The 122,097-nt window shown below is 45.1% G+C and overlaps 2 protein-coding genes across 3 annotated transcripts; one reads left to right on the top strand and one right to left on the bottom strand.

Moving 5' to 3' along the window:
• The first annotated feature begins 521 nt into the window (after positions 1 to 521).
• mrps18b (mitochondrial ribosomal protein S18B) lies at positions 522 to 40,536 on the top strand. Its single transcript, XM_070861346.1, has 7 exons — positions 522 to 626; positions 31,519 to 31,645; positions 33,731 to 33,828; positions 36,596 to 36,664; positions 38,251 to 38,317; positions 39,205 to 39,264; positions 40,199 to 40,536. The coding sequence occupies exons 1-7, from the start codon at positions 558 to 560 to the stop codon at positions 40,420 to 40,422; spliced, it is 714 nt and encodes a 237-aa protein (XP_070717447.1). The 5' UTR covers positions 522 to 557; the 3' UTR covers positions 40,423 to 40,536.
• A 2,199-nt stretch (positions 40,537 to 42,735) lies between these two features.
• On the bottom strand, positions 42,736 to 111,074 carry abcf1 (ATP-binding cassette, sub-family F (GCN20), member 1). Of its 2 annotated transcripts, XM_070861344.1 has the most exons (29): positions 110,851 to 111,074; positions 108,952 to 108,992; positions 107,680 to 107,748; positions 106,429 to 106,582; positions 105,433 to 105,464; positions 98,826 to 98,945; positions 93,994 to 94,068; positions 91,303 to 91,392; positions 89,674 to 89,751; positions 85,796 to 85,873; positions 84,736 to 84,825; positions 82,809 to 82,922; positions 81,384 to 81,476; positions 76,854 to 76,976; positions 75,275 to 75,375; positions 73,984 to 74,069; positions 73,014 to 73,153; positions 67,986 to 68,134; positions 67,299 to 67,382; positions 65,859 to 65,983; positions 60,726 to 60,838; positions 59,578 to 59,749; positions 59,093 to 59,167; positions 57,642 to 57,712; positions 55,705 to 55,737; positions 54,204 to 54,372; positions 52,467 to 52,531; positions 49,068 to 49,140; positions 42,736 to 44,879 (listed from the first exon to the last, which is right to left on the bottom strand). In XM_070861344.1, the coding sequence occupies exons 1-29, from the start codon at positions 110,936 to 110,938 to the stop codon at positions 44,713 to 44,715; spliced, it is 2,868 nt and encodes a 955-aa protein (XP_070717445.1). In that variant the 5' UTR covers positions 110,939 to 111,074; the 3' UTR covers positions 42,736 to 44,712. The 2 variants fall into 2 exon arrangements, with proteins under 2 accessions (XP_070717445.1, XP_070717446.1); XM_070861345.1 differs by lacking the exon at positions 93,994 to 94,068 and having other exon boundaries at positions 110,851 to 111,073.
• Positions 111,075 to 122,097: the final 11,023 nt, after the last annotated feature.

Raw genomic sequence — 122,097 nt, 5'->3', positions numbered from 1 at the left:
TGAGTTGCAGATTTTCAGTTGGCGCAAGCGCAGTGAGGCCGACGGCTAAAGCCGGCCAACTTCTATTTTAATATTTTGTATTTTGATGCCTATTTCCTCGAGTTCTTTCTCGGATCCATGAAACGGCGCACATTTTGATTTGAGAACCAAAAGGGGGGGAAATCAATTAAAATTTCTCCTCAGAAAACAGTTGTTAAATGCACGTCACGTGATGTGAGGTGTGGCCATTGTGGCCAAAAAAAAAATCTAAAACGATTATGACCAGTCAAACATGAACTACAAAATCAATATCTTGGACACTGAAAGATTCTTTCACAAGTTTGTTGCTTTTTAAAGTCTTTTTATTCTGGGACGGTTTGGGCAACGTGGTGACGTCGTTGCAAAGCTCGTGCGGGTTTCATCCAGATACATTTCTCCTTCACAAATAAAACATGTACATTTTCTTTGATGATCAAAACAAATAGATATATTATATATATGTGTCTTTCGTTAATTTGATATATTTTAAAAACAAATTGGAATCACAGTGACCTTTCACCCCTCCCGCGCACGACAAAATGGCGGCGCTAGTGAGCAACTTGAGAACTCAGCTCAGGGCAATACTTGGGATTGGCAGAGTGCTGCTGGTAAGAGATTGGTGGGTGTGTGTGTGTTTTGATCAAGTAAATTACTTTACTCTTCACTTAAGCTTCTACAGTCGGTGACTGTACATAGATAACCTTTTACCTATCCAATAATTTGTGTCAGTGTTAAAAGGGGAATGTAAACAGCAAATGTTGAGGCAGTCAGCAGGTCAGGTAGCATCTGTGGTTGGGTGGGGGAAGAAAGAGAGAGGGAAAACAGAAGTAACAGGTTTTAAGCAAGTATAGAGGCAGGGAAAAGGGAATGAGTTCTCTCTCTTTTTATAAAAAGGCATTCTTCTCATGGCAGTGATTTGCATCAGCATATTCTAATCCCGCTTTCACCTTATCCTCTAACTTACAGCAGCAGAGCTGGCCAGATAATCCTGTTTTTAGTGATGTTGGTTGAAGGATAAACATTTGCTAGGACACCAGGGAGAACTCCCCTGCTCTTTTGACTAGTGTTGTGGAAACTTCAGTGCTTACCTGAGAGGGTATATGGAGATGTATTTTTTTTTAAATACTGTGGTTAAGCAGATGAAGTGAAGCTGTAATTCAATTATTCCCTGAAAGGAACGAACTTGCATCTATATAGTGCCTTTTATGACTGCAAGCAGTTCCAAAGTACTTTACAGCCAATGAAATACTTTTTGATAGGTTATAACTTAGTCCAATTAGTGTATGGCAAGTATATGATACATGACCAGAAAATCTGCTTTTAGTGATGTTGGTTGAAGGATAAACATTTGCTCGGACACTAGGAAGAACTCCCCTGCTCTTTGAATAGTGTTGTGGAATCTTCAGTGCTCACCTGAGCGAGAATATGATGCTGTATCTGAAAAATGGCATCTCCAACAATGCACTACTACCTCCCTGAAGTGCCAGCCTAGACTGCACAAGATAAAAGTTCATGGGGTTGGGGGTAATATATTAGCATGGATAGAGGATTGGCTAACTAACAGAGAAAAGAGAGTCTGGATAAATGGTTCATTCTCTGGTTGGCAACCAGTAACTAGTGGGGTGCTGCAGGGATTAGTGCTGGGACCCCAACTATTTACAATCTATATTAATGACTTGGAAGAAGGGACTGAGTTAATGTAGTCAAGTTTGCTGATGATCCAAAGATGGATCCAAAGCAATGTGTGACCAATCTGCAAAAGGACATATACAAGCTATGTGAGTGGGCAACAATTTGGCAGATGGAGTATAATGTTGGAAAGTGTGAGTTCATGCACTTTGGTAGAGAAAACTCAAAGAGCAAGTTGTTATTTAAATGGAGGAAGATTGTAGAGTGCTGCAGTACAGTGGGACCTGGAGGTACTTGTGCATGAAACACCAAAAGGATAATATGCAGGTACAGCAAGTGATCAGGAAGGCCAATGGAATTAAAAGCAGGGAAGTCTTGCAACAGCTATACAGGGTATTGGTGAGGCCACACCTGGAATACTGTGTGCAGTTTTGGTTTCTATATTTACGAAAGAATATACTTGCTTTTGGAGGCAGTTCAGAGAAGGTTCACTCGGTTGATTCTGGAGATGAGGGGATTGACTTATGAGGAAAGGTTGAGTAGGTTGGGCCTCTCCTCATTGGAATTCAGAAGAATGAGAGGTGATCTTATTGAAACGTATAAGATTATGAGGGGGCTTGACCAGGTGCAGAGAGGATGTTTCCACTGATGGTGGAGACTAGAACTAGAGGGCATAATCTCATTTAAAACGGAGATGAGGAGAAATTTCCTCCTCGGGGTTGTAAATCTGTGGAATTCGCTGCTTCAGAGAGCTGTGGAAGCTGAGACATTAAGAAACTGTCTATTTTTTTCTTAAATTTATTCAAACAATAAGGGGTCATGGGGAGCGGGCAGGGAGGTGGAGCTGAGTCCATGATCAGATCAGCCATGATCTTATTGAATCGTGTAAGGGTTAACTTTAAACCACCATTTGGAGTCCGTTAGCCTTAAAGTAAATGCAGTTTTATTAATTAATTGATCCAAGCTAGCAGGGGAGCTATTCCATGAGAAACGCTCAAAGAAGTGACCTGGCGACGTTCTCCTTTTATACAATTTTAGATGAAGTCATTACGTAATTACGCAGGTTACAATTAATACATGATGATTGATTAGTACAGCGCTTCCTCCAGCCTGGCTTCCATATGCCTTAGATGGTCATTCTGGACACTGTTACTATAGATCAAATTATATTTCATTTCTATTCTATCCTTATCTTGTTGTTCATTTCAGTTTCTATGTTATCTGTCTGTACTTTGCCTCCCAAGGTCTTTGATCTGTGAACTAGAACGTTTTGCTTCTTGTAGAATGTTCTCTCAATCTAGGTTCCATTTTAAAATCTGTTAGCTCCATTTTAAAATGGCACAATGTTATAAAGAATTGTAATTTACCTCTTCAGGCCGCATGGCCTACTCCTGTTCCTATTATCTGCTCATGTCTTTAGAATGGGACTTGAACCCACGATCTTCCGACTCTGAGCTGCGAATGCTACCACTGAAACAACGCTGATGCCTCATGTGATAACCAGCTAATACCTTCTGGTCTTTTACAAACTTCACCCAGACAAATTGATTGCATGAACATTTCAGTACTTGGCTTTGTTTTAATCTTGGGAGCTTACCTTGTATTATCAGGAGAGCACCTGAATTTCACTCATTTAAGTCAGTAGATGGGAATAGGAGGAGGCCATTCAGCCTCTCGAGCCTGTTCTGCTATTCAATAAGATCATACTGATTGTATCCTATCTCCATATCCCTAAATACCCTTGTCTAGCAAAAATCTGTCGAACTCTGATTTAAAATTATTAATTAAGCTAGCAACCTTTTGTGGATGAGAGTTCCACATTCTTACCACCCTTTTGTGTGAATAAGTGTTTCCTAACTTTCCTGCATAACCTGGCTCTGATTTTAAGATTATGTCCACTTGTCTTAGACTCCCTCCCCCCCCCCTTCCTAAACCACCACAGCCAACAGGAAATGTTTCTTTTGCTCTTGCTCTACCCTATCAATTCCTTTTTTAAATCCTAAAAACCTCAAATCAAAAATCACCCCGTAGTCCAGGGAATTCAAGTCTAGTGTATGTAATCTCTCAATAAATTTAACCCTCGGAGCCCTTGTAACATTCTGGTGAATCTGTGCTACACACTTTCCAAGGACAGTATGTACACTGTACTCAATGTGGTCTAACCAGGGCTTTGTACAGCTACAGCAAAACTGCCTCCCTTTTTATATTCTAGCCCTCGAGTTGAAAATGCTAACATTCCATTAGCCTTTTTGATTTATGTGTATATATATATTTTTTGTACCTGCCCACTACATTTATGTGATCTGTATACATGAACCCCTAAGTCTCTTTAAACCTCCACTGTTTCTAGCTTTTCACCATTTTTAAAAAGTATTCCGATCTATCCTTTTTTGGTCCAAAATGGATGCCCCCACACTTGCCTGCAATGAAATCCATCTGCCACAGTTTTGCCCATTCACTTAATCTATCAATGTCTCTTGTAATTTTATGCTCCCATCTGCACCACTTACTACACCCCCAATCTTTGTTGTTGGCAAATTTCTGTTGTCCAAGTTATTAATAAATATAGTGACTAGCTGAAGCCCCAGCCTAGATCCTCGTGGGATACCATGAGTCGTTTCCCTCCGATTTGAGTACATGGCAATTATTCCTTCTATGTCTTCTATCCCCTAACCAATCTCCAGATCAATAATTTGCCTTCAGACGAGCCCTGATCTAAATTTTTGCCCTGCCTTTGTCAGCTGAACACTTGACTGTCCATGCTTTCCTTGATGGACTCCCAGCCTCTAACATTTAGTTAATTCAAAACCCGACTGCCCATATCCTACCCTACACCAAGTCTTGACCACCTGTCTCCCTTTCCTCACTCACCTATATTGGATCCCAGTCCTCCAATGCCTGCAATTTAAAATTTGCACCCTTGCATGTAAACTCTCATGGCTTTGCTTTCCTCTTGCTCTCTAACCTCCCCCAGTCCTACATACACCCCTCCTCCTGAGAACTCTGGTCTTTTGTCCATACCTGCTCCCTGGCCCCTCCTCCCTTTTTTGTCTCACCATTGCCTTCAGCTGCCTCGGCTCCATGCTCTGGCATTCTCTCCCTAAGCCTCAATGCCCACCTAGGTCATCCCAACTAATATCTCCTTTGGCTTGGTGTCTGTTTATTTCTGATTTACGCCGGTGATGTTTTGATGTCCTTCTATGTTAAAGGCGCTATTTAAATGCAAGCTGTTTTACCCTGCTGTGATAATGGAATTGAAGTGTGTCAGTTTTTGTTGGTGCGGAGGGAGAACACCAGTTACATTAGATGCATAAAGTAAAATACTTTGCTCTCGAGGTTTTTAAGCCTTTTTTAAAGAGCAGAGACAAATTATTACAGGGTATTTACAACACAAACAAGCCATTTTGCCCAACTGGCCCATGACATTGTTTACGCTCCACATAATCCTCCTCCCATCCTTCTTTGTCCAACCCCCATCAACCTATCCCTCTTCCTTTCTCCCTCATGTTTATCTAGCTTCCTCTTAAATGTATCTGTTAGTCGTCTCAACTCTTTCCCCCCCCCCCCCCACAAGTGGAAACATCTTCTCTACATCTACACTATCAAACCCTTTCATAATCTTAAAGACTTCCATAGGTCACGCTTTAGTCTTCTTGCTTCTAGAGAAAAAGAGACCCAGCCTGTTCCATCTTTCCTGATAATGAAGGGTTTACCCTCTTGGTTCTGGTATCATCTTTCCAGTAATATATAAATATAATATATATAGGACCAGAACTGTTCAGTGCTCCCAAGTGTGATCTAACCAAAGTGCCATACAAGTTTAACATAACTTCACTGCTTTTCAGTTATATTTCTCAAGGAATGAACCCTGTGCTTTTTTTTGCTTTTTCTTTAATGGCCTTATTAATCTACGTTGCCACTTTTCAATGACTCTGTGGCCCCAGATCCTCTACCCAATTTAGATACTTATTTTCCAAGGAGTATGTGGCCTCCTTTTATTCTACACACCCTGCACTTCTCTATATCACTATTGAATTGAAGTAGAGAATGTTGGTTTGGCTTAGTAGGTACCTCCGTAACATCGCCTGTCTCTGCCCTTGCCTCAGCTCATCCACTGCTGAAGCCCTCATCCATGCCTTCGTTACCTCTAGACTTGACTATTCCAATGAACTCCTGGCTGGTCTCCCATATTCTACCCTACCCAAACTAGAGGTGATCCAAAACTCGGCTGGACTTGTCCTAACTTGCACCAAGTCCCGATCACTGTCAAAATCTCGACCTCCGAAAAGAATGACTCCGACACTTATAGCTCCGGCAAAGTTTCTTTAATTCGCTTGCTAGCAAGGGGTAGGTCACACTCAGTCAAGGGCTAAGTGAACACCTCCGAAATGGTTCAGTTTAACAAGATATTTATACAGTAAAACCCAAGTTATGGCCTCTCCCTGTGTATTGCTCTGTCTCAGTCAGTGAATACAGATAGAGTTAATTACTATATTCTGGTCCTGACATGGTATCCAGATATTTCCTTTTGTCAGGGTTATCAGTTGGCCAGCTGGCCATTACTCCATGAGTCATAGGTAATGGGCTATCACCTGTCTTGTATTGTGTCAGGATCGTTCAATTTCCTGGTCAGTTTATCTGTTTGCATCAAATGGATGAGGTCTCTGCAAGAGATAATGGCTAGAAGATAAGGGTGGGGTGACATGGAACTCCTGTAGTGTAGACAATAGGAAAGCACCATGGGGGGGTACTTGTCTCAGCATGACTTGTCTCCTAGCTGTCTGATGGCCATCAGCCATCTCAAACCAGGTTTAGCTGTTTATGCAAGCTGACTGCTAAAATGCAGAAAGTTCTGGAAGGGCCAGGACTCCATTTTGATATATATATATTGCAAAGGGCACACAAATACCGTATGGTATCAGCTTAGATAAAAATACATTTCCACATCACCCATCACCCTGTGTGCTCGCTGACCTACATTAACTTCTGGTTAAGCAACGCCTCGATTTCAAAATTCTCATCCTTGTTTTCAAATCCCTCCATGGCCGCCACCCCCCCCCCCCCCCCCCCAACCGAAATGTCTGCGCTCTAATTCTCCCCTCTTAAGCATCCATGATTATAATCACTCAACCATTGGTGGCCGTTTTTTCTGTTGCCTTTACCTAAACTGCCCTGCCTCTCTACCTCTCTTCTCCTTCAAGACACTCCTTAAAACCTACCTCTGTCACCTGCCCTAATTTCTCCTTGTGCAGCTCTGTGTCAAATTCTGTATCTCTACTCCTGTGAAGCACCTTGGGATGTTTCACTGTTAAAGGTGCTATATAAATACAAGTTGTTGTTGTTGTTGTATGTGCATTGTGTTTGCCACTGGGCTAGAAGGCTCTGGGATTAAACCCCACTGCAGGTCTTGAACACAACAGAGGCAGCCACACCAGTGCAGCACTGAGGGAGTGCTGCATTATCCAAGAAGGGGTCCTTCAGGAAAGAGCTTCAACTAAAGTCTTGATGATTCCATGGTACAATTGAAAGAAGGGCAGAGAGCTTGCTTAGTTTCTTGGCCAATCTGCCTCAACAAAGTTGTTCGTCGTTTTTTTATGTAGGCAAAATGGCTGCAGTTGCAAGCCGCTAACTGTGTACAGACAGGAAAAGACCAGACTGGTCCATCAAGCCTAACCCAAACCGTCATGTTGTAACTGAGCATCAGGATCCCTAGAGATCCCTCCCACCAGCAGACCTGTAATCTCTTGGGAGAGTTTTGAGCCATTTTAGGGGTGGAAAAATCTGGGAAATTCTTAAAGCGATCAAAACAAGTTCAGGAGATCACTGTGACGATGAGGTAGATTCCTGACTTCCCGTTTTATACGCAGTGATAACCAGAAGCAAGGAACCCTTCCAGTTCCTGTTTTGCAATGCTGCTGCTATACAAAGCCCTGCTTTGACCACACCTGGAGCACTGTGTTCAGTTCTGGGCACCACTCCTCAGGAATGGTATATTGGCCTCGGGAGGGAGCGGAGCGCAGATGTACCAGAATGATACCTGGACTCTAGGAGTTAAATTACGAGAAGAGATTATACAAACTAGGGTTGTATACCATGGCATTTACGGGGTGATTTTGATCAAAGTTTTCAAGATATTAAAGGGAACAGATAGGATAGATAGAGAGAATCTATTTCTGCTGGCTGGGGAGTCCAGGACTCGGGGACATAGCCTAAAAATTAGAGCCAGGCCTTTCAGGAGTGAAGTTAGGAAACATTTGGAACATTCTTCCGCAAACAGCAATTGATGCTAGATCAGTTGTTGATTTAAAATCTGATAGCTTTCTGTTAACCAAAGGTATTAAGGGCTATGGGGCAACGGTGGGTTTATGGAGTGAGGTCGCAGATCAGCCATGATCACATTGAATGGTGGAACAGGCTGGAGGGGCTGAATGGCCCCCTCCTCTTCTTATGAATCGACACTTGCCACATGAGCAGGCAACTCATTCTCAGCATTGCCCAACCTCTACGTCAAAGGAAAAACCTCCTGCTGTCTCTTGTAACATTACCCCTATTCCTCGCGTCCCCTAACCCATGTAGTTCAAATATCTGTCCACAGTCTAGCCCCTTCATCCTTTTCAATTCTCAATGAAATCACCCTGAAGTGTACACTCTTTTTTTTCTTTCTAGAGCTATCATAATAACTAGGGGCTGTTAAAGTAGGGATCGTTCTAGTGGCCCTCCTCTGTACCTTTTCCAGGGCTTCTAATTCACCCACCATGCCAGGGGACATAAATTGGACACTGTATCCCAGATGAGGCCTAACTAGGGACTTGAACAAAGACCCCATAGCGTAATTTTGTTTTATTCTGGATTGTAGTCCTCATTATACGTCCTAGTACTCCAGTTACTTTCGCAATCGTCTCTTGGCATTGCCCCTTTACCTTCAGGGACTGTTGTGCTGTAACTCCTAGATCCCTCTCCCGCTCAACTGACTTAAATTCTGTACCAAGCGTGGTGTATACACGCTGAGAGTTGGCCCTACCCAAGTGCGTGACACTACACTTATGTGTTTACGTTTTGCATCCCTCCATGGCCTCGCCGCTCCTTATCTCTGTAATCCACTCCAGTCCTGCAACCCTCCCAGATCTCTGCTCTTCCAATTCTGGCCTCTTGCGCATGCCTGATTTTAATCACTCCACCGTTGGCGGCTGTTCCTTAAGCTAGCAAGGCCTACCTCTCTCTCCTTTTTAAGACGCTCCTTAAAACCTCCCTCCTTTGAGCAAGCGATTGGTCATCTGGCCTAATCTCCTTTTATGTGGCTCGGTACAAATTTTGTTAAGGCTCCTGTCAAACGCCTTGGGATGTTTTATTATGTTAAAGGTGCTGTATAAAACAAGTTTTTTTTTTTTTGTTGGTACATTCCATCTAGTTGTATCGGAATGAGGGTCCTAAACACCGGCACAAATGTGTTGCCTCCGAACTTGCGAACAGTTCCCACAGCACGCACATCTAGCTCATTTTAATGTAGATCATGAAGAGCAGGGTGTCAGGACTCCACGCAGAACCACCGCCTTCAATAACAACCCTCTGCCTACTGCAAGATTAGGGTTTAAAGTAAGGATTTAAGAGAATGCACCTTCTATTAGAGCTAGGGGAAGTTTAGGCAGTGGGAGGGGGAGTAGGTTCAGGGTGGAAAGTTGTCGGATGGAAGTTGATTTGCAGGGGAGCTCCCTAGGGAACTGCCTCCCCGACTGTCTCCACCGACACCTGGGAGTCCCTGGCCAAAGACCGCCCTAAGTGGAGGAAGTGCATCTGGGAGGGTGCTGAGCACCTCGAGTCTCATCGCCGAGAGCATGCAGAAATCAAGTGCAAGCAGCGGAAAGAGTGTGCGACAAACCCACCCCTTCCCTCAACGACTATCTGTCCCACCTTTGGCAGGGACTGTGGTTCTCGTATTGGACTGTTCAGCCACCTAAGAACTCCTTTTTAGAGTGGAAGCAAGTCTTCCTCAATTCCCGGCCAATATTAATCAACATCACTGAAATGGATCATCTGATCTTGTGGGAGCTTTCTGTGCACAAATAGGCTGTCTTGTTTCCTACATTATAAACAGTGACTACTACACTTCAAAAAGTACTTAATTGGCTGTAAAGTGCTTTGGGACGTCCTGAGGTTGTGAAAGGTGCTGTATAAATGCAAGTCTTTCTTTCTCCTATCCCACAGCACTCTTCTCTTTAAAAAGTGGCACCTTGTCAAAAGCTTTGTGAAAATCCAAAACATTCCATGTTCACAGGGCTACCTTCATCCACCAACCTAGTTATCTCCTCCAGCATTCAACCAGCTTGGAATGACATGATTTCAGAAGCCATGTTGCAAGTAAAATGCTTTGAGCCATTTCTAAGTGATGTGATAGTGCTAATGCGCATCTTTCTTTCTATGGCTCTAATGTGGAAATAGTACTGGCTCAAGCAGAGGCTGAATGGCTCTATCTAGAAAAGGGAAGACCTGATGGTGGTCTTTGAATCCCTTTCAAATTGGGAAGACGTAGAGACGAGTTGTGGGCGAGTCCACAACTCTGGGCTGTAAGTACAAGATAGTCACTAATAAATCCAAAAGGGAATTCAGGAGAAGCGTTGTTACCCAGAATGTGGAGCTCACTTTCATGGAGTGGTTGAGGCGAATAGAATAGATGCATTTCATCATCATCATAGGCAGTCCCTCGGAATCAAGGAAGACTTGCTTCCACTCTGAAGTGAGTTCTTTGGTGGCTCAACAGTCCAATACGAGAGCCACAGACTCTGTCGCAGGTGGGACAGATAGTCGTTGAGGGAGGGAGGGGGTGGGTGGGACTGGTTTGCATCACGCTCTTTCCGTGGATGCATTTAAGGGGAAGCTGGATAAACACATGAGGGAGAAAGGAATAGAAGGATATGCTGATAGGGAGAGATGAAGAGAGGTGGGAGGAGGAGGCTCGTGTGACATGTAAACACTGGCATGGACCAGTTGGGCTGAATGGCCTGTTTCTGTGCCGTATATTCTATGATTGTATTTATATGGACTGCATTGTAGTTTTATTAATCCATATTTACTGTAAAGTCCTGTCCCCTCAGTACAGATTCTCACGCGGCACGTAGTAAAGTTAAGGTCACTCTGGACCTGCACCTTTATTTCACAGCTCTGGAATGCTGCACTTGCCTGAGACCTGCCCTTATATACCTGTCTCTTGCAAGTGCACCCCTGGTGGTAAGGTATGCTCGTGGTTACAGGTCATATCTTGTTACAGCATGTTGGGATACAGTTATATATAATAATGTGGGATACAGTTATATATAATAATGTAAGATACATGACATTTACTACATTATTGCTGCCTCCATTTGTCATGCTGATTGATGACTGATTTGTGCAACTTGTTCATTGTGGACTAGATTATTTTGGAACGTTATATCCAATATTGGGGAGGGGGAAAATACCAGAGATTTTTGTAATTGTGACTGGTATAAAACAAGCAATGGGGGAACCTCTCGTAGTTTGTTTAAAATATGTTTTGGAGTGAAACTGAACTGTATCGTATCTGATAAACAGTGGTGTCCTGTGCTGTTACTGGTCTCGGTCATGTTGCCTTGTACCCCACATCACAATGACTGTTCGCTTCACCACTGTGAACTCACTAGCCCCCCCCCCCCCCAACCTTTATCCATGGCTATGTCACCCTCACACTTGCTTTCTTCAGTGTCCTCCTTGATAGCCTCCAGCTTCTCTAACTTGTGCAAAGCTTCGTCCCTAGAACTTTGCTGACTTGCACTGGCTCCTTATCGCCCAACAATGTGAACTTTAAACCCTTGTCTTCAAAACCCTCCTCGGCCTCGCCCGCACCCTATCTCTGCAGCCTAATGACCATTCCCTTCGATCCGAAGACTCTGGCTTTCTGCATGTCTGCCCTTGCTCTACCTTTTTCGATGACCGAACTATCATTCCTGTTCTTTCAAAATCTTCTCTCAATCCATCCTTTTGTTTAGGCCCTCCCCCCACCACCTCATTGTTTGTTCTCTTACAAGTCCCCCTACTTCCCCACCTTGTGACCGGCTTATGGGACCTCTTCTAAATCAAAGGTGCTATAAATGCAGAATTATTAGGCTTCATACTAAGGAATGCAGAGCTTAACTGTACTGCTCAGTGGGGGTGTGGAACCTCTCTAATCATTGTCATTGTGGAGAAAATAGCAGAGAATTTTGACTTGTGGAGGGGGTTTTGGTCCAGGAGCAGAAGTAGGCCATTCGGCCCCTCAAGCCTCTCCACCATTCAATAAGATCATGGCTGATCTTCTACCTCAACTGCACTTTCCTGCATTAACCCCATAATCCCTTGATTACCCTGGAATTCAAAAATATATTGATCTCTGACTTGACTCTAACTTGGATTGAGCATCCACAGCTCTTGGGTAGATAATTCCAAAGATTCACCATCCTCTGAGTGAAGGATGCTCTCCTTCTCTCAGTCCTAAATGGCCGAACACTTATCTACCCTGTCAAGCCCTGAAAGAATTTTGTATGTTTCAATGAGATCATCTCTCATTCTTCTAAACTGTAGAGAATATAGGCCTGGTCTCCTCAATCTCTCCTAATAGGACAATCCCAGGGTCCTATATAATTGCAGGAAGACATCTTTACTCTTGCAGTCAAATCCTCTTGTAATACAAGCCAACATAATTATTTTGTTAATTGCCAGCATGTTATCCTTCAGTGATGTGTGTATAAGGACACCTAGGTCCCTCTGAACACCAACATTTTCCAATTTCTCACCGTTTAAAAAAAAAAAAAAATCCGCTTTTATATTTTTCCTACCAAAATGGATAACTTCTCATTTTTCCACATTATATTCCATTTGCCATATCCTTGCCCACTCACTTAGCCTGTCTATAATCCCCTTGAAGTCGCTTTACATCCTCCTCACAACTTGCATTCCACCTAGCTTTGTCTCGCTGAGCAGTATGGGTAGGAACAGGAGTCTGCCATTTTGCCCGTCTTGTTAGTCAGTGGCTGATCTGTGACCTAACTCCATACACCCATCTTTGCCCCATAATCCCTTTAATAGCTTTGGTTAAAACAAACCTGTGCCTCCATTCGTAACTCTAGTCAGTAGACGAGGTGGGAGTCAACAGATGACATTGGAAGAAGTAAAAGGGAAACAAAGTAAATACTTTGCACAGTAAGGAATATCACCCACAATGGAAATCTTTAATGATGGCTCTGTGTAATCTGTGAAGTGACCAGTACATCAAAAAATGTTGATGGTAGTTGACAGATCTCCAGCTTGAGAGTATGAGAGAAGCAACAAACTTGCATTGATATAAACTTGCATTTATGAAGCGTCTTTTGTCCCAAGGCGGAGTCACGTGCTGTAATGTAGGAAACATAGCAGCCATTTTGCAAACAGCAATGTGATGATAACCAGGTAATCTGTTTTAGTGCTGTTGCTTGAGGGGCAAATATTAGCCAGGACATCAGGGAGAACTCCCCTGCTCCTCTTCAAATAGTGCTTAGCCCCCCCCACCCCTGTAAACTTGTGGTCATCCAAACCTCTGCTGCCCATGTCCTAACTCGCACCAAGTCCCACTCACCCATCACCCCTGTGCTCGCTCCCGGTTATGCAACGCCATGCTTTTAAAATTCTCGTCCTTGTTTTCAACTCCTTCCATGGCTTCGCCATCTCCCTATCTCTCATATTCCCCCACCCCCCAACCCCCAGCCACCTAAATATCTGTGCTCCTCTAATTCTGCCCCCTTGCACATCCCTGATTTTAATCGCTCCACCATCGGTGGCCGTGCCTTCAGCTGCCTAGGCCCCAAGCTCTTCAGCTTTCTTCTTCTTTTTTTTTTCTTCTTTAACCTACTTTTGATCACCTTGTGTGGCTTGGTGTCAAAGTTTCTTTGATTATGCTTCCGTGAAGTGCCTTGGAATGTTTTGCTAAGGCGATATGTGTTGGGTGTGTTGTTAAAGATGCTACAATTGAAAAGAAAGACTTGGATTTATATCGCGCCTTTCACGACCACTGGACGTCTCAAAGTGCTTTACAGCCAATGAAGTGCTTTTGAGTGTAGTCGCTGTTGTAATGTAGGCAACACAGCACCAATTTGCGCACAGTAAGCTCCCACAAACAGAAATCTTAGAACATAAGAAATAGGGGTAGGCCATACAGCCTACTCTGCCATTCAATAAGATCATGGCTGATCATTGACCTCAGCTCCACTTTCCCGTCCGATCTCCATATCTCTTGATTCCCCTAGACTCCAAAAATCTATCTCTCAACCTTGAATATCTTCAGAGACTCGGCATCCACAGCCCTCTGGGGCAGAGAATTACAAAGATTCACAACCCTCTTGAGTGAAGAAATTCCTCCTCATCGCAGTCTTAAATGGCCGACCTCTTCTACTGAAACTATGCCCCCTAGTTCTAGATTCCCCAGCCAGGAGAAACAACTGCTCAGCATCTACCCTGTCAATCCCCTTCAGAATTCTGTATGTTGCAATGAGATCACCCCTCATTCTTCTAAACTCCAGAGAGTACAGGCCCATTCTACACAATCTCTCCTCATAGGACAGGCCTCTCACCCCAGGATCAGTCCAGTGAACCTTTGTTGCACTGCCTCCAAGGCAAGTATATCCTACCTTGGATAAGGAGACCAAAACTGTGCACAGTACTCTAGGTGTGGTCTCACCAAGGCCCTGTACAATTGTAGCAGGACTTCTTTACTCTTCTACAGGTACAATGTCTGAAGTCTGGAATCCTCTGCCAGATTTCCGACCTTTCCATTCGCCGGTACCTTCTGCTCCTCACCGATGCCCGTCGCTGGTTCCCGCTGCCTGTAGCCCCCCCCCCTTACTAGTTTCCTTGTCCCTCGCTGCCCGACTTTGCCATCTTGGCCGCCTCAAAAATGTCCGGATTCTGTGATGACTCCACCTGCGATGCGCAAAATGTCCAGTTTTCGGACAATTCCAATTTTTGGAATTCTGGATTCAGGACATTGTACTTGTATTCCAACCCCCTTGCAATGAAGGACAACATGCCATTTGCCTTCCTTATTGCTTGCTGTATCTGCAAGTTAGCTTTCTCTGCCAAATTTCTCTGAACACCAACATTTAAAAGTTTCTTGCCATTTAAACAATATTCTGTTTTATATATAATGCATTTTTGGCTGCAATCAAATAACACATTATAATGACCAGTTAATCTGATTTTTGTTATGTTGATTGAAGGATAATTGTTAGCCAGGATACTGGGGATAACTCCCCTGCTCTTCGAAATAGTGCCACAGGATCTTTTGCATCCACCGGAGAGCAGACAGGGCCTCTGTTTAACGTCTCATCTGAAAGACGGCACCTCTGCTGATGCAGCACTTCCTCAGCACTGCACTGGAGTGTCAGCCTAGATTCTTTTTGTACTCCAGTCCCTGAAGTGGGACTTGAACCCATAACCTTCTGACTCCCAGGCGAGTGTGCTACCCGCTGAGCCACAGCTGACACATTAGGGAGGTAGGGAGGGGGGGGGGAAATTGAGTTGAGGATCTGCTTTTCGTCTGTGATGCTCGTGGAAACTGCATGTGAACCTTGAGCAGGTCAGATCTGGCAGTGAAGCATTTATCCTTCCCGCCCCTTTAGCTGCCGTCTAATTAACTGGGCCTTTATACACTGGAGTTTAGAAGGATGAGAGGGGATGTCATAGAAATGTATAAGATTTTGACGGGACTGGACAGGTTAGATGCGGGAAGAATGTTCCCGATGTTGGGGAAGTCCAGAACCAGGGGACACAGTCTTAGGATAAGGGGTAGGCCATTTAGGACTGAGATGAGGAGAAACTTCTTCACTCAGAGAATTGTTAACCTGTGGAATTCCCTGCCGCAGACAGTTGTCGATGCCAGTTCATTGGATATATTCAAGAGGGAGTTAGATATGGCCCTTATGGCTAAAGGGGATCAAGGGGTATGGACAGAAAGCAGGAAAGGGGTACTGAGGGAATGATCAGCCATGATCTTCATGAATGGTGGTGCAGGCTCGAATGGCCTACTCCTGCACCTATTTTCTATGTTTCAGTGCAGGCTCACGCATGCAGGTATTGGAGCTCATGGATATGTACACCACCTGGCAAGCAGTCTTCTCCTTCCAGAGTCAGCCTAGCTCTGTCGGCTGCATTTTCACCAATTTGAGTCAGAAGGTGATAGGTTTCAGTGCCACACCAGGACGAGCGTGCCAACAACTGGAGAACTAGAATCATTGAGTGGTACGGCCCAGAAATGGGCCATTTGCCCATCATGTCTATGTTGTGCTATTGGCTTTCGCTATAGAAGCCACCGAGTCTAATCCTGCTCTCTTTCCCCATACCCTTCAGTATTTCCCCCTCCCCCCCCCCCCCCCCAAGTAGCTATATAATTCCTTTTTATTTGTGGTTTATGCTGCTTCAAAACCGTTTGTGGCTCAAAATTCCATATTCCTGCTGTGGCTCAATGGGTTACACTCTTCTTGGAGTCCAGTGCTGGTGGGTTCAAGTCCCGCTCCAGAGATTCGAACGCCAAATCTGGGCTGACCCTCCCAGTGCAGTGCTGCACCGTCGGAGGTGCTGCCTTTCAGATGTGACGATAAACCGAGTCACTGTCTGCCCCCTCGGGTGGATGTAAAAGATCCCATGGAACTATTCCGAAGAAGAGCAGGAGAGCTCTCCCCAGTATCCTGGCCAATATTTGTATCTCGACGCCGTAAAAACGATCTGTGTCATTATCACACTGCTGTTTGTGGGACCTTGCAGTGCACAAATTGGCTGCCGTGTGGCCGACATTAGACCGGTGACCCCGACCTGTGTGAGAACACCTCGGCAGGTCGGGGCTACAAGAAGAGCTGGAGCATGCCACTGCAGCGTCCAGCGCGAGCTGCTCCCAAGTGTGCGACGGCTTTGAGGTAACTTCATCAGGACCCAGGTCGCTGTTTGGAGCATCGGCGGGGTCCTGGTAAAGCGGAGGAGCAGGAAGGTCGTGGTGGCAGTGTGGCGAGTGATCCAGGCGGAGGAGCGATGAGGGATCGTGGCTGAGATTCGGTGGGTGGTTGTGGCAGAGGTCTAGCCGAGTTGCGGCGGGAGATCATGGCAAAGGTGCGGCGAGTGTTTTGTGGTGTAGGAACGCGGAGAGACCGTGATGCCGGTGCGGCAAATGAGGGTGCAGGGCCCAGGGGCAGCACGGGCCAGCCCACACTGCGATATGTGTGCGCACTAGGTCCGTGCAGCAGAGCAGGTCTCCAGTCGTCTTGGTTAATCCTTGCCACTGGATAAAGGCTGAGCCCAGTCAAGCCGGTGTGGTGGCAGATCCAATTGGAATTCAGGACTGGAACATCGGGTCCTTCATTGAAACATCTGTGAACTCATTTGGAAGCAAGACATCCTGGTTCCAGGGACTGCCGGCGGCAGTCGGGAGCAGCGTCGAGGAGGTGCGTGGAGCGGCCTATAAAAGGCACAGCAGGGAGTCCGGGGGCCAGCGTCGGCGGCAGTCGGGAGCAGCGTCGAGGAGGTGCGTGGAGCGGCCTATAAAAGGCCTACTTGTGCAGCTACAGGGAGAAGGCAAAAAAGAAGTAGAAAGAAATCAAAAGGTGACGTCACAGCCAAGAGGGTAAGTGATTGGCTGGTGATTGGTGAGTAGTTTTTCTTTTTTCTCTTCTATATCAGTGAGTAACTTTTAACATTGTTGTTGCCAATTTAAGTGTATATAAGGGTTAAGTCATGGCAGGAGAGCTCGGTCGGGTGTTATGCTCCTCCTGTACCATGTGGGAACTCGGGGACACTTCCGGTGTCCCTGACGATTACGTGTGCGGGAAGTGTATCCGCCTCCAGCTCCTGACAGACCGCGTTGCGGAGTTGGAGCTGAGGGTGGATTCACTCTGGAGCATCCACGATGCTGAGAATGACGTGAGTATCACGTGTAGCGAGTTGGTCGTACCACAGGGAAAGGATCCACAGCCAGATAGGGAATGGAAGACCAACAGGAAGAGCAGTGCAAGGAAGGTAGTGCAGGAGTCCCCTGTGGTCATCCCCCCCCCTGCAAAACAGATACACAGCTTTGGGTACTGTTGAGGGGGATGACTCATCAGGGGAGGGCAGCAGCAGCCAAGTTCATGGCACCGTGGCTGGCTCTGCTGCACAGGAGGGCAGGAAAAAGAGTGGGAGAGCAATAGTGATTGGGGATTCAATGGTGAGGGGAATAGATAGGCGTTTCTGCGGCCGCAACCGAGACTCCAGGATGGTATGTTGCCTCCCTGGTGCAAGGGTCAAGGATGTCTCGGAGCGGGTGCAGGACATTCTAAAAAGGGAGGGAGAACAGCCAGTTGTCGTGGTGCACATTGGTACCAACGACATAGGTAAAAAGAGGGATGAGGTCCTACGAAACGAATTTAAGGAGCTAGGAGCTAAATTAAAAAGTAGGACCTCAAAAGTAGTAATCTCGGGATTGCTACCAGTGCCACGTGATAGTCAGAGTAGGAATCGCAGGATAGCGCAGATGAATACGTGGCTTGAGCAGTGGTGCAACAGGGAGGGATTCAAATTCCTGGGGCATTGGAACCGGTTCTGGGGGAGGTGGGACCAGTACAAACCGGACGGTCTGCACCTGGGCAGGACCGGAACCAATGTCCTAGGGGGAGTGTTTGCTAGTGCTGTTGGGGAGGATTTAAACTGATATGGCAGGGGGATGGGAACCAATGCAGGGAGACAGAGGGAAACAAAAAGGAGGCAAAAGCAAAAGACAGAAAGGAGATGAGGAAAAGTGGAGGGCAGAGAAACCCAAGGCAAAGGACAAAAAGGGCCACTGTACAGTAAAATTCTAAAAGGACAAAGGGTGTTAAAAGAACAAGCCTGAAGGCTTTGTGTCTTAATGCAAGGAGTATCCGCAATAAAGTGGATGAATTAACTGTGCAAATAGATGTTAACAAATATGATGTGATTGGGATTACGGAGACGTGGCTCCAGGATGATCAGGGCTGGGAACTCAACATCCAGGGGTATTCAACATTCAGGAAAGATAGAATAAAAGGAAAAGGAGGTGGGGTAGCATTGCTGGTTAAGGAGCAAATTAAGGCAATAGTTCGGAAGGACATTAGCTTGGATGATGTGGAATCTATATGGGTAGAGCTGCAGAATACCAAAGGACAAAAAACGTTAGTGGGAGTTGTGTACAGACCTCCAAACAGTAGTAGTGATGTTGGGGAGGGCATCAAACATGAAATTAGGGGTGCGTGCAATAAAGGTGCAGCAGTTATAATGGGTGACTTTAATATGCACATAGATTGGGTTAACCAAACTGGAAGCAATACGGTAGAGGAGGATTTCCTGGAGTGCATAAGGGATGTTTTTTTAGACCAATATGTCGAGGAACCAACTGGGGGGAGGCCATCTTAGACTGGGTGTTGTGTAATGAGAGAGGATTAATTAGCAATCTCGTTGTGCGAGGCCCCTTGGGGAGAGTGACCATAATATGGTGGAATTCTGCATTAGGATGGAGAATGAAACAGTTAATTCAGAGACCATGGTCCAGAACTTAAAGAAGGGTAACTTTGAAGGTATGAGGCGTGAATTGGCTAGGATAGATTGGCGAATGATACTGAAGGGGTTGACTGTGGATGGGCAATGGCAGACATTTAGAGACCGCATGGATGAACTACAACAATTGTACATTCCTGTCTGTCGTAAAAATAAAAAAGGGAAGGTGGCTCAACCGTGGCTATCAAGGGAAATCAGGGATAGCATTAAAGCCAAGGAAGTGGCATACAAATTGGCCAGAAATAGCAGAGAACCCGGGGACTGGGAGAAATTTAGAACTCAGCAGAGGAGGACAAAATGTTTGATTAGGGCAGGGAAAATGGAGTACGAGAAGAAGCTTGCAAGGAACATTAAGACGGATTGCAAAAGTTTCTATAGATATGTAAAGAGAAAAAGGTTAGTAAAGACAAACGTAGGTCCCCTGCAGTCAGAATCAGGGGAAGTCATAACTGGGAACAAAGAAATGGCGGACCAATTGAACAAGTACTTTGGTTCGGTATTCACTGAGGAGGACACAAACAACCTTCCGGATATAAAAGGGGTCGGAGGGTCTAGTAAGGAGGAGGAACTGAGGGAAATCCTTATTAGTCGGGAAATTGTGTTGGGGAAATTGATGGGATTGAAGGCCGATAAATCCCCAGGGCCTGATGGACTGCATCCCAGAGTACTTAAGGAGGTGGCCTTGGAAATAGTGGATGCATTGACAGTCATTTTCCAACATTCCATTGACTCTGGATCAGTTCCTATGGAGTGGAGGGTAGCCAATGTAACCCCACTTTTTAAAAAAGGAGGGAGAGAGAAAACAGGGAATTACAGACCGGTCAGCCTGACATCGGTAGTGGGTAAAATGATGGAATCAATTATTAAGGATGTCATCGCAGTGCATTTGGAAAGAGGTAATATGATCGGTCCAAGTCAGCATGGATTTGTGAAAGGGAAATCATGCTTGACAAATCTTCTGGAATTTTTTGAGGATGTTTCCAGTAGAGTGGACAAGGGAGAACCAGTTGATGTGGTATATTTGGACTTTCAGAAGGCTTTCGACAAGGTCCCACACAAGAGATTAATGTGCAAAGTTAAAGCTCATGGGATTGGGGGTAGTGTGCTGACATGGATTGAGAACTGGTTGTCAGACAGGAAGCAAAGAGTAGGAGTAAATGGGGACTTTTCAGAATGGCAGGCAGTGACTAGTGGGGTACCGCAAGGTTCTGTGCTGGGGCCCCAGCTGTTTACACTGTACATTAATGATTTAGACGAGGGGATTAAATGTAGTATCTCCAAATTTGCGGATGACACTAAGTTGGGTGGCAGTGTGAGCTGCAAGGAGGATTCTATGAGGCTGCAGAGCGACTTGGATAGGTTAGGTGAGTGGGCAAATGTATGGCAGATGAAGTATAATGTGGATAAATGTGAGGTTATCCACTTTGGTGGTAAAAACAGAGAGACAGACTATTATCTGAATGGTGACAGATTAGGAAAAGGGCAGGTGCAAAGAGACCTGGGTGTCATGGTACATCAGTCATTGAAGGTTGGCATGCAGGTACAGCAGGCGGTTAAGAAAGCAAATGGCATGTTGGCCTTCATAGCGAGGGGATTTGAGTACAAGGGCAGGGAGGTGTTGCTACAATTGTACAGGGCCTTGGTGAGGCCACACCTGGAGTATTGTGTACAGTTTTGGTCTCCTAACCTGAGGAAGGACATTCTTGCTATTGAGGGAGTGCAGCGAAGGTTCACCAGACTGATTCCCGGGATGGCGGGACTGACCTATCAAGAAAGACTGGATCAACTGGGCTTGTATTCACTGGAGTTCAGAAGAATGAGAGGGGACCTCATAGAAACGTTTAAAATTCTGACGGGGTTAGACAGGTTAGATGCAGGAAGAATGTTCCCAATGTTGGGGAAGTCCAGAACCAGGGGACACAGTCTAAGGATAAGGGAGAAGCCATTTAGGACCGAGATGAGGAGGAATTTCTTCACCCAGAGAGTGGTGAACCTGTGGAATTCTCTACCACAGAAAGTTGTTGAGGCCAATTCACTAAATATATTCAAAAAGGAGTTAGATGAAGTCCTTACTACTAGGGGAATCAAGGGGTATGGCGAGAAAGCAGGAATGGGGTACTGAAGTTGCATGTTCAGCCATGAACTCATTGAATGGTGGTGCAGGCTAGAAGGGCCGAATGGCCTACTCCTGCACTTATTTTCTATGTTTCTATGTTTCTATGACACTTTAAGTACTTAATTAGCTGTGAATCGCTTTGGGACACCCTACGGTCTTGAAAGCCGCAGAAGTAGAAATTCAAGTCTTTCAATTATTTTTGTGCCCTCTTGCGGACCAATGGGAGCGATCTGCATGTATTTACTTGGGGAGCGGGTGCTGCATTTGAGGAGATGCCGTCTTTCAAGTGAGCTATTAAACTTGAGTGATTAAAGTACTATTTGACACTCGTAACCCTGCCAAAAAAAAAAGCCCAAATGATCACTCATTTCAAAGCTGTTTGGGCAGTTTTTGTGCAGAATGGCTGGCCCAAATAAACCACTTCACTCCACAAAAGCTGTTCGAACTTTCGGATGTTCTGACAGCACCAGGTACTAGATAAATGCTAGTGGGCTTTTTCCTTTTTTTTTTCTGGAAGAAAATTGAGGGCAAATTAGTTATGCAACGAATTGTATTTGCATAGTGTGTAACATGGTTAGAAATGTCCCAAGGCGCTTCACAGGAGCAATTATCAAACAAAATTTGACTGAGCCACATGAGGAGATTCTCAGACAGCTGACTAAAAGCTTGGTCAAAGAGGTAGGTTTTAAGGAGTGTCTTGGTGGAGTGGTTTAGGCAGGGAATTCCAGAGCTTGGAGCCTGGGCGGCTGAAGGCATGGCCACCACTGGTGGGGCAATTAAAATTGGGGATGCTCAAGGGCAGAATTGGAGGAGCGCAGAGATTCCAGAGGGTTGTAAGGGTAATGAAAGCCCGCATAAGATGCACTGCCTTTCACAGTAGGCTGTTGAGGCAACCTTTTTGCTGATTGTTGGCCTACCAGATGTTGTCACAATGTGATTGAAACACACATTGCCACGGTGATTGAAACACACACACACACACACACACACACACACACACCACCACCTCCTCCATGTTCTCCTCCAAGTCGTACACCATCCTGACTGGGAAATATATCGGCTGTTCCTTCATCGTCGCTGGGTCACAATCCTGGAACTCCCTCCCTAACAGCACTGTGGGAGCACCTTCACCACACGGACTGCAGCGGTTCAAGAAGGCGGCTCACCACCACCTTCAAGGGCAGTTAGGGATGGACGATAAATCCCGGCTTTGCTAGAGACACCCTTATTCCCAGAATTTTTTTAAAAAACTCTTAATTTGTGACTCGAGGCACTAAGGGGGACAATTTTAACTTAACCCGCCTGTGGAGAAATGGATGGGATCTGGTGCAACATCCATTTGAAGAGGGGGGCGGGGGGGGGAGGGGTGTAAAACCGCTGTTCAACTCGACTTTGGCTTAAAATGACCGCGTGTCACTGGCGTTTCAGCTGTGTATGGTCCTGTATTTGCTGACATCGTACACATCAGCACGTCTGCTGGATGGTGATCAGCAGCAAGGACTCTCGCTTCGGAAGCAGCTAGCTCTGTGCTGGGTGGGAATTGAACCTGGGCCTCTTCACCGTTCTGTCACACTTTTTGCTTTCACCTAGCCTTTGCTTTCACTAGCCTGAGCCACGGGAAGGCTTTTCGAGTGAGCTTTGTAGCTTGATTTTTGCAACTGCAGCAGCCCCGTACAACCATGGCAATCTTTGATGCGAATCTTGTCTCCAAACTAGGGAATGCCTGCTGCTGATTAGTGAGCTGGCAATCACTGCAATGCACCAACAGTAAGCTCGTTGGTGCATTTTTAATTAAAAAAAAAAAGCAGTGAAATTAAGGACGTTTGGTACTGTTAGTGAGCGTTTAGAGAACTTGAAGCACAGAAACAGTCTGCCGGTGCTCCACACGAGCCTCCTCCCACCCCTCTTCATCACACACTATCAGCATAGGAGTTGGCCATTCAGTCCCTTGAGCTTGATCTGCCATTCAGGTGAGATCATGGCTAATCTGTATCCTAACTCCAGCCACCCGCCTTGGCTTCACATCCCTTAACGCCCTTGGCTAGAAAAAAGATCTAGCGATCTCCGTTTCAAAATTATTAATTGAGCTAACATCTACTGCTTTTTGTGGGTGTGGGTGAGAGTTTCACCTTGTGTTGCTTGACTCTGATTTTAAGGTTATGTCTGCTCGCCCTCTACTCCACCACCAGTGGAAAAGGTTTCTCTATGTATCCTATCGAGGTTTTCAAGATCCTAACGACCTCAATCCAATCACCTCGACCCTCTATATTCTAGGGAATACAAGCCTAGTTCATGTAATCTATATTCTCTCTCCCTTCATTTACTTGCCTACAATGATACAGCACAGATGGAGGCCATTTGGCTCATCATGCCTGTGCTGGCTATTCGAAAATGGAGCAGGTCAAAACCCCCATGATGTTCAGTAGTCCCACTCTCCCTCTCTCTTTCTCTGCAAATTTTTGTCCTTAAAAATATTTATCCAATTCTCTTTTTTTTTGATATTGAATCTTGCTTCCAAAACCCCTTCTGGCAGTGCATTCCAGATCATAACCACTTGCTGTGTATATATTTTGAAGAAAAATGTGGCTCTGAATCTTTTGCCAATTATCTTAAATCCGTGACCTCTAGTTAGCGATCCTTCTGCCACTGGAAACCGTTTCTCCTTTGATCCAAACCCTTCATGATTTTGAACACCTCTATCACCTTCTCTGCTTTAAATGTTATCTGGTGAGAATGCAATGTAGTTAATGGTCACTTTTTACTGCCTTGTGGGTTTTTTGCACTATTTAAATGCATGCGGTTCCCTGGTATGGAAAGGGGTGTTTTTATGCCACTCTGGTGCTGCTGATTCCATGTGATCCAGCACATGACTCACTTTTTTGTTTGGGAGACTCACCGGTCAGGTGACATGATCTGCCTTTGGCACGCAAAACCTTTCCCTTTTGGCCTTGTAAATGAGTTGGCTCAGCGTCACTGTGCCATGGTACAAGTGCACTAAGGGAGCCAGGCATGCGTTTACAGATTCCAAATCTGAAGAGTTTAAATCTGCAGGACTGCGTTCAGTTTAGATCACTTATGTCCTTGTTCTCTGTGTAGGTGCCAAGTACAAACAGCGGAAGGAGCCTATGACGAATCAAGCACCCCACCCCATCAACCATCTGCCCCACCTGTCCCATCTGTAACAGTCTGTAGGTCCTGCATCGGTCTCACCAGTCACTTTAGAACTCATTTTAGTGTGGAAGCAAGTCATCCTCGACTCCGGGGGACTGCCTAAGATGATGTCGTCCACAGGGCTGAATTTATTGCCCGTCCCCAGCTGCTGTCTTGAAGGCAGAGAGAGTAACCCAGGAGCCAGTGCAGGTCAGCGAGCACAGGGGTGATGGCTGAGCAGCACTTGGTGCGAGTTAGGAAACAGACAGCCGAGTTTTGGATGACCTCCAGTTTACTGTGGGCAGAATGTGGGAGGCCAGCCAGGAGTACGTTGGAATAGTCCAGTCTGGAGGTAGCAAAGGCATGGATGAGGGTTTCCGCAACGGATGATCTTCTCGAGCTTGGCGTCGACCCAGGATCGAGTGATGGAGCTTCCACATCTTATGGTCTGCACCCTGCTGGGTGACTCTGTTCACCTAAGCCACTTTGGGTGGGTGGTGGGATGATTGGCCATCAAGGGGCCATTGAAATGGACTCCACATGTTGGTCTTGTTGACTGTCACACACGCCTGAGGTCAATTTATTTCTAGCAATAAACAAAGAATCCAGAATCTCTTTGCTCTTGTGAAGAGGTGAGGGGGGAGAGAAAGTCAGCACTGCTTCCAATGGCCTTCTGGGACCACTCTTGTATAAAAGGGACGTGTGCATTGTAATGCTATCTATCTCTGTGACCACTGTCCCGACTGAACAACTTGCTGATCTTTGTCCATGGAGCAGTTGAGGTGGTGTTACATCATGTTCCCATGATGCATCCTGCTGAATTTTGACATACAAGTCATGTATTAGCACAATCTCGGGGCAGGGATACTGGTTTGTGGTAACTGAATAAATCAAATTTCGTTTTCATCGTGTGGGAGTCTGAAATTGTGTTTTTTGGGGGCCACGTTGGGAAACAAGAATAATTTTTCTGTTTTGGAAGTAAGCCTAGACCATGGGAGTGAGTTTCTGTGCCAGTCAGGCACAAGATGAGGAGAGATTGAGTAGAATGGGCCTATGGAGTTTAGAAAAATGAGATGATCTACATGAAACGTATACAATTCTTAAAGGGCTTGACCGGGTAGATGGTGAGAGGCTGTTTTTCCCCCTGGCTGGAGAGTCTAGGAACTAGGGGGCATAGTCTCTGGATAAGGGGTCGGCCATTTAGGACGGAGATGAGGAATTTCTTCACCTGGAGAGTTGTGAATCGTTGGCATTCTCTACCCCAGAGGGCTGTGGATGCTCAGTCGTTGAGTATATTCAAGGCTGAGAGTGCTAGATTTCTGGATGTTAAGGGAATCAAGGAATATGGAGATAGCAGAGTTGAGGTAGAAGATCAGCCATGATCTCAGTGAATGGCGGAGCAGGCTTGTTGGGCCAAATGGCCTACTCCTGTTCCTGTTTCTTGTGCTCACACAGGAAGGAAAGCTGGTTGTCTGGCCAGGATAGAATTGTCCTCCGTGTGATGCCCTTCAGTCACACGGCCTGCTTATACTGTCCAGGAGCTTGCATAAAGTGTAACTTGGGTGAGATACTGGAGGCTGGTTGTGCCTCAGTATCTTCAGGTGGGGAGCGGAGAGATGGGGTAGTCTCACCAGAGCTCTGTACAATTGTAGCAAGACAATTACTCTTGTATTCCAACCCTCTATCAACAAAGGCCGACATGCCATTTGTCTTCCTAATTATCAAATAGCTTTTTAATCAAAGTTTTTTTTTAAACCTGGCATCAGCATTTTTTAATTCAACACAAAAACTGTATCCCTCTTCCAGCTATCTGCTTGTGCCAGAGACATTAAAGTTTATGCTTACAGTCTGAAAGGAGCTATTGTTAAGTTAATGAACAACACGACGCTAGAGCTTTCCAGTCACTTAGGCTGTTGGTTGGAATTCACTGTAAATGAGTCTTACTGGAGCAACTTAAAGAATCTTGGACCAGTACCAGATCAGACTGGTAGAGGTTCTGGGGATTGCCTGTAATGTCCCATCAAACACTCCCAGGGCAGGTACAGCATGGGGTTAGATACAGAGTAAAGCTCCCTCTACACTGTCCCATCAAACACTCCCAGGGCAGGTACAGCACAGGTTAGATACAGAGTAAAGCTCCTTCTACACTGTTCCATCAAACACTCCCAGGGCAGGTACAGCATGGGTTAGATACAGAGTAAAGCTCCCTCCACTGTCCCATCAAACACTCCCAGGGCAGGTACAGCATGGGTTTGATACAGAGTAAAGCTCCCTCTACACTGTCCCATCAAACACTCCCAGGGCAGGTACAGCATGGGTTAGATACAGAGTAAAGCTCCCTCTACACTGTCCCATCAAACACTCCCAGGGCAGGTACAGCATGGGTTAGATACAGAGTAATGCTCGCTCTACACTGTCCCATCAAACACTTCCAGGGCAGGTACAGCATGGGGTTAGATACAGAGTAAAGCTCCCTCTACACTGTCCCATCAAACACTCCTAGGGCAGATGCAGAGTAAAGCTCCCTCTACACTGTCCTATCAAACACTCCTAGGGCAGGTACAAAAGCAGAGAGGTACTGGAAGCACTCAGGAGATCTGGCAGTATCTGTGATGGTTTTGGATATATAATCCTTCACCAGTACTGGAAGATGTTGATGAGCAACTTTGTAAGAAGGAACCAGGTAAGGGAAGGAGGAAGACCACATATATCAAAGGGAAAAAGAATGAGCTGTAAAGGGATCAGGAGATGACCATGACCAGTGTCTAAGACAAAAGGCAGTGTGCAAGAATAGCTTGGATGTGACAAATATGAGAAATAGGAGCAGGAGTCAGCCATTAGGCCCCTCGAGCCTGCTCTGCCATTCAATAAGATCATGGCTGATCTGATCTTGGCCTCACCTCGGCTTACTTGCCTGCTCCCCATAACTCTTGACTCCTTTTTATCATTCAAAAATCTGTCTGTCTCTCCACCTTAAATATATTCAATGACCCACCCTCCATAGCTCTCTGGGGCAGAGAATTCCAAAGTTTCACAACCCTCCTGAGAAGAACTTCCCTCATTTCTGTTTTAAATGGGTGACCCCTTATAAAACCATGCCCCCTAGTTCTAGATTCCACTACATGGGGAATCCTCCTCTCTGCATCTACCATGTCGAGCCTCCTCAGAATCATGAGTACAGGCTCAACCTTTCGTCTTAAGACAACCCCTTCATGGGATTGGGCGTAGTGTGCTGACATGGATTGAGAACTGGTTGTCAGACAGGAAGCAAAGAGTAGGAGTAAATGGGTACTTTTCAGAATGGCAGGCAGTGACTAGTGGGGTACCGCAAGGTTCTGTGCTGGGGCCCCAGCTGTTTACATTGAACATTAATGATTTAGACGAGGGGATTAAATGTAGTATCTCCAAATTTGCGGATGACACTAAGTTGGGTGGCAGTGTGAGCTGCGAGGAGGATGCTATGAGGCTGCAGAGTGACTTGGATAGGTTAGGTGAGTGGGCAAATGCATGGCAGATGAAGTATAATGTGGATAAATGTGAGGTTATCCACTTTGGTGGTAAAAACAGAGAGACAGACTATTATCTGAATGGTGACAGATTAGGAAAAGGGGAGGTGCAACGAGACCTGGGTGTCATGGTACATCAGTCATTGAAGGTTGGCATGCAGGTACAGCAGGCGGTTAAGAAAGCAAATGGCTGGTTGGCCTTCATAGCGAGGGAATTTGAGTACAGGGGCAGGGAGGTGTTGCTACAGTTGTACAGGGCCTTGGTGAGGCCACACCTGGAGTATTGTGTACAGTTTTAGTCTCCTAACTTGACTAAGGACATTCTTGCTATTGAGGGAGTGCAGCGAAGGTTCACCAGACTGATTCCCGGGATGGCGGGACTGACCTATCAAGAAAGATTGGATCAACTGGGCTTGTATACACTGGAGTTCAGAAGAATGAGAGGGGATCTCATAGAAACGTTTAAAATTCTGATGGGTTTAGACAGGTTAGATGCAGGAAGAATGTTTCCAATGTTGGGGAAGTCCAGAACCAGGGGTCACAGTCTAAGGATAAGGGGTAAGCCATTTAGGACCAAGATGAGGAGAACCTTCTTTATTTAGAGAGTGGTGAACCTGTGGAATTCTCTACCACAGAAAGTTGTTGAGGCCAATTCACTAAATATATTCAAAAAGGAGTTAGATGAATCCTTACTACTAGGGGGATCAAGGAGTATGGCGCGCGAGAGAGCAGGAATGGGGTACTGAAGTTGCATGTTCAGCCATGAACTCATTGAATGGCGGTTCAGGCTCGATGGGCCAAATGGCCTACTCCTGCACCTATTTTCTATGTTTCTATCTCTGGAATCAACCTCATAAACGCTCTCTCACACTCTCGCATTGATGTTTCAGGTTGTTTGTTTGCCAGTTCTGACGAAAGGTTCAGATACAGGAGGTTTTCAGCAAGGTCATATTAATAGGTGGTCCCTTGAAATGAGGATGACTTGCTTCCACGCCAAAAAAATTAGGGTCCAGTGGCCAGGATTACCCAAGGCAACTGGAGACCTGCACAGACCTTGTGTGCACACCTATCGCAGTGTGGGCTGGCCCCGAACTCTCACCTCCTCTAGACCCCGATCACATCCCTCCAGTCTCTCTCCGCCCCTCCTGCTGCATCTGCCTATGCTCCAATCACCGACCTGGACCTTGCTGACGTCACTCTTCGCTGCCGTTGCCCTCCTGCACCCGCTCGTGCTGTACCTTGTAGTGGCCTGCCTCCACGCTGCTCCCAGGCCGCTGCTTGCCGCTCCTTTTATGGCCCCGACCTGCCAGTTGATGATCAGAGGCAGGGAAAGCTTGGGGGAGGGGGAGGGGGAGGAGGAGAAGAACAAAAGGGAAAGTCTGTGATGAGGTGGCAGGCAGGAGAGATTAAATGACAAAAGGGATGATGGTGCGTGGCAAACGGGGGTGATAATGGGACAAGGAAAGATACACTATCTGGGTTTTAGTGGAGGTGTAAATGGGAACAGCAGGACCATTACCAGATCCTGTTGGCTGAAAAAATGGGAGCGGTGGTTATGATTTGAAATTGTTGAACTTGATTGTTGAGTCCGAAAGTGTCTAATTAAAAGATAAAGGGCCCAAGTTTCCACATGATTTGCGCCTGATTTTTAGGAGCAACTGGTGGAGAACGGACTATCTTAGAAATCGCAATTCTCCACACTTTTTTTCTGCAGTTCTAGTCAGGTAGAACAGTTCTACTTTGGAACAGAATTTTTTCTTCAGTGGGCGTGTCCGGCCACTGACGCCTGATTTCAAAGTTTCCACAGTGAAAACTTACTCCAAACTAAGTTAGAATGGAGCAAGTGAAGATTTTTGTAGAACTGAAAAAACCTGTTCTACACATTAAAAAATCAGGCGCAGGTTACAAATTAGGCGTCCAGAACGAGGGGGGGGGGGGAAGGGAACTCATTAAATTCTACAATAAATCCTTATTTATACTTCTACAAATATTGTACAAATAAATCCAACCTGAATAAACATTTATAAGCAAAGAAAAGATTAAATAAACCATCTTCCTACCTGTGTGAAAGTGCTTCAGGCACAGAGAATGCTGCAGTCAGTAGGAGGTGCCCGTTCTTCCCGCGGAGGGGGTAGGAGGTGCCCGTTCTTCCCGCGGGGGGGGTAGGAGGTGCCCGTTCTTCCCGCGGGGGGGGGGGAGGAGGCGCCCGTTCTTTCCCGCGGGGAGGGGGGATGGGGAGAAGGAGACCGTGAGAAGGCTGCAAGTGCTAATGTGCTTTTATTAAAAAATTTCAAAAATTAAACAGCTACAAAGAACTACAAAAATGGCCGAGTGCCAATGTTTCCTTCACACTGCGCGAGCGCTCTAACACGCACGCGCAGCGTTGCCGGCAGGAAAAAAACTAATTTAAATAGTACCCGCCCCCTCCCACTTACAAAATCGGCGCGAGTGTAGGCTCCGCCCCCCCTGGGCGCCGCGCCAGGCAGACAAGGAGCTGCAAAGCGTTCCAGAATCATTTTTTTTTTAGGCGCGAAAAACGGGCGCCCAGCTCGGAGCGGCGCCCGTTTTTTATCGTGTGGAAACTTGGGCCCAAAGTGTTGGTCCTCATGCTTCCGTTGAGCTTCATTTTAGAACGGTGTAGGAGGCTGAGGGCAGAGTGGGATGTACAATTGCTGCAGACTGCAGGAAGATATCAATGTACTGGTCAGGTGGGCAGCACAGTGGCAAATGGAATTCAATCCTCAAGTGTGAGTTCATGCATTTGGGAAGGGCTAACGAGACAAGGGGAACACACAATAAATGGTAGGACACTGAAGTGCACAGGGACCTTGGAGTGCATGGTCACAGATCCCTGAAGGTAACAGGCCAGGTGGATAAGATGGTTAAGAAGGCAGATGGGATGCTTGCCTTTATTAGCCAAGGCACAGAATACAAGAGCAGGGAGGTTATGCTTGAACTGTATAAAACACTAGTTAGGCCACAGCTAGAGTACTGTGTGTAGTTCTGGTCACCACATTACAGGAATGATGTGATTGCACGAGAGAGGATACAGGAGAAGCTTCTGTAGGTTGCCTGGACTGGAGAATTTTAGCTATGATGAAAGATTGGAGAGGCTGGGGTTGTTTTCTCTGGAACAGAGGAGGCTGAGGGGATATTTAATTGAGGTGTATAAAAATATGAGGGGTTTAGATAGGAGGACCTATTTCCCTTAGCAGAAGGGTCAATAACTGGGCATAGATATAAAGTAATTGGGGAAATCTCTTCACCCAGAGGGTGGTGAGGGTCTGGAACTCACTGCCTGAAAGGGTGGTAGAGGCAGAAACCCTCACCACATTTAAAAGATACTTGGACGTGCACTTAAAATGGCATAACCTACAAGGCTACGGACCAAGAGCTGGAAAGTGGGATTAGGCTGGATATCTCTTGGTCGGCCGGTGTGGACACGATGGGCCAAAATGGTCTCCTTCCTTGCTGCAAATTTCTATGATTGTATGAATTGGACAGCGTGTTGCAATGGTTTAATTTCCCCGCTTTGTTCCCTGCCTGCAGAGTGCGACTCCACAATGGAGGATGCTGCAACCAGTTCACCAGCCTTTCAGCACCGGATCCGACCAAGCCACGTTCGACATGATCTCTCGCTACAAGGAACACCCGTGGGAATACCTGGAGAGCGAAGGTACTTGGTGCATATTCAAAGTGTCAGCCGTGCCATGCCAAGCCCCCGCCCCCCAAATCCCCCGTGTAACGCGCAGGGATTAGTACAAACCACGAGAAGTGATCCAGGTTTGATCAGTGGATTTCTCCTGGAGGCCGATCGTCTGACCCAGTGTTGGTTTCATCCCTCGGACGAGAATGTCCATTGAGACTCAAAGATTGACACCTCTTGTAGATCTATGGATGTGGGTTAGGGACAGCTATTAGTTATTAAAGTGGATGGTACTTGGCACAGATGAAACTGATCTCTAAATAAGGGCCTTCATTCGCTCAAGTAGTGAGGATGATAGCTGCATGATGAACCAGATGCTGTCTCGAATAGAGGAGTGTCACACTAAAGGAGTATGGGTAAGTGTGGTCACCATTTTGACTTGCACACTGCATTCCTTTACAAATGCCTACAGCCTTGCCTATCCTGGAGACTGCACTATGTGTAAGTCAATGGTTTTGTTTCATTTCAACGGTCCTGGTTAATTACCAGGCTGATGTACAGAATGTTGCCGTTTTACTTGCACTAACCTGCCATTGGCTCAGCAAGTGAATTTTGTCAGGCTCAGTGTTATGACTACCAATGTAAACTTTAGTAACTTTTCCTCCCCATCAGTTTTGTAGTTTGGTGGGTCTCTGACTTACTGGTGTTAAAAGAATATGACTGATGGGGAGGGACTGGGTGGTGCAGTGGGTCACACACTGTCCTTTCCCCCTCTGGGACTGGTTGGTGCATTGGATCAGACACTGTCCTTTCCCCCTCTGGGACTGGGTGGTGCAGTGGGTCACACACTGTCCTTTCCCCCTCTGGGACTGGGTGATGCAGTGGGTCACACACTGTCCTTTCCCCCTCTGGGACTGGGTGGTGCAGTGGGTCACACACTGTCCTTTCCCCCTCTGGGACTGGGTGGTACAGTGGGTCACACACTGCCCTTTCCCCCTCTGGGACTGGATGGTGCAGTGGGTCACACACTGTCCTTTCCCCCTCTGGGACTGGGTGGTGCAGTGGGTCACACACTGTCCTTTCCCCCTCTGGGACTGGGTGGTGCAGTGGGTCACACACTGTCCTTTCCCCCTCTGGGACTGGGTGGTGCAGTGGGTCACACACTGTCCTTTCCCCCTCTGGGACTGGGTGGTGCAGTGGGTCACACACTGTCCTTTCCCCCTCTGGGACTGGGTGGTGCAGTGGGTCACACACTGTCCTTTCCCCCTCCTGGGACTGGGTGGTGCAGGAGATCATGTGATGAAAGCTCCAGGAAATGCATCCAACCCAGAATTGGCAACCTTTTGACTCCCACTGAAGTTTCCCCCCTGTCTGCCACCACTAGTTCAGAGGTGCTAGTCCAAGTCTATCTTGGTCTGAGCCCTGCGATGGAAATTGTGACTCATAACACAGTCTGGCTCAGGCCCACGACAGCTGGTAGACTTGCCGGCTGAGTCTCTGCAAGTTGAGGCTGCCGAGCACATTTCAAAATTTGTATATCTTGTCTTTTTATGAAGGAAGACTTGCATTTATATAGTGCCTTCCATGGATGTCCCAAAGCACTTTGCAACCAATGAAATATTTTTTGAAGTGCAGTCACTGTTGTGATGCAGGAAACGCATCAGCCAAATTGGGGACAGCAAGCTCCCACAAACAGCAATGTGGGAATGACCAGATAATCTCTTTTTTAGCAATACTGACCTGAGGGGAAAAAAATATTGGCTGGGACAGCGGGTATAACTCCCCTGCCCCTCTTTGAAATAGTGCCTTGGGATCGTGCAGTCCTGTAGATTTTTGTGCTCCAGTCCGTGGAGTGGGAGTGAACCCACAGCCTTTGCACTCTGAGGCGAGGATGATACCAACTGAACCACTGGTCCGAATGATGCAGCATGAGGCCATTCAGTCCATCGTGCCCATGCTGCCTCTTTGGTAAAAGACCTATCTAATTGGTCCCCTCCCCCCCCCACCCCTCTTCCCCACAGCCCAGCAAATGTAAATTACATTCCGGTTATTGAAAGATTGCAATTCAAAGCTCAGGAGTAAACTGATCCGAACTTTTTTTTTGTATTGTGTCAGAGTACATGGAGCGATACGGCAAACGACCGGTGTGGGCTGACTATCGGAGGAACCACAAAGGTGGAGTCCCGCCTCAGAAGACCAGAAAGACCTGCATAGTAAGATCGGCGCCCCACCCCACCCCCGAAATGGCTGGTCATGTCCAGGTTCTGTAACTGCACTGGTTCTTGCTGTCTGACCCGATCAGGAGAACGGTGTTCAGTTCTGGGCACTGGAGCTCGGGAGGGATGTATTGGCTTTGGAGCGGGCGCAGTGTGGGTCCAGCAGAACAGTACTGGTGGTTAGAGTTAAATTCAGGACAGGGTTGCATTAACTTGACTTGTATTCCCTCCAGTTTAGAAAGTGGAAGGGGTGATTTGATCGAGGTGTTTTAAAATTATTCAGGGATTAGATGGAGAGAAGTTGTCTCTGGTGGGAGAGTCGAGAACAAAGCTTAAAGTTAGAGCTCAGCCATTCAGGAGTCAAATAAGGAAGCACTTTTTCCACACGCAAACTTTTTGCCCCAAAAGGCAGTGACTGCTTGTGGGGGCGGGGGGGGGTGGTTTCAATTGAAATGTTCAAGACAGTGATATTTATTGGGTAAGGGTATTGAGGGAAATGGGAGCAAAGGCGGGTAAATGGAGTTGAGGGGTACAGATCTAATTGAATGGTGGGTACAGGCTCGAGGGGCTGAATGGCCTCCTGTTCCAATGAAGTGATCAGTTTGTACTGCGCAGAGGGACCGAGCTTGTGCAGCTGGAGAAGTTGAGTGGGACTTTGCAATAATTGGGCGTTGGGGTGGGGCTGGCAGGTGGGGTAAAGCGCGCATAGCTGGGTGGTATAGGGTGGGATGAGAGTTGGGCCGAGTTGAGGCCAGGATCCGGTGGATCCGGTGGATCTGGAGGCGGTGGAACCCCAGCGACAGCGAGGTCAGTGGGTGCTTTGTGTTGGGTAGCCGTCCTCTGGTTACCGACACAAGAACATAAGAAATGGGAGCAGGAGTCTGCCATTTGGCCCATTGAGCCTCCATCCATGGCTGATCTGATCCTGGCCTCAGCTCCCCTTCCCTGCCCGCTCCCTATAACCCTTGACTCTCATCGTTCTGTCTATCTCCACCTTAAATGTATTCAATGACCCAGCCTCCACAGCTGGGGTAGAGAACTCCAAAGATTCACAATCCTCTGAGAGAAGAAATTCCTCATCTCTGTTTTAAATGGGCGACCCCTTATTCTGAAACTATACCCCCTAGTTCTAGATTCCCCCACGAGGTGAAACATCCTCTCTGCATCTACCCCTCAGAATCTTATGTTTCAATAGGATCACCTCTCATTCTTGAGTATAGGCTCAACCTTTCGTCATAAGACAAGCCCTTCATCTCAGGAATCACCCCCGTGAACCACCTTTTGAACTGCCTCCAATGCAAGTAGATCCCTCCTTTAAATACGGAGACCAAAACTGTACGCAGTACTCCAGGTGTGGTCTCCCCAACGCCCTGTGCAGTTGTAGCAGGGCTTCCCTACTTTTAGACTCCGACCATTCCTACCAGTGAGAAGTTTTCTTTGCCAGTGGAAACCGTTTCTCCTTATTACTCTATCAAAACCCCTCAGTTCTCTTAAATCCTCCCCTTTGATCTTCTCTGAGAACAATTCCATTTCTCCACATAGCTGCAGTCCCTCATCCATGGCAGCATTCTTGTAAATCTCTTCTGCACCCTCTCCGAGGCCTTGACATCCTTCCTAAAGTGTGGTGCCCAGAACTGAACACAATACTCCAGCTGAAGCCTAACCAGTGATTTATAAAGATTTGAGCATAATCTCACTGCTGTTGTACTCTCATGCCTCTCTATTTATAAAGCCAAGGATCCTGTTTGCTACTTTGATCTCCGACATCCAGTTCTGGATGAGCATAAATTGAATATTGGGAAGATCGAAGCCATTGTTTTCGATTCCCCACCACAAACTCCGTAGCCACTCCATCCCTCTCCCCAACTTGTGTCAGGCTGAACCAGACTGTTCACAACCTTGGTGTCCTATTTGACCCTGAAATGAGCTTTCAACCACATATCCGCAGCATAACTAAGACTGCCTATTTCCACCTCTAACATCGCTGGTCTCTGCCCTTATCCTTGCCTTTGTTACCTCCTAGACTTGACTATTCCAATGCACTCCTGGCTGACCTCCCACATTCTACCCTTCTTAAACTAGAGGTGATTCAAAACTCGGCTGCCCATGTCCTAACTCCAAGTCCCGCCAACACATCACCTCTGTGCTCGCTGACCTACATTGGCTCCTGGTTAAGCAACGCCTCGATTTCAGAATTCTCATCCTTTGTTTTCAAATCCTTCCATGGCCTCTCACCTTCCTATGTCTAATCGCCTCCTGCCCCACAACCTCCCCTCCGATGTCTGCACTCCTCAAATTCTGCCCTCTTGAGCATCCCTGATTATACTCGCTCAACCATTGGTGGCCGTGCCTTCTGTTGCCTGGGCCCTAAGCTCTGGAATTCTCTCCCTAAACCTCTCCTCCTTTTAAGACTCCCCATAAAACCTACCTCTTTGACCTGCCCTAATTTCTCTTTGTGTGGCTCAGTGTCAATTCTTTTGTCTTGCAACACTTCGGTGAAACGCCTTGTGACGTTTCGCTGTTAAAGGTGCTAGATAAATGCATGTTAATAGCCTCGGATTAGATGAAGAATTGGAAGGAGGTTTGTGTGGAGCCTAAATGCCAGTGTAGGTCGTTGGGCAGAATGGTCTGTTTCTGTGCTGTAGTCACTATGCAACTTGTCTCGTCGCAGTCAAAGGTTTGAGGATGTAAACCCAGGGGTCTCTGTTCCTGCACCCCGTTTAAAATGGTACCATTGTAACAAGCTGCTTTCCTTCTTTTGCAGAGAGGGGACACGATCAGCGGTAATCCCTGTCCGATCTGTCGTGATCCGAAGATTCAGGTTGACCACCGGGTGAGCATTTCCATTCGGAGAAGCGCCTGCCGCCCTTACTGGTTCACGGGCTGTGGGTGACTCCTGCGAGGCTGCATTCACTGCCCTTCCCGCGTGGTCCTGAGAAGGTGGTGGCGCTGGGATCTCTGGGAATTTGTGTGACTTGCTCGGCTACTTTTTGAGGGCTTTAGGAGTCAACGGCACACTGGACCAAACCAAGTAACGCTGGCAAGTTCGTTATGCCTGAAGAACATTTGTTAAGGAGCTGGGTTTTTATAGCGGTCCTGTGGCTTTCATGGTCATTTTTAATGTTGACAGCATTATCAATCCGTCTCGTCTCAAATTTAAAGTTCTCATCCTTGTGTTCAAATCCCTTCAAGACCTTGCCATCTCCAACCTCTTCCAAAACTCCCAAGCTATGAGTTGCTCCAATTCTAACCTCTTGCACATCCCCCCAGTCCCTTCACCTCACCATTGGTGGCTGTGCCTTCAGCTATCTAGGCCCGAAGCTCTGGAATTCCCTCCTTAAACCTTTCCACCTCTCCTCCTTTAAGACTCCCCTTAAAAACCTACCTTTGACCAAGCTTTTGGTGTCTAATATCTCCGTGTGGCCCAGTGTCAAATACTTGTCTGATTATGCTCCTGTGAAGTGACACAGGACATTTTACTAAAACAAAGACTTACATTTATATAGCACCTTTCATGACCGTCAGACATCTCAAAGTGCTTTACCGCCAATGAAGTTCTTTTTTTTGGGAGTGCAGTCACTGTTGTGATGTGGGGAAATGCGGCAGCCAATTTGAGCACAGCAAGCTCCCACAAGCAGCAATGCGATAATGACCAGATAACCTGTTTTTTGTCATATTGATTGAGGGATAAATATTAGTAGAACGCCGGGGATAACTCCCCTGCTCCTCTTCAAAATAGTGCCATGGGATTTTTTTTACATCCACTCGAGAGCAGGTGGGGCCTCGGTTTAACGTCTCATCCGAAAGATGGCACCTCCGACAGTGCAGTGCTCCCTCAGTACTACACTGGTAGTGTCAGCCTGGATTTTGTGCTCCAGTCTCTGGAATGGGACTTGAACCCATAACCGGGTACTGTATAAATACAAGTATTGATGACTACAGCTATTGGGGAAAGGCTGAATGGGCTGGGGTTTTTTTTCTTTGGAAAAGAGAAGACTCCAAGGAGACCTGATTGAGGTCTTTAATATGAATGGGTAGACATATGGAAGAATACAAAACTAGGGGCCATGAATACAAGACATTTACGAACAAATCCAATAAAGGAATGAGGAGAAATTTCTTTACCCGAGGCGGTAGTTAGAAAGTGGAACTCGCTACCATAGAAGTGGTTGAGGTTAATAGCTTGAATGCTTTCAAAAGTGAACTAGACGAGTACATGAGAGACAAGGGAACAGAAAAAATATGCTGAAAGGCTGATGAGGCAGATGGAGTGGAGTATAAACACCAGCACAGACTCGTCGGGCCAAACGACCTGTGTCTGTGCTGTGTATTTTATGTAATTATATATCATTTATATAAATGGCAAAGCTGTGGCTTGGTTTATATTACCCTGATCAAATGGTGTCCTATTTCCTGCAGAACGTGAAGCTCCTCGAGCAGTTCATTTGTTCTCACTCTGGTATCCTCTATCATCCGACCAGAACCGGTAAGGATCTGATTCTTCTTTTCTTTGACTGTCAACACACATGCGTTGACAGCTTTAACAAAGGTGTAGTACTCTGTAAATGAGTTCCCCACACTGCTCAGTGAAACTATCTATCCAACCAACAGCTGTACCCAACAGACCCAGGAGATCACCAGGTCAATCGTCGTTTTCTGATGACTTGGCTCATTTTGGCTGAGGGTGCAGTGGGTCAGACACTGTCCTTTCCCCCTCTGGGACTGGGTGGTGCAGTGGGTCACACACTGTCCTTTTTCCCCCTCTGGGACTGGATGGTGCAGTGGGTCACACAATGTCCTTTTCCACGCTGGGACTGGGCGGTGCAGTGGGTCACACACTGTCCTTTTTCCCCTCTGGGACTGGGTGGTGCAGTGGGTCAGACACTGTCCTTTCCCCCTCTGGGACTGGATGGTGCAGTGGGTCACACACTGTCCTTTCCCCCTCTGGGACTGGGTGGTGCAGTGGGTCAGACACTGTCCTTTCCCCCTCTGGGACTGGGTGGTACAGTGGGTCACACACTGTCCTTTTTCCCCTCTGGGACTGGGTGGTGCAGTGGGTTACACTGTCCTTTCCCCCTCTGGGACTGGATGGTGCAGTGGGTCACACACTGTCCTTTCCCCCTCTGGGACTGGGCGGTGCAGTGGGTCACACACTGTCCTTTCCCCCTCTGGGACTGGGTGGTGCAGTTTTGCTTGTACATGTCACTTGACATTCAGCAGTCTGTGTGGAGTATCAGCTGTGCAGCTGCACCCTAATGTATCACAGGATGTGTGTTCAGTTCTCCTTCCCTGGAGTTTTGTGCTTAACGGCTAATTGGTGTGCGTGCTTTGCTACTGTAAGTGATGAGTCTGCTTCATTTCATTTGATCCTAGGTGTGTGCATGAAACAGTACAAAATCTTGACCAAAGCAGTACAGGATGCCAAGGATCATGGTAAGCTTGGGGAATGGAATAAAGTATAACTGCTTTAATTGTGAGGGGGTGGGTGAAAAGGAAGGGGGTTTCTGGAGAAATCTGGAGCGGATTACAATCTGAACTGTGGATTTAAACCTCCGGTACAGCACACTGGGTGATGCAGTAAGTCAGATCCCCAGCACATTGGGTGGTGCAGTAAGTCAGATCCCCAGCACATTGGGTGGTGCAGTAAGTCAGATCCCCAGCACACTGGGTGGTGCAGTAAGTCAGATCCCCATTTAACCTCGGAGACTTGTGGTGGTGCAGTGGGTCGCACTGTCCATTCACCTCTCGGATGGGGTTTTGATTAATGTCCAGAGAGAGGAGATAGGTCTTCAGTCAAGGAATTGTTGAAGACCAATGCACAAATCCCCACTGAACACTTCTCAATGGCACAAGTTTGACTTCTCCAGTGATGCATATCGACGATACCTATCTCCAGTAACTTCCTCCAACCCTCCCCGATCTGTTCCTCCAATTCTGGCCTCTTGCGCTTCCTCGATTTTAATTACTCCACCATCAGTGGCTGTGTCTTCAGCTGCCTGGGGTCCAAGCTCAGAATTCCCTCTTTTTTTTTTAAAGTCGGTCCTTTTTTTAAAGTCGGTCCTTTTTTTAAAATCTATCTCTTTGACCAAGCTTTTGGTCACCTGCTGTGGCTTAATTCTGCAGCTAGAAATGGACAAGATGCAGAAATATCCAGTGTTCTGGGCCAGCATGCTGACATGTCCAGGATGAACAGCCACATGGGTGCCTCATGGCAGAGCTGAAACCCAGTGAGTCCGTGTGGTTTTGGAGGGGTTGTTTTCATCATTTTACACCTGTGATAAAGCCTAGGTTCTTTTAAATATTCCTGATCCAAAGTGTTGTTGTACTCTGTCCCACTGCTAATTCCATTTCTCACACCCTGTTGTAGGTTTGCTCAGTTTCCAAATCCCACATGTTGAGATCGACCCGAACGATTACTCTGGCTCCCATGGGGCAGTGGGGAAAACACCCCCCCCACCCCAGCAGGAGGGACCTTGGTACAGCTGGTACCAGTGGCAAGCGCCCCCCGAGAAGGAGGTCGCTCGGATTCGCAAGATGTACAAACCCTTTCTGAAAGAGGACGTCACTCAAACCTCAACTAAAACAGCATAGCTTGTGAACCGATCCTAGCAACTACTGACCAAACCTCGTGGATGGAGTCTTACAGCATGTCAACCAGAATGTGTTAACGCAAAGTATTTTTCAATAAAATGTGAATGCAGTCAACACTCTAGCCTACTCACTGCAGATTGGGAATTGATGTGAAATATCCTGCTTGAATCCAATCCACAATCATTTTGAAGATTAGATTGTTTGTTTGACATGTTTAATGTTGAGCATTTACAGTTGAGGGAGCAGAGACTTGGGGCTGACAGCAATGGAGAGGTACAGATTTACTAGAATGGTACCAAGGATGAGGGAATAGTTCTGTGGAGAGATTAGATAAGCTAGGATTGTTTTTTTTAAAGAGCAAAGGACGTTCAGGGGAGATTTAATACAGGTGTTCAAAATTATAAGCGGTTTTGCTAGATGGGGAAACTGTTTCCACTGGCAGGAGGGGCGGTAACCAGAGGACACATTTTAAGGTAATACGCAAAAAAGGGGAGCTGAGAAGAAATTTATTTATGCAAGGAGTTATAATCTGCAAAGCACTGACAGAAACAGATTCAACAGGATCTTTGAAGAGAATTTGATAAATACTTGAGGGGAAAGTTTGCAGGGGGCAAGAGGGACTAATTAGAGAATTTAAGGAGCCAGCACAGGTACAATGGGCCAAATGGCCTCCTTTGCTGTACCATTCTATGAAGGCCAAGTCTGCTACCACGCTCCGTTGCAGAGTGGCAACTAGCTGACTCTTTGAAATCAGCTGTTATGCTGTGGTTTGGAGGATGGTGGCAATTCAGTCTCGTTTTATGGTCAATGATATGTTGCTCACTGTGTCCCTCCTGCACACTGCTATCCATGTAGTGATAGCTTAAATCCTTACTGGCTGTTCTCCTCCTGGAAGGAGGTGTCATTTAGGTCTCTGCTCATGAGACACACAAACCTGCTGTGGTATAGACATGTACTTTAACCAAGCCCAAAGTGTCTCAGGGCAATGTCAACAATTAATTAGACAGCTGAGAGGTTGATTATTCTGCTCTTGCTGCAGATGAAATATTGCATGGTCCTAACAAGCCTATTTGAACAGGTGCCCAGAAGATTACCACTCAGTTTCACCCCACCCAGTGATTAAACCCTGTCAGACTGTACCAAATCTCTGCACAAGAATGTGGCCCTAGTGGTAGAGCATGCAGATCAGACACACAGAAATTCTACACTTGCTTCAGTGACTACATGAAGGGTATCAGGTGCAGTGAGGTTTAAAAAATCCTGCCATCAAAGGTAAATGTATTTACCTCAAGCTGGAGCTCCTGAAGAGGAAGCTCAGGGTATCAGTCAGTCACTACTGCACACTTTAACCAGTACAATGCCCGAATGAATGAAATCCACTGCCTGTAACTTTAACTGCTGAATCCCCTTATCGCTACGTGGGAGAAGTAACTACTGCTTCTACCAATGTATGTAAATTCTATACTTGCATGCAGTAGTTACGGCTGCTCTTTTTGGCTAAGTAACATTAAATTTGGGTAGTTTGAAGGCAGTGAACCGTGAAGCATTGCCTTCTGCACCAAAAATAATGGGTGGTAGATTAAAACACAACTGCTCTATGCTTCCATGAGGTGCTGTGGTTGGGGTACACGTAGGGCAAGTTCAACAAGCTGAACTGGCTTTACTCCGGGTTCTAACAAAAGGTCATCCTCCTGAAACGTTAACTGTTACAGATGCTGCCTGATCAGCGTATTGCCAGCATCTGCAGTATTTTGCTTTTGCCTATATTCATTTGCTGTCTTGAGCTCTTCCTCAAAGCTGAACAGATGGTTTATGAACTAGTGCTGTAAATCCAACAACAAAAACCCCTATTCCACCACTTTCAAATGGGGTCAAGAAGGCCTAGTCAACACCACCATTCCCACCCCAAATAATTACTACCTCTTATACTAGTGGCAGTAAGATCTGCTGGAAGGTAGGCCATAGAAGGATACCACACTGAAGGCCATTTTGTGTGTAGTGTTTTTCAGCACTTTGGGTAGGAACTCAAGTGGGTCCCTCAAGCCTGTTCATCATTCAATGTGATCATGGCTGATCAGAGTTGAGATTTATTTGCTGCTTTTTACATTGCTTTGCTCAGTGGGAATACCTCAAGCTGGAGCTCCTGAAGAGGAAGCTCAGGGTATCAGTCAGTCACTACTGCACACTTTAACCAGTACAATGCCCCAATGAATGAAATCCACTGCCTGTAACTTTAACTGCTGAATCCCCTATTCCAAGTATAAAATATTCACAATTACAGACTAGATGGCAGCACCTTACCAAGTCCATCTCTTTAGTGTAAAATAATTTTATTTGTATCTCATTTAGATTTTATTTGTGGGATCTGTTCTCAATTAAAAAGCAGTCACATGAAGCAAATTTACAAATTTGTTTGCATTCGCACTAATCCCAGGCCAAGTAGAACATTCCTTAGTAAAAGAAAAGAACAAACAAGAGTCCACTGTGCAATCCCAGGGCTGGAGTAGACTGAACACAGTCAGGTCAAACTGCTGCCCAACATACAGACAGCCCGATAGAACTTCTCCACCAGGTTAATAATGTACCACAGGTAGACATAACGTGACAGCTGGGAACTGCAGCTACAAGTCACATTCCACCACTGATATCACCGAGTCTGTGAAGGGAAGGGCAAAAGGTGCCGAGAGACCAGAACAGACTATTTCATTCACTCACTCGGCTCCACTTCTCCCTTCCCTCTCCTCTGGTAGCAGCGATCCAGGGCAGGCACAACATGAATTGGATGCGGAATAAAGCTTTTTCTGCACCACTCAGGCAGGTGTTTCTGGGGCCAGTTTGAGCATAGGTTAGATGATGAAGAGTACAGCTTCCTGCACTGTGCCTGACCTTTAATGCACCTGCATGGCACTTCAGATTTTGAACGTGAGCAATCATTGAGCAAATGTGAATGCAGCACCAAATCTGCTGTGGTATCGAGACCCTGTCTGCATCTCCTTTAATATGAAACCCCTCCAGATAGCTTGTAAATGTGCTGAATTTTGAGCCCCCAGTACACGTGAGCTGGCTGCAATGCAATAAACAAGTGAAAAAGGCAAGTCCACCACATCATCTGTATTTAACTCCCAGGTACTTAAGAGGTTTTTAAATCCAGTTCCAGTCTTTGCATTTAGCTTCACAGCCATTAAGTCAAATAATTGGGTGTATGACTCCCTCAATGCCCTGGCTGGATAGCAGCCTGTAATTCCATACACCCCCCATTCCCATCTGAGTGACTAACAGTAAATAAGCTCGAATGTACCAGATTTTCTTTTTGGGTTAAGTTTTTAAGGCTGGATGATGCCTTCAGAGAATGATGTCACATTTCTGGCTGGTTTGCTTATGTGTTCCTTTATAATACAATTCTGGCGTGAAAGCACCTTCATAGATTGGGATTAAGTTATATCCATAATTAATTTTTACTGATTTAAAGTTACAGCTGAAATGCTTGGCTGGTCAACAGACATGGTTTGCTGCTGCTACCGCCGTCTCGGGAGGGTTTTTTGGGACAGGTTTAGTTTCCAGTCAGCTCGTTTCAAACACTTCCTACGAGGAGTGTCGGTTGGCACAACACAGGCCCCTTGCCAATGCAGCTCGGGATCCAGTCGCTCTCACAATGCCCCTTTAAATCGCCCTCGCGCAAAAGGGTCAGACTGAACAGTCAAGAAGCCACTCTCCAGTGAGGCTGAATACCACCAACACCCACCTGAAAAGGACCCAAGAGCTAAAAAAGCAGCAGTATCTAAGTCAAGGGACTCACTTCTGAACTGAAATCCAAACACCGAATCAACAGATACTGCTTGAAATGCACAGCAGGCCCATCAGTGTCTGAAAAGAAAGGCAAGTGCTTCGGATTCAGAATCAGTTCTGAAGGGCCCACGCAGAACATTAAACCTGTCTCTCCTCGGTCAGTCAGCATTATATAGTTTTAAAATTTCATATCTCTAGTATTTTCTTAACACGGCTCTCCTTTTACCCAGAGGGCACTCTGCCACTCCAAAAAATGAGAACGTTTGTAGATCATAAATCGGAAATAGTCCCTTGTTTGGCATTTTCTTTTTTTTTTTAAAGTATGAAAGACAACATCAGGCACAAGGCTGCAGATTGTCATAAATATTTTCTGCATCTCAATGTGAGGCTCCTTTATGGGGCCCCTCCACATCCTGCAGTAGTTTTCTTTCATTTGAGTGCTACTGTTCATTCACAACGTTGCTGCGTTGGCCGCAAGGACCTGATCCGGCCAGTCCCGGGGTCTCAGTCCTTCTGCTTGCGGTTGATGGTCTCTCCCAGTGCCTCCAGCACCTCACGCTTGTAATCGTCGAAGCTGCCGTCAATCTGGTTGATTGTCTGTTCCTCAACTACCCAGAGCTGGCAGTTTGTCTCGGTGATCAGCCGCGCGTCATGGCTCACAATGATCACGGCTGCGCAAGGAGAGGGAAGAAATATAGCACGGGTCATTTATCAGGCAATAGGTCGATGCCGAGCCAACACCACACGCTGTGTATTATAGCACATGCCATGTATCGGTATGTGCAGAGTTAACACGAGCAGCTCCGCACGCTATTACATAACAACATAAGAATTAGGAACAGGAGTAGGCCATCCATCTAGCCCCTCGAGCCTGCTCCGCCATTCAACAAGATCATGGCTGATCTGGCCGTGGACTCAGCTCCACTTACCCGCCCTCTCCCCGTAACCCTTATTGGTTAAAAATCTATCTATCTGTGATTTGAATACATTCAATGAGCTAGCCTCAACTGCTTCCTTGGGCAGAGAATGCCACAGATTCACAACCCTCTGGGAGAAGAAATTCCTTCTCAACTCGGTTTTAAATTGGCTCCCCCGTATTGAGGCTGTGCCCCCTAGTTCTAGTCTCCCCGACCAGTGGAAACAACTCTCTGCCTCTATCTTGTCTATCCCCTTCATTATTTTAAATGTTTCTATAAGATCACCCCTCATCCTTCTGAACTCCAACGAGTAAAGACCCAGTCTACTCAATCTATCATCATAAGGTAACCCCCTCATCTTCGGAATCAGCCTAGTGAATTGTCTCTGTACCCCCTCCAAAGCCAGTATATCCTTTCTTAAGTAAGGTGACCAAAACTGCACGCAGTACTCCAGGTGCGGCCTCACCAATACCCTGTACTGTTGCAGCAGGATCTCCCTGATTTTGTACTCCATCCCTCTCGCAACGAAGGTCAACATTCCATTCGCCTGCCTGATTACCTGCTGCACCTGCAAACTAACTTTTTGGGATTCATGCACAAGGACCCCCAGGTCCCTCTGCACCTCAGCATGTTGTAATTTCTTCCCATTCAAATAATATTCACTTTTACTGTTCTCTCCCCCCCCCCCCCCAAGGTGGATGACCTCACATTTTCCGACATTGTATTCCATCTGCCAAACCTTAGCCCATTCGCTTAACCTATCTAAATCTCTTTGCAACCTCTGTGTCCTCTACACAACCCGCTTTCCCACTAATCTTTGTCTCATCTGCAAATTTTGTTACACTACACTCCGTCCCCTCTTCCAGGTCATCTATGTATATTGTAAACAGTTGTGGTCCCAGCACCGATCCCGTGGCACACCACTAACAACCGATTTCCAACCCGACTCTGCTTTCTGTTCGCCAGCCAATTCTCGATCCATGCTAATACATTTCCTCTGACTCCGCGTACCTCTATCTTCTGCAGTAACCTTTTGTGTGGCACCTTATCGAATGCTTTTTGGAAATCTAAATACACCACATCCATCGGTACACCTCTATCCACCATGCTCATTATATCCTCAAAGAATTCCAGTAAATTAGTTAAACATGATTTCCCCTTCATGAATCCATGCTGTGTCTGCTTGATTGCACTATTCCTATCTAGATGTCCCGCTATTTCTTCCTTAATGATAGTTTCAAGCATTTTCCCCACTACAGATGTTAAACTAACCGGCCTATAGTTACCTGCCTTTTGTCTGCCCCCTTTTTTAAACAGAGGCGTTACATTAGCTGCTTTCCAATCCGCTGGTACCTCCCCAGAGTCCAGAGAATTTTGGTAGATTATAACAAATATATCTGCTGTAACTTCCGCCATCTCTTTTAATACCCTGGGACGCATTTCATCAGGACCAGGGGACTTGTCTACCTTGAGTCCCATTAGCCTGTCCAGCACTAACCCCCCCCTAGTGATAGTCTCAAGGTCCTCCCTTCCCACATTCCTGTGACTAGCAATTTTTGGCATGGTTTTTGTGTCTTCCACTGTGAAGACCGAAGCAAAATAATTGTTTAAAGTCTCAGCTACTTCCACATTTCCCATTATTAAATCCCCCTTCTCATCTTCTAAGGGACCAACATTTACTTTACACTGTACATTATAGCAGGTGACACATATCATGGTATCAGTCTGTGCCAAGTTAACACGAGCAGTGGACTTGTACATAGAAACATAGAAAATAGGTGGAGTAGGCCATTCGGCCCTTCGAGCCTGCACCGCCATTCAATAAGATCATGGCTGATCATTCCCTCAGTACCCCTTTCCTGCTTTCTCTCCATACCCCTTGATCCCCTTAGCTGTAAGGGCCATATCTAACTCCCTCTTGAATATATCCAATGAACTGGCATCAACAACTCTCTGCGGTAGGGAATTCCACAGGTTAACAACTCTGTGTGAAGAAGTTTCTCCTCATCTCAGTCCTATATGGCTTACTCCTTATCCTAAGACTGCGTCTCCTGGTTCTGGACTTCCCCAACATCGGGAACATTCTACTCACATCTAATCTGTCCCGTCCCGTCAGAATTTTATATGTTTCTATGAGATCCCCTCTCATCTTTCTAAACTCCAGTGAATACAGGCCCAGTCGATCCAGTTTCTCCTCATATGTCAGTCCAGCCATCCCAGGAATCAGTCTGGTGAATCTTTGCTGCACTCCCTCAATAGCAAGAACGTCCTTCCTCAGATTAGGAGACCAAAACTGAACACAATATTCCAGGTGAGGCCTCACCGAGGCCCTGTACAACTGCAGTAAGATCTCCCTGCTCCTATACTCAAATCCCCTAGCTATGAAGGCCAACATACCATTTGCCTTCTTCACCACCTGCTGTACCTGTATGCCAACTTTCAATGACTGATGAATCATGACACCCAGGTCTCGTTGCATCTCCCCTTTTCCTAATCTGCCGCCATTCAGATAATATTCTGTCTTTGCGTTTTTGCCCCCAAAGTGGATAACCTCATTTATCCACATACTGCATCTGCCATGTATTTGCCCACTCACACCTAACCTGTCCAAGTCACCCTGCAGCCTCTTAGCATCCCCCTCACAGCTCATACTGCCACCCAGTTTAGTGTCATTTGCAACCTTGGAGATATTACATTCAATTCCTTCATCTAAATCATTGTTATATTGTAAATAGCTGGGGTCCCAGCACTGTGTCCTGCGGCACCCCACTGGTCATTGCCTGCCATTCTGAAAAGAACCCGTTCATCCCAACTCTCTGCTCCCTGCCTGCCAACCAGTTCTCTATCCACGTCAGTATATTACCCCCAATAGCATGTGCTTTGATTTTGCACACCAATCTCTTGTGTGGGACCTTGTACTTTTGGGGGGGGGGGGGGGGGGGGGGGAAGAGAGCTAGGGCTCCTCGTCCTGATCGCGATCCACTGCCTCCTGCTAGTTAATGTGTGCGAGGATGAGAGAATGTGGCCTGGCTGTGATGGCCTTCACACAATACTCAGATTCATCTGTGGAAAATAGCCACTCAGCTTTAGAAAGCTGAGGGAGGGTGAAAGAGAGATTACTACTGCTGACTGCTATACACTGACCCCATTTGCTGGGAAATGCATGTCGATGTCAGGGGAAGAAAGGATTGGCTCAGAAGTGATGATCCCCACATGTTGAACAGCCTGCCGACATTCAGTCTTGGCTGACAAAATGGCCAGTTGGACACAATGGCTACATGGCACTTTGGAATGACAGCACAAGAGGCAGCACCTTCAGGAGAGGAAAGGAAAAAACTGATGAGGAAAATATGTGGGCATCACACTTTAGGAAGGATATCAAGACCTTAGAGAGTGTGCAAAAGAGATTTACTACCAGGGGTGAGGAACTTCAATTACATGGAGACTGGAGAAGCTGGGGTTGTTCTCCTTGGAGCAGAAAAGGTTGAAAGGAGTGCTGACAGAGGTGCTCAAAATCCAAGGGTTTTGATCAGGCAAAACTGTCCAAGGTTACTGGCAAAAGGGCCAGAAATGACATGAGAAAACATGTGTTTTAAAAAATGCAATGAGTTATGATGATCTGGAATGCGCTGCCTGAAAGGGTGATGGAAGCAGATTCAATAGTAACTTCAAAAATAAATTGGATAAATATCTGAAGGGAAAGAATTTGCAGGGCTATGGAGAAAGAGTTGGGGGGGAGTGGGACTAATTAGATAGTTCCACCAAATGGCCAGCACAGGCACGTTAGACCTGTGCAGTATTATTTTTCTACCTCTCAAATAGACCCTCACTCAGGAAGTCGTCAGCAGGTAGTTTCTGCAGCAGTGAGGCGGGTAGCATGAACAACCGTATTAGGTTACCCACCCCTCCCCCAACCCCCCAGACAGCATGGTACAGACTCACCTCCTTTGTAGAGATTAATTGCGTCAGCCAAAGCATCAATGGACTCGATGTCCAGGTTGTTTGTGGGTTCATCCTGCAATTAAAGACGGATCAATGCTCAACATTTCTTTAAAATTAAAATTGGATACAATTCCACAGGCAAGGAAAAATCCTGATCTTTGATACCCTCTCCCCATAAGTTCTACATAAATCTACAGTTTTTTTTTGGGGGGGGGGGGGTGGGGGAGAGAAAAAGAGCAGACCACTTGGCGCTTGGCTCCATTTTAACCGGATACTACTAAACGTCGTCACCCCTTCCAACCGCCAGGCAGATTTAAGAGTGTCAGAGGTAGTCGTCAAAACCCTATCCCTAGACATGACAATATTCAACAGTCAAGCTGCAGCTGCAACAACTTGTTCCCTCAGCTGTAGACGTTTCCACATGGAGTTTAGGCTAGGCAGCACTCTCTTTCTGCTCTTCCCACACACTGCAGTCATCATCAATAGGGCAGTAGAATTAGCATTTGGAAAGCAGTAACAGGATCAGTCCAAGTCAGCATGGATTTATGAAAGGGAAATCATGCTTGACAAATCTTCTGGAGTTTTTTGAGGATGTAGGGACAAGGGAGAACCAGTGGATGTGGTGTATTTGGACTTTCAAAAGGCTTTTGACAAGGTCCCACACACCAGAAATTAGTGTGCAAAATTAAAGCACATGGTATTGGGGGTCATGTACTGATGTGGATAGAGAACTGGTTGGCAGACAGGAAGCAGAGAGTCGGGATAAATGGGTCCTTTTCAGAATGGCAGGCAGTGACTAGTGGGGTACCAAAAGGTTCAGTGCTGGGACCCCAGCTATTTACAATATAGATTAATGATTTAGACGAAGGAATTGTATGTAATATCTCCAAGTTTGCAGATGACACTAAGCTGGGTGGCAGTGTGAGCTGTAAGGAGGATGCTAAGAGACTGCAGGGTGACTTGGACAGGTTAGCTGAGTGGGTAAATTCATGGCAGATGCAGTATAATGTAGATAAATGAGAGATTATCCACTTTGTTGGTAAAAACAGGAAGGCAGAATATTATCTGAATGGTGATAGATTAGGAAAAGGGGAGGTGCAACGAGACCTGGGTGTCATGGTACATCAGTCATTGAAAGTTGGCACGCAGGTACAGCAGGCGGTGAAGGCGGCAAATGGCATGTTGGCCTTCATAGCGAGAGGATTAGAGTATAGGAGTAGGGAGGTCTTACTGCAGTTGTACAGGGCCTTGGTGAGGCCACACTTTGAATATTGTGTAGTTTTGGCCTCCTAATCTGAGGAAGGACATTCTTGCTATTGAGGGTGTGCAGCGAAGGTTCACCAGACTGATTGCTGGGATGGCAGGACTGACATATGAAGAAAGACTGGATCGACTAGGCTTATATACACTGGAATTTAGATACATAGAAAATAGGTGCAGGAGTAGACCATTCGGCCCTTTGAGCCTGCACCACCAGAAGAATATGAGGGGATTTCATAGAAACATATAAAATTCTGATGGGATTGGACAGGTTAGATGCAGGAAGAATGTTCCCGATGTTGGGGAAGTCCAGAACCAGGGGTCACAGTCCAAGAATAAAGGGTAAGCCATTTAGGACCGAGATGAGGAGAAATTTCTTCACTCAGAGTTGTGAACCTGAGAGAAGAAGTTTCTCCTCATCTCCGTCCCAATATATACTATACAGACAATGATGGTATAGGATATATTAAATGCTGTCTGTATATATACACTATACAGACAATGCAAGATTTGTAAACGTTCTCTGTCCGTGACGAGTGAAGTCCAATTCACAGAGCTGGAGGGAAAGGGGAAGTCTGTAATTCAGAGGATTCTAGCTTCAGGAACAGTTTAAGGTTGTGTCCAGCCAGGTTCTCTCCTTTGCCAGTATGATAAACAGATTCAAAAGGGAAGTTTTTGTAATATGGAGCGGCAGGAAGATCCACACCTTCACCCTAATCCCCTCCCCTTCACCCCCGACAGCAGTCACTCCCACTGATATCTCATAACATAAAAACATCATAGCAGCAGGATTCGGCCATACAGTCGCTCGAGCCTGCTCCGCCATTCAATAAGATCACGGCTGATCATCGACCTCAACTCCACTTTCCCACCCCATCTCCTTATCCCTTGATTCCCCTAGACTCAAATTCTATCGATCTCAGCCTTAAATTTATTTGTTTTGTCTTATAACTCCTGTGAATTGCCTTGGGATGTTTTACTACTTTAAAGGCGCTATATAAATAAAAGTTGTTGTTGAGTATACTCAGACTCGCATCCACAGCCCTCAGGGGCAGTGAATTCCAAAATTTACAACCCTCAGAGTGAAGCAATTCCTCATCTCCGTTTTAAATGGCCGACCTCTGATCCTGAGACTCTGCCCCCGAGTTCTAGACTCCCCAGCCAGGGGAATCAACCTCTCAGCATCTACCCTGTCAATCTCCTTCACAATCTTGTATGTTTCACCTTTCAATCTTCTAAACTCGAGAGTACAGGCCCATTCTACACAATCTATCATTGGATAGCCTCTGATCCTAGGAATCAATCTAGTGAACCTCCAAGGCAAGTATCTTTATCCTTCCTCAGGTAAGGAGACCAAAACTGTGCGCAGTACTCCAGGTGTGGTCTCACCTGTACAATTGTAGCAAGACTTCCTTACTCTTATACTCCACCCCTTGCAATAAAGGACAACATACCATTTACCATCTTATTGCTTGCTGTACCTGCATGCTAGCTTTGTGTCTTGCACGAGGACACCCAAATCTCTCTGCATTTAAAAGTTTCTCACCATTTAAAAAATATTCTATTTTTCTATTCTTCCGACCAAAGTGAATAATCTCTTAACTCTACTGTATGTTTCAACTACAATACAATGAATATTCCAATTTCTCCATCTTGTTCCATTGTTGGAGTCACTCCACAGCAGCTCAGTAACAATTCCTTCCTCCGTCCGAGCAGACCCACAGCAAAAGTACAGGCTCCTTGTGGTTCAGAGTAAATGCGCCTTCGTGTCCCACTGTGCCCCACAGACCAGAAGGTGCCATTCTAAGCTTAGTCAGTCCAGGGTGACAGTAAGAGTGCTCAGTGCTCCAGGGTTGGGGATAAAACATTATTCAGCAACTCCTACTAGGAATAGTACACACATAGATGTAGGACGAGAACAGGATCAGCCATATCCGTGAAGCTCCCCAGCACTGTGAAGCTTGCCATGACTGAATACCTGGTAGACATTCACTGTCTAGGCTTATGCATGAAGTCAGGTCACTTGGGTGAGGTACCCAACGTGTGTGGAACGGTACCAACTTGCGTCAGTTCCTTCAGGAGGTAAAAAAAAAATACATGAGGATAAATTACAAGGATCCAGGCGGCTGGATTACTCACCAGAATGAGTACGTCAGGCTGTCGACAGGCTAACTCTGCAAACACCACTCTTGCTTTCTGACCACCTGCAGTGAACAGAAACACTACATGAGCAACACAACCACACAATGAGCGAGGAAATGGGCGAATGCAAGAGAACAGTCTCACCCGGGGCTCATAACGTGCTTTATATCAAAATCGGCCCACACATCTTAGCAGCAGTGCGACTCTCACGAATTTAGGAAGCAAGGATCAGGTACGGGTGAAACTGCATAAAATTTACACCATGGCCCTTACTCTGCAGCCCATGTCCTAACTCGTACCAAACCCTGCTCACCCATCACTCCTGTGCTCGCTGACCTACACTGATTCTTGATTAAGCAATGCCATGATTTAAAAATTCTTATTGTTGTTTTCAAATCTCTCCATGGCCTCACGCCCTCCTTATCGCTCTAATCTCCTGCAGCCCCACAACCCTCAGATGTCTGCGCTCCTCTAATTCTGGCATTTTGCGCATCCTTGATTATAATCGCTCTTTGATTGGCGGTCGTGCCTTCAGCTGCTTTGGCCCCAAGCTCTGGAATTCGCTCCCCAACTTATCTGCCTCTCTACCTCTTTGTTTCTCCTTTAAAATGCTCCTTAAAACCTACGTTTTTAACCAAGATTTTGGTCATCTGCCCCAATATCTCCTTATACGGCTCGGTGTCAAATTTTGTTTCATAAACTCTCCTGTGAAGCCTTGCGTCATTTTACTATGTAAAAGGCGTTCTATAAAGTTGTTGCTGTGTAACACTGACTGACTAGTTCATTCATGGACTGAATAGTTCAGCCAACTTATCAGTTACTCCCAGCTGAGATGTAAACTTATATGGTTCCCCTGATTACCAACAGTATCAGGCTGATGACCAGCTTGAATTTAGCTGGCCTGCTACCCCAGCCCTTTGACACAGCACTGATGTTTTGACGATAGTGGAGCATTCAAAAGGATTTCTCCACTGAAATCCTCTATGTGCACAAAGTCAGGAAAGAGGAAAGTTCCACTACAGCACATCAAGTTGTTGGTTTTTGTTCACGATGTGTAAACAGAGGTGTCTGAATGCGCCACTTTCAGAATTTGTCAGCAAACTCCCCTGTTGGATCATTTGAGAAATGCAATGCCAAGTCGTGCAGGCCAGAAAATCCCAGCTTCAAATCCCGGACTATGTTGAGATCACCAACCTCCGGCAGTTGGGGAGCTGCAATTGGTCTCCACGCCCGATTTAAGGAGATGCAACAACTACTCTCGATTCTCATTCCTGATTATAGTTCACTGAGACCTATGGAAAGTGCACACGTGGGTGGAAGTTGGTTGAGAACAGATGCCCCCGCCAACCCCACCAATATTTACGAGCTAAGCTCACACATGATCAATGGTCACTTGAGTGAAGGACTGGAGACCATGGGACTGTAGCCTAACCCTCAGGGAAAGATAGTACAGAATATACCTCATCAGCAGGCCCTGCATTAACTGTTTAACGCAGTGCACACCAATCCCGGTTAACTGATGCTTAATTAAACAGATCCTCCAGAGTACACATCAAATCCTTTTACAAAAATAATTCAGAGTAACAAGTGCTTTTGTTGCGACTATCAACCAGTTGACCGGGAGGAAACAATTGACCCTATTCCTCCTCCTCCAAACCTAATTTTCTCTTTCCTTCCCACCCTCCCCCCGCCCCCCCCATTCTCCCCCGCAGGCTGACCCGTCCTACTCATTACCCGAGAGCTTGCTGATCTGGATCGTGTGGGCGTGGCTCTCTAGGCCGAAGCGGCCAAGACATTTCCGCCCGTCCTGGTACGGCAGGTTGAAGTTTCTCATGAGGTACTCAGTTGCAGTCTCCTCCATGTTGAGCTGGTCTGCGTACTGCTGGTTGAAGTAACCTATTTTCTGTGTGTGGGGTTGTAAAAAGATATTTAATCGGAGACAGTGAAACACAAAGATTCCCTATGCAGAGTCTATTCCCTACCCAGAACAATACATAAAAATAGGCAGAGTGTGCTAGCCCAATTACGTGGCATATCCCAACCCCATCACTCCAAGTATTGCCACACTCGATATCTCAGACTTACAACTCTCTCCAATACGGCAATTCCATCAACTGGGCTAAGTTTCCATGATACTCACTATTATTAATTTGTGAGCTTTAACCATAAGTGAGCCATTTGCACAAAGGTGCGACAGGAAACGCAACAACCAACTCTGATCTAATCCTCACCCGACATCCACATCCAATTCGAATCCATTTTCCAACAGGAGTCAAGGGATAGCGCAGGAGCCCTGGCTGATTTCCCCTCTCCCTGACTCCAGGGAATAAGGTCAAAAGTTGCACTATTACACCATCAGACTGAGATCAGCTAACTTAGGAATCCATTTTGTATAAAGGGGTCAGTGATTTACAAGCAATCAGCCACAACTTTAGGTGCAATGCTCAGATGTGAAGCCAAGGACACGAGTCAGGCTAACCTCGCCAACATACAAACACAGCCTTCGGTCTTGGCATCAGCACAGGAGCAATTTATGGGCAGGGAGATTAACCAAGCAGATGTGACCTGGTTTCATAAGTACAGGTGACACCATGTAGTGTTGCAGCATTATCGCACTGTCACAAGAGTTGTCAGATGCACATTCATGAAACAATAACCCACATCAGTTAAACCCATTCTTGACTTTTATTCATTGTGCCCGCTCCGGTTTGCTCAGTTGCACTAAGATTCCAGTTCCAATGAAGGGTCTGTACCCAGACATTAACCTGCCCTTTGTCTTCAGATGCTGCTGGACTTGGTATATTTACAGCATTTCCTTGCTGAGCACGGAATTGCACAATGTCGCTGTAGGAGGCTTAAGGTCCTGCCTTGTACAGAGAGATGTGCTTGAACATAATAGGAGCAGGAGAGTCGGTCATTTGGCTCCTTGAGCCTGCTCTACCATTCAATAAGATCACGGCTGATCTGATCTTGGCCTTAACTCCACTTCCCCGCCCACTCCCACTCCCCATGACCCTGGACTCACTTATCATTCAAAAAATCTGTCTTGAACTGGCCTCATGTTCTAGGCAGCTAGGAGCAGGTCTCCCATCTACCCTTAAGGCTGTGGAAGATGCACGAGTAAAAAGAAAACCACATTTCACATTCAGTACAGCACACAGCATGATATTTCAGTGCAAGTACAGCTGTCATTATCACTCCAGTAGAGACTGACTGTGCTCCCAGTGGTACTCACCAGTCTGTGGTTCTTTCTCTGTTCACCAACAGTCTGAAATCAAAGAGAGCAGGCAATTGGATTCCAAGCAGTCATATAAGTAACATTAATCCAACATTACACAGAATTTTACAGCACAGAAAAAGGCCACTAGGGTAGACAGGTACTTGCTGGTGTTTATGCTCCATACAAGCCTCTTCCCTCCCTACTTCATCGCACCCTATCTGCATATCCTCCCATTCCTTTCTCCCTCATATACTTATCTAGCGGTAGAAAGACCAATGTTGAGGAGACTGGATTGTGATTGTGAGATTGCAGGCCTCACAGCTTCAAATCCCAAGAGCTGATCTGAACCAGTTGGAAGGATCTTTTAAAATCAACAAGACTTTGGATTTTTTTGGCAGGAGGATGGCTGGTGGGGGGATTGAAGAGAATGAAAAAGTGACAGCTGGAAAGTGACTCATTATAAACCTTTAAAGAGCAACTCATTTCAGCGGAAAAACTGAAACAAAAAGCATCAGCTGAAAATCCCCCCTGTACCTTGTCCCTTCCACCCTTGAGTGAACTCCAGGGGATCGTTTTGAAGATGTTGAGGTACTAAGCCAGTTTCGTTCTTTGTATGGATGTGTTAAACCAAGGCCCGCCTGCTTGCTTGATTCAGGTAAGCAGTAGAGACCCATTAGTAGAGCAGGGAGTATTCCTGGTGTCCTGGCCAACATTCCTTCCCTCAACAGACAAAGGTAAAACTTAATGGGTCATTGATCTCATTATTGCTGCAGAATCACGGCCACATTGGCCTACATACATTTCGAAGTACAGGTACATCCTCCGAAATCCAGAGTTCCAAAACTGGAATGTTCCGAAAACCGGTACTCTGATTAGTATTTTGTAAATAATCTCCGCCCCCCTCACACAGAGAGAGTAACACCAAATTTTTTTTGTTGCAAAATACAAAAAAAATATCACAAAACATTAACTATCGAATCGCTGCAAAAGAATTAAAAAATAAAAACTTTAACTTACCTTGTTTTCCCCAAAGGGTGGCAACGCAGGTTTTTCCCGGGCGGTTTTTTCCTTCCTAACTACAGGTGCGCTGAGCGCAAAATTTTGGGACGTCGAATTTCGTTTCTGAAATCCGGAAAAACCCGAAAACCGGAATGGTCTTGGTCCCGGGCTTTCCGGATTTCGGAGGTTGTACCTGTAGTTCAATGTATGTGAAGCGTTTTGAGAAGTTTCTGACGGGGCACTTTATAAATGTAAATCTACCTTTTTCGAAAGGGGCAGTTTGACAGCCTTCAACTGGATTGCTGGATAAGGGTTGTATGGTAGCTGAACTCAGTCAGGGGCAGAGGAAATGAGGGAGAAATCAGTTCTTTGTAATTCTCGTGCAAAACCACAGAAGATCACTGACTGACTATGAAACAGGATCAATGGTACCCATCAGGAGAATCGCAACCCAGATTGTCCTTCTGAAATGGGTGCACGTTACTGGTCTAGTCATCCAGAGACCAGGAGTTCAAACCACAACTTTGAGAATTTTAATTCAGCTTTTAAAAAAATCAGGACATATTAACAAGCTGGTATCAGTAAAAGTGACCACGAAGCTGTCGGATTGTCATAAAAACCCAACTGGTTCACTAATGAAGGAAGGAAACCTGTCCTTACCCAACCCAGTCTGGCCTACGTGATTCCAGTCCCACACCAATGTGGTTGACTCTTAACTGCCCTCTGAAGTGGCCTAACCTAGCAAGCCACTCAATTGTATCAAACCGCCATCAAGAAGGTGGCCCACCACCACAGCAGGACAACTGGGAACAGGCAATAATCGTCAGATTTGCATGCGACACCCACATCCTGAGAATGAATAGGAAAAAAAATGATTCTAGAATGTGGTTGCTGGACTCAGCAACTGGGAATTGTGTGAATGTGGATGGAGCAGATTGTGTAAAGCAACTTACAGGGGTCAGCTTTCCGGTGAGCAGTAGCAGCAGCGTACTCTTCCCGACTCCATTGGGTCCGACTATGCAGACTGAGAGAAGGGCGAAGCAGAAGCAACAGTTACAATGGGCTTTTCACTGGAGGACAGAAGTTGCAGGGAACGTACTGCATGCCACAGGGAGGAGCCCCTCTTCTCTTCCGTTTAACAGGTTCAACATTAGGCAATCGTCAAAATTGCAAAGGTAATGGACAGCATTGCTAAACACTGAATTTCAGATCAGAGATCACTTATCACTAATAGAATTAAATATTATATAGCAATTTCAAGGCAGGAATCCAATAGGGACTCGGGCAACAAACCACAAAAGCATCATTTAAACAAACCTGATTTAGATTGCAGCCTGTAACTCACTCCCAGGTATCTGTTATTCTATACATAAACCCGTGTTTCCTGTACATCCAATTTAACGATACCACCCATCGTCCGGAAAAATCCCTTATCCAGAACAGGCCAGGTCCCAGTTACCTGTAATTATTTTTTGCCCTTTAAGGGGCTGCACGGGACATTCAAAATACTGCGCATGCAGAGTTTTTACATTGAAAAGCAGACAAACTGGCTATGCGGGTTCCCTGGAGCGCTGCGCAGTTGCACAGCTTATAGGGAATATTGATATAAACCACCTGAACCCCTCGATTAGATTAGAGTCTGTAACTCACTTCCAGGTGTCCATTATTCTACATATAAACCATCAGAATCCCTTCATTAGATGCAACCTTTAAGTCATTTCAGTGTACCAAATATTCTTCATATAAACCCGTCAAGTCCCTTTGATACAATATTGCGTTAGAAACAAGTGACACTTTTGCATGTACGGGTTGAACCTCCCTTATCCAGAACCCTTGGGACCTGGCCTGTTCTGGATAAGGGATTTTTCCGGACGATGGTTGGTATCGTTAAATTGGATGCTATAGGTGCTGAGAGCAAGGGAATATCGGGGCTGGCTGGCTTGGGGCTGGGAGTGTAGTGTGGCAGAGAGATCATAGGGAGTCAGGCCAGCGATTGCAGGAGTTGGCAGCGAGGATGGACTTCAATTTGTTCATGTCGGCGTTCTGCTCATGTGCCACCCGGTGGCCGGGAATGGTTCTGGACGAGGGTGGTTCCGGATAAGGGGAGTTCTGGATAAGGGGAGTTTTGGATAAGGGGAGTTCAACCTGCACTGAATTGAAGTGGTGCAGTGTTCGCTCAGGCAATTCAAGGGGGAGTCTAAACATCTCGGACATTTTGTGCAGCAGTACGAGATGCTGGCCAGAACCCTATAAAGTGGCTGAGCAACTTAAGGTTTTAAACATCATTATGCCCTTCAAACAGTACACCCAACTAGTAATTACTTTGACACAAATATACTCTTAAAATACCCTGAACGCCCCACCAACAGCAGTTTGACAAATGGAAAACAAAATAGGTGCTCACTTCTGGAATCCATGTCTATACCGAAGTCCAGGTTCTTGAAAAGGGGCTTGTGGTTTTCATATGCAAAATCAACAGCTGGAATTTCAGACAGAAAGAATACATCAGTAGGTTCAAGGCTAACCACATTGCACAGGATCTTTTGCTTAGCTGCGTACATGGGACAGCATTCTACATGGACAATACACGTACATACACTGGAATGGGTGAAGAGATTAAGATAAAGAGAACTACAAGAAAAGACTAGACAAGCTTAAGCTTGGCACCTGGAGAGAAGGTGGTTGAAGAGGATTTCACTGAGGTATACAGCACATAAGATGACCAAAGAAAATTACTTCAAGGTAGTCAAGCCAGTAGGACAAACTTAAATTTGTGAAAGTAAATTTAAAACAGGAATAAAAATTGTAAAAAAGGGCAATGAATATTTAGAACAACCTATATAACAGGCATGATTATGGATCGTGTCTTTCATTCACTCAAACTCTTACCATGCAGACCCAGGATCGGAGGGCTCAGCGGAGGTGGGTTTGGAAACGTAAACTTCACCGTGTATTCTCGGGGCCTTTTCAGAAGCTCAGGAGCTTCGTTTGACTCCTCATCCATGTTCTTTTTCCGACATTTCTGCTGTTTGCGCGTTAGCGCATCCTTTGTCTGTTTCTCCTACAAAACAGAATTTGGTCGGAGGGGAAGAATGGAAACGAAAATCAGTCACAGCAGTTGAAACAGCACATAAACCATTTGTCTACCTATGGAGGAGAAAGGGCCAAGATGGTTCAACCACTCAACATTTGTCCCCAAAACAGTCATATTGCCCAACAGAACATAGTATCCCACTTGGAGTAGAAATTACCACAATGCATTAGAATCTTGCATTCAGCCATGCTCAAATTAAATGGTGGAGAATACTTGAAGGTACTGAATGGCTTACTCCTGTTGCTATAATCCTTTTGCTCGCAATCTAGGTTGAAATCCAGCCTATTTGCCTACTCCCCCAGTCCCCAGCGAGGAAGGTACAAGGTTCAATCAATTTCCTGATCGCTGGGACAGTGTGGATACTCCAGCTGACCATCAGCACCCTTCAGTTACAAGGGATTACATAGGGTATACGGCACAGAAACAGGCCATTCGGCCCAACCAGTCCATGCTCGTTTATGCTCCACTCAAGCCTCCTCCCATTTTTCCTGATCTAACTATCAGCATAACCGTCTCCCTCAGATGTTTATCTAGCCTCCCCTTAAATACATCTATACTATTCGCTTCAACCACTCCCTGTGGTAGCAAGTTCCACATTCTCATCACTCTTCAGGTAAAGAAGTTTCTTCTGAATTAACGATTGGATTTCTTGGTGACTATCTTATATTGATGGCCTCTAGTTATGCTACTCCCCACAAATGGACACTTTTTTTCTGTAGCCATCAAAACCTTTCATAATTTTAAAGATCTCTATTCGGTCACCCCTCAGTGTTCAAGAGTAGAAACCCTGTCCCTTTGAGGTAAAAGGTAGCTATCCACTGTGGCAATTTTAATCTTGTATATGAAGTGGTGTGAAACCACGCAGTTATTTACTCCCATCACAAAAGAGGATGCTGCATATCAGACTGAGGCCAGCCTACAGCACTTTACACGAATGACATACCGCCTGTTTGGTCGACTTGCCGCCTGCCTTTAGATCTTTAAGTCTCTTTTCCTGTTTGTCATAGAGTTTCAGCAGCTCCTTCTGTTTCTGCTGGTACATCTTCTTAAAGGTATCTAGAATAGACACAAAGCATACAGGAATTAAGAGCTGCAGCTCTCTTCAGAGAAGTAATCTATGCACGCAGACTTACTGTACATGAAGGTAGGAGGGAGCACAACCTTCCTGTAGGAGTTATAGGACACATTCACCCACATTACTGAAGATCACCTGCACATTATTGATGCTGTGCGCCCTGGGCTAAAAAGTGTAATGGGAAAGGGAAGGAAAGCAATCTGATGTGAAGAACAACTGTACTTGGTTTCTTGTGTGTGCTGGAGGGGAGCAGGCAATTTGTAGACTTTTGCCCTTTTATGTCACATGACTGAAGAACTCCCCTTCACCACCACACAGTCAATCTTTATTAAAATTATTCAATTCAACTGCAACCGTTCCCCAACCCTCCAACGCATTAGTTCCTTTTAATTAATACAACAATTTACATTTATATCGCAGTTAATATAATAAAACATCCCAAGGCCCTCCACAGGAGTATTATAAAACAAAATTTGACACAGTCACATAAGGGTAAGAACAGGTGACCAAAGCTTGGTTAAGGAGTGTCTTAAAGAAAGGGAGGAGTGTTTCGGGAAGGAATTTAGAGCTTAGCGCCTGCGGCTGCCAATAGTGGAGCAAAGAAAATTGGGAATAAGCAAGAGGCCAGAATTGGAGGAGCGCAGAGAGTTATAGGGCTGGAGGTTGTTAAGAGACAGGGAGGAATAGTTTTTAGCAGCTATAACACAAGAAATAGCAGGAGTACGCCATTTGGCCCCTCGAGCCTGCTCCTCCATTTAATAAGGTCATGGCTGATCTGATCATGGGCTCAGCTCCACTTCCCTGCCCGCTCCCCATAACTCTTCACTCCAATGTCGTTCAAAAATCTGCCTATCTCCACCTTAAATATATTCAATGACCCAGCCTCCACAGCTCTCTGGGGCAGAGAATTCCACAGATTTACAACCCTCAGAGAAGAAATTCCTCTTCATCTCAGTTTTAAATGAGTGACCCCTTATTCTGAAACTATGCCCCCTAGTTCTTGATGCCCCCATGAGGGGAAACATCCTCTCTGCATCGACCTTGTTGAGCCCCCTCAGTATCTTCTATGTTTCAATAAGCTCACACCTCATTTTTCTATGCTCCAATGAGTATAGATAGGTCCAATCTTTCATGTCAACCCCTTCATCTCAGGAATCAACCGAGTGAACCTTCTCTGAACTGCCTCCAATGCAAGTATATCTCTCCTTCAATAAGGAGACCAAAACTGTGCACAATACTCTAGGGTGTGGCCTCACCATTACCCTGTACAGTTGTAGCAGGACTGCTCTGCTTTATCTGCATGTATGCCGTACCTGCATACTAACTGTGTGTTTCATGAACAAGGACGCCCAGGTCCCTCTGTATTGCAGTATTTTGTAATTTCGCTCCATTTAAATTATAATTTGCTTTTTTATTATTTCTGTCAAATTGGATAACCTCATACTTTCCCACATTATACTCCATCTGCAAATGTTTGGCCACTCACTTAGCCTGTCTATATCCCTTTGCAGAATTTGTGTGTCCTCCTCACAACTTGCTTTCCCACCCATCTTTGTATTATCAGCAAACTTGGCTACATCACACTCGGTTCCTTCATCCAAATCATTAATATAGATTGCAAATAGTCGACGACTCAACACCAATCTATGTGGCACCCCACGAGTCACTGTTTGCCTATTTATCCCGACTCTGTTTTCTGTTAGTTAGCCAATCCACTATCCATGCTAATATATTATCCCCAACCGCGTGAACTTTTAATCTTGTGCAGTAACCTTATGTGGCAACTTATTGAATGCCTTCTGGAAATCCAAATACACCACATCCACTGGTTCCCGCTGATCTACCCTGCTCCTTACAACCGCAAAGAACTCCAGCAAATTTGTTAAACATGATTTTCCTTTTATAAAACCATGCTGACTCTGCTTGACTGTATTATGCCTTTCCAAATGTGCTATTATTTCCTTAATAATGGACTCCAGCATTTTCCCAACGACAGATGTTAGGCTAACTGGTCTATCGTTTCCCGATTTCTGTCTGCCTCTTTTTTTAAAATGGGGGTGTTACATTTGCGGTTTTCCAATCCGCTGGGACCTCTCCAGAATTCAGGGAATGTTGGTAGATTACAACCAATGCATCCACTATGACCTCAGCCACTTCTTTTAAGACCCTAGGATATAAATCATCAGGTCCAGGGACTTGTCTGCCTTTAGTTCCATTATTTTACCAAGTACTTTTTCTTTAGTGATTATTTTAAGTTCCTCCCTCCCTATAGCCCCCTGATTATCCATTATTGGGATGTTTTTAGTGTCTTCTATCGTGAAGACCGACACAAAATAATTGTTCAAAGTCTCTGCCATTTCCTTGTTCCCCATTATTAATTCCCAGTCTCATCCTCTAGGGGACCAACATTTACTTTCGCCACTCTTTTCCTTTTTATGTACCTGTAGAAGCTCTTATTATCTGTTTTTATAATTCTTGCTAGTTTACTCTCAATCTATCTTCCCTCTATTATTTTTTTTTAGTTGTCCTTGCTGGTTTTAAAAAATTTCCCAATCCTATGCAGTGGTGATTCATTCAATGATTCATATACTCATCCAGTTACTCAGTGCACTGCAATCTCTTTTGTCCCATGTGTTATTACAGTACCTTTAGTCTGAGGTGCACACTGCATCAGTACTGCACAGCTGATTTACAGTAGTGTGAGTGCGCCCGAGACTCGTAATCTAACATCATGGACCTTCTGCATACTGTTAAATCTTGTGCATGGAGATTTCCAGGATGTATCCATTTCCCGCCCCCACTCACCTGAGAAGTACAGGTTGAACCTCCCTTGTCCAGAATCTTCAGGACCTGGCATCTTCTGGATAAGGGATTTTTCCAGACGAGGTGTGGTCACGTTAAATTGGACGGTACAGGTACTGAGCAAGGGGATATCGCCGCTGGCTGGCTTGGGGCTGGGAGTGCGGCAGAGAGATCATGGGGGGGGGGGGGGGGGGGCGGGGAGCGGTGGATCACGGAGCCAGGCCAGCAATTGCAGGAGTCGGCAGCGAGGAAGGACTTCAATTTGTTCATGTCAGAATTCTACGCATGCGCCACCCAGTGGCCAGGAATGGTTCCGGATAAGGGAGTTCTGGATAAAGGAGGTTCAACCTGTACTGACTTTTGCTGGGTATGGTACCATAGTTGCTGACTATTATTTATGTATGATACAAGATATAGCTCTAAATCTATATAAAGTTAAGACCTAAAAGCTATTGCTAAAGCAAAGGGGGTTCTAGATGTATTCACAGGACAATTCACGATACAGCGTATCATTTTGTCCTTGTACAAGACCTTGATTAGGCCTCAGTTCTAATACTGAGTCTAATTCCGGTCCCTTCACCTAGTGGGGAATATTGAAACTTTAGAAAGGCCGCAGAGGAGCACCTCAAGATTAACTCCCAGTTTAAAACACAGTAGTTACTATGATAGGCTCAAAGAGCTGGGTGTCTATAATTTAGAGAACCGTAGACTTGGGAATAATTTCAGCGAGGTTTATAAAATAATGAAGGGACTAGATTGTGTTTATGTAGACCAATTATTTCAACTGGATAGGTTAGGGAGGACAAGAGAGGGGCCACACTTACAAGTGACGCAAGGGCAGAACTAGGTTGGATGTTAGATGGTCTTTTCCCAGAGAATAGTGAACCTGTGGAACAGGCAGCCGGCTCGTGTGGTGAGAGCCGAATTGCTGAATTCCTTCAAGCGAGAATTGCATCAGTTTCTGGCTGGGACGGAGATCACCTTGTACAAGAAGTAGGTAACCTGCAACGTAAATCAGGTTCAATGTGATTTCCTGTATTTCGATCGCTCAAGAGGGTTGGAGAGGAATTTTCCATGTTTGATTTTTACCCTAATTGGCCTTGGTTTTTATTTGGCTTTTCACCTCTCCTGGGAGAGTACATTTTCCGGTTGGGTGGAGAGTGAATGTACAGCGATGAATCACAACTGTATGGGACAGGCTAGATGGATCATTAGGTCTTTTTCTGTCCATCATTTTCATATGCAAGATAGTGAATGTAGGCAGGTTGTCCTTATCCAACGCTCACCCCATACACTTCCCAGAATGGCCACTGGATAGTAATCAGGGCAGCTTGTGTCCCTTCTCTGCTCTACATAAACCTAATTACACTGTCTGCGTCAATGCCCTTCCTTAGCAAGTAAATTCCAAGGGAGAATTATTCAGTTTGCTGTTGGAAAATCAAACAGATTCTGAACATAAAAACAGAAAATGCCTGAGAAACAAGTGTTAACATTTCAGGTTGATGCTGCCTGACCTGCTAAGCGTTTCAGGTTGATGCTGCCTGACCAGCCCACACTGCAATATGTGCGCGCGCTCGGTCTGTGCAGCAGAGCTGGTCTCCAGTTAGTCTTGCCTAATCCTTGCCACTGGACCAAGACCTAGCTCTGTCAAGCCCATATGGTGGCTGGTGTGCAACGGCCACACCACACCAAAAAAATCCAAGCACAGGCATCTTCCACCCTTCAGGATGTAGTTTGGGATCTGGAATATTAGGTCCTTCATTGAAATACCTGTGAACTCATCCCTTTTTGGTGTGGAGGCAAATCATCCTCGCTTCAAGGGACTGCCGATGATGGTGATGTTAAGTGTTACCAGCATTTTAAATCTGCTTTTATTTCAGGATTTCCAGTATCCTCAGTACTTGGCTTTTGTTTTCATGCTCTTAACACTCACATATGCAATTTTTCTTTCAGGTGAAGAATTTTCCTCACATTTTTCTCGTATTTGCAAGTTCCTCATTTCTAACTTGTGGCACCTGGAATTTGAACCTTCCACCATAGTGAATGATTTTCTTGGTTAATCTTGATCAATCACCTTCATAATCTGAGTACGAGTAACACCCCAATTAAATCACCGTCTCCTTTCCAAAGAAGACAAGCCCAATCTCCTCGTAACTTGTATCCCAATACCGAGCATCATCCATTTTGCTTGACACTTACTGTAGTTCCCCCTGTAGTAAAAGAGCTTCTGCATGTCCAGGTGAATGACATCTGTACAGACGTCATCCAGGAAGCCCTGGTCGTGGGACACAATTAGCAGAGTCTTCTTCCAGGTTTGCAGATAGCTGACAATGAGAAACAGCAAATAAGTACAGCTCAAAGATAAATAATCAGAGGCACAGGCAATTCAGATGGCGATGTGCAAAGGAGGGGAGGGCAAAGGAGGGGAGAAATTAACCAGTCATTTTCTAATATTCTACTTTAATATTAATCATCAGTAACCAGTCAATTTCAGAGAGGTTTTATGCAAAGATGATTGTATTTGAGTACATTCAGAATTGGTTTGGTGGACAATTGGACTTGCCCAATTTTGTTACACACCAGTTTAATTGGACATCTGAAGCAAGAAAGACCAGTGAGTGTGACCAGTAGGAGAGAGCCTTTAAACAAATTTCAAGTCAAACTAATTCAACAATGCATTCTCTGTGCACTGGAACTTTAAGATTGAAGAGTTCTGAATAGGTAAAGCGGCACAGGGTTGAAATTGTCCATTTCCATCAAAAAGAAACAGCTTCAGTCGATAACTTGACTTGAAAGTCATGTTTTCTGTTGGTGCTTGGCTGAGATTCAAAGGATTCAGTAATTGCCACTTTTGTGCCGATGTGGTGCCACATATACATGTTGCCATAAAAGTGACAGAACCCCAGAGCCAGGTCCTGCCTCACTCTGGAATGGACTAAAACCAAATAATGCGAGAGTGGAGTGTCTCCCAGAGGGTGCTGGCCTCAACTCAGTGTGGAGTTCTGGCACAGTCTGAAAACATTAACCGGCAGATTTTTCTGTTCTTGTGCTGATTTCAGCTGGCTCAGTGAGTGGACATTCCCAGTGCAGTGCTGAGAGAGTGCGGCACTGTCGGAGGTGCCATCTTTTGGATGGGACGGTAAACCAAGGCTTTATCTGTTCTCTCAAGTGGAGGTAAAAGATACCATGGCACTATTTCAAAGAAGAGCAGGGGAGTTATACCCGGTGTCCTGGGGCCAATATTTATCCCTTAATCAACATAACAAAAACAGTTTATCTGGTCATTATCACATTGCTGTTTGTGGGAGCTTGCTGTGAGCAAATTGGCTGCCCCGTTTCTCACAATACAACAGTGACTACACTTCAAAGCTATTTAATTGGCTGTGAAGCGCTGAGACGCCGGTAGTTGTGAAAGGCGCTGTATAAATCCAAGTCTTTCTTTTTTCGTTTTATGGCTATTGAATTGTTTGGTTTAGGCTAAAAATGTATTTAATTTAACAGATCACCAATACACCATGTCTGACTGTATCGGAAACTGCCTCACACACAAAGCTTTGAGTTGGAAGTAATTTTTGAATTTTCAACACCGCAAACTGAGCACACCAGATTGTGAACCTACTTTATCAACATCACACTTACTTGTTAAGCCAGATGACTGCATTAAGGTCCAGATGATTTGTGGGCTCGTCCAACATCAGTAACGTGGGCTCCATGAACAGGGCTCTGTAATGCACAGCAATGACACCATATTAAGGAAGTGGGTCAAAGACAACCGACTCAGCAAACCGTGCTAGTGGACTTCCTTCTGCCTTTTCATTAAAACCAGTATGCAGAAAAATGAGTTTTTGGATCAGCTGAGTAGTAAAGTCTGCAGATCAAAAAAAGCCTACCGTCTCCACTGTCCAAAGAGGCAGCCCTCATCCTTCTACTGACCCCATGCTCACCTCCCCAGAGGCAGCCCTTATCCTCCTGGTCCTACCCTCAGCTCCCCAGAGGCCACCCTTGTCCTCCTGATCCTATCCTCACCTCCCCAGAGGGAGCCCTTATCCTCCTGCTGACCCTATCCTCACTTCCCCAGATACAGCCCTTATCCGCCATTACCCAGACTGGGGAAACCCCCAATTCCCTCCTGTTCAGAGAGACAGTCAGTCATCTTCTCCTATATGCCTCACCCTCCCCTAAACAATGGGGTCTTCCACATGGTCCCTTCCCTTAGCCAGAGAGAGGCAGCCTCTCATCTTTCCATAGCATGTACCAGTTCCTGATCAGAGGAGGCCCACCTCTCATCCACCCCACCCCCACACCCTGACTTGCCATGTGCCTTACCTAGCCAGTGACACTCTCATTCTCCAGCCTCCAGAGAATTTCTTAGTTGGTCGATTCTGCATCTCAGAAGTGAAGCCCAGACCAGCCAGAATACGACGGGCTTTGGCCTCCGCAGCAGCAGCACCCATAGCACACAGCTCCTCATACACCTACAAAGCACAAGGAATCTCAATGCTAGTTTCACAAAAGACAACATGCTACCTACCTGCACACCTAAAAAAAAAAATCAGAGGAAGAGAGAAGAAGCTGAACAGGAACTTGGATACAAAGGACCAATTTCAATCCCCAAAGTTACAAGCTGCCTCCTGAAGAGGTTTATCTTGGCACTGGGAGAATTCAGGCATTCTCACCGCAGTGAGAAAACAATTCGTCCACCAATTATTTCTCTCCAAATCAATATAATCAACCCAAAAAACCTTTCACAAACCAACTGAATGCAGACAAAAATACACTGCTCAAAGAAAACCAGAATCATACAGAAAAATAGTTTACAAATATTCAGTCAATCAAGTTTTTTCCCCCTGAATCACCCTGATCACAATCCCTTTGGATGAAGGCGGCCCTTCAGTCCATTTGATCTCCCACCATTACAGACTTCTAAAAGGTTTGAAGTCTTATCCAAAGGATGGCATCTTTGACAGCACAGCACTCCTTCAGTACTGCACTGGACTGCCATTTTATATTATGTGCTCAAGTCATAGAGAGAGAGGCTTGAACCCACAGCCTAATGACCCTGACACTCAAATACATATTACAAAGTTTGGAGGGCAGTTTGTTGGCTTGAGGCACTGGAGTTTAATTTAATTGTACCAGCGTGGCGTAGATAGATTTGAAACTTATCTCCACACGAGAGTCTGATTAAGTTGCCAAAGAGTTGAAGTGGAGGGGGGAGCTGGGCACTTCCCTGAAGAGGAGCAAGTGATTGAAACAGGGGCAACTGCCCTTTTAAACCAGCAGTGACAGAGTCCCTGGGGGGGAAACCTCTCCCGCTCTCTGCCGATGAATGGTGAATAATGCAAAGAAAACTCCAAGAGCCACCAGTTAACACATAGCCAGAGTTATCAAATATCAAACCTGGTGAGTCTCAGGACACTTCCTCAGCCTGCTCTCAGTGCAAATCAATCTTTTATAAAACCTGCCACAAATTGGAAGCAATTAGCTCCAGTTTTAAACTCTGCTCGTGTCTGAGACATGCCCACACATTGCAGGCCTGTTCAACTAGAGACCCGTAGAGCAGTTGGGAGCTTCAGAGTGCATTATCAGTTCTATCAAAAACAGTACTATATGTACACACACAATTCTTCACATGTGGCCCAGGGCAGACCTATTACTCCATGCATGGGGACCTCTGCTGGTTGTCTGTCCAACTGTGGGACAGTCACCAAACTGAGAATTAGTAAGGCTACATCTCCTTCCCTCGCTCTACGAAAATCAAGGGAATGCTATTAAAAAGCAGGTTAAGTGGGCCTATTAAAGTGCCCACAGTGGGATGATTGGACTTGAATCAGTGTGTGAGGAAAACTGCAGGTGCAGATCCCTATTTCACCTCTGCGGTGTACGCTGCAGCATCATGAAATTGCCTTTGATGAAGAGGTTGGCTGGAATTGTGACCCTCGACAATGCTATTGAGTAACACTGCACTACATGCATTGAGGTAACATGATTGGTTCTGCAAGTTTGCACCAATGTCCAAGGGGGAGTGTTTGCTAGAGCTGTGTGGGAGGGGTTAAACTAATATGGCATGGGGATGGGAACCTATGCAGGGAGACAGAGGGAAGTAGAATTGGGGCAGAAGCAAAAGATAGAAAGAAGAAAAGTAAAAGTGGAGGGCAGAGAAACCCAAGGCAAAAAGCAAAAAGGGCCACATTACAGCAAAATTCTAAAGGGGCAAAGTGTGTTAAAAAGACAAGCCTGAAGGCTCCATGCCTCAATGCGAGGAGTATTCGTAATAAGGTGGACGAATTAACTGCGCAGATAGCTGTTAACGGATATGATGTAATTGGCACCACAGAGACATGGCTCCAAGTGACCAAGGCTGGGAACTCAACATCCAGGGTATTCAACATTCACGAAGGATATACAGAAAGGAAAAGGAGGTGGGGTGGCGTTGCTGGTCAAAGAGGAAATTAACGCAATAGTAAGGAAGGACATTAGCTTGGATGATGTGGAATCTGTATGGGTGGAGCTACGGAATACCAAAGGGCAGAAAACACTAGTGAGAGTTGTGTACAGACCACCAAACAGTAGTAGTGAGGTTGGGGACAGCATCAAACAAGAAATTAGGGATGCGTGCAATAAAGGTACAGCAGTTATCATAGGCGACTTTAATCTACATATTGATTGGGCTAACCAAACTGGTAGCAATGCGGTGGAGGAGGATTTCCTGGAGTGCATTAGGGATGGTTTTCTAGACCAATACGTCGAGGAACCAAGTAGAGGGCTGGCCATCCTAGACTGGGTGATGTGTAATGAGAAAGGATGAATTAACAATCTTGTTGTGAGAGGCCCTTTCGGGAAGAGTGACCATAATATTAAGATGGAGAGTGACACAGTTGATTCAGATACTAGGGTCCTGAACTTAAGGAAAAGTAACTTTGATGGTATGAGACGTGAATTGGCTAAAATAGACTGGCGAGTGATACTAAAAGGGTTGACGGTGGATAGGCAATGGCAAACATTTAAAGGTCACATGGATGAACTTCAGCAATTGTACATCCCTGTCTGGAGTAAAAATAAAACGGGGAAGGTGGCTCAACCGTGGCTAACAAGGGAAATTAAGGATAGTGTTAAATCCAAGGAAGAGGCATATAAATTGGCCACTTAAAGCAGCAAACTTGAGGAATGGGAGAATTTTTATAATTCAGCAGAGAAGGACAAAGGGTTTAATTAGGAGGGGGAAAATAGAGTATGAGAGGAAGTTTGCTGGGAACATAAAAACTGACTGCAAAAGCTTCTATAGATATGTGAAGAGAAAAAGATTAGTGAAGATAAACGTAGGTCCCTTGCAGTCAGATTCAGGTGAATTTATAATGGAGAACAAAGAAATGGCAGACCAGTTGAACAAATACTTTGGTTCTGTCTTCCGGAAATACTCGGGGACCGAGGGTCTAGTGGGAAGGAGGAACTGAAGAAAATCCTTATTAGGCGGGAAATTGTGTTGGGGAAATTGATGGGATTGAAGGGCGATAAATCCCCGGGGTCTGATAGTATGCATCCCAAAGTACTTCAGGAAGTGGCCCTAGAAAGTGTGGATTCATGGGTGATCATTTTCCAACAGTCTATCGACTCTGGATCAGTTCCTATGGACTGGAAGGTAGCTAATGTAACACCACTTTTTAAGAATGGAGGGAGAGAGAAAACAGGTAATTATAGACCGGTTAGCCTGACATCAATAGTGGGGAAAATGTGGGAATCAATTATTAAAGATGAAATAGCAGCGCATTTGGAAAGCAGTGACCGGATCTTCCCAAGTCAGCATGGATTTATGAAAGGGAAATTATGCTTGACAAATCTTCTAGAATTTTTTGAGGATGTAACTGGTAGAGTGGACAAGGGAGAAACAGTGGATGTGGTGTATTTGGACTTTCAAAAGGCTTTTGACAAGGTTCCAAGCGATTGGTGTGCAAAATTAAAGCACATGGTATTGGGGGTAATGTACTGACGTGGATAGAGAACTGGTTGGCAGTCAGGAAGCAGAGAGTCGGGATAAACGGGTCTTTTTCAGAATGGCAGGCAGTGACTAGTGGCGTGCCACAGGGCTCAGTGCTGGGACCCCAGCTATTTACAATATACATCAATGATTTAGATGAAGGAATTGAGTGTAATATCTCCAAGTAAGCTGGGTGGCAGTGAGAGCCATGAGGAGGACGCTAAGAGGCTACCGGGTGACTTGGACAGCTTAGGTGAGTGGGTAAATGCATGGCAGATGCAGTATAATGTGGATAAATGTGAGGTTATCCATTTTGGTGGCAAAAACACGAAGGCAGATTATCTGAATGGCGGCAGATTAGGAAAAGGGGAGATGCAACGAGACCTGGGTATCATGGTACATCAGTCATTGAAAGTTGACATGCAGGTACAGCAGGCGTTGAAGGCGGCAAATGGTATGTTGGCCTTCATAGCTAGGGGATTTGAGTATAGGAGCAGGGAGGTCTTACTGCAGTTGTACAGGGCCTTATAGTGAGGCCTCACTTGGAATATTGTGTTCAGTTTTGGTCTGCTAATCTGAGAAAGGACATTCTTGCTATTGAGGGAGTGCAGCGAAGGTTCACCAGACTGATTCCTGGGATGGCAGGACTGACATATGAGGAGAGACTGGATCAACTGGGCCTGTATTCACTGGAGTTTAGAAGGATGAGAGGATCTCATAGAAACATAAAAAATTCTGACGGAACTGGACAGGTTAGATGCAGGAAGAATATTCCCGATGTTGGGGGAAGTCCAGAACCAGGGGACACAGTCTAAGGATGAGAGGTAAGCCATTTAGGACTGAGATGAGGAGAAACTTTTTCACTCAGAGTTGTTAATCTGTGGAATTCCCTACTGCAGAGTGTTGTTGATGCCAGTTCATTTGATATATTCAAGAGGGAGTTAGATATGGCCTGTAAGGGATCAAAGGGTATGGAGAGAAAGCAGGAAAGGGGTACTGAGGTGAATGATCAGCCATGATCTTATTGAATGGTGGTGCAGGCCCGAAGGGCCGAATGTCCTACACCTATTTTCTATGTTTCTACGTTACTACTGTAGGTTATACCCATCAGGAAAAACTGAACTGGCTCTTTTCTCTTTTTTAAAAAAAGCCCGAGGGATAATCTGATAGGTCTTTAAAATTATGAAGGGGTTTGATTGGTTCGACAGAGAATGTTTCCACTTGTGGAAGAGATCAAAACTAGGGGCCATAAATACAGAATAGTCAGGAGCATAAACACCGGCGTGGACCGGTTTGGCCGAATGGCCTGTTTTGGTGTTGAAAATACTACGGATTAGGATGAAGAAGTTAAAAACATTGACTGAAGCTTAAATGCTCACCTTTTGCAGTCTTTCGCCAGCTCGGTCATCTCCCTTCTCTAAGAGAGCCTGGAGCTGTCGTTCTTCTTCCAAAAGCTTAAGCCGCTTCGTATCAGCTTTCAGGACAGCATCGACTGCCGCTGTGTCGTCGGCCTTCACCTCTGAGAGGCCCCAAAAGTGGAGTCAGCTCAATGGGTCACTTTTCAATACAGCACACATTTCTGTACCTCACTCCTCGCTAAATCTATTTCCCCCTCTCAGAGCACATGCTATTCCCAAGCTTCCGATTAATTGGCAAGCATTCTGGATAAACGGTGTGATGAGTGAGGACTCTGTTGTGGGGAAGGCACTAGATTTTCATAAATGATCTGGAAAAAGGGTATTGGTAGCAAAGTTTGTGGGGATGACCCCAAAATATCAAGGATGGTTAATACAGAGGTAGATGGGGACAAGCTAGAGGGACCCAAGCTGTTTGGGAAGGGGTGTTCATTAGTGAATAATAATATAACACAAGAAATAGGAGCAGGAGCCAGCCATTTGGCCCCTCGAGCCTGCTCCACCATTCAATAAGATCATGGCGGATCTGATCTTGGCCTCAACTCCACTTCCCATAACCCTTCACTCCTTTATCGTTCAAAAATCTGTCTATCTCCACCTTAAATATATTCAATGACCCAGCACCCTTAGCTCTCTGGGACAGAGAATTCCAAAGACCCAGGATCCTCATTTCCGTTTTAAATGGGCAACCCCTTATTCTGAATCTATGCACCCTAGTTCTAGATTCCCCCACAAGGGGAAACATCCTCTCTGTCAAGCCTGCTCAGAATCTTATACATTTAAATAACCTGACTATCACATCCTCACCTAACTTTCACACAAGCGTACTTTCCAGCAATGGTATCTGGCAGCAAGCTGGAGCAGAATCGCTCTCTTCTATAACCGTCACTACATGAAAACTGAAATGAAGTCTGACCTTGTCAAATTCGTTTACCTTGTTCGCAGAGCAGCACATCAATGTTGGGGGGGATGTTCAGCACTCGGTTCTGAATGTGCTTCAGCAGCGTTGTCTTACCCTTGCTGAAAAACACAAGACACAATGTCAATACAATGCTCCTCTGGAACAGGCAGTTGTCTCGTGCAGTGGACGCTGATTTGCTGAATTACCTCAAGCGAGAGCTGGACCTGTTTCTGGTTGGGGCGGTCATCACCTCTAACAAAAAGGTAGGTACTGCAGGGCCAGAGTGATCGCCTGGATTCGTTTTGATCGCCTAGATGGGTCGGATCTTTTACATCTACCCAAGAGGGTAGGTAGGGCCTCGGTTTTACGTCTCATCTGAAAGATGACACTTCCGACAATGCAGCAATCCCTCATTACTGCACTGGAGTGTCAGCCTGGATAATGTGTTCATGTCTGAAGATCTCAATCCATCAGACAACAGAGAATGACCTTCCACTCTCAGGGATTATCCAGTAAAAAGACTTCCTTTCACTAACCACCCACCATGGAAGAAATTGCTTGCCCTCTGCTCAGTGCAACTTAAACTGGTGTCATTCCACAAACATACTGTGAAGATTTTAGCTGAAGATCCAGTGCTCGAAGAGCCTCTGAGAAATTGGGAGCAGTATTTGGCCTGAATAGGCAGCCACAAGGTAGATTGGTGGATGAAGAAAAGCAGGCAGGCTTAATGTCACAGCCGCTGTTCTGATTAATGGAGCCGGTCACCTCTGAGCACCTGTCAGTTGCCATTTTAGTTCTAGCAGAAATTTACATAATAGAATATTCTGCCACATGTACTCTCAGCTCAAGCAGAGAATGGCCACTTAGGCAAGGAACTAGAGAGGCGCTAATGTCTATACAATTGAACTAAAGCCAGGAGTCAGCACTTCCAAGAGAGGAGATAATGGAGGGGCAAAAAAAAAAAGTCAAAGCAGCTCTGCAATGAAAACTGGTTTTATCAGGTTATAACCCATGTAAGATGCAGGGCTATAAACTCCATTCAGAAAATTACTTCTACTCATTGATAGTACATCTCCATCTCTGATACATATTACGAGCATGTCTCAATTTCCTGCCCATATCTCTGCAACGGTAAATGTCACGGTAAAATAAAGCGATTGTGGACACTGAACACTAAGTAAGACCCTTAACACAAGGTTTACAATTTTACTGAAGCCCAATGAGAAAAGTCAATGGGTGAAGTTTTACTATTACTGAAAAATGCTGAAGGGGCAAGATCATTAATGTAGGTCAAGACTGAAATGAGCTTTATCTTCCAACTTACCCATTGGGTCCGACCAGACCGTATCTCCTTCCAGCCACAATGTACAGGTCCGCATTGATGAAGAGCTCCTTCCCGTGAGCCGAGATGCTGAACCTCTCCAGCTGAAAAAGAGAGATGCAGTTCCATTAAAAAGCACAGCTCCCAGCAGAAAAATTACTTCTACTCATTGTACTCAAAATTAGCAAAAATGTTAGCATTATGATACTTGGAGTGAAGCACGAATGCTTTATGCAAGATTTATATCATCCCAACACCCTTCAAGTGAGTTTCAGCTGGGTAATTGCAGCCACTACTGAAATCTGTTGGCTTACAATTTTGTTGAGTCAAACTTTCACCTCTCAAGGCACTAATAGATGCCAGGAGCTCCGCAAGACATTGCCAAAATTGACAATTTTTAATGTGAGTGTTGGCAAGTTATTCCACTATAGGGGCATCGCAGCCAAGCAGGACTCTCTCTCTCTCTCTCTCTCTCTCCACCCGCTTCCCCCCCCCACCCCCACCCCCCACCCACCCCGATCGTGTGGGACTAGAGCCAAATGTTTCACCCTTACTGCTGCATCGGCTGAAATGATATACAATCCTAGATTCAAAAAAGAGATGGTCGCCAAACCAAACATGCAAAACTACTCGTCACTGCCATCAAGGGCATTCAAAATACAGATAGATGATGGCTGTGAGGGTTAAGGTACTTGAGCAATCTGCTCCAATGGTCGGTTTTCATCCTTAATGCTTGGTATCAGCACTGATTATAAAGATATATACTTCCTGGTCTGTTTGTACCAAACCAGGTGGACTTGAGAGGAAGGAGGAAAATTGGGAGAGTAGTAACAACCATTTAGAATAGAAAACTGAAATATACATCATCGAAGAGATGAAGTATTTCCTGTGGACCAGTGGACCCAGTTGATGAACTAGGGATTCAGATCCAGGCAATGTTGCAATCTCATGCGTTTGAGGGGAATAGAAATCACACTCATTTTCATAATTGCACTTATTAATTGGCAGCTGAAATAAAGCTATATATTTGTGCACTTGACAGACAACTAATGTGGTCAACTCTGAAAGGGGATCTGTGTTTGGCCCTGGCTTCTTCAGAGCAGCAAAACTGTCCCAGAATGGGCTCAAAAGGAATTGTTCTTCAATTTTCCCACTTCTTTCCCAGCCACTGTCTATTCCCACAGAGTTCCCATCAGCTTGGCTCAATTGATAGTGTTTTGGTCACTGGGTGAGGTGCATATGGATCTGAAGCTCACACAAGTGCAAGACTCAGTGAAAGTGCTTCCAATGTAAAGTTAAATATCTCTGTCACTGCACATCAGCGTATGAGTGCTTTGAAATGTTTGAGAAACAAAATGTGTATACATTTAAGTCTTTCAGGGCCAATTTATTCTGGCAATTGCACCACTACTGTGGTAGGGAGCCTTGGACACAACCCAACACCATCCTGGCCCTAGAGCAATGACCCAACCCAAATTCTTCAAGTCAGGTGGCTCAACTCAGTCAAGTCACGCTTAACATTGATGTTTCCACGTGGTCAAAAGCAGAAATAATCGCCCAGTCAGGACTCCGCAGTAAGCACCTTGATGTCTGATGCATTCTCCAACATGGCCTGTCTCGATGACTGCTCGGCCTGCGACACAGAAAAGTCACCCTCAGCATCATTTGAAGCTTTCAGTGTGTCCACTTGACGCTGAAATTCCATCTGGGGAAAATTTGAAGAGGAAAAGAAATTGCAACAAATTAAACTTTATATCCTTACTTGCCAGCACATCAATATTCCAAGTTAAAATCAGCTATGGAACTACTTTTGGCTCTTAAAATAATTCCACCTGTATGGTTTTTCACTGGCCCAACCAGTTCTCTCAAATTGTCAGTTTTAAATAGAAATGCATTGGCTGCTGTTTATTGAGTGTTCAAGTTAAGCTGTTGAAATGCTAGATGGCACCCAACCCCTTAAAATAGACTTCACTGAAAACGCAGAGAATGTAAATATGATCCTGCATACGCTCCACCCAACACAGTACGAAACATTCACAATCGTAGGTAACCCAACTAAACCAAATGGGATTCCCACCCCATTTATAGATACTATGGGCCCAAGTTTCCACAAGAAAAAAAACGGGCACCCCTCCGAGTTGGGCGCCCGTTTTTCACGCCTAAAACGGCGCCTAAAAAAATCCTCGGTATTCTCCACCTACCTGTAGGTCCTCTGGCCCTCGGCGCAGCCAGCACGAGCTGTGGGGGGGCGGAGCCAGGTCCCTGCGCTGAAAACAGTGCCGGGACCTCTGCACATGCGCGCTACAGTGGGCACGCAAGTGCAGTAGCTCCAGGTGCCGAACTGTGTGGGAGGGGCCCGAAGCACGCAGCCCCTAGCCCTGGCTGAATGGCCTCACTGGGGCTGCGTGAATAAGGCTCCTCCCACGGCCAGCTCCTGCTCCCCCCCCCCACCCCCGACCAGACCCGACACCCGCTCCCCCCCCCGCCTCCGGACCAGACCAGACCCGCTCCCGCTCCCCCCCCCCACCCCCCGACTGGACCCAACCCGACCCGCGCTCCCGTTCCCCCCCCACCCCACTGGGCCCGACTCCCGCTCCCGGACTGGATCCGATCCGAGCTGACCTCCCCCCTCCCTCCCTCTCCGCGGCACGAACGGCTTTCTCTCCCACCCCTCCGCTCAGCGGCACAAACGGCTTTCTCCCCCCCCCCCCTCCCGCTCAGCGGCACGAACGGCTGCAGAATTCTCCCTGGCTGAAGCACTTTCACACAGGTAGGAAGATGGTTTATTTAATCTTTTCTTGGCTTATAAATGTTTATTCAGGTTGGATTTATTTGTATAATATTTGTAGAAGTATAAATAAGGATTTATTGTAGAATTTAATGAGTTCCCTTCCCCCTCCCCCCCCACCTCGTTCTGGGCGCCTAATTTGTAACCTGTGCCTGATTTTTTAATGTGTAGAACAAGTTTTTTTCAGTTCTACAAAAATCTTCACTGGCTCCATTCTACTTTAGTTTGGAGTACGTTTTCACTGTGGAAACTTTGAAATCAGGCGTCAGTGGCCGGACACGCCCCCTTTTGAAGAAAAAATTCTGTTCCAAAGTAGAACTGTTCTACCCGACTAGAACTGCAGAAAAAAAAAAAGTGGAGAATTGCGATTTCTAAGATAGTCCGTTCTCCACCAGTTGCTCCTAAAAATCAGACGCAAATCATGTGGAAACTTGGGCCCGATAAATTGCCTCTAGCAAAGCCCACAATCAGTTGAATGTGTTTTTTTCTACATATAATATGACAAGAGTTAGAAGAGACTCAGTCCACAGAGCCATGCAGTGGCCATAGCATGCAACTACAATGTGACAGTTGACATAGCAAAATTGAATGGGGAAATAGACAGAAATTTACAATGGTAAATGTTGATCAAATATGACAAAGTCGTAACATGAAGTACATGTCATATAAAATATACTGAAGTTTAGTCAGCAAACTGTGCCTCTCAGCCGAAGCTACAAGCAGATTCCAATTCTTGAGACTCTGTTCACTTAATGAGTCTCTGAGGCCTTAAAGGGACACAGCTCTACCTTACCAGCAGAATAATACATTCTATATTACAAGGTAAAACACTTCTGTCCTTAAAACAACACATAATTTGACATACCCCATGATCAACACCACGGAAGATCGGCTAGTACATTTTCATTTTAGTACACAACATTGTACCCAACTGCCAATCTACCATTATTGGTCACATTGTTGAATATATTGGATTTAAAAGCAGTGTGTATTTATATTCATTTTAACAATTCACTGGAGTTTCCACGGAGCTGTCGATCTTATGACGAAGATACTTTGAGAGATCAGGAGAAAACCTATGACCATTCGACCCATGTGTCTAGGGTATTATTTCCAGAGGTTTGTGCATTGACTATTATAGCCATTAGGTTTACAACAAAACAACTTTTACCATTACCAACTTTAACATTAGCTCCTCCAATGGTTTAGTTCATAAGGACAATGTACAACTGTGCCACATGCACCAGGAAGACTTCAGGTTTAATTTAAAGTCCGTCGTGACTTAACAATCTTAACTCTGTGTTAACTTCAAGAGCACTGGTGCAGGGAGGGAAGGAAAAAAATCCTCAGGATTTCTGCTCCTGATTATAAGGGGAAAAAAATACTTTTATATACTTTCATGACCGTGACCTCAGGTTGTCCCAAAGCACTTTACAGCCAATGAAGTACTTTTTAAAGTGTAGTCACTGTTGTAATGTAGGAAACGCAGCAGCCAATTTGCACACAGCAGTGTGAAAATGACTAGATAATCTGCCTTTGTGATGTTGATTGTCAGAGAGCATCTTGTGCTGGTGCACAGTAAGCACAAATACTGCAGAAAACAGAGTCTGGCCCGGATCTGATGCCTCTGCCCATTGAGAGAGTGGGGGGGTGAGGAAGAGAAAGAGATTCTGTTTATGGCCAGTATCAAGTAAGCTGAAAGAGTGCAAATACACATATAGCAGAGGGAAGAGAGAAAGGGGGACACATGGCACTTACTGATTAGCCTGCCAAGACTCATGCCCAGATTGTAAAAGGGTTAATACTGGCATTTAAATAATGGCACATTGATTATCTAGGCATCACATCTTGGCTCACGCAAGAATAGCAACTTGGGCGAGGTACTGGAAGGCACCAGCAGAATTGTATCCCTGCATCAATCAGCATCTTCTAGTGTGGATAAAATTAAAACGGGGAGAACAAAGAATTCAACCATTCGATAATTCCAGTTCAACAGAAACAGTGAACTTACAATTTGCATAAAAGTATCCAGCTGATAATTAACAACAATTGCCTCTCATGATATTGATCAGAATATTTAAAATAATACTCTAGGCAAGATCCCATAGGTACCATCCTTGTATTTAATGGAGAAGTTATCGGTTTACCAAAAACTTAAATAACTCCAGAGAATCAGGGTACTTTCTAAATGGTAAAAAGCTAAAAACAGTAGATGTCCAAAGAGACTTGGGGGTTCAGGTACATAATCAAAAAGGCTAATGGAATGCTGGCCTTTATATCTAGAGGACTAGCTTACAAGGGACAGAAGTTATACTGCAGCTATACAAAACCCTGGTACACCACACCTGGAATACTGTGAGCAGTTCTGGGCACCACACCTTAGGAAGGATATGTTGGCCTTGGAGGCAGTGGGTTTACCAGAATGATTCCCGGACTTCAAGGATTAAGTTACCAGGAGAGATTACACAAATTGGGGTTATATTCCCTAGAATTTAGAGGGTTAAGGGGTGATTTGATTGAAGTTTTCATGATATTAAGGGGAACAGATAGGGTAGATAGAGAGCAACTATTTCCACCGATTAGCGAGGGGCATAGTCTAAAAATTAAAGCAAGACCTTTCTGAAGTTAGGAAACACTTCTACATGCACAGGGTTGTAGAGGTTTGGAACTCTCTTCAGCAAACGGCAACTGATGCTGGTCAATCATTAATTTTAAATCGGAGATTGATAATACTTTTTGTTAACAAATAGCTATGGGATATGGGCCAAAGGCAGGTACAGGTATATGGAGTTAGATCACAGATCAGCCATGATTTTATCAAATTATCTCCTCCTGTTCCTCTTGGAAAGCTGCTGTAGAAGACTCTAGTTTGATGTCAGAAGGCTGCAAAGTGTCAACAATGAGGAAACATAATCCCATGGCCAGCCTGGGACCTACAGCTATCATTAGAGAGCACCACTGCCAGGAAGTGGTTACCTGCTTGTCTTTCTTGGATCATAGGATCAGAGTTGGGCAATAACATGTCATGGGCATCAGATCGGAGCTCTTAGGAGCACACAAAAGGCGTAAAGAATATCATCTCCCCAGGCAAAAGACAAACTTGAGTGCTCGCTTTGGATAAGGTCCTTTACTTGGTTTTGCTTTCAGATCGTACCAAAGAATTTATTTCGTCTTGCAGGTGACAGGAGAGCTGCAAAAGCACAAGTGCTATATGTGGCAATAAAATGGCATCCCTCCTTCACCCCAGCAGTATGGCTTAGTTTCAGATTCTGCTTAGGACTACAAAGCAGAAAATCTAAAACTTAAAACTTTTGTAGTTCTGACCTGTTTCTTCAATTTCTTTTTCTCTTTTTTGCTCATATTAGCAAACTTGTCATCTGTTGCCTTTTCCACATCCATTTCATCTTCATCTTCATCCTGCATGATTAGGGAGTACAGTAAGATTAGTCCATCTCTTCCAGTAGATGATCAGGTTTGTGTTGTACCATCTTACATGGTACCCTCAAAGACAAGAGAGATCGGCATCCTTTCTGTCTGAGCTCAAATCGAAACAAAGGTAAAGGCATGTCCAGCCCAAGCCATTTTTTGGTCAGCTGGATTTGACATGTGCAGAAAGCCACTACTATGTTTAAAAGTCTCCAAACCTCAAGCTACACTTTCTAATTTTGAAGTGCACATTTTCTCCCTTTTAAGTATGCACCCAAGTTCAGTATGCTTAGGCGCTGGTTGGCAGAGCTAAGGCTTCGGAACACCCAGGTCTGCAGGCTGATTGCTGGAGTTCAACCACTCAGCCTACCTGCAGAGACCACTGGTAAGCTTCCTGCTGCATGTCCATCTAGGACCACCCTAGCAATTAGAGTATTGGCTCACATATTTAACTGATCAAGGGGTAGAATTCCATCTCCTGGTGATAGGATGACCACTCCAGGTCCCATTAGTCAGCCAGGCTAATTGGTCAATCAGGAAGAAGTTTATCAAATGAGGGGTGAATCTTCCATCACCATGTACATCATTTTGACCCATAAAGGCCCGATTTATCTCCTTCTGAGGATGATAACTAGCTGGTCAAAGGAGCAATAATTTAAAAAATGTACTATGTCTGGCATGGAACTTTACTTGCCAAAAACACACATCAGAAAAATGGATGCACAACCTCGCCCCCCCCACCCCACTCCCCACCTCCAGCCGTCTATCTCCACTTGATCCCTCTGCTCGTCCAACTTTCTGCATTCTGCACTCCTTCCATTCTATTAGTGGTGGCAGCCATCAGGGCTTCCTATACTCGTCCACCTTGCTAAATCTCGCCCACCTTCAAAAGCCTCCTTGCAATCTAGATGTTTAACAAGCTCCTCCAGCCCTTCCAATCTGCTAGATGCACAATCCTCCCCATCTCCTTTGTGAAGTATGCTGGCAGGATTCTCTACATCAGTGCTGTAGCAACACAAACTTATTGTTGCTGCCAGAACAGGAAATTATCCAATTCCATAAAAACAAACAGCAGATGTTAATCAGATGCAAATCACACACAAGCAGCAACAAAAACAAATCAGAATATAATGGTTTAGGAGGACCATGCTCAAGTGTTTATTCTCAGTTAAAATAACACCAGCACTTGGTTACTGACTCCCATTAATATGTTAACTCACTGTTGCACTAAGTAACTCTCCTAGCTAGCTCCGTGTACATTTTTAAGACAGTCTTTAGACTCTTATGTCAAAACTCAATTTCTTTGTGTTCCAAAATATTCACCTTGATTTTTTCTTTGGACCCCCTTGACTGGGATTTATCCTCTTCATCCTCTTCGTCATCCTCCAGCTCCTCCTCATCCTCTTCCTCCACGTCTGCGGCAAAGATATTTTCAGTCTGTTGGGAAAAACACAAGGTAACTCAATTTTGCTTTTAAATTGCCCAATATCATTAAGTATCCATAACACAAAGCAGCTTGGCTGATGTTCACCAGGGTACCCATCAGACAATCTTTTTAAAAAAAAGATACACGAGTAACCACAAGGCACTGATCTTTGGGATCCGGTGATAATAAATATCACAAATGTATTTGCTGTAGTTTGTAAATAATTCCGCTCAGAGATGCTAATGCTAGGCTACTATTTGCTTGGGCACCAGCCATTCTCGATGTACAATGCCCAAGCAGCCATTCCTTATATGCGCAACTGGACAATCAGAGAGCACACACACAGCCAAAAGTAATTCTGGATTCACTCAAGCTCTACACACATGCTCTTTCCACAGGAGAAAGAAGCCCAATTGATTTTTCCTTTACCTCGCCTGGGGCATCGAGCACATCACCTGTCCTGGTGGAGATTAACAGAATGGAAATTGAACCTAGAACTTGTGGTTTGTAAGGCTCCATGTTTGATGGTGCATTTCAACACAGTCATATAAGGAAGATAATCTTGCAGTTTGTATCGTCAAAATCCCTCAATTACAACTGATAACTTGCTCCAAGGTATCGATTATGCTCTTTTGCAAGTATGAGAATTTGCCAAGAACCCCGATAGTTGTTAAAGTAAAGATGTACATGTTGCAGATTACATAACTAGTCAATACGAGGAGAATTGTTGGGAACACCACTTAATAAATCATCAATTACAAGGAAATGGGCTTTAGTCAGTTTCATATGCTTGCCGAGGTGAGAGATATTAGTACCGAGGACCAAAATTCTTCTACCTTTAGCAGTCAGCATCAAGTACAGAGTTCAGGTATAACACCAACATCGCATTTTAGGATTTTGACAATTTTGCCACAAAGGATCTGGGTCTAATTTATATGGAAGTGCTACTTTTATGTTAAATTTAGCTAATAAAAGTTTAAAATGCCCTCTGCAGCCAGAGCTCAGGAGTGGGGAGGAGCAAGATATGTATTTGAGTTAAGCCAGATGGACCAGTCAAAGGAATGTTTCCCATCTTCAGATTAATGAAAGTGAACCACTGTTTTGGGGTGACCATTTTATTTTGAGAGCAGCGGCAGATAGTTGCGAGCAGCCTCCACCCAGGGAAGGTCAGCCATTTTAATTGGTAGCTCTACTGACCAACCGGTGAGGGAAGGAATCAGAGATTAAACTATGAACTTCCTGCTTCCGTCCAGAGAGGGGGAAAGGGGACAGAGAAACAAATTCACATCAGTTCCAGAAAGGCTGCTGAGAGAGACTGTTGTGACACAAGCCTCCTTTATGAAGGAAGCCAGTCAAATTCAGTGACAAGACTGATTAGGAATGATAAAGTTAGCCTGTTAACAGATAGTGCGACATAGTTTCATGTTTCATAAGTTACACCAAGTTAATAGAAGTTAAATGTCTAGAACTACTACTTTGTTCAGCCATGTGTAATCTGTGAAATAAATTAGCTTCTTGCTTTTTCATTCACCTTATCTTACCAGATGGTTCTGCCTCTTGGAAGAATGCAGAAATGGTTGTACGTGCAAGATATGGTATGTAATCCCTATAACACGGGGCTTTCATTGTTACTGCTCTGGGCTGTCTCATCGCAATACTAGATACCGGGCAGTAAAGGTAAACTAGTCATCTTTGTGAACTGTCCAAGGTGGGGCTGGCAACTTAATGCAAGATGTGAGCAGATTTGTATTGCCTTCAATAACTCAACGTCAAGGACAATACAGATTATACCATGGTTTCGCAAGTTGGTATCATTCGATGTACCTTTCCTTTCCCTTTCTGTGGCTTTGATTCTTCTTTCTCCATTTCTTCTTCGCCATCAATCCGAGTCACGGCAGTGATAATATTGCTGCCCTGCAGACAATAATGAAACTTGAGTGTTACACTGACAAAGTAACAAAGAGCATCAGCCACACATCGGCTGCACAGTGTGTAACCAGGCCACGTGGTCAGCTGGCTGCAATGTAAATTATACATTACAGCCAGGACCAAGAGGCACTCAAATTAGACAGCCAGCCATTGCTTACTGGGTCAACTTTTTCTCCACTTCAGCTCTTTGGTCTCAATGAGAGCAGTACTATATCTTGCCTTCACAGCTCTGATCGGGGAATAAAACCATGACAAGCTCACCACTTCATCCTACCAACTAATTTTCCAGGGATCCATTACTGCGTTGCACCATGTTTACAGGCATCGAGAATGGTCATGCAGCCACCTTGTTCAGTGTTATGAAAGTATTTATTGTATTCATTTATCTCACCCAGGCCATTATTAGGGACACTGCAACTGGCCACAGCACCTGTGCACTGTAAGTGGGGAGAGGGCAAAGAAATCAGGACTCCTACAAAATGCCGAGGCTTCTTTGGCAGAACTTTCCAAATCCGTGACCTCCACCACCTAGAAGGGCACAAGCATTAGGTGCATATGAACACCATCACCTACAAGTCACACACCACCCTGAATTGGACAGACATCACCATTCCTTCAACTTTAGGATCAGACTGCAACAGTTCAAGGCAGCGGCCCACCATCACCAACTAAAACAAATGCCAGTAATACCTACATCTTGCAAATGAATAATTAATCAGCTGAAGAAACAACAATGGAAAACAAGAGAGTACCCCCACCGTCTCCTCAGTTGTTTATCCTGAGTCTTGGGAATTTTTCTTTTCGTCCCAGTGTTGATAAAACAAAGGCGGGATGAGAGAGTGGGAAGGTAGCGGCCATCTCACCCCTGCTTACAGCCCCCAAGTTTAGCTGTCATCAAAATGGCAATTACTGGCCCATCCAAACCATTCCAACTCAGTCCTTCCAAATGTTCTACCTTTTGCTTTCCTTTCCCTTTTGTGTGTTTTCCTTTTTTAGTCCACTTGTCCTCTTCATCATCGTCGTCAGAGAGTGCCTGTGACAAAAATCAGGCCAAAGAGTCTAGTTAGTTCCCGTTGAATGCAAGATCAACTATTAAGTTGTTTTTAGATTTACCTTTTATTTGTTCCGTCATTGGGAGAGTGACCTCCGTGAGGCACTACCATACACCCCACCCCCCACGTCCACAGATGTCTCAAGGAGGGTTGAGGGACTGGGCTTAAGGAAACTGCCTCATGACACAACTTTATGCATTGGCTGGACCAAAAATATGACACCTCATTGGTTAGGCGCTCGTGTCACAAAACAGCTTTCATCACCTTGTTCGCCCACAGACGCACTGACCAGAGATTACTATTCCAGGATGCAAGTCCCATGAAATTGTGATTCTTTGCTGTCACTGGTTGGGATGAGATCAGACACTTTATAATTGAGTGCCATTGATCAGCCCCTAGCACAAAATATAAAAACAGATAGCAAGAGTTTCTATAGATATATAAAAAGGAAGAGAGTGGCTAAAGTAAATGTTGGTCCCTTAGAGGACGAGACCAGAGAATTAGTGATGGGGAACATGGAGATGACAGAAACTCTGAACAAATATTTTATATCAGTATTTACGGTAGAGGACACTAATATCCCAACAGTGGATAGTCAAGAGGCAATTGCGGGGGGAGGGGGGAAACTTAACACAATCAGAATGGAGATGGTACTCAGTAAAATAATGGGACTAAAGGCAGATAAATCCCCTGGACCCGATGGCTTGCATTCTAGAGTCTTGAGAAGCAGCGGCAGGGATAGTAGATGCGTTGGTTGTAATTTACCCAAATTCCCTGGATACCGGGGAGGTCCCAGCAGATTGGAAAACTGCCCCTATTTTAAAAAAGGAGGCAGACAAAAAGCAGCAAACTATAGACCAGTTAGCCTAACATCTGTGGTTGGGAAAATGTTGGAGTCCATTATTAAAGAAGCAGTAGCAGGACATTTGGAAAAACTTAATTCAGTCAGGCAGAGTCAGCATTGATTTATGAAGGGGACGTCATGTTTGACAAATTTGCTGGAATTCTTTGAGGATGTAACAAACAGGGTGGATAAAATGGAACCAGTGGATGTTGTGTATTTGGACTTCCAGAAGGCATTTGACACGGTGCCACACAAAAGGTTACTGCACAAAATAAAAGTTCATGGGGTTGGGGGTAATATATTAGCATGGATAGAGGATTGGCTAACGAACAGAAAACAGGGTGTCGGGATAAATGGTTCTTTCTCAGGTTGGCAATCACTAACTAGTGGGGTGCCACAGGGATCAGTGCTGGGACCCCAACTATTTACAATCTATATTAATAACTTGGAAGAAGGGACCGAGTGTAATGTAGCCAAGTTTGCTGACGATACAAAGATGGGAGGAAAAGCAATGTGTGAGGAGGACACAAAAAATCTGCAAAAGGACAGACAGGCTAAGTGAGTGGACATAAATTTGGCAGATGGAGTATAATGTTGGAAAGTGTGAGGTTATGCACTTTGGGAAAAATCAAAGAGCAAGTTATTATTTAAATGGAGAAAAATTGCAAAGTACTAGAGTACAGCGGGACCTGGGGGTACTTGTGCATGAAACATGTTGTAGGCATTAGGCACCTGCTGAATATATCTAAACTCATATAAGTTTAAAACGGCCACATATAAAATGGCTGCCCAAGCATGATGGGAACCCCGTTAGTCAAGTAATGAACTGGGACTGACCGAGCAATGATCCTGTGAGGCCCACTACCAGGAATGCCTTGGATACAATGAACCAGTGATTTCACACAGCCGAAGTCCAAGGAAGAGAGATAAGGGGAGAATCTGCCTCACATAACGAGGTCATTAATCAGCCCGAGCTGACAAAACCCGAACATGCAGTTCCTGAGATATCAGGGAAATTCTATTGGGTTAAAGAAACCTATATGTAATCTATAATCGTTATGATTGGATTGTGTCCAGCCGAAGTGGGCTGAGTAACTGTAAAGAACTATTGTAAAACATATAAATATCGATGAGTTTCTTTGTTCGGCAGAGAAAAGCCTGGATCCAGTCCTGTGACTTCCTCCCCGCTGGTGTCAATAAAGGCCACACTGGCATTGGAACCGACTCTGAGTGTTGAGTGATTCTTCTGATAAACACTAACACTAACAAAACACAAAAGGTTAGTATGCAGGTACAGCAAGTGGTCAGAAAGGTCAATAGAATCTTGGCCTTTATTGCAAAGGGGATGGAGTATAAAAGCAGGGAAGTCTTGCTACAGTTATACAGGGTATTGGTGAGGCCACACCTGGAATACTGAGTACAGCTGTGGTTTCCATATTTAAGAAAGGATATACTTGCTTTGGAGGCAGTTCAGAGAAGGTTCACTCAGTTGATTCTGGAGATGAGAGGGTTGACTTCTGAGGAAAGGTTGAGTAGGTTGGGCCTCTACTCATTGGACTTCAGAAGAATGAGAGGTGATCTTATCGAAACGTATAAGATTATGATGGGGCTTGACGAGGTGGATGCAGAGAGGATGTTTCCACTGATAGGGGAGACGAGAACTAGGGGGGCATAATCTTAGAATAAGGGGCCGCCCCCTTTTAAAACTGAGATGAGGAGGAATTTCTTCTCTGAGGGTTGTAAATCTGTGGAATTCGCTGTCTGAGCTGTGGAAGCTGGGTCATTGAATAAATTTAAGACAGAGATAGACAGTTTCTTAATCGATAAGGGAATAAGAGGTTATGGGGAACGGGCAGGGAAGTGGATCCGAGTCCATGACCGGATCAGCTATGATCGTATTAAATGGCGGAGCAAGCTCGAGGGGCTGTATGGCCTACTCCTGCTCCTATTTCTTATGTTCTAAGAAGGAAAACACCACAAGGTGATAAAAAGGCCAATAGGTCCTTAGCAAATATAACAGGGTTCCTGTAAAATGCTTCTATAAGTAAGTACGAGTCGCAGCACTAGTTTGAACCAGATTTAGGGCCCATTACAACCTTATTACAGAGCGAGACTCCCTCCCTTCAGGGGATCTCATTCAATTTTATTTCAGTATTGGCACTGTGCCCCGACTCCAGAACTACAGCCCAACTTTAGTACCAGTGTGTTTGAACTATTGTTTGAGTATAAATTCGGCCTTAAAATTAAAATTAATCATAACATTTCTGCTATTTACATCAAAAAACGATAAGCTAATGACAATGAGTGTGCAAATGGAAGACACACAGGTACAATCTCAAACTATGCTGCAAATCAAGGCTACAACTATTTTACATGCACAAAAACATAATTCAGATACACTTCCGAACCGCAGGGAAAATATATTGGACTGGAGGGTACAGCGTAGATTCACCAGAATGATGCTGGGCTTAAAGGGTTCAATTATAACAGGAGCCATAAACTTGGTCTGTATTCCCTCGAGTTTAGACGGTTGAGGGGTGATCTAATTGATGTATTTAAAATGAAAAAAGGAATTCAATAGGGTAGAAACAGCAAAACTATTTCCTCTGGCAGGGGAATAATCTTAAAACTAGATTTTGGCCATTCATAAGTGAAATCTGGAAGCACATTTCCACACAAAGGGCAGTGGAAATCAGGAACTCTCTCCCGAAGGGCTATGGATGGCAAGTCAATTGAAATTTTCAAGTCTGAGATTGATAAGATTGTCAGGTAAAGGGTCTCGAGGGATATGGAGCACAGTAAAGGGAGTTAGGATACGGATCAGACATGATCTAATTGAACAATGGAACAGGCTCGAGGGGTTGAATTGCCTACACCTGTTCCTATGCAAAATCAGACATTTTAAATTGTATGGGGATATCAGCTTTGTCTGTCTACCTTTTGTTTTGCTTTTGATTTCTCTGTCTTTGTGCTCTTCTTGCTCAGCTTATCTTCGTCGTCATCTTCAGATGCTATCTGTGGCGGAAATCATTGAGAACCAACTAAATTTCATCAATTTGCATCATACCATACATTTATCTGGCCGGAGTCCAGTTGCTTATATTAGAAGGGAAGTTGGGCTATTCACTCCCAGATACATCCAATCTTTAAACTAGAGTTTGGCCATTTAGAAGTGAAATCAGGAAGCACATTTTCACACAAAGAGCAGTGGAAATCTGGAACTAGCTCTCAGTTTTTGAACAGAGCAACAAGGTTTCAATTCTTAGCAAAACAAGCATGATTTACAAACTACTCTAAAATCCTAATTATAATTTAAACCTTCACAGGTCTAGTTCTAGTTTGAACCACAGTTAGGGCTCCCTCTCTCCAGGGAATCTCATTCAATTTCATTGCAGAATCGCAGTGGGCCCCAACTCAGTCAACAAATCAGGATATTGACTAATTCTCGAATTTCCCTGATATTCACTCGGGCACAAAAATCTAGGCTTGCACTCCAGTGCAGTACTAAGGAAGCTCTGCACTGTTGGTGGCACCGTCTTTCAGATGAAACTTTTGGACACAAAAGATCCCCATGGAACTATCCCTGGTGCCCTGGGCCAATATTTATTCCTCAATCAACATCACTAAAAACAGATTATCTGGTCATTATCATGTTGCTGTTTGTGGGAGCTTGCTGTGCACAAGTTGGCTGCCGCATTTCCTATATTACAACAGTGACTACACTCCAAAAGTACTTCATTGGCTGTAAAGCATTTTGGGACATCCTGAGGTCATGAAAAGTTGTGTCTCCCTGTCTTTCGGTCAATAAAACTGGCCAGCTCTCCTCCCAGAGATCCCTAATTTACAAAGGCTAGTGGCCAATTACTTGTGAAACACAATATTTTATATAAAAGGAAAACATCTCCTGCTTTTAGCAATAAATTGGAAACTTCAGATGAGGCAATTCACCCACAGTCTGAAGTAGACTGGGAACTGTAGCATTTCACAAACAGGCTCATCGGCCTTAAATATACATCTTTAATGCCTGGCCCATTGATAACCCTTTGAATAAGTGGCTTCAGCCTTTGTTTTTTTAAAATCTGTGCAACACCACCACAACACAAACATGTCATGGCCAAATCCTTTTCACGAAGACAAAAGACATGTTCAAAAATCATAAAATGTGATGGAAGGCTTTATAAATGCTGGGCTGAGGAGCATGGAGTTAGGAGAGTGGCAGTTTACAGTTGTCCACTCAGATTCTAAGGCCATTTGGCAAATAAAAAAATACACTTTTCCCCCCCCACTTGAGTTAGGTGCATTAAATACCCAACCAAGATTGGAAACACTGGAGAAATTAGATCCTGAATAGATCATCCTATCATTCAAATGACACAATGGACATCAGTATACAGATGTACAGCACCACCTCATCCATGTTCTGTCCACAACCATCATCACTACCGTACCATTTCGACTGCAACGTCAGCACACAAGATGGCAACTTTTTGTTTGCAAGTACTAATTAGTCGTTAGCAACCACGGTTCTAAAACAGGCATACTGCCAGACATTTAAGAGACCTGTACCTTTTGCTCTTTTGTTTTTCCTCGTTCGTTCTTTTTGCCTTTTTTACTTTGCTTCTTCTCGTTTTCCTCATCATCTTCCTCAGGCATGGGCTGTTGAGCACAAAGACAACACAATTATCACTACACAAAATGGCACTGATGAAATTCAGTATTTGTAACTATAGCTGGTACCCATCCTTAGTTAAATTCATAATCAATACCCTCTCTGCTGCATTACCTCCACTCCTCTATTGAAGATCGCGGCCTACTGTTTCAGAGGCACAGCCCCGCTCAATTCCCTCCTCACAACATTCACATGCCAGCAGAGGTCAATGGATCATGATCAGTGGCAGCAATCCTGGCTGATTTTTCCCTCCTTAGCCGAGGCTAGTTGTAGTACTCCTAATTCCCTGGCTAAGATAATCTAATTCATCACAAGAGAACGAATCTGGCCCATATTGGTTGTTGCAATTACCCACCGAGCCATTGGAAGTTGGAGGGTTGATCACCTCTGTGATTGGCGTCTAGTTTCTTTCTCTTTCCCCAACACTACCCTTAGCCTCAACTGATTTTCAGTTCTGAAAAAAGTGTTACACCTGAAAGATTAACTTGTCTTTTCTCTTTAGATGCTGACTGACTTGCTGTGTACTACCAACATTTTCAGTTGTGTTTCAGATTTTCATTATTTGAAATTTTTAATTTTACATGCACCATGTGTCAGTGACCTTGTTGATTGCTTCCAGCTTCAGTCAGCTAACAAAAGCAACTTGCTACCTTAAAACACACCTCAATTTGTTTATTTCCACCCTCTCCAGTCGAATACTGACCGACCGACCAGACACCACTGTCAGATTCACTTTTAAAGACTAATTTCCTCATGTCAAAATTCAAGTGCTAGTATTTTGGTGAATAAAAGGAAACAAGCAGCACTGTAAAGTGCTCCATGATAACATCCAGAGAATCACCAAACCAGCTATCCGCTGCCTGGCTCGCCGTGGCGGTGTCAAGCGGGTCTCCAGCCTGGTCTACGAGGAGACCCGCGGAGCGCTGAAGGTTTTCCTGGAGAATATGATCAGGGATGCCGTCACGCCAAGCGCAAGACAGTCACTGATATGGATGTGGTGAGCTGCAGGTCAGGGCCATAAAAGGAACGGAGGTATCGTGGCCCGGGAGCAGCGTGGAGGCCACTTAAGGGAGCAGCGCAAGCTGGTGCAGGAGGGGGACGACTTGGAGAAGGGCGACTGGATTGGACGTCACCAAAATCAATGTCACAGGTTGGAGCGTGGGCAGGTACAGCAGGAGAGGCAGCAAGCAGCAGAGGAGCGGCGAGAGATTGTAGAACGATGTGATCGGGACCCAGTAGGTGCGAGTTCGGGACCAGAAGAGCCGAGGGCCCAGGGGCAACACGGGCCAGCCCATACTGCGATGTGTGTGTGCACTAGGTCCGTGCAGCAGAGCTGGTCTTCAGTCATCTTGGGTAATCCTTGCTACTGGACCAAGACCTAGCTCTGTCAAGCCCATGTGGTGGCTAATGTGCAACGGCCACCACACGTTAAAAAAATCCACGCACAGGCATCTTCCACCCTTCAACATGTAGTTCGGGACCTGGAATATAAGGTCCTTCATTGGAACACCTGTGAACACATCCTTTTGTGTGCAAGCAAGTCATCCTCGACATGAGGAACCGCCCAAGAAGAAAGGGAAACACAAGACTTAAAAAAAAAGGAATTCTTACGCATTTAATTTCTAACACAAGCTTATTATTTTACGTCGGAAAGGGAGTATTCAAAGAAATAATTGTTTTGGCAGTAAATGTCGGCAGTTATTTTATATTGGTTTTAAAAAGAATTCGAAGCTTTAAACCATTCGCTTGAAGAAAACACGTGCAAGTAGTAGAATCTGGTGCGTAAGGTCATTCTCGCATTATTTTGCAAAAACACCAATCTATACAGAGGGCTTTTACAATCTGACCAAGCTATGCTAGTTGTCTTACTTTAGTAACTAAACATTCAAAAAGTTAAGCGTTTCAAATGCTCAGACAAGTGCAAACCTTCAGAAAAACACCACTGCTTCTTGGTTAAAGGGGAAGGAAAGCGTATTTTAATAGAATAGACTCTCACATTTTATCAGTAGTAGAGATCCTCAAGCAGATCCTCCCTGCTAGGCTGCTCTGGTGAAAGCAGTTATCAGAACTGGGCGGGGATGGCAGACCAGCCCAAAAACTGCAGGAGGCGGCTTGACCATAGGCAACCAAACCTTCAGCATATACCCAGCTTAGTTGCTTGCTTTTATCCAGAACAGGTACACCAACCTTTTCCATCATTTACAATGGAGCATCACCAGAGAAGTCCACGAGGGAGGAAGGTGCAGTCCAAGGACTTCCGGCCAGGTAACAAGATTGACCTTTTAAAATGAACCGAAAAGATTCAGGCAACCTATTATTTTCTTTCTAAAAAGGTGCATTTTGGAAAGTACTCCCACTCTAGATTGCCTTCCTCTTTCAGCAGACATTCAGCATAAACTGCTGCCCCCTCAGATTAGACGTGACATGTGCTCATTCCCAAACCCATTGTAGCATGCGCCGAAGTCATGTCCGTAACTGGGAAGTGGTGGGTGAGAAGTTAGAAACAAAGACGTGTGGTTTTCGGTCCCCCACCCCCTCCAGTGAGCAGTGTGCCAAATACATGCCTCTTGTGCACAGTGACCTGTTACCTGTGGTTTTCCCTTGGAACTCTCACTCTTTTTCTTTTTGATTTGTTTCTGGTCGTCATTCTCATCCAATAAAGTCTGTAAATGCCCAAAGAAGTCAGGACAGGAAATGAAGAAGGGGAAAAGTTTACCAAGGACAGCCCAGATTATTTATTTAATAAAACATAAGTTTGCAGGAAGCTGCTTGCAAAAGAAAAAATTCCAGATTCACAGACAAAATTCCAGTTAACTTTCCACCTAAATTCATTCCCTTTTTTATGACAATATTTTGCAGATTTCAGAGGTGGATTGTCCCTCAATGTTGCACACACCCATTCAAAAGTTCTGTCGGTTTTTTCTCTCAAATCCCTGCCCCAAAACCAAAATTGGCCACCAGGAGTTTAAAAAAAAAGTGATGTTGGATAAATAATGGCCAGGAGAACTCTCCAGCTCTTCTAAATAGTGCCCGTGGAATCCTTAACTTTCACCTGAGGACGCAGATGGGGCCTCGGTTTAATGTCTCATCCGAAAGACAGCACTGCACTCCCTCAGCAGTGCACTGGAGGGTCAGCCTAGATTTTGTGCGCAAGTTACTGGAGTGGGACTTGAACCCACAACCTTCTGACTCAGAGGTGCGAATGTTACTGAACCATGAAGGAGGATTAAACTTAAAGCCATTTGGGACATCAATACCAGAAGCTATTGACAAATTCCACAGGCCTTTGTGAACTCCAAGTCATTTGCTAATTAATCTGCAGTAATGGAATTCCAGTCTTTAAAAGGCCAAGTCCAAGGGAGCACTATATATTTAGAGCAGCCCTCCATGACTATCTGGACATATTTAACATATTGCTATCAAAACTAGTTTCTCTTCTCACTCAGCATTTCAGGAATGAGGAAAAAAGAGGGGATTCTCCTGGCCCAAAGTAGCTCCATTTATTTTAATTGGGGCTATAATTTTGCACCTCAGAACAAATCCATGCTGCTGGTCTTCTTTGCCTTTAGTCCTGCTCAATCACCACATACTGTCAACACCAAGAACCAAACCCAAGCAGAGCTAAAACTGAAAGTCAGTCATAAGATTACAATACAATTCTTAAAGTCCACAACTGCACACGCAAACAGGTGAAACGTAGCCAGGATTGGGTCAAACTGGACAATTTTCCATTTTTCTTGTACGCAAATACAGATCAGTCTTGGCACAAGTGTCACCCAGTGACTGGTAGCAAATTACCTATTTTAGCCAAATGGAGTAGTTGAAGCAAATTGCTTTAAGGGAAAGGTAGATAAGTAGACGAGCGAGAAAGGAATAGAAGGATATGCTGATAGGGTGAGATGAGGCTCAAGGTGGAGCACAAACACTGGCATAGACCTGTTGGGCTGAATGGCTTGTTTCTGTGCTGGAAATGCTATATAAAATTAGCAACCCCGGGTTTTAGTTCATTTGAGCTTAAATAGAGCCATAAATAAATGAGCTTGAACAGACGATCAGCTCCCTAGCATAAGGAAAGCCAGCAGGAAAAGAGGGAATTCCAGCTGAGGTATTTAAACGAGGGGAGGTTTTGCATAACTATCTGCACAACCTCTTGCTTGCCTGCTGGAGGGAAGGAGGGGCATCACGAGACACAGACCTCAATCTGTTGTGCAAAAAAAGATCAGAGTGACAGCAACAAGTATGGTGGAATTTCTCTTTAGTGTTGCTGACAAGGCATCCGCACAGGTTATTCTTAAAAGAATGCAAGTGCTTGCTGAACAGGTTTCTCCAGCGAGTCAGAGCAGCTTCTGTGCCGGTAGATCAACTACCAACGTTGTTTTTGCACTACTAAAGCAACTGAAAGTGACATGTCGGGAACGAGAAAACCCGTTGACATGGCCTTTACAGATCTTACAAAGACTTTTAACCTGGTCAGCAGAAAGGGCCCTTTCCAATTACTGGAAAGAGTTAGTTGTCCCCCCAGTGCCCTTAGTTTGATTTGTTCCTTCATGATGGTATGAAAGCTGCAACCCAGTACAACAGTACTCAGTTTGCAGTGGTGTCAAACTGGGATGTGTTTTGGCATCAACATTCTTTGGCATATTCTTCTCTCTGCTACTTCGTTATGCTTTCTCATCCAGGTCCGAAGGTGTATTATGCCATAAAAGATCAAATGGAAAACTCATTAGTAATTGCACGCGTTGGAGCAAGTAGCAAAACCAAACACCTGTTACCCAGAAAATTTCTGCTTGCCAACAATGCAGTGCTCATCATGCACAGTGAAGTGGAGCCTAAACAACTTTGCAGAAGTTTTTTGCTAGCTGGCGATGAATTGGGACTAATCAGTCAAAAGACAAACAGTGATCATGGTATAAGGTGTGTTGACTGCACCAGAAGTGTCAATAGCTAACTGCCATTAAAGTGCTGCCTAATTTCTGCTACCTAGGATCAATGGTATTGGATAACTTCTCTGTAGGCGAGCTAAATTCTTGCATTGGAAAAGTAGCAATCACATTTGGCCAATTGACTGACTGACTTAATTTCCCATTATTCCATACAATGAACAACAATATACAGATCTTCTAAACATCCGTTCTAAGCATGCAGCTGTACTGCAGCAGGATCTGGACCACCAACTGCAGGCACGAGAGACAGCTAAACTCTTTTTAAGAGTGTCAGCTGTGGCTCGTAAATCTAGGCTGACATTCCAGTGCAGTGCTGAGGGAATGCTGCACTGTCAGAGGTGCCGTCCTTCGAATGAGACATTAAACCAAGGCCCCGTCTGCTCTCTCAGGTAGACGTTAAAGATCATGGCGCTATTTCGAAGAGCAGAGGAGTTATCACTGGTGTTCTGACCAATATTTATCCCTCAATCAACATAACAAAAACAGATTATCTGGTCATTATCACATTGCTGATTGTGGAAGCTTGCTGTGCGCAAATTGGCTGCCACATTTCAACAGTGACTACACAACAAAAGTACTTCATTGGCTGCAAAGCACTTTGGGACATCCGGTGGCCGTGAAAGGCGCTATATAAATGCAAGTCTTTCTTTCTACACCCGCTGTCTTCATTGTATTCCAAGTATCAAGCGGGAAGATAAAAGTTCCCAACATTGAAGTACTCGAGGAAGCTAGATTGTCACGGCTAGTAGCTCTCGTCAAACATAAGACACCGCTGGTGGTGTAGTAATTCATATCAGATGGAAGATGGCTTTTCCAATGGATCTCTTGTATGAAGAACCTGCCAACGATTCAAGGCCACCAACGACGTAGGCTCAGCTTCAAAAGGCGTTTGCAAAAGGGATTTTAAGAGTTTTAACATTCAATACCACAAGCTGGGAAGATGTGGCTAACAGCAGGCCACACTGGAGGACTGCGTTGTATTAAGGAGCCAGTTATACCAAAGAGAGGTGACAGAGAGAGGGAGGATGAGAGCAAAAAGAAAAGTGCATCAGGTTTCATGAGTCAATACTGTGTGGGCTTCATCAAACCCGTGATCTATGCCTGGATCATCTGTAGCAAGGGCAGTCGCTCGAGAATTGGACTCTTTAGCCACTCACATCGTTGTACCTGAACAGTCTGGTGGGCCATAAATACAAGACATTTACCAATAAAAGGAATTCAGACTTGCATTTCTACAGCACCTTTCACAACCACCAGACATCCCAAAGCGCTTTATAGCTAATGAAGTATAGTCACTGTTGTAATGTAGAAAAAATATCCAATAAGGAAATAAGCTGAAATGTCTTTACTCAGAGTGGTTAGAATGTGGAATTCGCTGCCACGGCAAGTGGTTGAGGTGAATAGCTTAGATGCTTTCAAAAGTAAACTCGACGAGTAAATGAGAGAAAAGGGTATGCTGAAAGGCTGAGATGAGGCAGATGGAATGGGAGGAGGCTCGTGTGGATTATAAACCCAGCACAAACTAATTGGACCAAATGGACTGTTGCTGTGCTGTATATTCTATGTAATTGTTTTGGTGTTAACACGTTTGTCTTTGGAGGACATCTGCCGGGTGTGGGCATTGGGAGATTCCAGGTTGGGTACAAAGCGCTCTTAGGCTCGGAATTCATAAAAGCTTCTCTAAAACTCTTTGCTTTGTCGTGACAGGGTTTGACAGGATAGATGCAGAGAGGATGTTTCCCCTCATGTGGGGAATCTAGAACTAGGGGCATAGTTTCAGAATAAGGGGCCACACATTTAAAACGGAGATGAAGAGGAATTTCTTCTCTCTCAGGACCGTGAACCTGTGGAATTCTCTGCCCCAGAGAGCTGTGGAGGCTGGGTCATTGAATATATTTAAGGCGGAGATAGACAGACTTTTGAGCGATAAGGGAGTAAAGGGTTATGGGGAGTGGACGGGGAAGTGGAGTTGAGGCCAAGATCAGTTCAGCCATGATCTTATTAAATGGCAGAGCAGGCTCGAGGGGCCACATAGCCTGCTCCTATTTCTTATGTTCTAATGCCATGGCTGACTGACTGAGGCACAAGTGCAAAAGTCCCACTGAGTAAGGACTGCCTGCCACGAGATGCACAAAATAGCAAAATGCACCAAGACTGGTAGAAGCGCTCATTGCTGGCCTGACAATGCCTGGATTCTGCTCGTATAACTGTAGATAGTTAGCACCACCTGTTGGCAGAGGACACATATCTCAGCAATCAAGTACCGAGTAAAGCTGCATATTTACAATGCTGACAAGGTCCTAGAACAGGGACCTTGAAGGAAAACTCTACCGCTCCTAAAAATACATGGCACAACCAGAAGCACCTCGCAGGTATTGCATGAACTACACGAGATGAACCTTTGGCGCAGAGCTCAAGATGTTAGTTCAATCGAGCAACGCAAACAATTCTTCATATTTCCCAAATTCCCCACTGACCTTATTTTTCTCATTTTTGTCCATTTTGGTTGGTTGCCTCTTTCCTTCGTCATGGTCTTCTTCCTCATTGTCATCACCTTCACTCTGTTCAAGGCTAAGAGCTGCAAAAACATTCCCACCCTTCAAACAAAAAAATAAAAATGGAAAATTAAATCAACGTACAAAACCACATGGGCCCAGCAAAGGAAAAACAGCCCGAGTATTTTAAACAGAACGTGCATTGGATGTACGCAGTAATCTATTACAAATTATCTCGTCGTAGGCAGTCCCTCGGAGTCGAGGATGACCTTGCTTCCACACTAAAAATGAGTTCTCAGGTGACTGAAGAGTCCAATGTAGGAGCTAGTCCCGGTCACAGGTGGGGCAAACGGTGGTTGAAGGAACGGGTAGGTGCCTGGATTGCCATCTGCTCCTTCTGCTTGCTCCCGGCGAAGGGACTCGAGGTGTTCAGCACCTTCCCGGATGCTTCTCCTTACTTTGGGCGGTCTTGGGCCAGGGATTCCCAGGTGTCGGTGAGGGTGTCCTTGAAGCGTTTTCTCTGCCTACCTGGAGCTCGCTTGCCGTGTCAGAGCTCCAGGTAGAGCGCTTGTTTTGGGAGTCTCGTGTCAGGCATGCAGGCAATGCAGCCCGTCCAGTGGAGCTGATCAAACATGGTCAGTGCTTCGATGCTGGGGATGTTGGCCTGAACGAGGACATCGACGGTGCGCCTACCCTTGCAATGGATTTGCAGGATCTTGCGGAGGCAGCAATGGTGGTGCTTCTCCAGTGATTTGAGGTACCTGCTGTACATAGTCCATGTCTCAGCCATATTGGAGGACGGGTATCACCACTGCTCTGTAGACCATGAGCGTTGTGCCGGGTTTGAGGTCCTGGTCTTCAAATACACTAAAGGCAATGTTGTACCTTGATGACGGTGTTGACGATGGCTTGGAGTTACAGAATATATATTTTCAATGAACAAGGATTCAATCAGTAATCTGCTGCAGTGAACATTATCACACATCAAAAACACAAAAGGTCCATTAGCAGCTGATACTAAAGCAAAGCGGAATCATTAACCCATATTACATTGAAGGGGAAGGAAAGTTGGCGAGAGGTGGGAGCAGCGTCGGAGCAGCCTATAAAAGGCCCAGCGGGTGTTCCACAGGCAGCGGCAGTTGGCGAGAGGCGGGAGCAGCGTCGGAGCGGCCTATAAAAGGCCCAGCGGGTGTTCCACAGACAGCTGCAGTTGGCGAGAGGCGGGAGCAGCATCGGAGCGGCCTATAAAAGGCGTACTTGTGCAGCTACAGCGGGGAGAGAAGGCAAAAAAGAAGTAGAAAGGAATCAAAAGGTGACGTCACAGCCAAGGGGGTAAGTGATTGGCTGGTGATTGGTGAGTAGCTTTACTTTTTAATATCAGTAAGTAAACTGTAACATTGTTATTACCAATTTAAGGGTATCTAAGGGTTAAGGCATGGCAGGAGAGCTTCGTCAAGTGTTATGCTCCTCCTGTACCATGTGGGAACTCGGACGCTTCCGGTGTCCCTGATGACTACGTGTGAGAGAAGTGTATCCGCCTCCATCTCCTGATGGACCGCGTTGCGGAATTGGAGCGGAGGGTGGATTTACTCTGGAGCATCCACGATGCTGAGAATGACATAAGTGGCACGTGTAGTGAGTTGGTCTTACCGCATGAGAAGGATCCACAGCCAGCTAGGGAATGGAAGATCAGCAGGAAGAGTAGTACAAAGAAAGTAGTGCAGGGGTCCCATCTGGTCATCCCCCTGCAAAACAGATACACTGCTTTGAGTGCTGTTGAGGGAGATGACTCATCAGGGGAGAGGAGCAGCAGCCAAGTTCATGGCACCGTGGCTGGCTCTGTTGTACAGGAGTGCATGAAAAAGAGTGGGAGAGCGATAGTGATAGGGGATTCAATCATAAAGCGAATAGATAGGCGTTTCTGCGGCCGCAACCGAGACTCCAGGATGGTATGTTGCCTCCCTGGTGCAAGGGTCAAGGCTGTCTCCGAGCGAGTGCAGGACATTCTAAAAAGGGAGGGAGAACAGCCTGTTGTCATGGTGCACATTGGTACCAACGACATAGGTAAAAAAAAAAAAGGGATGAGGTCCTACGAGACGAATTTAAGGACTTAGGAGCTAAATTAAAAAGTAGGACCTCAAAAGTAGTAATCTCGGGATTGCTACCAGTGCCACGTGCTCGTCAGAGTAGGAATCGCAGGATAGCACAGATGAATACGTGGCTTGAGCAGTGGTGCAGCAGGGAGGGATTCAAATTCGTGGGGCATTGGAACAGGTTCTGGGGGAGGTGGGACCAGTACAAACTGGACGGTCTGCACTTGGGCAGGACCGGAACCAATGTCCTAGGGGGAGTGCTTGCTAGTGCTGTTGGGGAGGAGTTAAACTAATATGGCAGGGGGGATGGGAACCAACAGGGAGACAGAGGGAAACAAAAAGGAGACAAAAACAAAAGACAGAAAAGAGATGAGTAAAAGTAGAGGGCAGAGAAACCAAAGGCAAGAAACAAAAAGGGCCACTGAATATAAAAGGGCTGCAGGAGGGGTCAAAACTAAAAATCATGGTTTAAAAACTAGGATGAAAATAATCTATTTCGAATGCTGCGTGCATTTAGGTAAAGTAAATGAGTTGACGGCACAAATAATTACAAATGGGTATGATTTGGTAGCCATTACAGAAACATGGTTGCAAGGTGGCCAAGACTGGGAATTAAACATACAGGGGTATCTGACAATTCAGAAAGATAGGCAAGAAGGGAAAGGAGGTGGGGTAGCTCTGTTAATAAAAGATAATATCAGGGCAGTTGTGAGGGATGATATTGGCTCCAATGAACAAAATGTTGAGTCATTGTGGGTGGAGATTAGAGATAGCAAGGGGAAAAAGTCACTGGTCGGCGTAGTTTATAGGCCCCCAAATAATAACTTCACGGTGGGGCGTGCAATAATCAAGGGAATAATGGAGGCATGTGAAAAAGGAACGGCAGTAGTCATGGGGGATTTTAACCTACATATCGATTGGTCAATTCAAATCGCACGGGGTAGCCTGGAGGAGGAATTCATAGAATGCATACGGGATTGTTTCTTAGAACAGTATGTAACAGAGCCTACAAGGGAGCAAGCCATATTAGATCTGGTCCTGTGTAATGAGACAGGAAAAATAAACGATCTCCTAGTAAAAGATCCTCTCGGAATGAGTGATTACAATATGGTTGAATTTGTAATACAGATTGAGGATGAGGAAGTTGTGTCAGAAACGAGCGTACTATGCTTAAACAAAGGGGACTACAGTGGGATGAGGGCAGAGTTGGCTAAAGTAGACTAGAAACAAGGACTAAACGGTGGCACAATTGAGGAACAGTGGAGGACTTTTAAGGAGCTCTTTCATAGTGCGCAACAAAAATATATTCCAGTGAAAAAGAAGGGCGGCAAGAGAAGGGATAACCAGCCGTGGATAACCAAGGAAATAAAGGAAAGTATCAAATCAAAGACCAATGCGTCTCAGGTGGCCAAGGTTAGTGGGAAACTAGAAGATTGGGAAAATTTTAAGCAACAGCAAAGAATGACTAAAAAAGCAATAAAGGGAAGATAGATTACGAAGGTAAACTTGCGCAAAACATAAAAACAGATAATAAAAGCTTTTACAGATATATAAAACAGAAAAGAGTGACTAAAGTAAATGTTGGTCCCTTAGAAGATGAAGAGGGATTTAATAATGGGAAATGTGGAAATGGCTGAGACCTTAAACAATTATTTTGCTTCCGTCTTCACAGTGGAAGACACAAAAACCATGCCAAAATTTGCAGGCCACAGGAATGTGGGAAGGGAGGACCTTGAGACAATCACTATCACTAGGGGGGTAGTGCTGGACAGGCTAATGGGACTGAAGGTAGACAAGTCCCCTGGTCCTGATGAAATGCATCCCAGGGTATTAAAAGAGATGGCGGAAGTTATAGCAGATGCATTCGTTATAATCTACCAAAATTCTCTGGACTCTGGGGAGGTACCAGCGGATTCGAAAGCAGCTAATGTAACGCCTCTGTTTAAACAAGGGGGCAGGCAAAAGGCAGGTAACTATAGGCCGGTTAGTTTAACATCTGTAGTGGGGAAAATGCTTGAAACTATCATTAAGGAAGAAATAGCGGGACATCTAGATAGGAATAGTGCAATCAAGCAGACGCAACATGGATTCATGAAGGGGAAATCATGTTTAACTAATTTACTGGAATTCTTTGAGGATATAACGAGCATGGTGGATAGAGGTGTACCGATGGATGTGGTGTATTTAGATTTCCAAAAGGCATTCGATAAGGTGCCACACAAAAGGTTACTGCAGAAGATAAAGGTACGCGGAGTCAGAGGAAATGTATTAGCATGGATAGAGAATTGGCTGGCGAACAGAAAGCAGGGAGTCGGGATAAATGGGTCCTTTTCCGGTTGGAAATCAGTGGTTAGTGGTGTGCCACAGGGATCAGTGCTGGGACCACAACTGTTTACAATATACATAGATGACCTAGAAGAGGGGACAGAGTGTAGTGCAACAAAATTTGCAGATGACACTAAGATTAGTGGGAAAGCGGGTTGTGTCGAGGACTCAGAGAGACTGCAAGGAGATTTGGATAGGTTAAGCGAATGGGCTAAGGTTTGACAGATGGAATACAATGTCGGAAAGTGTGAGGTCATCCACCTTGGGAAAAAAAAAACAGTAAAAAGGGAATATTATTTGAATGGGGAGAAATTACACCATGCTGTGGTGCAGAGGGACCTGGGTGTCCTTGTGCATGAATCCCAAAAGGTTAGTTTGCAGGTGCAACAGGTAATCAGGAAGGCGAATGGAATGTTGGCCTTCATTGCGAGAGGGATGGAGTACAAAAGCAGGGAGGTCTTGCTGCAACTGTATAAGGTATTGGTAAGGCCGCACCTGGAGTACTGCGTGCAGTTTTGGTCACCTTACTTAAGGAAGGATATACTAGCTTTGGAAGGGGTACAGAGACGATTTCACTGGGCTGATTCCAGAAATGAGGGGGTTACCTTAGGATGATAGATTGAGTAGACTGGGTCTTTACTCGTTAGGAGTTCAGAAGGATGATGGGTGATCTTATAGAACCATTTAAAATCATGAAAGGGATAGACAAGATGGAGGCAGAGAGGTTGTTTCCACTGGTAGGGGAGACTAGAACTAGGGGGCACAGCCTCAAAATACGGAGGAGCCAATTTAAAACCAAGTTGAGAAAGAATTTCTTCTCCCAGAGGGTTGTGAATCTGTGGAATTCTCTGTCCAAGGAAGCAGTTGAGGCTAGCTCATTGAATGTTTTCAAGTCAAAGATAGATAGATTTTTAACCAATAAGGGAATTAAGGGTTATGGGGAGAGGGCGGGTAAGTGGAGCCGAGTCCACGACCAGATCAGCCATGATCTTATTGAATGGCAGAGCAGGCTCGAGGGGCTAGATGGCCTACTCCTGTTCCTAATTCTTATGTTCTTATGATTTTATGAATGCCGATCGGGACTTTTTGTTTCAAGTTTATCAGATGAAATAGTCTCACTAGAATTTAGTTTAACATTTGGAATGCAAAAAACATTATTTGACATGAAGCCTCTCAAGTTTGGTTTCCATCACTATTGGACTTCACTAGTGGCAGCATGGGTTTGGAAGATTCGTGTGCCTCTCAGGGCAGCTTAGAACTCAGCCTGGACAGCTGTTCTGGAGCTACCCAACACCAGGCAATTATTGTGAAAGTTAGGGTGACCAAAGAGCAAGCTATCCACTATGCCTACTCGGTTACTGGATTTACATCATATACCAGCAACGGTGGAACAAAGAGAGAGTAATGGCTCTTAAAAAGCTACGGGGAGGGGTTGGTGAATAGACTTGAGACATCATAACACATAGTAGATAAACTGTAGTAGTGAGAAAAACCAGGAGTCAAAACTCCCACTGCATCAGCCAGAGTTATGAGAACCAATTTGTGCAAGTGCACCCCAATATGAAGGCAAAGGGTGGAGGGCTCAGAGATAAATAAAATGAATAGGCAAGTTTAATTTTGACAGAAAACATTTCAGGTAGACATATGAAATGAAGTATTACATTGGCAGTCCATGCATAAGACTTGCATATAATCTTGCATCCAGTGCATGTCTGTCACATATAAAAGTTAAGAAATATAGAAAAGAAAAACAATCATTTTATCCTTGTTTCTTCTGACCTAGAGCTGAAACTTTGTAAGCTCCTGCCAAATGTGTTAACTGTTATTTGATGTTGGAGAAGGACGTCAACATTGGGATTTACAGAAATTAGATTTTGTAGCCTTAAAGCGACAAGTTAACACAGCTCCATCGTTAGATGGTGTAATGTTCCCACCCTAAGGAAACAGCAGGCCTAAGACTTAGTAACTTAGAATCATAGAATGCTACAACACAGAAACAGGCCATTGCGCCCATAGGTCTATGCCTTGATATTGACATTGGGACATCACTTTGAACAAAGGTTGCTCCCCATCTCCCTCACCCTCCATTTCATCTTTCCTTTTAAGTCATAACTAGAAGTGGAACTTTAAAGAAGAAAACAAGTAGCTTTGCCAGGTTATACATCGCTTACCAGATTTTTGCATCCTCGTACTGGCTTTATCACTGTAAAAAGGGGGAAAAACACATTAGAATCGGGCTAGCATTTCTTACACACAAATAAGGAAAATGTAATGTTTCATTTCCCTGCAGAAGTTACTCAATCTCCAATAACTGAGTACATGACATAGCCAATGCCAATCTGATGGACTGATCAAGCAGTGCAGTTGTTTGAGTCTAGTGGGGGCAATAAGCATTACTTTGGTGGCTCCCACATGTATTTGTGCCACAAATCCAGCTGTGGATCACATTCAGCTCCAGTAATTTTGACAAGGAGAAATGCCTGCTTTTCTTAGAAAAAGTAGCAAGAGATCCTTCTTTCAAACTTAAAAATGGCAAAGGAGCCTTGGTTTAACAGCACATCCACGGGTCAACACTTCTGGTTATGCAGCCCGCCCCACCCCCAAGTATTGCACTGAACCGCTCAGGTCATTTGAACTCAACCTTCTGACTTCGAGCGAGAGCTTCCACTGAACTCAGCTGATATTGAAGACTATGCACAATAAATACTATATAAAAATAAGTACCCGACAGGAAAACTTGCATTTCAGCCACTGTACTTTCATACTGTGTAATAAACGTCATGGTATTCTTAATTCATCACCACAAATTGGCCCCACCCACACTGCCACCAATGACAAATCCGTAACCCAGTCTTACGCAGCTCAACATGCTCGCTCCATATGCAACTCAATTTTGGATGGCTAAAATCAACGATTGGAATACTGGGTGTTTTACCTACCAAGTGAATATAATTTAAACAATTCACCCATTCACAATTATTTACTGAAATTCTAGTGCCAACACTCTATCAAGTTTAATGTCAGTTTTGCCGAAGTTTTGAAAGCATTTTAGTCCTCCTTTCGTCTACCTAGGTTTAGCACCATCAGCTAAGAGAAGCAATAAACTTCTGAGGCTGTAGCAATCTCGGCTAAATGCTCCAAAAGCCAGTTCCCAGCTCAGCTCTCACCTTCCTCCTCCACCACCACCTCCTCCTCCTCCTCCTCCTCCTCGTCGTCACTGGCCTGCACCGAGAGCTTATTCAGTTTTTCCGTCACCATGTCATCCTCATCCTTTTTCTTCTTGTTCCGTTCTTTTCTCTTATCGCGCTTTTTCTTTTGTTGCTGTACAATGGGGACAAACAAACAGGCAGAAATCATTAGAGCAGAACAATGCTACACAGAGGAGAGAAGTCTTTGCATTTCGAGAGGCAGCATATAGTGACACCACTATTCCCAGCCAGAATGGCGATGATTGAACAATTCCCCCAATCACACCTGGGGACCACACTGCTCTAAGTGACTGGAATTGATTTTATGCACAATTTCTATTATGTAACTATCTTTCACTCACTGCATTTTGCTGGTGAAATAAACCTGCTTTTATTGGGAGAATTTGCTGTAGGTTCGGTCATGAGCTGTTTGCTGTAATTTATAGAGACTCTTTTTAAATAGACTCTGTTTGCTGTAAAATAGGCGGGTTGCAGTCAGTCCCACACCGCCTCCTAGTCAATGGCTGACATAGTGATGTCAATAGAGACCCTTATCGATATTATTGAAATGCCTTACAGCACTTTACATAGTGAATTACTTTTGAAGTACTGATCTTGCATCTGTTTGTGTGAAGAGCTAGATTTGGTTGGTGATGGCTAGTAATTGCATGGGTAGAATGTACCTATGAATAGTCAGCGTGCACCTAGATTGTCCACATGCCCGACACAAGACTCCCAAATCAAGCGCTCTTCTCGGAACTCCTACACGGCAAGCGAGCCCCAGATGGACAGAGGAAACGTTTCAAGGGCACCCTCAAAACCTCCTTGATAAAGTGCAACATCCCCACTGACACCTGAGAATCCTTGGCCAAAGACTGCCCTAAGTGGAGGAAGTGCATCCGGGGGGGCGCTGAGCACCTTGAGTCTCGTCGCCGAGAGCGTGCAGAAATCAAATGCAGGCAGCGGAAGGAGCGTTCGGCAAACCAGACCACCCTTTCCCTCAACGATTGTCTGCCCCACCTGTGACAGAGACTGTAATTCCCATATTGGACTGATCAGCCACCTGAGAACTCACTAAGAGTGGAAGCAAGCCTTCCTCGATTTTGAGGGACTGCCTATGATGAGATACACAGATATTGATTTAAACTATACACGCCATTCTCTTTATCCACCCACTCCCCAGCCGAGTGCAATTACAAAACCATGGCAATGTTTTTTTTCCCCCCTTACCTGCTGTTCTGTGATGAGTGCCTCTTCGGCTTTCACTTGCTTATCATCAGCTGCCAGCTCTTCAAAAAACTGGAGAGAGAAAGGAAATAGTCACGCAAGTGCCACTTGAAAATGAAGCTCATGTCATCCTAGGAGCTTTGTTTCAGTGAAGAACGAGGTCTTCCATGGCCAACAGGCTCAAAAATCAAAATATATTAATATAATGAAACTAATGTTCTAACTTTTATTTTTAATGCCATCAGTGGCCTCAGCAATCAGAACAGGTTGAACGGGAATAGCAAGCCAAACATGCGAGAGCTGAACATCAGTCGGTGAATAATACTGTTAATTGCTACTCCCTCACGTGGTTGGCCCCAGTAACTGCTCTCAGCCAGCATAAAAAAAAAATTAAGTGATGGGATGTGTGCGCCGCTGGCAAGGCCAGCATTTATTGCCTATCCCTAGTTGCCCTTGCGAAAGTGGTGAGCCACCATTTCAGAGGACAGTTAAGAGTCAACCACATTACTGTGGGTATAGAGTCACATATAGGCCAGACTGGGTAAGGAAGGCAGATTTCCTTCCCTAAAAGGACATTAGTGAACCAGATGGGTTTTTGACAATCCAGTAGTTTCATGGTCACCGTTACTGGTACAAGCTTTCTTAAATTCCAGATTTATTTAATTAACTGAATTTGAATTCCCCCAGCAGTGGGATTTGAACCCTTGTCTCTAGTCCAGGCCTCTGGATTATTGGTCCAGTAACATAATCACTATGCTGCAGTAGAGCACCCTTGTGCTGCTGACTGTATCTCCACTGATGTTAACCCAGTTCCCGATTAGGGACTTCGGTAACTGCTCCCATCCAGTTCTTCCTCCGTTCCTGCTTAAAATCCTCAAAACATTACGATGTTCAGAATATCTCATCCAGTGCATCCACTAATAGGCACTGAACTGTGGGAAACACCCCATTCAATGGATTACTGGAGTGTAACTTAATGCAGAGTTTCTCTTCTAGTTGGGTGGTGGGGCAGGGGGGGGGGGGGGGGGGGGGAAGGCAGAAGAGAAGACCCCATAAGAATTTTAAAAAGGGAATATTTTTGCAGATTAGCTCAGAACTTATTTATAACATAACATACTGTAACCAGTCTCGCGATGGGGGAAGTGGTGGGAGGGACTTATCCCCCATAGCGCAGTGGGATGCACTAGATACCCAGTATTTCCAATAACTTGCCCTGTCTACAGATAGAAATAATTCTGAGAACCCTAGTGTAGCCTGTGAAAGGTAGTAACGTACCGATTTCTTGGCCTTCTTGTCTTTCTTTCCTTTTTTCAGGACTGAGAAAGAAACAAATTAAAATCGCAACGTGAGAAACCTTTTTTTTAAAAAATAGCAACAGAATGCCAAAAGCTACAAGCTGTGATTACACAATTCAGTTGGAAGTATTCTCCCCCCAAGTCAGAAGACTAAGGGTTCAAGGCCCACATTGAACTTCAGTACAGAGTCATAGGACATGATCTAGGTTGATACAGCTGTGCAAGTGCTACAAATCTCCATCAGCAGTAGATATCTTAAGAGTTCAGTCGCTCCTATAACAAGCCTGATTTTAGCCTTACTGTAATGGCAGTTGACCCACGCTGCCCTATATCTAAGTTCAAGATAGCATAACCCAGGGATGCGTCCTTTGTGATCTGGGCTGGATACCTGGGGCTTTTCCATGTGTACTTCTGCAATCCCTCTGAAGGCAGATCGAGTGAGCACTCCGTGAGGAGAGACTAAGTATGAAGTTATTTCACAGCATCGAGCCATACGCAGCATCAATTGTAATTAAAACTTAACCATTACACTTAGCTTCCCATAAAGGAGATAAATTAATTTGCCAAGTTATTTCACATTGGTGCACTGCCCGACTCCTTTTTTCAGAATTATTTTACTTTCCATACAGCTACTGGCTACAAGAAACTGAAATCCTACATTTAGGCCCCAACCTCCTCTCTGCATTTGCTGTTTTTTGCCTAGTCAGTCAACTCCACTGTCAGCTTTCAAACAGCTTAACCCTTTCAATCCAAGAATGCAATCCACTAAGCTAACTTGGCAATGATCCCTTCGGAGTCCAAATGGAGAGTTGCTGCAGATGTGTGAATAATTACCAGAATCATAGAATGATACAGTACAGGAGGCCATTTAACCCTTTGTACCTGGTGCTGGCTCTTTCGTAGATCCAATTAGTCCCACTCCCCTGCTCTTTTACCACAGCCCTGCATATTTTTCCATTTAAAGTATTTAGCCAATTCCCCGTTGAAAGGTACTACAGGTTGAACCTCCCTGATCCAGAATCCTCGGGACCTGGCCTGTTCTGGATAAGGGATTTTTCTGGACAATGGGTGGTATCGTTAAATTGGATGGTACAGGTACTAAGCAAGGGGATATCGGGGCTGGCAGTCCGGCAGAGAGATCATGGGGGAGGGGAAGAAAGAGGCAGTGGATCGCGCGCGGGAAGAACTCCAATTTGTTCATGTCGGAGTTCTGCGCACGCGCCACCAGGTGGCCGGGACCTGTTCTGGACGAGGGGTGGTGTGTTCCGGACGAGGGAGGTTCAACCTGTATTGAATCTGCTGCCACCGCCCTTTCAGGCAGCACATTCCGGATCACAACTCGCATCGATTGGTCGGCTCTGGTTCTTCTACCAATCAGGGTCCTCCAGTGACCGATCCCTTCTGCCACTGGAAACAGTTTCTCCTCATTAACTCTACCAAAAACCCTAAATGATTTTGCACACCTCTTATCAAATCTCCCCATAACGTTCTCTGCTCCAAGAACAACCCCAGGTGGCAAACATTGACTGTGTGGATCAATCAATCCGCGGGCTTTACGCCCAGTGATAACTCGGGGGGGGGGGGGGGGATAACAGCTGGCTGTGAGGATCAATTCCTGGGCTTTACACCTTCAATTATTATTGGGGGGGGGGGGGTAACATTGTGGATGCTTCCATCCTCTGCTGGATTTTATTTTTGCAGACATCGAACGAGATACTGCCATATGTTGAACATAGATTTGGGTTGAACATAGATTTGGGTTTAAAATGCACGTGGTATAAATCTGACTCCTCATCCTCCCTCCCACTGCAGCCCAGGCCCGTCCTGTCCTGTCCTGTCCCGGCCCGGCCCACGCCTGCGGCCCTCGGCAGCGCCTCACCCTCCTGGGCCGGTGCGGCCCCGACAGGCTCCTCTCCGTCCACCCACTCCTCGCCGGCCGCCGCCGCCTTGCCTCTGGCCCGGGGCATCGCCGCTCTGCCCCTCGCTCTCGCTCGCGCTCACTCTCTCTCTCTGGAAAGTTCTGGCAGGCGCTCGCGCTCCGCCACCAGCTCCAGCTCGCCCGAGGACCCGGATGTTCTCCTTCACGCCGCCGCTCTGCCTTGCTTTCACGTGGAGAAGAGCGGCGCATTCGCATCACGTCCCGGGGGGGGCGGGACAAGCGCAAGGCCGCAAAGTGCGGCTGCGCATTGCCCTAACACGTAGCTTCAACCCTTCACTCGGTCCGACACCGATCAATCGTCCGGCCAACCTCCCTCCCCCCGACCCCGCCGCCCGCCGAATACCATCTTCCGCCGTTCCTTCAACTTGCAACAACAAGAGCAACTTGTATTTAAATAGCGCTTTTAACATGGTTAAAAACATGGTGCAATGTCTCGGAGCGGGTGCAGGACATTTTGAAAAGGGAGGGAGAACAGCCAGTTGTCGTGGTGCACATTGGTACCAACGATATAGGTAAAAAAAAGGGATGAGGTCCTACGAGACGAATTTAAGGAGCTAGGAGCTAAATTAAAAAGTAGGACCTCAAAAGTAGTAATCTCAGGATTGCTACCAGTGCCACGTGCTAGTCAGAGTAGGAATGGCAGGATAGCGCAGATGAATACGTGGCTTGAGGAGTGGTGCAGCAGGGAGGGATTCAAATTCCTGGGGCATTGGAACCGGTTCTGGGGGAGGTGGGACCAGTACAAACCGGACGGTCTGTACCTGGGCAGGACTGGAACCCATGTCCTAGGGGGGAGTGTTTGCTAGTGCTGTTGGGGAGGAGTTAAACTAATATGGCAGGGGGATGGGAACCAATGCAGGGAGACAGAGGGAAACAAAATGGAGACAGAAGCAAAAGACAGAAAAGAGATGAGTAAAAGTGGAGGGCAGAGAAGCCCAAGGCAAAAAACAAAAAGGGCCACTTTGCAGCAAAATTCTAAAGGGTCTAAGTGTGTTTAAAAGGCAAGCCTGAAGGCTCTGTGCCTCAATGCGAGGAGTATTCGGAATAAGGTGAACGAATTAACTGTGCAGATAGCAGTTAATGGATACGATGTGGTTGGCATCACGGAGACATGTCTCCAGGGTGACCAAGGCTGGGAACTCAACATCCAAGGGTATCCAACATTTAGGAAGGATAGACAGAAAGGAAAAGGAGGCAGGGTGGCATTGCTGGTTAAAGAGGAAATTAATGCAATTGTAAGGAAAGACATTAGCTTGGATGATGTGGAATCGGTATGGGTGGAACTACGGAATACCAAGGGGCAGAAAACGCTAGTGGGAGTTGTGTATAAACCTCCAAACAGTAGTAATGATGTTGGGGAGGGCATCAAACAGGAAATTAGGGGTGCATGCAATAAAGGTGCAGCAGTTATCATGGGTGACTTTAATATGCACATAGATTGGGCTAGCCAAACTGGAAGCAATACGGTGGAGGAGGATTTCCTGGAGTGCATAAGGGATGGTTTTCTAGACCAATATGTTGAGGAACCAACTAGGGGAGAGGCCATCTTATACTGGGTGTTGTGTAATGAGAGAGAATTAATTAGCAATCTCGTTGTGCAAGACCCCTTGGGGAAGAGTGACCATAATATGGTGGAATTCTACATTAGGATGGAAAAATGAAATGGTTAATTCAGAGACCATGGTCCAGAACTTAAAGAAGGGTAACTTTGAAGGTATGAGGTGTGAATTGGCTAGGATAGATTAGCGAATGATACTGAAGGGGTTGACTGTGGATGGGCAATGGCAGACATTTCGAGACCGCATGGATGAACTATAACAATTGTACATCCCTGTCTGGCGTAAAAATAAAAAAGGGAAGGTGGCTCAACCGTGGCTATCAAGGGAAATCAGGGATAGTATTAAAACCAAGGAAGTGGCATACAAATTGGCCAGAAATAGCGGTGAACCCGGGGACTGGGAGAAATTTAGAACTCAGCAGAGGAGGTTAAAGGGTTTGATTAGGGCAGGGAAAATAGAGTACGAGAGGAAGCTTGCAGGGAACATTAAAATGGACTGCAAAAGCTTCTATAGACAAGTAAAGAGAAAAAGGTTAGTAAAGACAAACGTCAGAATCAGGGGAAGTCATAACTGGGAACAAAGAAATGGCAGACCAATTGAACAAGTACTTTGGTTCGGTATTCACGAAGGAGGACACAAACAACCTTCTGGATATAAAAGGGGTCAGAGGGTCTAGTAAGAAGGAGGAACTGAGCGAAATCCTTATTAGTCGGGAAATTGTGTTGGGGAAATTGATGGATTGAAGGTCGATAAATCCTCAGTGCCTGATGGTCTGCATCCCAGAGTACTTAAGGAGGTGGCCTTGGAAATAGCGGATGCATTTTCCAACATTCCATAGACTCTGGATCAGTTCCTATAGAGTGGAGGGGTAGCCAATGTAATCCCACTTTTTAAAAAAGGAGGGAGAGAGAAAACGGAATTATAGACCAGTCAGCCTGACATCGGTAGTGGGTAAAATGATGGAATCAATTATTAAGGATGTCATAGCAGCGCTGTGGAAGAAAGAATCTATGAATCCATGGCTTATGGTAAAGGGAAGGGTTAAATTCTGTTTTTGCTATATTTAAAGAAATAATAGGACTAGAACAACACCCACACTTTTTAGCCTTGAAACTTAGAAATGTAATTAAATGACTATCCGGTATTAAAAGGGAGTCTCCTGATATTCTGCTTATCAGACTGTGAACAGGGAGAAACTATGCAAGGACAGATAGAGTGTGTGCCTCCCGAGACGACCTTTGTACTCACGGAACTAATGAATAAGATTCCTTTTCTATTTCTGTATAAAAATAGGGACAATTTGCTTGTACAGGAGAGTTTTCTGCCTTGGTACGGTCCAAGCAGGCTCTCCGAGATATCTCGCTTTTTAAAATAAAATTCTCTCGAAGCACGACTCTGAAAGCCTCCGCCTGAGTTAATTTAACTTAGAAATTTCCTCGACAGATTCTGGCGTAGTCGGCAGGATCTCGAAAAAACGAGATCCAAAAGAACTAAATTTAACTTTTAAAGAGAAAAGTGGAATTTTAAGGACCTTCCTAGCTGAAAGGAGGAAGGTGCCTAGGCCGTCCTAGCTGAAAGGGGGACGAGCTGCCGAGATCCCCTGGAGGGTGAGGCATAATTTAAGGTAGCTACCGCAAAGAAGCTAAAATAACAAAAAGGCAAAAGGAGATCCCGAGCTGAGCGGATAAGAGAACACCGGTGAGCGCTTTGTAAATTATTGTATATTTTGTAGGATTGTCCTAACTCTCATTTCAGAAAAGATCGCGAGATGTTGCACCCGGAAGAATGGGAAACGGCTCTAGTCGAGCCGGGCGCTCGTGCCCAGCTCCTAGAAAAGGAAAGAAAGACGACCTCTCAACTGAAAGAATGAAAGTACATCCTAAGACTGAGAAAAGAATCCGTAAGGTAGCAAAGCAACGAGAGAAGGTAGGAGATCCTATTGTGCCGCCCGGCTCGCCGGCGGACACTGTAATTAAAGAAACAGGAGACGACAGATACGCGGTAACATTTAGTAGCGATTTGTACGGTTGGTCTGATGGGGATTGGCCATATGGAGGAAGTTTTAAATTGTCCTTAATTGAGGAATGGAGACAGACCACCAAAGATGGGGCGGGGGACCCCACTTGGGATAAAGATTATATGGAGAATTGTTTTAAAAAATGGACAGAGGTGGCAAAAAGGCACCAGCCCTCTAAAAATAAAAAGAAAGAGGAGGAGGTAAGGAGAAGCCCCCTCCCTCTTACAGCCCCCCGAGTGCCCCGGTTATGACCGCTTCCCCTGTCGGCTTATATCCCCGTCTTCCAACCACCAAGCCGGATGATTGGCAGGAGATCATAGAAATAGTGGCCGCCCAGCTAGATCAGGCCTCTAGGCGACGAATGCAACCACGACCCCAGAACCCACCAGTGGATGAAAACGGGGAAGGAGGGACAAGTGGAGGAGCCGAAGGCGAAAACCCCAACCCTGACCCTGGAATGAATACCAGGAATACCATAAGACAGGCCGATTCCACCACTACCCCCACGACACAAGCCCCCCGTGTAATGATTGGAACCACGGCTGTCCTAAAGCCCTGGACACCGGGGGGAAGCTCGGGATATGATATCAGCCGCCCCTAATCCTGTTAAGAAGCCAGTAGCCTTTCACAACTGGCTTGAGCAAACCCTGTACCATTTATAACCCCCTCCCCGGAGATGTGAAATTATTACTGCAGGCAGCATATGGGTCCTCTTGGCAGGGGGTAAAAGATATGTTCCCTATACCCGCCGACGAAAACGGAGATTAGCGGGAAGATAATGAGGAAGAAGGAAATGAGTCCCGGGAACATTGGTTGCAGCACAGGGGCAAGGATGCCATACTAAAGGGAGCTAAAAAGCATGGAGAGCCGCAACACGCGAGAACCTATAAAATTAAGGTTTTGGACTGGCAAGGAAAAAGTTGGAAGGAAACAATTACAGTCTTGGCCAACATGGATAGGGAGGGACTATTCACCTATAAGGAAAATAAGGCTAACACAGCAGGTCAGTACTATCAGCAAAAGGGAAGAGGACAAGCACAGAATAATAGAGGAGGGTTTGGGGGATGAGGACGAGGAAGAGGGAGAGGACAGTGGCCCCAACGAGACCGCTCCCAAGATGAGTGTAGAAATTGCGGAACGGCATTGGGCTCGCGATTGCAGATGCCCCCCGAAACAGGGTGGAGGGTTACAAGGGGATTTCCCCGAACCTCCACCTTCATTGGCCCCTCAGTTTTCGTTCTCTAACCCCAACCCGCACCAATCAGCACAGGGATGCCCCGGAGGCTTAGTGGTACAGGCGCCCAGCCCTCCGCCTATCAGTGGACATAGAAGAAAACCCTCTGGCAGTAGTAAAAGTAGGAGACACTTATGTGAAGTTCCTGGTGGATACCGGTACTACTATGTCTTCTGTACCATCCTCTGTGGGATTACCTGTAAGCAACACCACCGTCTTAAGTATGGGTGTGGCCGGTATCCCCATGAAAGAATTTTTATCTGAACCTACCAAATTGATAATTGAAGGACAACCAGTTAATGATGAGACTTTGATAGTCTCTAAAACAACACCTCTCCCTTTATTGGGAAGACAGACTTTGTGCAAACTAGGAGCCACAATTTATTGCACAAAGGAAGGAATATTCATGGAGCTCCCTCCAAATAAAATTCATCAGTTCTTTAATGGGATTAAAGAAGAGAAAAGGGAGGATAACAAAGAAAAGGCTGCCCTCTATTGTTGGCAATTGAATGGCAACTTCTACTCCCCTTTGATACATGAAGTTATACAAAATTTAAAAGCTAAAATCGACCCTAATACTGAAGAATTGATGTATATAATTTTGACAAGCTTTGAGGCAGTTCAGCTTCATTGTACAGCCTGGTACACTCGACAAAAAGCTGAAACTTACCAGTGTCTGGTACAATCCTTTTTAAAAAAAGAAGAAATAGTAGAAGCTATGCCCCGCATTTATTTTGGACCAGAAGGATTGGGGGTAGCCATTGATTTGACACCCTGACAGCAGCAGCGGTATAGAGAAGCGAACTCGACACCCCATCTGACATTGGCTACAAAACCGCCAGCGAAACCTAAAGATATGGGTCCGATTAATGCACAGTGGTATGCACCAGGAATAACAGTAGTAATTGAGAAAGTTGCTAGAATATGCCAAATTTGTCAACAAAATAACAGAGGTAAAACACCTGCTGAATATGATCATCTACCCCAGCCAAGTATGCCCTTTGAAAATTTGCAAATCAGGTCTTAAGTACCTATTAGTCATAATAGACATGTTCACAAGGTGGGTAGAAGCGTACGCCACTAGGAGAGACGATGCCCGAATAGTAGTAAAAATTCTATTTAAAGAAATAGTACCAAGATATGGGATACCTATAGGAATCAACAGTGACAGGGGAACACACTTCTCCGGAAAAATAGTGCAAAATCTTGCAGAAGCGTTAGGTTTCCAGTGGAAGTTACATATACCATATCAGCCACAGTCCTCGGGAATGGTAGAAAGAGTAAATGGGATAATAAAATCTACCCTTACCAAGGTATGTCAGGAGACTGGACTAAAGTGGCCAGATGCCTTACCATTGGTATTGTATACAATGAGAAACCAGAAAAACCGAAACACTGGTTTGACACCACATGAAGCCTTATTGGGAAGACCAATGCCTACTGGCGTAAAACCACCACTGGCAGCTGAAAAAATAGCATTAATTTGGAATGATGAAAAATCACTAAAGTATGTTCAGGCCATGTGTGAAATAGCAAGGAGTCTGCATGCAAGGAAATATGCACCTTTCAGGCCTGGAGACCAAGTGTTGGTAAAAACATTAAACAAAGAATCCTTTTCTCCTAGGTGGAAAGGACCATATCAGATAATTCTCACAACACGAACCGCGCTGAAGTTGGAAAAGCACCCGAACTGGGTGCATGCAACCCGTTGTAAATATTATTTTCCCGACAAAATACAGCCAAAAGAAAAGGCATTGAACCAGGACGTACTACGATTGCCTGACTAAGAAACACAGCCATCTTCTCGCTGAAGAACTGTACCTGCTCTTGTATTAAATTAAATATTTGGACTTGAAAGTACTGCCCAAAAGTTCAGGAACGGATGTCAGAGCTCATTTGTGTGCCAGTTTGGGCCTTTATTATTTGGGCCACTGTTACTATCGTGTGGACGTGTTGTTATTGTAACGACTTAATTCAAGAGTTGTATAGAAACAAACAAGAAAGGGAAGATGGGAAGGGACTCTTGGAAAAATTATAAATGGATGTTGGGTATACTGATCATTTTAGCGACAGGGAACTCCCGGCAGGAGGAAGAAGTCCTAAAAGAAGGAAGAGTATGGAAGGGAAATATGGTATGGGAAAGAAGTAATAGTGCAAGGCAACAAGGCAATTTTATATGCCCAGTAGGCCAAAGTTGTAAAGTAGGGAACTTTACGGCACGATGTGAGGCATGTGGAATGAAGGAAGAAAGAGGGGAATTCCAGTTTATATTGGGGAAAGGGTATCAGTTGTTCATAGAATACCAGGCCGATGTGTGGATGAAGTGTACCCACAGCACGGGGAAAAACAAGAGATGGGGGTACATAGGAGGGCCGGACGAGAGAAAAGACTTCCTCCATTATTCATTTACAAGTATGGTAGAAGGGCAGCGGATGTTGTGCATGAATAACACCCCAGTGAATGGAGGAGACCCATTCGTGGTAAAATGGTCAGTAAAAGAATCCGGCCACCCAGAAGACCGGGACATCTAAAAAGGATACTGACCACTTGCATCCCAGTGGTAAGATCCCCAGGTGTATTAAAGCTAACAATACGAATTAAATATCCCCCAAAGAAAGAAGATGGTTGCCACACAACCAGTGTTAAGGTATCTTTTGAAAAAGAAAGACCCCAAAGAAAGAAACGGGATGTGTTAGAGACTGTGTTAGGTGGAGTGGGAGCAGGAATAGGAGCATTGAACTCCATGGATATCGAGACCCTACAAAATAAAACCCAGGCCGTCGGAGGACTGGTAGGGGAAGATATAAAAATCAGAAATGCCTGGGATGAAGGATTACAGCAATTACAAATATCAGGTTACGTCATAAACAAAATGACCTGGCAACAGAATGAAGGGATAGAGAAGGAAATAGAGAACCTAATAAAGGAACAACAGGGAGTAAACAAGTACACCCATTGCCTGTTTAAAGAAATGATCAGACAGCTATTAAGAGCCGAGTTCGAAAGGAAAATATTATCCTTCCATGCTAACACATGGGAAAGGTTGCTGGAAATTAACAAAAGGGATAAGCTTCTCAATTTAACCATTAACCCTCAAAAAAGATATACCAGTTGTAATTCAAAAGGATGTAACGTTACTGCGGAGGTAGTAAGTAAGACACGAAAATAAATTTGGTGTCAGTTCCAAGTAATGCCCCAGCTGTTTGGACAGAACTTCTGGTACCCAGAATTTAAAGGAGATTGGGTCGATGAGAAGAATAAGACACATCACCAGAGGGGATGTGCTAGGTGGCCATTCGGAATGGTATGTCCCTATCAGACCGCCATACACGAACCATGCTCACTGCAGCACTCCATTGGAGTATGTAAATGGGAATTAAAGCCAACAAATGACACTGATATTGCGGAAATAGGACAGAATGAGGTCTGTGTGACAGGAAATAAACCTGTCTATCTGATTGGAATTTTGTTTAAACCCCCCATTAATAAATGCGTGAGAAGAGTCTACACCCTGTATGACCCTGAAGTAAAAAGAACTTATACCTTTGGGCAATGGCAAAATGTAGAAAAATATCTGTCTATGCACAAGATTGAACCCTTACCCCCTGTAATTAATTTGACCAGACTGCATAATTTGATACAGAATGGCAAGAAAATTGAGGAAGCTCTGTCAAAGCAAGGCAGAGACATCCACCAATTTAGAGTCGAAATGAGTTACAAGAAGGGGCAACTAGTGAGAATCGCAGATAAAGTCACCTCTTTGACAGTACACCACTGGTGGGATGTGTTTACCGGATGGTCCCCAAAAGCTACAGCAGTACTGAAGCTTGCTATACACCCCATAGTAATCGTAGGTGTGGTTATGCTTGTATTATTAATAATCCTTTGCGGAATGTGGATAAAATTAAAAAATGTAATTAGTCAAGTAATAGGCCTGATCTCCGAAATAGAAAGGAAAAGTGTGTGCATGAAAGGAAGTTTAAGTCGCTTAGAGGAAAAGGTTGATGAAGACGAATATCTCAAAATGCGACCCTATCCTGAAGGGTATGACCCCCTTTTGCGCAAGAAGAGAATATAGGAAATTGTGTTGATCTGAAAAAAAAAAGATCAACAAGGAGGGAATTGTGGAAAAAAGAATCTATGAATCCATGGCTTATGGTAAAGGGAAGGGTTAAATTCTGTTTTTGCTATATTTAAAGAAATAATAGGACTAGAACAACACCCACACTTTTTAGCCTTGAAACTTAGAAATGTAATTAAATGACTATCCGGTATTGAAAGGGAGTCTCCTGATATTCTGCTTATCAGACTGTGAACAGGGAGAAACTATGCCAGGACAGATAGAGTGTGTGCCTCCCGAGACGACCTTTGTACTCACGGAACTAATGAATAAGATTTATTTTCTATTTCTGTATTCTATTTCTGTATAAAGATAGGGACAATTTGCTTGTACAGGAGAGTTTTCTGCCTTGGTACGGTCCAAGCAGGCTCTCTGAGATATCTCGCTTTTTAAAATAAAATTCTCTCGAAGCACGACTCTGAAAGCCTCCGCCTGAGTTAATTTAACTTAGAAATTTCCTCGACAAGCGCATTTGGAAAGAGGTGACATGATAGGTCCAAGTCAGCATGGATTTGTGAAAGGGAAATCATGCTTGACAAATCTTCTGGAATTTTTTGAGGATGTTTCCAGTGGAGTGGACAAAAGAGAACCAGTTGATGTGGTGTATTTGGACTTTCAGAAGGCTTTCGACAAAGTCCCACACAAGAGATGAGTGTGCAAAGTTAAAGCACATGGGATTGGGGGTAGTGTGCTGACGTGGATTGAGAACTGGTTGGCAGACAGGAAGCAAAGAGTAGGAGTACATGGGTACTTTTCAGAATGGCAGGCAGTGACTAGTGGGGTACCGCAAGGTTCTGTGCTGGGGCCCCAGCTGTCTACACTGTACATTAATGATTTAGATGAGGGGGTTAAATGTAATATCTCCAAATTTGCGGATGACACTAAGTTGGGTGGCAGTGTGAGCTGCGAGGAGGATGCTATGAGGCTGCAGAGTGACTTGGATAGATTAGGTGAGTGGGCAAATGCATGTGGATAAATGTGAGGTTATCCACTTTGGTGGTAAAAACAGAGAGACAGACTATTATCTGAATGGTGACAGATTAGGAAAAGGGGAGGTGCAACGAGACCTGGGTGTCATGGTACATTAGTCATTGAAGGTTGGCATGCAGGTACAGCAGGCGGTTAAGAAAGCAAATGGCATGCTGGCCTTCATAGCGAGGGGATTTGAGTACAGGGGCAGGGAGGTGTTACTACAGTTGTACAGGGCCTTGGTGAGGCCACACCTGGAGTATTGTGTGCAGTTTTGGTCTCCTAACTTGAGGAAGGATGTTCTTGCTATTGAGGGAGTGCAGTGAAGGTTCACCAGACTGATTCCCGGGATGGCGGGACTGACATATCAAGAAAGACTGGATCAACTGGGCTTGTATTCACTGGAGTTCAGAAGAATGAGAGGGGATCTCATAGAAATGTTTAAAATTCTGACGGGTTTAGGCAGGTTAGATGCAGGAAGAATGTTCCCAATGTTGGGGAAGTCCAGAACCAGGGGGCACAGTCTAAAGATAAGGGGTAAGCCATTTAGGACCGAGATGAGGAGAAACCTCTTCACCCAGAGAGTGGTGAACCTGTGGAATTCTCTATCACAGAAAGTTGTTGAGGCCAATTCACTAAATATATTCAAAAAGGAGTTAGATGTCGTCCTTACTACTAGGGGGATCAAGGGGTATGGCGAGAAAGCAGGAATGGGGTACTGAAGTTGCATGTTCAGCCATGAACTCATTGAATGGTGGTGCAGGCTCGAAGGGCTGAATGGCCTACTCCTGCACCTATTTTCTATGTTTCTATGTGTCTATATCTCAAGACGCTCTACAGGAGTGTTATAATTTGACAACGGGCCACATAAGTAGAAATTAGCGCAGGTGACCAAAAGCTTGGTCAAAGAGGTAGGTTTTAAGAAGCATCTCGAAGGAGGGAGCGAGGCGGAGAGGTTTAGGGAGGGAGTTCGAAAGCTTGGGACCCAGGCAGCTGAAGGCCCGGACACCGATGGTGGAGCGATTATAATCAGCGATATTCTGGAGGGCAGAATTAGAGGAGCGCAGATATCTCAGGGGTTGCACTTACAAGTGATTTTATATATTCGTAGATAGTCGATGATCAGATCAACCATGATCTTATTAAATGGCAGAGCAGGCTCGAGGGGCCAAATGGCCTACACCTGCTCCTATTTCTTATGTTCTTATAAAAATACACTTATGTGTAAACACACACAAATACACATATGTATAAACACACACAGATATATGTCTAGAAACACAGAAAC

The sequence above is a fragment of the Pristiophorus japonicus genome, chromosome 19 (assembly GCF_044704955.1).
Source record: "Pristiophorus japonicus isolate sPriJap1 chromosome 19, sPriJap1.hap1, whole genome shotgun sequence".
Taxonomy (NCBI): Eukaryota; Metazoa; Chordata; class Chondrichthyes; family Pristiophoridae; genus Pristiophorus; species Pristiophorus japonicus.
Note: the sequence above shows the minus strand (reverse complement) of the source record. Positions and strands in the feature narration are given on the sequence as shown.

What these genes read in the sequence shown, in the direction of transcription:
- abcf1 (XM_070861344.1), bottom strand. Translation starts at nt 110,938, where the DNA reads ATGCCCCGGGCCAGAGGCAAGGCGGCGGCGGCCGGCGAGGAGTGGGTG. An exon ending in CACAGAAAGGGAAAGGAAAG is followed by an intron (nt 82,923 to 84,735) that starts GTACATCGAATG and finishes TTTTCCCAACAG; the next exon opens with ACTGAAAATATCTTTGCCGC. An exon ending in AGAATGCATCAGACATCAAG is followed by an intron (nt 75,376 to 76,853) that starts GTGCTTACTGCG and finishes TCTCTTTTTCAG; the next exon opens with CTGGAGAGGTTCAGCATCTC.
- mrps18b (XM_070861346.1), top strand. Translation starts at nt 558, where the DNA reads ATGGCGGCGCTAGTGAGCAACTTGAGAACTCAGCTCAGGGCAATACTT. An exon ending in GGAATACCTGGAGAGCGAAG is followed by an intron (nt 31,646 to 33,730) that starts GTACTTGGTGCA and finishes GTATTGTGTCAG; the next exon opens with AGTACATGGAGCGATACGGC. An exon ending in AGACCAGAAAGACCTGCATA is followed by an intron (nt 33,829 to 36,595) that starts GTAAGATCGGCG and finishes CTTCTTTTGCAG; the next exon opens with AGAGGGGACACGATCAGCGG.